General features: G+C 43.0%; 1 protein-coding gene and 2 pseudogenes across 1 annotated transcript; all 3 read right to left on the bottom strand.

The window, feature by feature from the left end:
* Positions 1 to 53,803: 53,803 nt before the first annotated feature.
* Positions 53,804 to 54,447, bottom strand: LOC142450773 (small ribosomal subunit protein eS8 pseudogene; annotated as a pseudogene).
* Positions 54,448 to 99,136: 44,689 nt separating this feature from the next.
* Positions 99,137 to 101,811, bottom strand: BTG1 (BTG anti-proliferation factor 1). The gene is made up of 2 exons (XM_075551183.1): positions 101,361 to 101,811; positions 99,137 to 100,451 (listed from the first exon to the last, which is right to left on the bottom strand). Exons 1-2 carry the CDS (start codon positions 101,506 to 101,508, stop codon positions 100,084 to 100,086), a joined length of 516 nt encoding a protein of 171 aa, XP_075407298.1. The 5' UTR covers positions 101,509 to 101,811; the 3' UTR covers positions 99,137 to 100,083.
* A 53-nt stretch (positions 101,812 to 101,864) lies between these two features.
* LOC142451376 (asparagine synthetase [glutamine-hydrolyzing] pseudogene) lies at positions 101,865 to 123,057 on the bottom strand (annotated as a pseudogene).
* Between the last annotated feature and the right edge of the window lie 21,122 nt (positions 123,058 to 144,179).

Genomic DNA, 144,179 nt, shown 5'->3' with positions numbered 1-144,179 from the left:
TTGAAGGTTTAAAGGGATTTGAAGAGTTTATCACTATTACTTCCTTCTGTGATTGCACATTAGCGGCAGCGCGGCCAATGAGACGAGTGCCCACTTTAGACTTGACACCTCTAAGTCAGTTTGAATTTTGAGGTTAATAATTCTGGAATTGAGTAAATGGGGATAATAATCTCTATCGCACAGATTTTTTAAGATTAAATGAGCTATTCCTTATTTAAGGAGAGCTTAACCTATAGTAGGCATTCCATAAATCTTGATTCTGCCATCACAATGGGCCACAGTTACCTATTACTAACAGGTGAAGTAACTGTTCAATGGTCAGCTGGTAACTGTTGGCAGCTCACACACACCTAGCAGCTCCACAGGAGGATGAGCTGGTGACCTGTCCCTACAAACGTTACAACCTAAGGAGCCCTACGGGGCAGTTGCACTCTGCCACGGGGGTTGCTGTAGTTTGAAAATCAACTCAACAGCACTCAACGCCAGCACCATCTAGTACTTCTCTTCACTGTAGGATGCTCTGTACGCTCCTTTCATATGGTCACCTAACTCTTGCTGGTGTTCCCACGTTGACTTTCCCTGTGGGTTGTGAGTGCTTTGGGGTCGGACTACTCATTTTACTTCTAAGAGATTCTCATGGAGCCTTGGGCCATTCCCAGAGTAGAAGTACAGTGTGAGTTAAATGAATAATGAATACAAGGAAGAGGGAGAGAGCAAATGTGAGAGAAGGAGATTTTGTGAAGTCAAAGGTTATATGCAGAAAACCGACCTAGGACTGGTTCATGGAAATCAATGTAAATGACTCATGCAAATAAACGGACTGAAATACATTTAGAGCTCCCTTAGGGGGGGAAATACATTTCCATCCCTAGCAGAGATATTTATCTGTGCAGAATACTTTAGCTCCAGTGCTGCCTGAAGAACAAGGTGACCCTTAAGAACCTATTATTTGCTCTCTCTCCTCTGTCTCTGCAGGTGTGTGCATTTCTTTCTGTATCCTAGATTGTCTTTTCCAATCAATTTGTCAAAAACTATAGTCAGAAAGAAGGCAATACACTAGCCTGGATAAAATTCAGATTCTCTCATTTGGCACAAATAAGATGCTCTGAGAGATAAGGTGGATAAAATATTACTAACGACAAAGAAGCTATCCTCTTCATTAGACAAAAGACTAAATAACACTGCAGATAGACAAATCTTGTACCTTCATTCTAAGCAGTGCTAGTTTGAATTATGGGAGAAAATAATGCACAACTTCCGGTGATGTTATATATAAAACAGCTAAAGGCTATGGTGGATCATTTATAGACTCCTGTGGGTAACAAACGCGCCTCTGGTGACACAGGGAGGTGAGAAATGAGCTGCTAACGATGAATTACGTCATCGAAAAGTCCAGCTCATGATAGCACGTATGAAAAGAAATGCTGCAGGCACGCTCTAAGGACTGCTGCCTAAATCTGTGCTTCGCAAACTGGGGCCCCAGGACCGCAGACATGTTCTCAGGATTCCACAAAATATATAATGTTTATCTATTCATGTCATATGTAATGTTACATATGAATGTCAATAATACATCTTTAGGGGTGAAGGGAGATGCCGGACAGGGCAAGATATGACAAAATAATAATCTATAAATTATCAAGGGCTCATGGGGGGGGAACAGCGAGGGAGGGGGAAAAAAGAGGACTTGATGCAAAGGGCTTAAGTGGAGAGCAAATGCTTTGAAAATGATGAGGGCAAAGAATGTATAGATGTGCTTTATACAGTTGATGTATGTATGGATTGTGATAAGAGTTGTGTGAGTCCCTAAAAAATGTTTTAAAAAATACATCTTTAATATGTTTATAACTTTTTAATTTAATAAATCATTTTATTGGGGCTCATACAACTCTTATCACAATCCATACATACATCAATTGAGTGAAGCACCCTTATACATTCATTGCCCTCATCATTCTCAAAATTCGCCTTCCACTTGGGTTCCTGGAAGCAGCTCGTTTTCCTTTTTTTCCCTCTCCCTCCCTCTCCGCTCCCCCCTCCCCACTGAACCCTTAATAGTTTACAAATAATTATTTTATCTTATCTTACACTGACCTGCATCTCCCCTCACCCACCTTCCCATTGCCCATCCCCCAGAGAGGAGGTTACACATAGATCCCCAAGATCGGTTCTCCCTTTCTACACCCCTTCCCTCCCGGTGTTGCCTCTCCCACCGCTGGTCCTGGGGGGTTCATCCGTCCTAGATTCCCTGTGTTTCCAGATCCCTACTGCACCGCTGTGCATCCTCTGGTCTAACCAGGTCCACAAGGTAGAATTGGGATCATGATAATTGGGAGGGGACAAAGCGTTCAAGAACTAGAGGAAGGTTTTGAGTTTCATTGTTGTGACACTGAACCCTGGAGTGACTCATCTCCTCCCCACTACCTCTCTGCAAGGGGTGACCAGCTGTCTACAGATGGGCACTGGGTCCCTATCACGCACTCCCCCTCATTCACGGTGATGTGATTTTTTTCCCCCCTGTCTTTGTTGTTTGAAACCTGGTCCCCTCTGCACTTCACAGTCACACATGTTGGTGTGCTGCTTCCATGTGGGCTTTGTTGTTTCTGGGCTAGATTGACGCTTGTTTACTTTCAAGCCTTTAAGTCCCTGGATGCTATATCTCTCAATAGCCAGGCACCATCAGCCTTCTTCACCATGCTTGCTTATGCACACCTTCGTCTTCAGCGATTATATGAGGAAGGTGATCACACAATGATAGTTTTTGTTCCTTGGTGTCTGCTACCTGGTCCATTCAACACCTTGTATTAGCTTAGACTGTGTGCTTCTCTGTGGGCTTTGTTCCTTCTGAGCTAGATGGCCGTTTGTTTGCCTTCAAGCCTTTAAGACCCCAGACGCTATATCTTTTTGATAGATGGGCAACATCAGCTTTCTTCACCACATTTGCTTATGCACACGTCTGTCATCAGTGATCATGTCGGGAAAGTGGGTATCATGGAATGACCGTTTAGCTGGGCAAGGTGCTATTATATTGAGGAAGTGTGTGTGAGGAGGCCCAATGTCCACCAGCTACCCTACTACTGAACCTATAAATATATGTACATAGGTCTATTTCCCCATATTCATAAATATATTTACATATGTACATGTCTGTATTTAGGCTTCTATGTATGCCCTTTGCTTCCTACTCCTTTCCTCGATTTCCTTATACTTTCTTCCTGTCCCACTACCATGTTCAGCCTTCATTCTGGTTTCAGTAATTCCTCTCAGTTACCTCGCCCTTGGGTCACTCCCTACCAGTCCTCCCTTCCCCTCCCAGTCCTCCCTTCCCCTCCCTGGCACTGGTTTTGAACCACTTGCTTTTCCCTTGTCCCTGTGTTGGCCAACACCTCCTCCCTTCCCCTACCTCCCGATGTGTTTATCATTTTAACGGTACAACTGTGTTCATTTTATTACAGAATAAATTATAAACTTGATGGTTGAAAACAATACACATATATAATTCTACTGTTCTGGGAAACGGAAGCCTGACCTGATACTCACTGGGCTGAAATCAAGGTGTCTGCAGTGCTGAGGTTCATGTTAGAAGCTCGGTGAGGCATCTGCTTCTTCGTCTTTGGGCTACTTACTAGAGGCTAAGTGCAACCCTGTCTTCCAGCCGTCTTCCTGCATCTTCAGAGCTGGCAGGACAATGTCCCTCTGGTAATGCTTCCACAGTCACGTCTTTCTCTGACCACAGCCTGGACAGTTTCTCCAAATATAAGTTAACACGATGACACTGGGCCCATAGCAAGGTCTTTAAACATTAGCACATACACAAAATCCCATTGCCAGGTAAAGGAATGGGCTCCAGGGAGGTGGAAGGAAATATCTCTTTTTGGAGAGGAGACATTATTTTTGTTAACGTAAGAATCATTTACACTTAGAGTTGATAAGAGAATTGCTTCTCGGTCTTTAGGCTAAGATCAAGTGGGGAGGTAATAAGCGGAAAAGAATTTCTTGGAATGAGATGTCAACTTTACAAACCACCATTTTGAAATTGGTGTGTGTGTGTGGATACACAATTCGGGGTATTTATAAATTTTAAAGACGGTTCTTAGTCTGAGCTATGTGAACACACAGCTTTTTTCTATCAGTTCTAGATCAGCTATCTAATCCGAGATAAGATGCTTGTGAAAATGAGTTCATTATGTCCGCAACCACCTCAGAGCCCTGTGATGAAAACGTCCTCTTGGAAATATGCACTGTCAGCTCCAGAGGGTCCGCATTAAGAAGTGTAGATAATATCGCATGAAATCTATTCCTAAATGAAAGCTATTCCTATACAAAAGGAAGACTGAAGATGAATTGTTGCATTGGGATTAAGATGTTGGCAAAAAATATATATATTTAAAGTACCATGGACAGCCAGAAGAACAAAGCTGTTTGAAAGAAACACAGCCAAAATGCTCTTTGGAAACTAGGATGGTGAGACTTCATCTCACATAATTTGGACATGTTATCAGGAAAGATCAGTCCTGGTGAAAGGACAACCTGTTTGGTAACATAGGGGGTGGGGGGAACTGCTATGGAGTCAATTCCTACTCATCGTGATGCTATAGGGTTTTAGTGGTTATAAATCTTTATAGGAATACACAGCCTCATCTTTCTCCTGAGGTATAACTGATGGATACGAACTGCCAACCTTGTGGTTAACAGTCTAATACAGACTTGACAGCACCACAGTAGAGGGTCAGTAAAAAAGAGCTAGACCCTCTAGCTGAGAAGCAACAAAGCCCACATGAAAGAAGCACACCAGCCTGTGTGATCATGAAGTATTGAAGGGATTAGGTACCAGGTACCAAAGACCCAGAACAAAAAATTATATCATTGTGAATGAGAGGGAGTGTGTTAGTCTGGGTAGACTAGAAAAACAAATTCATAAACATGCATATATAGCTATATGAGGTTTAGATATACAAAAGGAAGTGAACATTGAGAAAACATCTGAATCCAGTCCAGTCCAAGACCATATGTCTGATATTAGCCCATATGTCTGATACCAATCTATAAAGTCCTCAGACTCATGAAATGTGTGCAATGAAGCCAAATGCAGGACGATCACAAGCCAGTGGGTAGGAAGTTTTTGGGTCCAGTGGCGTTGTAAGCATATCGTTGCTGGCACGGGTCTCTCTAGCTTCTCTAGCTATGGAGGTCTGGTTGCATCCATGTGGCTTGTCTTCTGCATTGTATCCCAGGGAGTCGCAGAGAAAGAGAGGTGTCTTCTGCCTCCAAGGAGGAAGTACTGGATTTTCCAGAATTCTCAGGAGGCCATGCCCACACAGGAGTCTCATTGGCTATCTCCAGATTGACAGCCTAGACTCCACCTCTACACTCTTAATCCTTAAATTGACACGAGATTAGGTGACTACCACAGGGAGGGTGGAGTGGAGACCCAAAGCCCATCTGTAGACAATTGGACATCCCCTTACAGAAGGGTGACAAGAAAAGATGAGTCAGTCAGTGTGCAGTATAGCACCAATGAAACATACAACTTTCCTCTGGTTCTTTAATGCTTCCTCCCCACCACTATTATGACCCCAATTCTACCTTACAAATCTGGCTAGACTAGAGCATGTACATGTTTACAAATAAGAGCTGGAAACACAGGGGATCCAGGACAGATAAACCCCTGAGGACCAATAATGAGAGTAGCAATTCCAGGAGGGTAAGGGAAAGGTGGAGGAGGGGAGGAGAAAAAAGGGGAATTGATCATAATGATCTATATATAACCCTCTCCCAGGGGAATGAACAACAGAAAAGTGGGTGAAGGAAGACATCAGTCAGTGTAAGACATGGAAATATATCCAGGGTTCATGAGGGAGGGAGGGAAGGGGGGGACCAAACTGATACTAAGGGTACGAGTAGTAAGAAAATGTTTTGAAAATAATGATGGCAACATATGTACAAATGTGCTTGACACAAGGGATATATGTATGGATTTTGATAAGAGCTGTATGTACCCCCAATAAAATGATTGAAGAAAAAGGAAGTGAGGTAAGGAAAGGTAATTAGACAACTCTTTGTACAATAACATCGTAGTCAGACTGCTACTTGAGGGTGGTAGGTCTAGAGGAAGCCATACTGCCTGCTCCCATCCTCAGCCAAGGCAGAGGGGAAGCAGGACATCGTTTGGTCAGTCATCATTAGGAAAGGAAGCATTTACCCCAAATTCACGTGAAAGGCATTACTAGAGGATGCGAAGTAGTAGGATGGTGATCAGGATGCCTGGGAAAGGAGCTAATGCAGAATGGTGTTATCTAACCAGGGGTCTGTTAATGAACTTTAGGGAACCTCTAATCTTCCTCAATTTCAGAGTGTTTATAAATTGGGAGGGGCAGGTACGGTACCAGTCATAGGAATCTCAGTTTGCTGCCACTATTTGTCATTAAGTTAGTTCCCTTGCTTTCACTGTCCCCCTCCTTTATCAAGAGACATGTCACCCCAAGAAGACTGAAAATCGCTTTTCTCTCAGGAGAGTAAACATAGTCTAGGAATTTTGAGAGCAACAAATAACAAAAAAAAAAAAATGGAGAATTGGAATGACCGATTGGGAAGAGGAAAGGTCAGTGGACCTATTTATGTTTTCCTATGAGCAAATATTCGCTAACGGTGGTTCCAGGAATGAGCCTGAGGAGAAAGGGGGCATTTGCAGGGCTGTGTGAAGCACCACCTGCCTCTTTTTTTCCTCCTCACACACCCTACAGCCATGCCCGGACCACCTGCTTCTCACAGTCACATGGGGCTTCGCCTTGGCACTTAGTTCTTGTCACCGTTTCATAATGTCACCTGGAGTGTATAGTTATTTACTTATAAATCATTAGGGTCCCAAATGTTCTGAAGACACGCAAGCACCCATGCACTCCTACACACACACACACACACACACACACGCTTCTATTCAGATACGAAAACACACTGTTGTTGGCAAAATGAGCTATCCCTCTATATGAAAGTAATGTCACGCTTTACTCACAACTCACAAAATGCCGATTTCTTATCAAATTAACCTAAAATAGAAAGAAAAAATATATATAACACTACTCTGAAATATGCAGCATCCCTAGGTGGGGTTATATGGGTAAGCTTTTGACTAGTAATCAAAAGGTTCTAAGTCTGAACCCACCTTGGGGTACCTCAGAAGAAAGTCCTGGCGATCTGCTTCTAAAAGGTCACATCGTGGAAAGCTCTTTGGATGCAGTGCTGGTCTAGATACATCGTGTCACAGAGAATTGGAATTGCCTTGACAGCAGTTTGGTTTGAGTTGGGTTGATTTGACATATACAAGTCTCGCTTTTACAATGCATTTGAAAAGATGTAGTTGTACCAGCACCATCCCCCTGAACGAAGAACACGTATAATGAAACAATGCAGTGAGACTCTGCACTAGAAATTGAAAAGGCGTGGGACCAGTCTTCTGGAAATATTTATTCATGTTCACCTATGCCGACTCTGTTGAATGCCAAATTGTACAACCGAGTCAACACCCTCTGATCTCTCATTGTGTCTTTTTATCACTTTCTGTAGCATAAATAGTCTGGGCTTCAAACTCTCTGCTGTTCCAGTATAAATACGGCCCATTCACATTTTGTTCAAACACTCCATGTTGCTTCGTGGATTCCAATTACCCAACAGAAGGTGCATTGAGTTTGCCTGGGAAACAGGGACAATGTCTGATTGTAAAAAATTATGGCATTCCCTCTCTCCCTCGAGAGTATTTTAGACATCTGAGAAAGTTAAACCCTGGGGGGAAATATAAACAAGCTGCTTGAAATATACACACAATTACATATCCTATTTGTGAAAAATACTGCCACCATCTTGCTAGGTGGTGCAGAAAGCAAATATTTATCCCCACATAACTCATACAAATACTCTTTTCTTCATCCCAACCAATGCCGTTAATGCATCATTTGGCTTGTACATGCTGGTTAAGATTTCAGGTGCAACATAGTGGCATTGCATTCTGCTCTTATTAATAAGTCAGGTAGTAAATATGAGATCAATCATAAGCCTTAGAGAAAATGGCAAAACCTAAATTATAAGAACAGTAGAGCCCAGAGGTAGATACAACTAAGCAATCATTTTTTTGTGGTCGGAAAATGCATTTAATTCCTTGAAAGCAACGGCTTCATCTAGGAGCGGGCGGCTTGGTGTGGTGGCGGTGCAAGCTCAAAAATGTCACAGTGATTCTGTTATCTTTCTATTCCACTTTTTTAATAGACTATTTGAAACCCTTTCAGGTAGATAAGTAGATTGGTAAGTAGGCAGGTAAGTAGGAAGGGAGGGAGGGAGATGAACGGATGGGTGGATGAATAGATAGATGAGATGATAGCCAAATAGAAGATAGATAGATAAATAGATAGAAAGAAAGAAAGACCTACATATCCACAGTGTATTAGCTTACATGCTTTGGCTCTTCTACCCATAGTCTTTATCATTCCTACCAAATGACTGGGTAGAAAATTACAAGTAGAGTGTATGGGAACTCTAACGAGGGGATTGGTCAGGTTTTTGCCATTCCATGAGGAATAAAATGATCCTCTCAAAAGCAGGAGTGGGGGACTTTATGGCCATCCAAAATAAGAGCATATCTTTTGGATTCAGAGATCCCTACCTGGAGAGACTGGGACAGCAGAGCTTGAGGTAGGAGCACTGAGAGCGCAAAACTGAAGAACAGGCATCTCGATCCACGGAGCAAGGGAGCTTAGGTATCCGCAGAACTAAATGAACTTCATAACACTTGCCAGAGCTGGGCAAAGGCCCAGTGGGTCATGAGCCTGAGGGGCCAAGAGCCAGCAAAAGATGTATCTTAAGGGAGAGCTAAGAAGAGGGATACCTAATCAGAAAACTGCTTCTATGTATCCAGAATCATAGACTGTTAATGTCCTCAACAGACCCTCATAATTGTGAATTCATAATCTGTGAGTTCTATGAGGCCATTGCCATGGATGAGGGAGCCCAGCCGAGGAGCAGAGGGAAAGATGCTTCTTGTTAGAATAAGATAACGAAGGTTGGAAAATGGTGGTGTCTAACTTCTGCCTCATAAAAATAGGCCTTGGCCAGATGTGGAGTTATAATCTCCTTCCTCTTTGTGCAGTCAGCAGAGGTCAGACATTGCCCCAACACTTTTTTTTAAATCTTTTTATTGGGGCTCATAAGGCTCTTATCACAGTCTGTACATACATCAATTGAGCAAAGCACCTTTATACATTCGTTGCACTCATTCTCATAATTCACCTTCCACTTGGGTTCCTGGAATCAGCTCGGTTTCCCTTTTTTTCCCCCGTCCCCCTCCCTCCCCGATCCCACCCCTGGTCCCTTGATAGTTTATAAATAATTATTTTATCTTATCTTACACTCCCCGGCGTCTCCCCTCACCCGCCTCCCCATTTCCCATCTCCCAGAGAGGAGGTTACACATAGATCTCCGAGATCAGTTCTCCCTTTCTACACCCCCTTCCCTCCTGGTGTCGCCACTCCCACTGCTGGTGTTGAGGGGTTCATCTGTCCTAGATTCCTTGTGCCTCCAGATCCCCACTGCACCGCTGTACATCCTCTGGTATAACCAGGTCCGCAAGGCAAAGTAGAATTGGGGTCATGATGATTGGGAGGGGAGGAAGCGTTCAGGAACTAGAGGAAGGTTTTGAGTTTCATTGATGCTACACTGAACCCTGAGTGGCCCATCTCCTCCACACTACCCCTCTGGAAGGGGTGTCCAGCTGTATACAGATGGGCATTGGGTCCCCATCACGTACTCCCCCTCTTTCATGGCCAACACCTTTTTTTTAACAATACCACAGGACCTGGTGGGCCAGATAGAATGGAGGATTAATATCAAGGAGATCTGAGTTCCGCACCTCTATTTGCTACTCATTAGTTGTTTGATTTAAGACCAAATATGCTACCTGTGAGCCTTAGTTGTTTTCTTTATAAATGGAGGAAATGGTACCTTCTGTAAAAGGTTGTTGAGAAAGCTGGCTTGTAGCTGCCTCTTGGCAGGCATGATATAAATGTTAACCTTAGTTATGTAATTAATTCATGGCTGTTAACCTTAGTTATGTAATTGATTCAGTCATTCAACAGATAGTAAATTCATACTCTTTTCCTCATACTATTGGGCAACCAACCACAAGGCCAATGATTCAAACCTACCAGCTGTTCCATGGGAGAAAAATGAGGCTTTCTTATAATGATTTACACTCTCAGAAATCCGCACGGGCAGTTCTACGCTGTCCTATAGTATCACTTTGAGTTAGAACCTATTCAATTATAGTAACTGGTTTTCTGGCTTTGCTTTAATTTTAGTGCAATAAGTAAAATTTCAGCACATATCATTTTTCACCTTATTGTTCCGTTTCACATACCTTTTGAATCCTTATCAGTTGGTAGATACCTAAGCTCAGGTAGATCAAGATACTGCCTCCATCTTTTCTCTAGGGTTGTGCCACAATTTAGAAGATGCTAGAAGGAAATGGATACACTTACCAACCAGTGAAATAGAAAAATAAATGACTTGTTTTTAAACTACGTTATAAGAACATGATAGTGGGATGATATTTTGAAATATTAACATTTCTACTTTAGAATCTCTTGCCCCAATTTCAGCATTAAAAGATTCGTTGCCAAAATAATATCATAGCAAAATACAGAATAAAAGCTTCTGAATTTCAAAAGCCAAGCCCTAAGTGAACTCAAAATATAGAAAAAACAAACGGGAGCTCGAGCCAGACTTCCCATATATCTCCTCCCAGATCCAAACTATTCCACTCTCTGTTGAATCGTGTTTCTTCAGCATGCTGGAGTACAAAGAATAAGAATAAACACATCTGTAAGAGGGGCACCTGTGCAGGAGGAAGAGACATGGTAGGACCCCAATAACAAAATTAAGAGTTCCAATAATGGGAGAATCTGTGCTTCCATTCCTAAAGAGCCAGTTACACCAAGACAATTGCCTGCTATGTTTTAGATGGTGAGGTCTCACTGAATTAATAGAATATTCTCATGTTCCTAGATGTGATACAAAAGGGAGCAGCTCCAGAAGCAACAAAGCCCACATGGAAGAAGCACACGAGCCTGTGCGATCACGAGGTGTTGAAGGGATCAGGTATAAGGCATCATCATAAAAAAAAAAATCTTACCATAGTGAATGAAGGGGGAAATGCAGAGTGGAGATCTAAAGCCCATTTGTCGGCCACTGGAGATCCCCTCACAGAGGGGTCTAGAGGAGGAGATGAGTCAGTCAGGGTGCGATATAGCACCAATGTTGAATACAGCTTTGCTCCAGTTCCTAAATGCTTCCTCCCCCCCAACTACCATGATCCAAATTCTGCCTTGCAAGTCTGGATAGAGCAGAGGTTGTACACTGGTGCAGATAGGAGTTGGAGGCACAGGGAATCCAGGGTGGATGATACCTTCAGGACCAGGGGTGTGAGGGGCGATACTGAGAGGGTAGAGGGTGAGTGAGTTGGAAAGGGGGAACCAATTACAAGGATCTACTTGTGACCTCCTCCCTGGGGGACGGACAACAGAAAAGGGGGTGAAGGGAGACACCAGATACGGCAAGATATGACAAAATAATAATTTATAAATTATCATGGCTCATGTGGAAGGGGTGAGTGGCGAGGGAGGGGGAAAAAGAGGACTTGATGCAAAGGGCTTAAGTGGAGAGCAAATGCTTTGAAAATGATTAGGGCAAAGAATGTACAGATGTGCTTCATACAATTGATGTATGTATATGTATGGATTGTGATAAGAGTTGTATCAGCCCCTAATAAAATGTTTAAAAAAAAAAAGAAAACCATAGAGGCAAACACACACACACACACACAAAACAAACCAAAGGGAGCAGCTCTTGATACCCTAAACTTGGCCATTGCTCAGGAGCAGTGACCTGCAAGCATAGTTTTCTATGTGCCCAAGAAAGACAACAAAGCAGAGTTTTGCTGCATCTAAGAGACCTTCCAAAGTTGGAATTACAGTGATTTTACAACATCTGCCTGGATCAACATCCAAAGGGACAGAAAAACAACTGACGTCAAGTGGAAATGAGCAAGAATAAATGATGACCAAGAACAATTCCCTACTACAGGTGCTTTGAGTCTATTTGGGCAACATACTCTCAGTGGATTTAAACATAATCCATGAGAAAACATGGGTTAAGTACCTGATTTGCCTGAGATTAGCTACCCACTAATAGCCATAAGGAGAGGTTTTAAAATGTGAAATAATTTCAGTAAGAGAAAAAGATAATTATGTGACTGAAATATGTACTGATTGCACCAAGATCCAGAAATATCTATAGTCCAATGAATCCAAAGAATAAAGGCCCTTCGTCCAGTCTGGAGGAAATAGACAAAGCTCATTTGGCTTTAGGATTGGAAAAATAGGAGTTCTTTCCATGGTCAGGAATACAGTGGGCAGAGGATAAAGCATGCAAAGATACAAAGATAGACATGGTAGGCATGGAGGATGGCAAGTCACTTGGTATGGCTGGTCCTAGGGCAAAGCTAGAAAGAAAAACCAGAATCAATCTGCAGCTACATGAGTCTGAAAAGGGTCCAGGGAGCCTCAGACTCATGGATTTGAGTTGAACTGGGCAGAAACACCTTCTTGAAATAAAATTACTTCGTGATGTAAAATTTTTCCTTACACATCTGAGTGCCACTGATTATGTTTCGCTAGACAACCCAACCTAACCCACTATATAACCACCAAATTACATCATGACATAACTACTGTCAGTCTGGGTAGACGAGACAAACAAATTAATAAATACCCATATGTATATAAGGAAGAATTTTATATACAAGAGTAGTTGAACACTGAGAAAACATCTCAGCCCAGTCCAGATCAAGTCCAAAAGTCTGATATTAACCCATATGTCCAATATCAATCTATAAAGTCCTCTTCAGACTCATGAAACACATGCAAAGATGCTGAATACAGGAAGATCACAGGCCAGTGGGTGGAAAGTCTTGTGGATCCAGTGGCGGTAGAAACATCTCAGCTGACATGGGTCTCCATGTGGCTCCTGCTCCAGTTCCCAGGGCACGGGGTCTCTCGGTGTAGTATCATGTGTTTTGTCAGTACATTGTCTCTCCAAGGAGTGAGCCGAGAGAAAGCGTGTGTCTCTCTCCTCCAAGGAGGAAATCCAGGAGTTCCCAGAATTCTCAGAAGGCCATGCCCACACAGAGGCCTAGTTGGCCATGACCTTGATTGACAGACTAGACTCCACCCCTTCACTCTTAATCCTCTCAAGTCCCAAATTGACACCAGATTATATAACTACCGATGAGAATCATCGCCCAACTAATTTAACACATATTTGGGTGGGGTGGGGGAATGTAACCCATGATACGATGCTTATTTTATCTATATGCTGAGCAAATAATTGGTGAATCTGGTGAGAGGAGATAAAGAACAATGTGGCATCAAGTTTGAAGAAAGGCGTATGTGAAAATTCTGATATGCAGATAACAACCTTGATTACTAAAATTCAAGAGAACATGAAGCACATAACTGATGATAATCAGACGGCAGGCTTCAGGGTGGATTACGCTTTAACAAAAAATGCTTACAAATGGTCCAATAAATAAAAATATAATAAATGCAGACAACATTGAAGTTCTCAAGGAGTTCACTTAGTTAGATCTACATCAACCCCCATGCAAGCAGCATTCAAAATAATCAAATGATGCTTTGCATTGGGAAAATCTGCTCCCCAAATCCTCCTTAATATGTAAAAGAGCAAAGATGTTTTTGAGAACTTAGGTGCACCTGCTCCAGGACAGGGTATTTTCAACTGCCTCATCTGCATGTGAAAGCTGGACACTGAGTCATGAGGACCAAATGGAAATCGGTGTCTTTGAATTATGGAGTATTGGGAGGAACGTTGGATATATCCAGGACTGGCAACAGCACAGCCATGAAAACAAGCCATCTTGGAAGAAGAGCAGTCAGCATGCTCGCAAGAAGCCAAGATGGTGAAACTTGATTCTACATGGTAATTTGGACGTTATTGGGAGGAACCAGTCCCTGGAGAAGGACCAAGAAAAGGAAGGCTCTCAATCAGATGGACTGGCTCCATGGCTCAGCCAGGGGCTGACCCAATGTCAACTGTAAGGACTGCCCAGGACCAAGCATTGTTCGATTTTGTTGTACCTATTGTCAGAGCCAACCACCTCACAACACAAGTTGGAGGTGAACATTAGTTACAAGAAGAACTCATTGTTTCCAAGTCGGATAGTAGACCATAAAAAAAAAGAGAGAAGCACTTTGGCAGCTCATTTAAATTTCATGTCCTGGTGATCTGCTTCTGAAAGGACATAATCTTGAAATCACTACAGAACCGCCTAATGGCAGCTGACCCCCGACACGTTATATCCGGCCGTTTCTGAGGTCCCTTTAGTTTCAGACTGAGGAACATGCAGAAACACCTGGAATATAAAATGCTTTCATTTAGAAAAAGAAAGAAATACTTCAAAAGCAAAGTTTAATTCTTCCCTGTCAAAAAACACAAAGATGAATACTTTTGGTTTGTACTGCCATGTCCAAACAGACAACCAGTGAGTAGTTCTTTCCTGTTGGGCATAAACATTATTTATTCCTCAGTCAGTATGTCAATGATACATGAAGGTGGAGAGACGTGATGAATGGCCTGTTAGCTTCTAAGGCATCCAACGTCAAGCTGTCTGGCCGCTAATGTTTTCTTTGTTATATTAATTTTTCCTCTTCTAAAGATAGCATCATCTCACGATGCAAAATAAATTGGAAAACAGACAATGCTGTTGTTGCTAAGTGCTGTCCAGTCAGTTCTGACCCATAGCGACCCTGCGCAGGGCCGAACTAATCACTGCCCAGTGCTGCTGCGCCATCCGCCCAATGGTACTTATGTGTGAGTCCATTGCTGCAGCCTACAGATGGAACAGGATGGTGAGAGGATCCAACCTTGGCATCACACCTGTCTTTACATTCCCTTGTTCGGTTCACACAGCAGCCTCTTGGAAATAGAAAACATTGTGACTTAAAGGATTAGAGTGGAGATAGCCTGGTTTGAGGGTAGTAAATCTAGGAGAGCTCTCCTTTGAAAGCATCTCCGTACACAAGAAAGGATACATGGTCTTAAATGGCAATGAAAGCAGAGTAGCACCTTTGTTTTTAAAGAGCATCAGAGGGATCAAAATAACCCTATGCCATGTGTGTGCAAAGAGTCCAGAGGAGGTGCAGTTAAGCAACATGTAGACTAATGGTGAGGTCAACAGTTCAAGTCTATCTATGGCTCAGAAGAAATGTGTGATAATCTGCTTCAGAAAAAATCAGCTATTAAAACCACTGGACACTTGGCCAGTTGACCCCCTCATAGACGTGACTCGAATTTGTTCTTGGTGGAAGTATCTCTTACTGTTTCCATGACAGAAATTTCTTCCCTGACTTTTGATTATTGTTGGGGGGTCTATTCCTTATTACACATAATTAGTATTTTTGTCTGTATACTATTATGTTTCTGCCCTTACCGCTGTACCATGAAAATATTTTCTGGTGTTCTCATTTGGTCTCCCAGCTGTGAAGCACTGGAGTGAATGCACAATGATAACTACAGATACAAGGGCATACAGGGTACCGGTGTGAGGGGTGGGAGGTGAGGAAGCGAGAGAGGGAAAGGGGAGGTGGTTGCGGGAAGCAATAGCACAGATTGGGATTGCATAAATCATCTTAAAGGCAAGTTAACCATGGCGGCTGGGGACAACCCTAAAATTAACGGGTGGTGATTGTACAATTCTCTGTGATATGACTGAGTGATTGAACTATTGAATTATATGATATATAAATTCTGTATCAATAAAATGGTTGGGGGGGGGCTATGGGATAAAGTTCTACTGTGAGAGGATGGGGTTAATCATGAGTCCGCATCCACTTAACAGCTACTTTTCATAATATGTGTGACAAAGACCGTGAAGTCCATGTCCTTCAAACAAGGGCAAGTGACCAAACAGTGCATGTGCAGACCTGCGGGAGCAGGGTGATTCCAGGAAGAATTCATGGGAACAGAAGCAGGAGCTGGTGTGCAGGACACCTTCACATCTTATTATAGGCGGCTTACAGCACATAAGGACTAGCCATTCGACGGAGCCCTCGGAATGCAGGCCTTTCCCTGACTTAAGTAGAAACATTCCAGTCTCTTATTCGCTTGCATAATCCGAGGGAAGAAAAACATACCATTATGAGATGGAAGTCTATGGACCCCAGGCCTGTCCTACCATTTAGTTTTTGTGGTTTGGGACAAGGAAGCTCCTGGTCCCCTCTGTAAAGCTGAGATCCAAGCCATGGAGTTAAAGGCCTCCGAATAGCAAGCATTAGGCACAGCGGGGTCTGTGGCTGGGGAACACGCTCCCCTCTCTGGCAGAATGAGAACTAGAGTCTTAGCCTTGGGGACCAGTCCTGGACAATGAACCCTACTGCTCCTCCTGCTAGTCATGGTGATGGACACCCAACTTTGTCCATGGTGATGGACACCCTGCCTTTTCCTTTTTCGTCCAGATTCTTTATTTCCATTCACTTTTTAAAATCTTTTCCATGTGAAATGGGTGAAGGCTTACAGAGCACATCGGTTTTGCATCCAACAGCTCAGATACATTTTGTTTCGTGTCACTGACTGCAATGTCCTCACTGTGGCATCACCTATCCCAGGGAGCCTTGTGCTTCCTGCTGCCTCCCCTTCTTTCCCGGCACTCTGAACAGTGTCCTTGAGGAAAGGCTGCCCTTTTGATCTCAACTGGTCGATTATTCCAAGATTTGTGTATACCTGCCTAGCATTGCTGTTCTCCCTACAGATCTATTGTTTGGCTGACAATGGGCCGTGGGGTGTGTTCACTTCCTCATCTGAAGGGGATTTCCAGGCTCAAGGGTCACATCAATCTCCATCTGATTAGTAAACCTGGTCTTTTCTATCACTGTGAGTTTTGTTCCCATGTTAATCCTACTCTAACCAGAACCTCCCAGTGTTTTCCTCATTCAGAGCGGTTGGAAGTTGTAGATGGACACAATCCAGCTCTTCTAGTCTCAATACTGTTGACATGAGACCTTGACATTTTAACTCGGCTGGATAGACTACATTTCCCAGACGCCCTTTCAGCTGGGTGTGGCCATAAGATGCATTCTAGACTAGGATAAATGCAAAAATGTCACGTATTGACACTTAGAGGAAGCGCATGTGTGCCCTCTGCTCTCCTTCTCTAGCATTTTACTCCAGGCTGCTCCCTAAAACACAGGCACCACTATTTTAGATAATAAGGTTAGAACAAAGTAACAATGTCTGATTAAATGGAGGATCAATGTCTGATCAAATAGAGGACCATTATGCTGCTCTGAACCCACCACCATCTCAGACTTTCACAGGAACTAGAAACCACTGAACCTCTGAATTTGGATTTTCCTGTCAGTCACCCCAAGAAATGGTCCTAGCTAATCGATACAGACAAACCTACCCAAAGCAGAGAACGTGCTGGTGATAGTTTTGACTTCATCCCAAAGATTCCAACTAGTTGCTCTTGGGTGAGAGATTTCGCCCTGCAGTGAAGTTAAATGCATCCAAATATCATAACGTGTACCGTCAAATCTCCATGTCACAGAGAAAACACCCTTCCTCTGAGCCCATACGCACCAAGCAATTTAATTATAACTTAACTCTCTGTAGAGCATGTCAAGGAGGAGAATACAAGCTCATCCAAGAAGCCCTCTCATCGCTGGATGAGATTCCCATTGTGTTCTGCTTTTCAGGGTCATCTCCAAGGGACGCTTGCAGGGAGGTTCCATTTCCCCGTGTACTAACCCCATCGGGTCTCAGTAGATTTATGGGTTCAGTCCTAACGGTTTGGCAAAATTAACGAAGATTACAGCCATCTCTAAAGCCCTTTTGGATAGTCACCTAACCTTGCTTTATGCTTTATCTAAAAGCCATAATTATAATTAGATATATATCACTGCCATCGAGTTGATTCTGACTCACCTATAAAATCCAAATCAAACTCACTGCCATCAGGTCAATGCTAACTCATAGTGACCCTATAGGACAGGGTAGAGCCGCCCCTGTGAGTTTCCAAGACTAACTCTTTACAGCTGTAGAGAACACCATCTTTTTCCTGTAGATGGGCTGGCATTTTTGAACTGCTGACCTTGCACCTCGCAGCTTACTGCAGAACCATTAGGCCACCAGGGCTTCTTCAGCGACCCTATGGGACTGGGTAAAATTATTCGCTTTGAGTTTGGGAGGCTGGAATTGGTTATGAGAGCAGATAGCTTCTTCTATTCTCCCATCACAGGCTCCAGCTGCCTAAACTAACGAAGAGTATGGGAACCTGTTTTGCCAGTTCTCGTTAGTTAGGGAGAATCACTCTTGGGGACTAGGTGAGAAGGCGTGTATTCAATGGATTTTTAGGATTATATTTTTTAGAATGTATTTCCAAAATAAATAAAATTACAATGAATTGACTATATGTTGTTGTTAGGTGCTGTCTAGTCAGTACTGATTTCTAGCAGCCCTACGTACAACAGAACAAAACACCCCCGGCTCCTACACTTTCCTCAGTATTATTGTTAAATATGAACCCATGTCACAGCCACTGTGTCAATCCAACTTGATGAGGGTCTTCTTTTTGGCTGACCTTCTGCTTTACCACGTCTAATGACCTTTTCCAGGGACTGGCCTCTCCTAACTACATAGCCTAAGTACACGAGACGAAGTCTCAGCATCCTCACTTCTAAGGAGCATTCCATCTATACTTCTTCCAAATCAGATTTGGTTGCTCTTCTGGCTCTACATAACTCAGATAAAAAAAGGAAGATCCTAGAATTGGCCACCCTTAAGTTCGATTCTTGCCTATATCACTTACCAGCTGTTTAACCTTGGCATGTTATTCAATTTCTCCAAGTCTCAGTTTCCTTATCAGAAAACAGGAATGATATGTTACCTTTTCATTAGTGTCTCAACAGAATTAAAGTTGTATATCTAAGACTCTGAGAGTAGCGGCTGGCTTATATTAATGATCACGTACGTGATCATTATATGCTGTCGATTATCATAATTGTCAGCCAAAGTCACTCGATATGCAGGAAGTCCTTCTCCTTGGCCCGCCACTGAGGGGCAGGGTTGATGGCAGCAAGGCCCTGGACTCCTGCTGCTGCAGTAGCTGTGCTGATGAACCCAAAGTCAACTGTTATTGAGCCTGCCTGTTGGATAATGCCGACCTGGAAAATGTCCTCTTGGATAAAGGAGGGCATTATCTCCTAGAAAGGCCTTTTAAAAACTCCACGTGGGAAGCATTGTTTTCCATGCTTTTTGTGAGAGAAACAGACACAGACATAGGGAAGGGCCAGGAGGGTTTGTTGTTAACTGATTGGCTGCAGGCAGGTTGATACTGCACTTCTTCTGTAGACACACTAGCAAGGGCTCCTGGGAGCCCCTGCCTGGAGGCCTGCCACCAGGTTCTCCTTCTTCTCTTAATAAAGCTGAATATTAGTCCATCCAGGCAAAGTCATCATATCCATTACAGTGCAAAGAATTTGCTCAGAAATCCGCAAACATGAATATTAATCTATTGTGCATCTTTCTTTATAGCAATCCATTACCTTCACTATTTTTCTGCTGCTCCTTTTGTTTTTGCGGCCATAACCGGGATACAAATGAATGGCAGGAAAAAATGCAACCGTGAAAAGAAGCAACGTGCACTGCAGATCCTCAATGCAAAAGCATGCAGCATTGCTCTCATCGATCCAACTCTCCTAGTATAGTTTGGTGGGTGAAATCCTATGGACTGGACCATATGATAACTATCAGAATATAGGGGATAACATTAAACCCTAGGCAACTGTAATAGCCAAGTTGACACATCACTTTAATCATCACAGGCCAAACGAGCAAGGTGCCTAAGGAACTTTTCAGAGATCCAGGCTCTGTGTAACCTAAGCGTGCTGTTCAGGACACATGTTCCCTGATGCACTTTGGTGATGCTCAAGTCATGACGGAGCACTTGAAAGACATACTGATCTTTCTTATGGAATGCACTAAGTCTCAGACAGGTATGTTTATAAACTTAATACAAAAAGCTGAGCTCAATATTGACATAGGAAAATTACTTATGGTGGCTCCCTTACAAGCATCAGCTATCTTCTTTGCGAGTATTAGAGAAGTCTAAGACTAGGACATTATGGAAGTGGCCATTTACTTAAATTATTTTCCCTCAAAGCCACCAGTCAGAAAAGCTTATGTAATGCTCAAATTCCAAGTAATGAATCTCAAAGGCCTTGTAACGTCAAGAGATCCTATATAATAGACCATAAAGTCCAGAGGTACTTAATTATAATGGCACAGAGTCCAATGCACAAGGACACATAGAAAGAAAGAGTATCTGGACCCTCTAATCTGTTCATTTAGGCAACTGGGTCAAGTATGTTCCTTGATCTGGACATTCCACTGGGGCCCCTCCTCCAAACAGGAAGCAGACCTATCAGAGGGCCTTGTTTCAGGCTCTTTCCTTGCTGGCCTTCCTATTGTTTGCCAAGGAGAGGATGTTATCAATTAAAGTTAAAAGGTACTAGAGTTCTGGAATATTGCACAAGAACAAAACATTGTTCCAATCTTATCCACAAATACAATAAGGAAAACAGCACGGAAACAGTGCACCCCTTTGAGGAACTTGGAGTCGGGAGAAAAGGAAGCAACAGGGAAATTCAGAAATGTAAGAATCAACAACATTTGAATCTTTCTGGTAATGTCATATAATACAGTGTAAGAATTGCTGTGCTGTAAAACCAATCAGCTGCCACATGTTGACAAATCATTGAATTGTATAAAACCTGCAATATCTTAAAAACCAGTTAAAAAAAAAGTAAAACTCAACAAAGCAACAATGAATTGCATAAAAAACTCCAAACTCCCTGCCATGGAATGGATTCTGACTCACAGTGACCCTATAGGCCAGGGTCGAACTGCCCCTCCTGGTTTCATGACTGTAACTCTTTATGAGAGTAGAAAGCTTCATCTTCTGCCTCGGGGTGCACATGGCAGGAAAATTCTTCCTCTCACCACCTCTGCCACATGGACCACCATCTACTGTGAACTAAGGGAGCGAACCCCACAATTCCGCTTCTCCAACCATCCCAGATGTGCAAGACAGGGGGACCACAGCTTCCACCCTAAAATCAACCGACAGACCTCCCTGGGGGTCTGTTCAGAGTGTGCCATACGCAGAAGAGGCAAGAAACAGACCACGGCCAGACGTCTGCACTCCTATCTTCATCGCAGCACAGTTCACAATTGCAAAGAGTTGGAAACAATGCAAATTTCCATCGATGGACAAATGGATTAAAGAACTCTTGTACATACATACAGTGGAGTGCTACGCAACCCTGAAAACCAGTGATGAACGCATGAATCAAATCATTGCATGGGAAGAGTTGAAGGAAATCATGCTAAGTGAAGTAAGTCAAGCACAGAAGGACACGTACAACATGAGTCCCCTGAAGTGAGCTTAAAGAGCACCCGGGGCAAAGGGAGAGAGCTACTAAATGCATGCATTCCCGGGGTGAGGCCTATGCTCTCTGGCAGGGGTCAGATACAACCCAGGAATACATAGGGCAGTCAACTAACAAAGCGAAAAGTAATAAAAAAGAGGACATGACATGGGTAGGGGGGTGAACAGCGCAAGAACCCACCCATGGGAAGGCACCCACAGGAGAGGGAGAGAGGGACCAAACCTCAACCTGGTGCATCAAGACGTGAAGGCAACACACCGCCATGAAGCAGCAAACTAACAGAGAGGTCTGTGGGGCTGGTCCCATTCCCAGCTATGTGGACCCCCTCCACCCCCAGAAGAATGCACTGCAGAGCACAGCATTGAAGGTACAGTTCAGGGAGAAGGGTGGGCCTGCTCAGAGCCATGGGAGCAAACTAAGAGGGAAGGAGCAAGAGAGAGAACCACAAGTTGACCCACTGAGGACAATATTCCCTCTCAGAGCAGCCAATGCACAGAGAGGACCGTAGGGCCAGCCCCACCACACCACCAGACACAGCATCCCCTCACTGCCCATAGCACAATAGGGGACAACACTGGAGACAAAGTGCAGGAATTGTCTCCAGTCTGACCTCCTCACACTGGGGCGAAACATGAAGTGCATCCAGGAGCAGCAAGGGGAGGAGCAAAGCAATGAAGTCCCTGAGGAATTCCAAAAACAGACTCCAGGGCCAGGGCTGGGCACCTCATTAGTCTCGATCGAAAAACATTCATAAAAGTCAACAGACAGACCTGGAACTATTTATAGCCCCGCCCTGCCTCCATGTCTATCTCTATAAGGTAGGCAGGATAAACAATCCCAAGGAGACAACAATGGGACTGATGGTTCTTGGGGGACAAGGGAGAGGGGAAAGGAAGGGGAGAGCCAACAAACCCAGGAACAGGGGCATGACAAACTATCTAAAATCTATGACGAGGAGGGGTGAGCCAGCCAGGGTGCAGTATAGCACTGACAAAACATACCAAATTCCTCTCTTTCTTTAATGCAACCCCCACCCACCATCACTATCATGACCCCAGTTCTACTTTACAAACCCGGCTAGACTAGAGCATGTACACTGGTACAGATAGAGCTCTCAACATACAGAATCCAGGAGAGATAACCCCCTTAGGAACAATTATGGGTAGCGATACCATACCAGTAGGGGAAGGTGGAGGGAGGAAGGGGAATTGATCAGACCTCAGCAATCAACATATAACCACCACCACCCCAACCACCCAGGGTGATAAGCAACAGAAATATGGGTAAAGGGAGACATGGGATGTTGTAAGATATGAAAATAATAAAAATTTATAATTTACCAAGAGTTAATAAGGCTGGAAGGGGAAGGGAGGGAGGGAGGGAAAAATGAGAAGCTGATATCAAAGGCTCAAGTAGAAAGAAAATGTTTTGAAAAGGATAATAGCAACATGTATAAATGTGCTTGACACAATGGATATACGGATTATTAAAAGAACTTTAAGAGCCCCCAATAAAATGGTTATTAAAAAAAGCATGCCAACACCTCACCTTAGACATAATCCATTGCAAACCTACTGTGAATTATTACAGAAGGCCACGCAGTGAAATCTGCTTGCATAGGAAACTCACCACATGCCTCCTTACACAACCCATAGCTCAGGCCTCTGAAACAGCAGGACAGATCTGGTAGAGAACCAGTGTGTGTCTGTTTCTTCCCCCTTTAAGTTAGGGCTGAGGATCCCAAGTGGTGTAGTTGTTAGGTATTGAACTGCGATCCAAACCACCAGCAGCTCCACGGGAGAAGGCTGGGGCTCTCTACTCCGTCTCAGAAGCCCAGAGGGGCAGGTCTGCCCTGTCCTATAGGCTCTCATGAGTCAGAACGGACTCAGTGCAGTGAGTTTAGATTTCTGGTTTGAGAGGACTTCTGACTGAGGTTTCTGTGTGCTAAGAAGTAGGCATCTGAGGTAGTTAGTTTATTGTGTCAACCTGGCTGATTAACACATGTGGGATTAATTGAAGGGTGGAGAGATAAATGGCTCCGCGAGCCTCACCTGTTTTTTGCTCTTTGATCATCAGACCAGTGTGTGGCTGCCTTCCTTGTTCTGTGTCTCCATTTGCAAGCTACACTATCTGTGGGTCACCTACCTGTGGGTCACCTACCTGTGGACTGTGTCACTGTGATTTGAGTTTCCTTCAAGACCAGCTTCGCCACACCATTGGAATTTACATCTCTTGAGCTGGGGGCTGTCCGACCCTGCCATCTGGCTGACTGTTGGTGACCTGCCTTCCTGTTTGCTGTCTGTTCCCAGATAGACAGAACTGCTCTACAGAGCACTACCCGGTGGCCCTCGACACTTGTAGGACACCCAGTGTCTCACAACTGTCTCACGGGAGTGAGTTGTACTGAGCCGTTTGTACTGCTTTATAATTTAATTAACTGTTTATTCTTATGTTATCTATCTATCTGTATAAATATATATATACAATTACTAGCATTCTGGTTTTGTTTCTCTAGAGACCCCTGGTTAACACAGCATCTGTAGTGGAGGCTCTTCCTAAAGCAAACATACTACCGGAAGAGCTCTGATAGCAACAAGATAGAAATCCCTGGAATTTGGTTTGGAAGATGACAGTCTCTAAAACCATCTAATAAAGTAGACTTCAAGAAAAAAATGTGCTGGAAGAAATAAAGATGGATATAGTTATAAAAGAATCAATCAATAAAGAAGATTTAATATATGTGTACGTACATGTATATGTATAGGTGTGCATGTGTTGTTCATGTTGTATTTTTTATTTCTCTAGGGCAAAGACCCAGTAAAGAGCTTGCTGGATCATGAGGTACTTGTATTTGCATTTTTTAAGGAAGTGCCGCCCGGTTTCGATGACGGTTGTACAATTCTGCAGTCCCTCCAGCAATGTGAAAGCATTCCTATCTCTCTGCACCCCCGCCAGCACTTATTACTTTGTTACACCGAATTTTGCTAAAAGTGTCGGTGTGAGGTGGTATCTCATTGTTTTAATTTGTATTTCTCCTAGCTTGTTAAGACATTGAAGCTTTCTATAGATTTTGGAGATTAGCCCTTTATCTGATATATTATTACTGGGTATATTTCCCAATCTGTGAGTTTTCTGTTAACTCTTTTGATAAACTCTTTTGATGTGCATAAACATCATATTTTTATCCATTCCCAGTTCTTTATTTTGTCTTGTATATTGTGCACATTTTTCATTATGCTCAGTAGTATGTTTATGCATAATAATACCTTGTATTAGGATCCTTATATTTGTCCCTACTTTTTGTTGATTATCTTTATGATAATATGGTTTGTGTTCAGTTATAGTTATAGTTTTTGTTATTTTCCACTTTCTTTTGGACTGCAGTTTTTCTGTGTTTTATTTTGTTGCTGTCATTTTGTTGAGTTTGACTTTTGTATGATATCCGTGATATGAAATCCAGGGTAGATAAATATATGTAGATAGTCACTAGAATAAGAGTTGCTTGGGGTTATGGCAGGAGACATTGGTGGGGGAATGGAAGCTACTATCAATAAATACAAACTGAAGAAAATGTTCTACAACTGATTATAGGATGATTGCACAACTCTTCTTAAAATGTTTAAACCATTGAATTGCATGATACATGAATTGCATGTCAGTGAAACTGCATAAAAAATATTGTATTAGAAGTCATCACCATAGCAATAAGAGAAGAAAAAGAAATAAAAGGTATCCAGAATGTAAAGAAGCAAACTCTCCACTGATTCATCTTGTTTTATAAATCCATAACCATAAAATGCCTATAGGCTTTTAATGCAAGCCAGTCTTCTGATCCTCCTACTGTCCTACGTTATGACTTCATACCTTCTCTTCTCTCTTCAAACTTTGTTCATTTTTCCCAATCTCATTCGCAGTTGAAATCTGACCCTCTTTCACTTAAGCACAACCAGTAAAGATTACCACTCACCATACCATCTTTCTGTCTACCAGAGTATATGGTCATATATGAAAATGCCTTCCTTGCTCGAGACGAACTGCCCACACAACCTCCAAAGGCTAACTCCTTCCTTTGTGTACTGTATCTCATCCCTTCTTGCCTATTTCAGGATATTTCTTCATCAATTATTCTTCATAGAAAAAGATCAGAAGATACTCCGAAACTTGATCTTAACTGTGTAGTAGCTAAGACAAATGGAAAAATGAATGGAGCAAAAGAGATGAACAGGAAATCTCAAAGGTCTGTTCAAGAAGACAAAGTAGAGTATTATAGTGAAATGTGTGAAAACCTAGAGTTAGAATACCAAAAAGGTAGAGCTCAGCATATCTTAGGCTGGAAGAACTAAAGAAAACTCTCAAGACATTCTATGGGCAAAATATTGAATAATGTAGGAAACATTAAAAGAAGATGAAAGCAATTCAAAGTCCCTGTATCAAAAAACTAGGCAACTATCAACGATTTAAAGAGCTAGCATATTATCAACAACCTATTGATACTGAAGACAGTCAAAATGAAGGCTCCAGGGATTAACAGAATCCCAACTGAAATGTTTCAACAAGTTGATGGAGCCTTGAAGCATTTACTCCTCTATGTCAAGAAATTTGGAAGACAGCCACCTGGCCAATTGACTGAAAGAGTTCCATATTTGTTCCCATTTCAAAGAAAAGTGAACCAACAGAATGTGAGTACTGAACAATATCACTAGTATCACATAAAAGTAAAATTCTGCTAATAATTGATCAACAACAGCTGCTGTAGTTCATCAACAGGGAACTGCCAGAAATTCAGACTGGATTCAGAAGATGGGATGGAACAAGGGTTATAATTGCCGTGTCAGGCAGGATCCTCTAGAGAAACAAAACCAGGACACTTATAATTTTATGTACATATGTATAAGAGGATAGGTTTATCCAGCAAGAGAGGGTTCAATTCAACTCACTTCCGTGGAACAGTTAATATATTGGGAGTCCTTCAACTTATGTGGGCTGCCAGGTCCAAGGTCCAGGAATCAGTGTCCTCCCTGGGGCAAGGCGGACAGAATCTGCCCATAGGCAGTAAGCAGCAAGGTGGGTCACCAACAATCAGCAGTTCTTGAGCTTAGTGAAGCAGGCCCCGTTGGGATATCAAACGAATGCAGGCAATGCAAGGCAACGGAAACCACCAGCTTCAAGCTCAAATGATGTATACATCAGCAGCATGGCAAAGCAGGTCTCAAAGGAGCCTCAAGCTCTGGGACACGGTCCACAGATTGTCCTAGCCCACAGGTAGTGTAGCTCACAGGTTGCGGCAGAGAATTAGCTCCAACAGCAGCCCACACACTCCAGCACACTCCAATGACCAGAGAGCGAGAGAGAGGGGGCAGGCCTCGCAGAGCCATTTATTTCTCTACCCTCCAATCAAACTGTGGCCTGATGATTCCCACATGTTCCTATTGGCCAGGTTGGCACAGTAAACCTACCTATCACAATTGCTACTGTCAGATAGATATTATCTCAAAGTGGAAAATTTTTAGTTGTGTTTTATTGACCCTGCAAAGGCATTTGACAGTGTGGACCATAATAATCCAGGAATTGCATTGAGAAGAATGGGAATTCCATAACACTTAATTGTACTCATGCAGAACCTGCACATGAATCAAGAGGCAGTTGTTTGAACAGAACTAGGAAACACAACATGGTTTAAAATCAAGAAAGGGTTGATTAGGCGTTGCATCCTCTCAACTTACTTATTCAATCTGAATACTAAGCAAATAATCAGAGGAGCTCGACTATATGAAGGAAAACCTGAGATTGGAGGAAGGCTTATTAACAAACTGTGATATACAAGTAAACAATCTTGCTTGTTTTACAGTGAGGAGCACTTGAGTACATGCTGATGGAGATTAAGTGTTGCAACCTTCAGTATGGATTACAACTCAATGTAAAGAAGAGAAAAATCCTCACAATTGAGCCAAAAGATAGCATCATGCTAAACAGAAAAGATCTTGCCTGGATCCACATCAATGCTCTTGGAAGCTGCAATCAAAAGATCAAATGACACATTCATTGCATTTGGTAAATCTGTTTCATAAGATCTCTCTTGAAGAGCAAAAAATGTTATTTTGAGGACAAAAGTGCACCTGACCCAAGCCATGGTATTTTCAATAGCCTCATATGAATGTGAAAATTGGACATCGAACGACGTAGACCAAAGAAAAATCTATGCATTTGAACTCTTGTGCTGGTGAAGACTGTAGAACGTATTGTGCAGTACAAAAACATCAAGCAAACTTGTCTTGGAAGAAGTGCAGACAGAATGCTCCTCAGAGGCAAGAATGGCAAGACTGCATCTCATGGACTTTGGGCAGGTTATCAGGAGAGACCGGTCCCTGGAGAAGGGCATCCAGCTTGGTAAAGCAGAAGAGTGATGGAAAAGTAGAAGACACAAGACCAGTTAGAATGACGCAGTGGTTGCAGCAATGAACCCAAGCATAAGAACAGTTGTGTGAGTGATGCATGGCCGGGCAGTGTTTCATTCTCTGTGCACAGTGTCACTGAGAACCAGCTTGATGCCACCTAACAAGAACAACTCGGCTAATGGGGTCCTCTTGATCCACAACATCACATTTTCTCTCTCTACTGAACTATTCCCATTAACATGCAAACAGGCTATTATAAATAAACCATTGTTAACTGTACTTCCTCTTCCACGTTACACGTCATTACCCTACTCTTCTATAAAGCAAAGTAATTTCAGAGTTGTCTATACCTATGTCTCTGTCTTCTTTCTTCTGTTTCTCCCCATAAACCAGCAATAGTGTTTTTGTCCCCACCACTTCACCAAACTTGTTGAAAGTCACTAATGCTATCCACATTTTTTAATCTAGTGCTCACTTCTCAGACCTCTTCTTACTTGGCCTGTCAGCAGGTTTTAATGACACTTCTCCATCATTCAGCAACTTCACTTGGCATTCAGCTTACCATCACTTAATGGCCCTACCTCCTTTTGACTATTCACTTTGGTCCCTTTGGCTTGTCATCTTCATCTCTCTGACCTCATAACTTCAAAGAATCTCTGCACTCATTAGATTATTTTATTCTCCTACATGTTCTTCCTTTAGTGATCTCAATTACCATCTACATTCTTACGGCTTCTACTCCAGAATCCTCAACCAAGTGCCCAACATCTTTCCCTACCCCAGGTTTTTCCATCTCAGTGAACTGCAATCCCATCCTTCCAGTTATTCACCCCAAAAACGATTGAAGTCATACGTGACTCTGCTGCTGCACTTATCTAAAGTTACAAAACAAACCACCCTAAAAATCAGCGGCATAGAACATTTATTTTGGTTATCAATCTGGGTGGGGCAGTGCAGGCGCAGCTTGTCTCGTTCTACTCAGCATTAGCTATGACAGATAAAAGTCTGAGAGATTGCTCACGTGTCTGGCACATGGGCTTGGTGGACTCCATCAACCTTTTCCTAACATCATCTTTTACATCAGCAGTCAAGCACTTCGCCATCGCTCCATCTGGACTCTTAGTATCTGGAACAGTTTCTGATGTATAGTAAATTCTCCATTAAAAAAAAAAGGATTGAGGTGATGAATGAAATCACATCTCTATGATACAGTCAATAAGTTACTGTCAGGTAAAGCGTTTTGCTGGCGGTCACTATGGGGATAAGAACAACCATAAAAGCAAACTTGGACAGGTTACAGAAGCCTTAGACCCTGATAAGGATCTTACTTGCTTCATGATTTATAAGTCCTGACTTCCCATGAAATGGCTACCTGAAATTGCAATGATCAGCTTTTCCTTTCAGAGCCCTGGAGTTTGACTTTCTCCCCCACTCACCCTCAGGTCTGGAGCAACAGACCCGTATGTTCACAAGGTCTTCTCTTTATGAAAGCAACAATAAAGGAACTCACTGTATTGTCAAAATTAAGCAATTTGCATCTCTGGCCACCCACAGAAATCAGGGAAACACTTTATTGACTCTCATAAAAAAAATCTCTTTAAAAAAATAATAATCATCTCTCTTACTCATCACAAAGTTGGATATAGAGCCCCACACTCCCATCCCAATGGGGACGAATAACAGAAGTGTGGGTGAAGGGAGACAATGGACTCTGGAAGACACGGAATAACAATAATAATATATAATTGATCAAGGATTCACAAGGGTGAGAGGAGAGGGGAGGGCAACAAAGAGGAGCTAATACCAAGGGCTCAAGTAGAAAGAAATGGTTTTGGAAATGTTGATGACAACACATCTACAAGTGCGCTTAATAGCATTGAATGATGGATTGTTATAAGATTTATAAGAGCTCCCCAATAAAATGATTAATAATTTCTCTTAGGAGTTTTCTCACATTCTTCAAGAGCAAGAGGTATAACTGAGTGTATCTTCTGTTATTAAAGCTGGCTAAGAAAACACTCCGAATGCAGCCCCTGCATTAGCCTCAGCCTCTTGCCCAGTTCCAGCAGAGAGGACAGCCGTAGCTTCTCCAGTCCCTTCCCATGGTCTTTCCTGTGACTTCAACTAAACATATGGGCCCCAGCAAAGGCTCTAAAACTTCTGTGGCAGTGCAAATCGAATGGGTTGGTTTCCGTGTTTTCAAAACACATTGTTAATTGAACTCTGCCATCCATTAGTACAAATGAAATCTTTGGCAAAACCAGGCTGAAGGACAATCGCTTTGTTGTGAATAGAGGAGCCATCAAGCCGCAGCCTTGGTAAAACTCATGCATAACTTTTCCTTTGTTAAGCCAGATTTAAATAGACAAAGGCTAAATTTTTCCATGAGGTTTTATGTTCCCAGCTAGGGCACAGTTAACAAGGATAAACACAGATTGGTTAATCATTATTTCCTGGCATTTCCTGCTTATTATAATCCACTAGACTTTATTAACAAGATTGTCGAGTTAGGTGTACAAAAGAAAACCAAATAAGCATGCAAAATGTTGTTCTTAACCCACCAACCCTGGGGCTTGGATCTCACTTACCCAGTTGCCACCGAGTTGCCTCCCGCTGGGACACCTGTTGTGTCTGTCCCCATGAGGTTTTCCATGGCTGCTTTCTCAGAAGAAGAGCACCAAGTTTTTCTTCCCAGGTGACTCTGGCTAAACTCCAACCTCCCAACGTTCAGTTAGTAGACAAGAAAAGTAACTGTCTGCATGGCTTGAGCACTCTGGACTTCGACTGATGGGTATAGGCCCACTTTATTTATCCCACCTTCCATTCCACGCTCTTAATTAACATCCACGAATATCTGTGGAGGCACTGGCTGAGATCAAGGTACGAGATGAGAATCCTTGTTCCAAGGGACTTCTTACCCAAACCTTGATTTTTTTAAAAAAGTATATCATGATCACCATGTTTTTCAAATGTGACCAACATAGCAATTTCCATAGACCTTTGAAAGTCATTCCTAGGGACCAAGTCTTGTGTTGCTCACCCTTAAGTACGAATCTGACCCTGTTTATACCTTCTTGGTATGAGTAGGAGGATCAGGAGAGAAAAGCCATATAATTAAAAACGCAAAAAGGTACCCTCACTGCTCTCAAGTGGTTGCTCACTCATATCGGCCCTATAGGACCGGGAAAAGTGCCCCCGTAGGTTTGCAAGGAGATAGCTCTTTACGGGAGTAGAAAGAGCCCCGTCTTTCTCCCACGGACACAGAATTACTCTCCAGAAACCACCACCGACGGAGTTTGGGATTGGAGGAAAGAGGGAGATGAAATCGAACAGGAAGAAAGAGATTTGGGATCGCGTCTGAGAGGAGATGGGGTAAAGAGGAATGCCAAGGCTTTATTGATTGAGTCATGCATTTTGTTTGGTGTGTTCTCCTACGCTAGATCAGGGGACATATGCAGTGAACAAAACGCCCAGAGTTTAAAGTGGGGAGACACTTGTTCAATAATCCCCAAAATTATTTAATACGAATACTATTTTGAACTGAGTCCTTTCTGAGCCTGCCCATTGTGGTTTTGAGGCTGCCCTGAAGTAAGGTGAGGCAGGAGGGGTGACAGATCTGGAAGCCTTCCCTGGGCAAGTAACTTGGGAGAGGGGGCTGGAGAATATAAATGGCAATTACTCCAGCAAGTGCACCTTGAAGACAAGCAAAAATGGTGAGGCGGAGCTGTGGACCAAGCCCCTGTGTGGGCGAGGCCACAGAACCCAAACAACAGGAAGGAAGCCTGGGTGGCTGGGGCTGGAGGGTCAGAGATGGAGCAAAGATCAGCAGCCAGGGGACTGTGAGGGGCGGGGTGTTTGGGAAATGATCACCTACTGCCAGAGCCAAACACAGATGGAACTAGCAACAACAAGGACCCTCCACATTCTTGGAAGCTCTACAAAGTAGGTTGGGAGGTTGGAACTTTGTTCTGGAAGCAGCAAGAGATCACGATAGGCACATTGTGATGGGATTACTCCACAAGCAACGTGAAACAATTATTTGGGGGGTGGTGGGACTGCGCAGAGAGACCCTGAGGGAAGAGATAATAATGAGATGGAAATTGTAATAGTTCAAGGAGGGAGCGGGAGCAAGATCACTAACTATTTTGGTTTGTTGCCACCCCAGGGCAATTCCAGCCTATGATGAGCTGACACTTACAGAGTTGAACCGCTGTTCAGAATTTTCTTGGCGGTAACCTTGATGAATGCAGGTTGCCAGAGCTTTCTTTGCAGCGCTTCTGGGTGAATCTCAAGAGTCAACCTAACAGCCGATCACAAGCCACTTACAGCAGAAACCAAAAGAAAGGAACAAGTTGTGGAGAAGCAGCAACCTGTTTGATGGCTAATTGAATGGGAGGAGAGAGTGAGGCAAAGAGAAAAGCCACCGGTGACGTCAAACGTTTGAGCTTGAAACTTCCATTCCAAAAGCCTGAACTCACTGCCCTGCAGCCCACGCTGACTCCCAGCATCCCTGTCGGGCCCTGGAGAACTGTCCGTGAGGTTCTGAGCCTGTAACTCTTTATAGAAGCAGAAAGCCTTGTCTTTCTCCTACGGAGAGGCCTGTGGTTTCAACTCGCTGACCCGCAGTTAGCAGCCCAATGTGTAACTAACACACCACCAGGGCACCTTGTCGAACCTTACATTAGGAGGAAGAAAAGGGTGTCAATATGGGAATCTGTGAATAAGAAGAGTCGGTGGGGGTTGGGGGGTGTTAGGAGATCTCTTAATCTGTGTCAGATACGCCACACTGGCATCTGAGACAAAAAAATCGCTAACCTTGTTAATCTATGTATAGAAATCTATCTTCACTGCCACCACCTGTGATATTGAGTCCATTTCAACTCATATAAACATTTATTTATAAGAAATGCCTCTTGTGGTTATGCAGGAGGGCAAGCCCCAGACTCATGAGTCAGGTGTCAGACGGAAGGCTTCTCCTGATTCACATGGTTGAGTGGGATGACAAACCCAAAATCTGCAGGCCGGGTGGCGGGCAGCTGGCTCATTTCACAAGAACTGGATACTCAAGGATGACTAGTCAACCACAGGATGGCGGTAGGTTTGCCTGCATGTCCACACTTACCTAATGGGTGCAGGGCATACCGCATAGAAACTTTATCTTGAATCACAAAAGAAAGGATAGTTATATGACACCAAAAATCATGGCCTACTCAACTGGACACATAGTATTGACGATCATGTTGCTGCTGACAGGTGCTATCAAGTTGATTCAGACCCATAGTGACCTTACACACAACAAAAGGAAACTCTGCCTGGTCTGTGCCCTCCTCACAACTGTCCCTGTGCCTGAGCCCCTATTGCAGCCCCTGTGTCCATTCATCTCGGTGAGGGCCGTCCTCTCTTTCACTGCCCCTCCACTTTACCAAGCATGATGTCCTTCTCCAGGGGCTGCTCTCTCTGTATAACATGTCCAAAGTAGCCAAGCACTATTATAAGCACTTAAGACAGAATAAAAATTAGACCAAATATCTGCTTTCACAGAATATGACTTGTATATGAAAGATATAGGCAAAAAGCCATGGGAATGCCAAGGTCACAGAGTGAATCCAAAAATAAACTAGGAACAAGTGATAGATAAGCTAAACGGAATTCAAAGAGTTATCTGTTATCTGATATAAAATTCAAAAAGTACATCTTTGTGAAGGTTAAGGCTCCCCTCTTAGGAGGTGCATTAGAATGCAAATTCAAATCACCACCTAGCATCAAAGGGTGAGGTAGAATTTACAGGCTCCTTGTGAATTCCATCCAAGAATTTAGAGGGCATAGCAAAGGACAAGATAAATAATAGATTCTGACTCATTGGAAATAAGAAGTAGGCACAGGGAAGTCCCACTAAAAAGGACATTAAAACATCTCAACCCTGCGTCAGCACTCAGAAGGCATATTGGATTCCAGGAAGGGAAAAAAGAAAGTTCTCTGCCATTTTTATTTCCAAATAACTACACAAACATCTCCTCCTAGAGCAGCAAGAGTGCTAGAACTGTGAAGCCTCTCATCTTCGAAAATGATAGATAAAACACATGAACTGAAATTATCTTCACAACAAAGGAACAGAAAACAGCATTGAAGTCCAGAAAACACAGGATCTGAAACCAAACATCAAACATATATGATTAATGCACAAGCTAAAATCAAACATGGATCTTCCATTGCCTTTTCACTCCATTTTCCATGAACATTTTGAATCCTAAACACACACACACACACACACACACGTCAAAAAGTATTGACGTTAAATGATAGAAACTATTGCTTCTTTAATATACCCTCCATATAGGCCTATACACTTCGGATCTTTCAAAGCCTTTCCAGAAGAGTTCCATAGTCTTTAACTGTCAAGAATAGTTAATTGTCATTCTCTAAGGACTCAAGTTATCTTTCTTTTCAATGTTCTTTAGTGTAGAGAACCAAAAGAAATCTTAAGGTGTGTGGCCAGAGCTGTAAAGAAGCAAGGCCAAAGTCTACCCTCCAAAACCTTTTCTCATAGGCTAAGGCTCGCTACCATCCAGGATGGAGCGCGTGCATTGTAATACTGGAAAACCATTCCTCATCACAACCTTCCTGTATTTTGTCTCATCAATGCAATTTTCCATGAAAAGAAAAAAGATGTCTTCCTAGTACGTCCCTCTGATTAGCCTATGTCCTTCAAGAAAATCTGTCAAGATATCCCCTGTGGAGTCCCACAAAACCAGTCACCATAGGCCTATGAGGTGACACCGCTGCCTGGGATTGAGTGAGCCCAGCGGATTCCCTCAGAAGCCACAGTTTTGATTGGGCCTTATTCTGTGGATCATATTGCTGGACCATACATCTAAGACTCCTGTCTGGTCATGAGTCATTCTGTAAAATCGCCTTCATTGTTTTCATCCGGCTTACAGGACTGATTGGCAGTTCAGCTCTTGGAGCTGGCTGATCTATGTAGACAAGTGTTTGGGGGCACTCAGAAGCTAAAACCTTACTGAGGCCAGAATATTTTCTTAAAACTAAAAATAATCAACCATATTAGAGTCTAACTTCAGTAACTATCACATCAATGGTCAATCTACAGTCTTCATTCACCAGTGTCTGCATTCCAGCCACCAAATTCACTGCCATTGAATCGACTCCAACTCGTGATGAACGATAGGGCAGAGCAGAATGGCCTCTGAGGGTTTCTAAAGTTGCAAACCTTTATAGGTACAAAAAACCTCGCGTTTCTCCTATTGAGCCATTGGCAGATATGAATAATTGAACTTAGGGTTGTCAGCCCAAAGTGTAACACACGAGATCACCTTGGCTACTGCCACTGTTTCTTCATTAGTCAAGATTGATGTTTTTTCCACTATTGATTCTTCTTTGAGGCCCTCCCAAACTTCCGTAAAATGCTTGATCCATCTAAAACGTGTAGTACATGTGGGGTAGCCTTCCTGTAAACTTGTTGCAAAGCTTCCATGATTTGGGAAGTCATCAATGTGAGTTTTGTAAAAAGAGAAAAAAAAAACCATAATATTCACCCTGACTTCAAAATTGTTTTTCTCTGTTTCTTTTAAATTACTCTTTCTCGTGGCATGCAATATTCCTTTTTTTTTTAACAAGAATTGTAAACAATAAAATCCAAATCCCAAGGACATAATGGAGCTTAAATTGTGAACATCTGGTTTGCAGAAGGCTATGGATGACAGTGGATGTCCAAAATGACGGTAGGGCCGACAGCAGCTCGAGACAAGGTGTCCCCTCGCTGGAGCATTCTGTGACAGAGGACAATACTGGGACACATGGCAGGGAGTGAGTCTGGTCTGAATCCCCCACAGTGGGGCGAAACAAGAAAGGAACATAACAGATGAGCAACAGGAGCAAAGCCAATCCACAAAGCCCCTAAGGAGACCCCAAAATAGATTCCGGGCTAGGAGGGGAAATTCTTGGTAAATTCTTGGTACCCCCCATGACCCGTGGGGAGATTTGTCATAAAGGTCAATGAACACACCTAGAATCATATATGCTTTGGGGGGATTTTTTGCTAGTTATTTTTGTGTTCCCTTTTTATTTAATGATTTGTTTTCTTTTTGTTTTGTCTCCATTATTGCTGATTTGTCTACCCTATATAAGATTGGCATGGGAAGCAAGCCCGAGGAGAAAGCAAAGGGACCGATGGTTTCGGAGGGACTTGGGGAGGAAGAGGTGGTGGAAAGGAGCAGTGTGCAAACCATGCCTGAAACAGGGGAACAACTAGGGAATTAAAATCAACCATGAGGAGGACATAGAGATCATCGGGGTGTTACAATCTAGCTAAGAGGAATTACTAAGAGGCAGAAGGGCGAGTGTGATGGTGGGACAGGAGGAAGGTAAAAGGAAACAGAAGAAAGATCTAGGAAACAAAGCTATGGACAGAGATATAAACTTAGGTGTGCACTTATATAAATATATTAATTCATTAAAATAGAGGTATTGTCGTATGTTCATTATCTATATGGCAATACATTGAGGAAGTGGGCAGACTTTGGGTCTCTGCTCAAGCCCTTCCTCAATGCAAGAACGCTTTGTTCTAACAACCTGGCATTCTGTGATGCTCACCCTCCCAGTATGAGGGGGCTAGGGAGGGGAAAAAGAGGAACTGAAACCAAGATTTCAAATAGAAAGCAAATGTTTAGAAAATAATGATGGCAACATATGTACAAATATGCTGATACAATTGATGTGTGCATTGTTATAAGAGCCCCCAATAAAATGATCCCTTAAAAAGAAAAAAAAGATAGAGTAAAAAAAATTTATAACCATTGAGTCGATTTCAACTCACGGTGACCTTATGGAACTGAATAGAAATAAGCAAAAGGGCTTCTAACACTGTAAGTATCTGTTGGATAATTGAGGGCTGAGAATAAACTGATTACCAGAGTATTGGAGAAATGACTATAGGACAACAAAATCATAAACCTGACTTGAATTGTTAAAGCCCTGTCGCTTGGTCGTGCCTTGGGTGCACTATGGGCTTGTGCTGGGTCTCAATACTTTTTGTGTGGTTGCGGGGGGGGGGAGTGCTAGTGGAATTCTCTCTGATGTATTTTGTCATTGCAGACATCCCTCTTGAGTTTCTGGTTTTTGATCTATGAAACCCAGGATTAACGAACCTATAGGGATAACATGTACAATAAGGGTTCCTGGGCTATATTGGGGGGCGGGTGAAAGCGGAGCTGATATCAAGGGGTTCACAAAGGGAAGAATGTTTTAAAACTGATTGTAGTAGCAATTGTTCAGTACTGATTGAACTATGGATGACATGATATCTGTAAGAGCTCCCAAAAAATGTTTGGGTTTTTTTTTTTGGGGGGGTGGGTGATGGGAAGAAGCGTTGAACTGTGCCTTTGACTTCTCTAAAATATTGCGGAAACCCCGCTTCAAGAAAGCCCTCGGTGCCCTTCAGTCCTCAGGCATCTGGCAAGTGCCCTCCCCACAGCTAAGATGCCCCAAAGGAAGGTCAGCTAGGCAGGCGGAAGGGGTGGTGAAGGAGGAGCCCAAGAGGAGATGGGTGAGGTTGTCAGCGAAACCTACACCTGCAAACGTGGAGCCAAAGCTGAAATAAGCAGCAGGTAAGGATAAATCTTCAGACAAAAAATGTGCAAGCAAAAGGGAAAGGGTTGCAAAGGGAAAACGGGCTGAAGTATCTAACCCAGAAACTCGAGAGAGTCCCGCCCCTGATGAAGCAGAAGGAAAGAAGCCAAGTCTGATTCATGTTCATCTACCACGTCTGATCAGTGGGCCCTCTTATCTCCCGTTTTGTACAATCCAGAGGAATAGTTTTATCAACTATTTTTAAATGCAACTTTTTAGTAGCTCTAGAAATGTTTTTAAGGGGGAGGACATCCTACTTCATCCCCCCAACTTTTTTTTTTAAGTACAAAAGCTTTTTTTTTTTTTAAAGATGTGAAAGCATTTACTGGTTGTTGTTGTTGTTGTTTTTGTAAGACCAGAAAATAGTGGGATGTTGAACTGTGGGAAGATCTGACTGACGTGGGTGTCAACATATCATTTGGTGAGATGGGGGAGTTTTTGTATCCCTAATGCAAATATACTTAATGTCAATTTGGAGTCACTGGCATGTGTTTGTATGTCTTGAATGTTTAAATTTTTGTTTCGATGTTTGTTTGTTTGTTTTAATAGAATTGTGTCTGAAAACCATTCTGTCACCATGGTTCTCTTGTCAGAGCTGTGTGCGTGCTGTAACACCTAGTCCAGTTTTCCTGACAACTTTGTTATGTGCTGTGCAGGGTTAGATACTTGAGTTTGCAGTGTGTGTGACAAGAAATTGTGAACTTATGGAATTTTAGTTGTACCAGCTTATCAACATTTCGACATAATGATGCTTGATAATTTCTTTTTAAATTTTTTGCCTCCAAATTTAAAGCTGGAGGGTCGCTGGAATTTAGATACAAATTCTATCAACATGCTATTTTAGGATTTGGGTATGTGCCTTTCAGAATTGTGTCCATGCCGTTCATAATGTCTCTGTACTGATTTCAAACATCAATAAAATGCCAGCTACAAAAAAAATTATGACTTAAAAATATACATATAAATAAATAAATCTTCATGTGACCAGACAGTCTCATCCAGCACTCACAAAGCAGCTAGTGGGTTTGAGCTGTCAACCTTCTGTTTATCAGCCCAGTAAGTAGCCCACAGCTGCAGCACCAGGGGTTCATAGCTTATATAATAGTTTATAACAATTTTTTTCTCTTATCAAATTTAATAAGTTAAAACTCTGCCACTTACTTTTCTCCTGTATCTATGGTTTTTATTAGGATATATATATATACATATATATATATTGTCCAAGTCAAATGTTGCAGTTATAAATTTGTGAAGGTTTAATTTTTTTAGCAAGAACAAGTCACTACCTAATTTTAATATGTACTTTTAACTGTCAACTGGAGGCTGTCTACTCCATAAAGATTTATGTAGGGTTTAGGAAACCCTACACAATGTTGTAATGAGTCAGATGAATCAGCTCAAGGCAGTGGTTAATTTGGTTTGAGATTAAATTGTGTTATAAGCAGTAATAACCACGGGGTCAGCAGGTCATAAACCACCCAATAGTGCCCCATAAGTATCACTATAAGTGGGACTGAACTCGCTCTCCATGAGTTCTAGACTACAGCCAAAGGAGTGTCCACCAGAAAAAATGGGGCCTTCCTCTTGTCCACTATAGCTGTATGGTAATGACAATTCAATTGTTTCATAGCATCTCCTCATTCAATTGCCAATATCATCACACCCACCCCTACTGGCAGAAGAAAAGAAATGACTGGTCGGGCCTACATTCTCCATCAGGTTCCTACCTCATATTTTATACACAAATAATTCAAGGTAGAGTCAAAATTGTACACACAAAAAATTTGATTTCAAAAAAATGCAACAGAACGTATAATTTTGAAGTAGGAAAAAATGTTCTGTGTGTGACACAAATATCAGAAGTCAAAAGGGCAGTTTGTATGCCTTCAACCATCCCAGATGAAGCACAACACTCGAATTTTTCAAACGTTCCATGGAGTGGAGATTTCAGGACTTAAAAATCAGAGTCTCTTGCTACGCTAGGAAGTGGAAGCTAACTGTTGATTGAAAAACAGGTAGGTGGGGCAGGGCCTCTTTAACAAGTCTGTGGAAATCGCATGATTGTAATAGTTTTCTATCCTTCAAAAGAACCATAATACATAGTCACAATAAACATTAAAACAAACCAACAAGTTTAATATAAAATAGAAACACACATTATGCCCAAGTTTACTTACAAAGATTACTACTGTCAAGAGTTTGGTGAGTGTGATGCTAGAGTTTTTAAAATGCTTATGTAACATTGGATCCTGTCTTACTCCCAGGTTTTAGCGGGTCGTAGTATACAGATTTAATCAATCTAGCTTCTTGAATTTAAATGATCTGTACATGCCTGTGCACTCTTGGATCGCATTAAAAAGGAAGGGCACCAGCGAGTACACATATACTGTCATGCTGCTACTTTAAGAATCTTCTGTATAAAAGAAACATGCCTTTTAGAAATAAAAGCACAAAAAAGAAAGCAGGCGCCCGCTAATTTTTGATGAAGTGTGTTTTATATACCAAAAGTCCTGCTAAAGCTAGAGTTCAAAAGGAAGTTGCTAGCACCATAAAATAAAGTGAAGTGGGTAGGAAATTGTAGACTACACAGTACCTGCTGATCAACAGGATGAGGAAGAAGTAAAAAAAACAAAAAACGATCAGTGGCTTTTGTTCCAAAAGCACATTTAGCAATTGACAAAGGCGAGGCTCGTGCAGAAACATGGGCCCCAGCTGTGCAGATGGGCAGCTTCCTTTCTGTGCGCTCAGAGCAACGGGCAGGTTGGGGCTGTGAACTCTGTGGGTTAGCAGAGAGGGCTTGGAAAGTGAGAATGTTCCAGCAAGAAACTTTATCACCAGATCCCTCCTCCGTCTCTGGTTTGCCTTTGTCTTGTTACAATTAATTCCTGGGTGTTACAAACCATTAACACACCTACAGCTGCCAACCTCAAAGTTTGAGGTTTGAGTTGGTTGACCCACAGGTGCAATGGGAAAAGACTGTCTTTCTACTTCCCAAAACTGTTTCTTTACGGGACTTTACTTAACCTTTTGCTTCTCTGAGGAAAAAGGCTCCATCTTTCCCCTAACAATCAGTTCCCAGATTTACTGTCCTCTTTTCTGAAAAACTGTCCTTTTTCTCAGCACCCACCTGGCAATTAAAACCTTTTATACTATTGCCCATAATCTAGGATAAAGTGTAGGTGTCTGATTTTGAAGTCCCCCCACCCAAAAAAAATCATTCCAGTACGCCCCATTTTGGGAATCACTGCCTTAAACCTTTGCCCTATTTGTCTACTCACAAAGACGTGGTACTTTTGTTCAAACTCACTGCCCTGATTCGGTGGTGACTCACAGCAACCTGACAGGACAGACAAGAACTGCCCCTGTGAGTTTCTGAGACTGTAGCTATTCTAGGGCTTCTACCTGTCTCCCCTTCCACAGAGGGGCTGGTGGTTTCCAACTGGTGGCTTTTCAGATCTCAACTCAAGAGAGCAATCAGAGGCCACCGGGGCTCCTCTCAGTACAACATTTACTGAGTAAATTGTAAACAACTTGGTTTGATACTTTTGTCTGGCTTCCTGCTGTAGCCTGCCTTGTTACCGACATGCACCTGGCAGGGATTGGTCAATAAACCATGCAAATACGGTGACCATAGACCACGCAAATGAAGTGTCTGTAGCCTACTAAACAAATAAAGCGCCTGTGACCTACGGAGAGCCGATTGTGTTTGTGGTTACTGCTGGGAAGGCCCATGCCTTCCAATTGCCAAGGAATTTGTAGGCTTAGGTAGCCAACCCCACAGATAATTTTCAGTTGAGAAACAGGCCTGGGGGGTGACCGGGGGGGGGGATGGAAGGGAGGGAAGTAGGAGGAAGAGTCTCAGGAAGAAAGAAGAGAGAAGGGAGAAGCAGAGAGAACGCAGCGCGGAGACCTCCTGAAAGCGCAGTAACACGAACAAAGGGCTGGAGCCAGGGTAGCAGAGTTGTCAGTAACTCATGGCAGGCCAGGAGGAGCTTGTCCTCTGGGGTCCAGAGGAAGCCTGTGCTAAAGGAGCTGAGAGAAAGCCTGGCCCGCTGAGAAGTGCTGAGAGAGCAATCCTGCACTGAAGAAGGAAAGCTTGGCCTACACGCTTCCTGATTGTAATCCTAATCCAGGTCCCAAAATGCATGCTGTTAGTTCCTTGATAAACACCACTTACCTGTAAGTACGGCCTTCGGGTTCTGTGTGTCCACTTATCAAACTTAGACGAGAAGTGGACAGTGTGGTGAGTAGGACAGCTGGACTCAGAATTGGTGCCCGGCTATTAAAAGATACAGCATCTGGGGTCTTCAAAGCTAAACCCACATGGAAGAAACACACCAGCTGGTGCAATTGTGAGGTGACATCAAGACCGGACAATGGATCACGAGGTGTCGAAGGGATCAGGTATCAGGCATCAGGCATCATCAGAACCAAATACCTTACCATAGTGAATGAGGGGGGTGGGGTGCGGAGTGGAGACCCAAAGCCCATTTGTAGGCCACTGGACATCCTCTTACCGAAGGGTCTTGGGGAGGAGATGAGCCAGTCAGGGTACGATGTAGCAACGATGAAAAATACAACTTTCCACTACTTCCTAAATGCACCCCCCCCCCTCTATCATGATCCAAATTCTACCTTACAAATCTGGCTAGAACAGAGGATGTACACTGGTACAGATAGGAACTGGAAACACAGGGAATCCAGGACGATGATCCCATCAAGACCAGTGGTGTGAGTGGCGATACTGGGAGGGTAGAGGGAGGGTGGGTTGGAAAGGGGGAAGTGATTACAAGGTTCTACATGTAACCTCCTCCCTAGTGGACAGACAACAGAAAAGTGGGTGAAGGGAGACGTTGGACAGGGAAAGATATGACAAAATAATAATTTATAAATTATCAAGGGTTCATGAGGGAGGGGGGAGTGGGGAGGGAAAGGAAAAAAGGAGGAGCTGATGCCAGGGGCTTACATGAAGAGAAAATGTTTTGAGAATGATGAGGGCAATGAATATACAAATGTGCCTTACACAATTGATATATGTATGGATTGTGATATGAATTGTATGAGCCCCTAATAAAACAATTAAAAGTAAATTAAAAAGACCAGGTAATGGGCATCAGAAGATTCACAACAAACAGTAAACAATCAAAAACACATTGGTGAGAGTCAGGGGGCTGGAGCAGAGAACCAAAGCTCATCTGTGGACAATGGAACATCTCCCCACAGAGGGGTCGTAGGGAGGGGATGAGTCAATCAGAGTGCAGTAGAGCACTACTAGATCACGCAATATGCCTCTGATCCCTTGAGACCTCCTCAGCCCCCACTATCATGACCCCAGTTCTGCTTCCCACTCTGGACTAGGCAGGAGCATGTACATAGGTATAGGCAAGAGATAAAACTCAGAACACATGGAACTGAGGAACAGGAATGGGAATAGCGATAACAAAAGGGTAGGGGGAAGGAAGGGAGAGGTGGGGAAAGAGGAGGGCACCGATCACAATGAATGGCACATAACCACACACACTCATCCAGGGGAGAGGACAATAGAAACCAGAGGGGACGGAGACAGCAGTCATTGTGAGATTTGAAAATAACTAACAATCTACAATCCATCAAGGGGCCATGAGAGTTGAGGGGGGTGGTAAAAAAAAAAAAAGAGGAGCTGATCCCAAGGGTTCAAGGCAAAGTAAAAGTCTAGAAAGGAACGATGGAATGTATGTGCTAATGTGTCGGATACAATTGAGGTATGGATTGTAACAAGAGTTGTAAGAGCCTCCAATAAAATGATCTGGAAAAAAGCCAGAGAATAGAGGGATTAGCTGACCTCCTTCTCGTGGGAATCAGCGTTGGGCTGATCCTGGTCCTTCTAGCCCTGATGTTAGACAGGTTCTGCGGACGCTACTACCCCTGTTTTGTAAAGCCTCGCCAAGCACAGCTCTGCGCTGACACACTTGCGGTCACTGTGAGTCAGAATTGCGTGTACAGCAAGTGGTTCACTAGCCTGGGCGCTGACTGTGCAGAAACTGAGTAAGGAAAGGAAGCTTTCGAAATAATTTCAAAAATGGTTCCACTTCCAGCCATAAAGGAAGAAGAATATGGCAACTTCTTTCTAACAAGGTGACAGAAAGTTGGGATAGTGGGGAGCTTCACACCTAGCTAATCTTACCCTGAGACGTACGGCATATCAAGTACACGATTCTGTGGCCCCACAGACAGTTTAAAGCAAAGACCAAACCATCTGAAAAGGGTCAGACACTGAATATTTTGGGCTTCGTGAAATGTGCCGTCTTTGTGACAAGTACTCAGCTCTGCAACTGTGCACAAGACAACCTAATGTGGCAGTGTCCCAGTAAAACTGTACTTCTGGATACTGAAGTTTGAATTTCCAAAAAATGTGGATGCATGCCTCCCCCAGAAGAATTTACTTCAGAGGACAGCTCTGAAACTGCACCTGGTGGAGAGGGACATGTCTGATCAGAGCACACAGGAGCAAATGAAGGGAGAGGAAGAGAGAGTGGAGCACATCCTGCCCACCAAGTCTAGAGGATGATATCCCTGCTGAGAGCAGCCAAAGCACAGAGAGGACCATATGGCCGGCCCCACTATGACACACGACATCCCTCACTGACCCATAGCCCTACAGGGGACAACACTGGAGACACAGTGTCGGGATTGCGCCCAGTCTGACCCCACCACACTGAGGCGAAACACTAAGGGCATGTTGCAGAACTTCATAAGGAGCAGAGCAGGGAGGTCCCAAGGGAGTGCCAAGGATAGACACTGGGTCCAGGGTGTGACACCCCATCGGAATCAAATGGAGGACACTCCTAGAAGTCAACAAACAGATCTTGAACTATTTTTTGGTTTATAGGTCATTGCTTTTTTTGTTGTTGTCATTGTTTTGTTTTGTCGCTTTGCTATGCTAGGTCTTGTTTTTTGTGAATATTATCTCTGCAGGTCTATCTAGATAGATGGGCTGGATGAACAGGCTGGAAGAGAAAACAATGGGACCGATGGTTCTGCGGGGGACATGGGATAGGGTGAGGTGGGGGAAAGGAGGTGGTGTTGACCAACCCAGGGACAAGGGAACACACAAAGTGATCCAAAATCAGTAGCAAGGAGGGTGTAAGAGCCCTGGTAAGGATTGATCAAGGGCAATGTAACCGAGAGAAATTACTGAAACCCAAAGGAAGGCTGAGATAATAGTGGGACAAGAGAAAAGTAAAAGAAAATAGAGCAAAGAACTAGGAGACAAAGGGTATTTATAGAGGTCTAAATACAGGCATGTACATATGTAAAAATATTTATATATGATGACGGGGAGATATATCTGTGTGCATATATTTATAGGTTTAGTATTAAGGTTGCAGATGTACATTAGGTCTCCACTCAAGTATTCCCTCAATGCAAGAACACTTTCTTGTATTAAACTGGCTTTCCATGATGCTCACCTTCCCGACATATTTGAAGACAAATGGGTACATGAGTAAATGTGGTGAAGAAAGCTGATGGTGCCTGGCTATCAAAAGATATAGCATCTGGGGTCTTAAAGGCTTTAAGATAAACAAGCGGCCATCTAGCTCAGAAGCAACAAAGCCCACATGGAAGAAGCACACCAGCTTCATGAGGTGTCGAAGGGATCAAGCATCAAAGAACAAAAATATCATATCATTGTGAATGAGGGGGAGTGTAGTTTGGGGACCCAAAGCCCACCTGTAGGCAACTGGACATCCCCTTACAGAAGGATAGAGGGGAAGAGACGAGCCAGTCAGGGTGCAGGGTAGCAATGATGAAATATAGAACATTCCTCTAGTCCTTAAATGCTTTCTTCCCACCCCAACCCCCCCGCCCCCCGACTATTATGATCCCAATTCTACTTTACAAATCCGGCTAGACCAGAGGATGTACACTGGTACAGATAGGAACCAGAAACACAGGGAATCAAGGAAAGATGATCCCTTCAGGACCAGTGGTGAGGGTGGCGATACCAGGAGAGTGGAGGGAAGGTGGGGTAGGAAGGGGGAACTGATTACAAGGATCTGCATGTAACCTCCTCCCCGGGGGACGGACAACAGAAAAGTGGGTGAAAGGAGACGTCGGACAGTGTAAGACATGACAAAATAATAATAATTTATAAATTATCAAGGGGTCATGAGGGAATGGGTATGAAGAGGGAGGGGGAAAATGAGGAGCTGATATCAAGGGCTCAAGTAGAGGACAGATGTTTTGAGAATGATAAGGGCAACAAATGTACAATGAATGTATGTATGGATTGTGATAAGAGCTGTAAGAACCCCCAATAAAATTATTTATTAATTTTTTTTAAAAAAAGAAGCATCAGCAAGGGTAACACTTTGAAGATAAAAACAGAAAAAGAAAATAATTGGATGCATGTGTTTTGTTTTTTAAACACTTCAAAATGCTAAAAAAAAAAAAAAAGCCCCCTGAGCTTCTTAGTCTTGCTACAAAAACAGGTGGCTGTTGAATTTGGCCCACTAGCCAGGCATGACTTGCTAGTTTCTGCTTGAAGAAGTAGCACTCCTCTCTGCAGCTTATATTCTCCCTCAGCAGCGACCCCATTGCAATGCAGACAAGGCAACTGGCTCCCGGCCACCTCATGCGTGTCAGAGTAGAACACCGTGTCCCACAGGGTTTTCCTTTGTTAACCATTTATTTGGTTGCCGTTGAGAAATGAACAGCAAACCCACACCATTTGTGATGATGTCATGGTGAGGGTAGCATCACACTTCCTCATCTGACGTCAGGGACAAGAAGCATCAAGATCAATTGCTCAAGACTGATTCTTGTGAGGTGGACCTTAGTCAGACCTCCGCCCTCCAGCCTTTCTTTTCACCATCAACCAGACCTTCCAGGGCCCTTTTCACTCTGTTGGGTGCAAGAATTCGTTACAATGGCTACACAACCCACAGATCGTACTCACGATTATGAGGCTTTTTTAAAATGATTTATTTTTAGTTGGGAGTTAGGTGGAGGGCTTTACATTTCAGACCATGAACTCAACACTCAATAGTTCAAACCATTCATCAACCATTGTCCCCCACCCCCTATATTGGATTTCACTCCCTTCCCCTGATTTCTCCTCTTCTTCGCATGAACCTCCATCCTCCCTGTCACCCAAGTCAATACTTGTCAGCTTTCTATGTTTTGTTTCATCTTCCCTCCCTCGCCCCCTCCTCCCTCCGTTCTTTGGGGTCCTCCAAAGTCAGCCCCCTTGGTATGCAAGTTGTCACCTTAGTTTTTATCCATATAGTAGTAGTGTCAGACATGTCTGTCCTCTTAGCTCGACAGCAAACATGGTAGTGCGCATGTCTCTTGGTGGTAAGGCTCTTCTTTAGGATATATAGCCAGCAGAGAGGTATTGCTGGTTCGTATGGAATTTCCCTTCCTAGTTAATTGAGGTAGTGCCATTGGGCTTTTTACCATGCTTGCACATATTAACAGATCACCAGCAGGATATGAGGGCTCCCATTTCTCTGCCCACTTTCCAGCATTTGTTGTTTTCTATTTTTTGTCTTTTTCTTTCATTTGGGCAGTCATTGTCGTTGTCGGTAAAAGGTTATTTTGTTGTTTCGATCTGAATCTCCTGACTGAAAATGATCATGAGCATTTTTTATGTATGCCATTTGAATATTATTTTCGATGAGCTGATGGTTCATGTCTTTTGCCCACTTTTTAACTGTATTATTTAGGTGTTTTTTTTCTTATTGAGGTGTTGCAGTTTTCTATAGATCTTAGAGATTAGTCCCCAGTCTGCTGTGTCGTTGCTAAAGAACCCAGACTGTGGGTTCATTTTACTTTTTTGATGAAGTCTTTTGAAATATATTAGTATCTTGTTTTAAGTAGGTCTCAGTCATCTATTTTATCTTCTGTGTGTGCTTCCTTAGTTATAGTTCATAGAATGCCTACGCCTGGCAAAAAGGTCCTTAAGTTTGTTCCTATGCTAGTTCTGGGATTTACATGTAAGTCTTGGATCCATCTTGAGTTTGATTTTATGCGTGGGGTAAGGTTTGTGTCCTGCCTCATTCTTCTGCCGATGGAGAGCCAATTTTGCCATCACCATTTGTTGAAGAGACTCTATCTTTCCCCTTTAATGTGTTTTGGTCCTTTGTTGAATATCAGTTGTGTGTAGGTGGGTGATATAAGGCTTCTTAGGGACGTATACGTTCCAATTCAAGCTCAGGAAAAGCTCAGGATATAATCCTTTCTTTAGGACAGGTTTTTTAGCTACGACCTTAATCTCTCTACCCCATGAATCCGCTGCCCCGCTCCTGCTTGAGGAGTGTTACAAAGCTCTTTCGCTCTGTCAGTAAGTGCCCTGGCAACCCTCTCTGCCAACAAACCTCGTGCCCAAAGGCGCTCGGCTCTTTTGTGCCTTGGATTAGCAAGCCATGGTCCAGCGAGTGCCCAAGCACTAGGCTTCTACCATGAAGCCTCTAGCCTCAAGATGCTCCACGAACAGGAAAGCCCATGATGCTGCCTCAAGCTGGTCTCTTGGTTCTGACACCTCTTCTGCCACTGTTTACCTGCTAATGCTTCTTGCCGTGTCAAGTGTTACTGTGGTCCCACCACAGAGCCCACAGGTCCCAAGACACACTCTGCTCCCACATCAGCTTTCTGGGGCTAGTCTTGACCACTTCTGGAATAACTTTTTTAATGCCTACCAGGAGGGCAAAATTGATCTAACACGCTTGCTAAAGTGTAGGGTCAATGAAAATGAGGAAGACCTTCAGGGAGATAGATGGATGCAGGGGCTACAGGGGGCTCAAACATAACAACAGTTGTGAGCCTGGTGCCGGACTGGACGATGTTTAGTCTGTTGTAGATGGTGTTGCTTTGAATCAGAACTGACTCCAGTTACCGAACAATACCAATACCTAATTTATGTAACCCCATCCTCACCAAGGTGCCACAAACCTGATTTGCCTTATTAGTTATTCGATCCCCTTGATAAGCTTCAAGCACCTCATTTGCCTGATCCCACCCAGTCAGCCGGAAGACTACAGCTGTTGTTCAGTGCCTAGAGAGGACGCCAATACGTAGGGATGCTGTGCACAACAGCTCTCCTTCATTTGACATCCTCTTGGATTTCTGGCAGCTCCCTGTGCTACTGTAGGACCATATTAAGTCATTTACGGCACTGCATCATTTAAGCCAGTTCAACATATACAGTTCAGTAACTTTGACCATGACGTTGTGTGGCCAAGTTGTACATCCATTCGTATCCTCCTTTCTGAGATGGCCCTTCATCATTAGCATAAGCTAACTGCCCTCTAAGGCTCCTATCCAATCTCCCAAATTGCTGTGGTCCCTTTGCTCCCTTAGGCTCTTAAAAAAATATCATGCTCAAAGAGACATTTTATTTCTACTTATGATTTTTGATTTTAAGAGTTCAGGGGATATATTTTGTCTTAAGGTTTATAGTTCCGGGATTCAAAGAGCTTTCAATGGCTCCGAGGATGGAAAACGGTTTGGGGGTTTACCTCTGCAAAAATAACCAGCCAGGTCTCCTTCCTAAGCACCTCTTACGGGACTCAAACCTGTAACTCTTCAGTGAGGTGACCAACCGCCTTTAGTTTTTGTACGACCCAGGGGCTCCTGAAAAGACAGATAAGGGCAAACTCGGGGAAGAGGAAGTATTTAAATTGCAGTGGGCTTCTGCTGAAATGGAGAAGCCTGAGTGGTGGGAACAAGCTTGAAGGGGGTCCCAATTCATCTGGAATTGGGATGGAGCAGAAGAGGGGGAGGGAGCTCAGCAGGACTTCTCCAAAGGGGTGATTCCTTCTATCCTCCAGGAGCTGCCCTTGAGTAGCAAGGGAGTGAGTAGTGAGAAAGCGCCTCCCTATCCAATTACGCATGCTCTACTTTCCCAGAGAATCAGGCCACGAGAAAGATGGGCAGTGAGAAAGTCAAATTTAATTCAAAGGACTTTTTTTCCTCTCTTTTCTTTTCACAGAAAGAGGAGGCCTTATTTTATACACAAATGAAAGCTAACCGTTCTCAGAGCACCTCCATGTCAGTCTTTGTTTACCTGTGTGCACAAGGCTTTTATGCAAATTCAGCAGCCAGCTCAAAATACGCCTGAGCTTGGCCTTGATGGATTTATTTCTCCTTTGCTGCAGGCATGGATCACTTCTATTGAAGCCAGGGAAAGACCAGCCTGTCCTAGCCGCTTGCCCCGGAGTCCCGGGCCTGCCTGGCAACAAGCCTCTTTCCCCCTTCTCCAGCCCGAGCTTGACATCACCTTGCCATTCAATAGTCTGGTGGGAAGGGTTCAATGCAGGGTTTGCACTTTCCCAGCCATTAGCCAGCTGCCAACGCATTTCATTATCTGCGGAGTGTTTTGTACATCAAAGACAGCCCCGAACTGTGTGATCAAGTGGAAGTAACAGAGCCTGGTCAACATTCTAACTTGCAGAATTTTTTTTTTTTCATGGCTATCATGCCATCTGGCACACAGGGACGGCAAAGGCCAGAGATGGAAAAACCCTGCTGCCCTGTTTTGTTTATTGGTGTAACAGTTAATCCTGATAAAGGGCAAGGCCTGGGAGCACGTACCCTGTGGTTATCTTGTGGATCTATTGTTTGGCCCAAGGCCTGGAGCTGGCAAAAGGAGAAGTTCCTAGCAGGATTGTCTGGGGGGTGGGAGAGGACAGAAGGGACTGCCCCAGGGGAGGTAGAAAAGGGGACTTATGGGAGGGGGGGGTTTGTTTGCTTAATTTTTTTAGCCATTGCACACACACACACACACACACACAGAGTAAAAAACACTGTCCATACCAAGCTACTCATCTTTCACGAGAATATCAAATAACTGGCTCAGAAATCGCTGAACTAGACCGAAAGACCCCGGGGCCATGGAGTCTATCCGACACCCCCTCCGTAAGCGCCCCTTACTCCTCTCTGTCCCAAGTGCCTTGCTTTCAAAGGTTGGGGTCGCTCCCGCCTGGACTAGGGAGCACACACTGCCCGCCAGGCCTCCCCCAAGTCAGAGACTTCAGAAATGGTTCCTGGAAACTCATTTCTCAGAGCCCCCTTCGTTCCTCTTGTACAATAAAAAAGAGAGAAGACGGGGGGGGGGGGGGGGGGAAGGGGGAGAAAAAAGAAACTTGTGAAAGGACAGCTAAGAGCGCCCTGGAACAGGCTCCTCTACAGTGCACTCAATCCTGGTACCTTTCTGGGTAGTTGATTTTCAATTGGCAAATCAGGACAGAAAATACTCAGGGCACCTCTTTGTGTTTATTTTGGCATCAATCTTGCAAACGCAGAAAGACAAAACCCCAAATGGACAATCCCCTTCTCGGCTGAAATGAGGACAAATGATAAACCTTCTGGTATTTTTCTTTCACTCTCTCGAGTGCGGCTGCCTCAATGCAGCACCACTGTTATAGACTCTTCCATGCTTTTTCAGCCGGGATCCCCAACCCCTCCCATCCTCTTCCCTTCCCTGCTCACCCTGCTTCCCTGAGGGTGTGGGGGTTGGGAGAGAGAGCGCATGGAAGGGCTAGGGATCCTAAATGCTCTACTTTCCTCTCTGACTTAGGTTCACATCCAGCATTTCAAAGGCCTGCAGGGCTTCTAAGACTATTTCCACTCGTACGGTTGTAGAAAAAACAACTCAGTGGCTTTAATAGGTAGATGCCACCCCGTAACCAACCTGGGTTTGCGATTTTCTCCAAAATTCAAACTTGGCTTTGTCTTCCCTCACTGTTTTTCTCTTCAGTGTCACGAATTGTAGTAAAATTATAACATGTTTAAGAATAGGACTAGGTTGCTATTTTAGGCTGGCAAGAACATGGGGCTCAGGAAAAGGGAGCCTCTAGGAGCCGGCATGAGGAACAAAGTTCTCCGACCTTGAACATCCACGGGACAATGGCTGTATTCTTCACCATGCTCCTGCAAGCCCACAAATAGGTGAATAAAAAAATGAAATCAGACAGGATGGAGTGTGATTGGATCTCCTAGCAAAGTGAGAAAAATAGCAGGTTTCTAACACAGGTGGTCACACATCCAAAATCAAATCATGCAATCCTAATATACGCTTTGCATCTTATAGAATACTGTCGATCTTTTGTTGTAGAAATGTTTACTGAGGGAGAAAAAAATCTAAAATCCTGTTTTCATAGGCAAGAGAACATTAAATCATCTGTTTGAAGTAACTTAAGTTAGTGGCAGACCTAGACTTGAATCCAAACTTCTGTTTACTAATGAATTGTTCTGGCAATGACATTCATTAATTCATTCAACAAACGTTGGTTAATTGTCATGTACAGACAGACATGTGTGTCTGGTCTAGGGAATACCTTTTAGAAGGTAAATAAGATAAGCTACTTGCTCTACAGGACCTTATAATTTAATAGTGGAGACAGGCATGTCAATTAAGAATTATAGCAGAGAGGGACAAGTAGAAAAACAGAGGGGACTGTATAATGATAGCCAAAAGAAAAGAAGATGATCAATTATATTTTTAAAAATATTTCCTTGAGTCCTGCTTTAATTACATCTTAAAATAGTGACCCACTATTGTATTTGAAGAGGCAAGCAAGCCTTTGTGCTCAAATTATCCTATGAGGAGATTCGGTCACCTGGGGCATGTCTTCTATTCCACAGTGGGAAACCCGAGCCTGTCTTGCGCTGCCACTGGCGTGCTGGGGCACACTTTTAAAGAAGCAGGGTTCTGTGGCTTTCAGGTCCAGACTGTTCCAAAGTGACATTCACTGCAGGATGCGGCCGACATGTGAAGTAGCTGGAATTTGGAAAAGGCCAGCAAAAGGAGACCCGCTCAGACGAGAAAATGACACATAATTTATTTCCTCTCATTTGGGACGAATCTTGACTCACAGTTGCTAGGGATGAAAAAGAACTTGAAGCAGACCACTGTTTCTGCCAGAGTAAACATTTTTTTTATTATTCCTGAATTGAAGTCCAGTTTATTTAAATTTCTAAATGGACGATTCTGCCCTTGTTTGTTTGTGGAATTCATTCCAGTCTATGATCTTCCTGACAGTAGCTTGAAAGCCTCAAATATTCATTCTATTTTGTCCACAACCTGGTAAGTGCTCCAAACTCTGGGCACAGTGACTGTTTTGAATTGGTGCCTGACTTTGTGCACATGTGGTAAGTGGGAGGGAAATGATCGACACACTGCATCGTCTAGTGCTGACTTCCAGTCTGACTTAACAGCAGGTCAAATCTCATCCAGAAGCTCAAATTCACTGCCGTCCAGTTGATTTTGACTCATAGAGGCCCTATAGGACAGAGCATACCTGCCCCTGTGATTTCGGAAGCTTTAAATCTTTTGAGGAGCAGGCAGTCTCATCTAGGTAAAATCAGCAAGGTAAGACTGTATTTTTTCTTCTGAGTTTTTAAAGGAAAAAAACCCTGAAACTACAGTTAGGAACATTCATTTCCTCAAGATTTTCTGTTCTATCTCTCTCCCTTTCTATTTCTCTCAACACACACACACACACACACACACACACACACACACACACAGCCTTTTCCTTTTTGCTGTGCCTCTCTCTAGTTTATAATATTAAAACCCAACTCAATGTCATTGAGTTGTTATAGTGGCTGTATATAGAACTAGAAAAAAGATGGACATGTGTTATGGGGTTTAATTGTCTCTTCCAAAATGATATGTTGAAGTCCTAACTTCCAATAGCTCTAAATGTGACCTTTGGAAATAAGATTTTTGCAAATGCAATTTGTTAGTAGGAAGTCATATTGGGGTATGACCCTAGTGCAGTCGACTATGACCTTAATCCAATGTAACTGATATATTTATACAAAGTCGATAGACATGAGACTTAGACTGGCAGACACAGAGGGAAGATGACCAGGAGAGAACAGCACTAGAGATCAGAGTTATGCTACAGCAAGCCAAGGACTGCCTGCCCACCACAAGTTAGGGAGACAAGGAAGGACCTTCCCCTAGAACCTCCAAGAGAAAGCAGATCCTGCAGATACTGAACTCTGACTTCTGGCCTCCAGACTGTGACGGCGAATTATTATCATTGTGAGCCACCAACTTTGTGGTGATTTGTTGCATGGCCCTAAAAAGCATAGTGTATAAAGGAAACGAATAGGTAGATGGGGTCTTCTGCATATATAAAGAACAACCTTTCTTTTTTTTTCTTTTTAGAATAAACACCTTTAATACATGTGCTAGGATGGGAAGATTTATTTCCCTTTTCGAGCTTTGATTTTCCTCAGATAAAACTCCAGCTCCTCCCCTCTAGCACATAGCCGTCTGCTCGGCCACACTGGCCTGGCCTTGAAGCAATACAGGCGAGAAGCTAGCCCTGCTGAACTGTTCCTCCAGAAGACTGCTGATTTTTGCGTTCTTTTTCCGGTCATCATATTTCTTCCGAATTGTCTTTGACTGCTTTTTATTTAATATCTCCTCCTCTTCAGGAGTCAGCTTAGCCCCCTTTTTCCGGCCCAGGGACAGTGCAGAGTGGGACTCGTACCAGTCGGTACGGTGTGCTGTCAACGAGCACGATGCAGTTCCTCACCAGCGTCTTGGTGCGGACCAGCTCGTTGTTGGATGCGTTGTAGACGACATCAGTGATTCGTGTTTTGCGGGTACAGCACTCAGAGCCCCAGGAGAAGTTCCCCACGTCCAGCCTCGGGGCCCTGTACTTCTTGTTGCCTCCTCTCACACGAACCGCGTGGATGCGGCGGGTCCGATCTTAGTGTTGGCAGCCGGGCGCCCAGCTCATACTTTCGCTTCTTGAGGTAGGGCTTCCTCTTGACCCCCCAACCCCACCCCACCCCACCCCCGTCTCGCGGCGCTTGTGCCAGTTGTCCCGAGGGATGCCCATCGCTCGGCGCTGGCTGGAAAGAGCCAACCTTTCATTTCATCTGCATGTGAAAGTCAGACATGGAGTTAGGAAGTCTGAAGAAGAATCAGTGTATTAGAATGAATTACTGTATTTATGGTGCTCCCCGTGCCTAGAATGTCGTATCTCCCTTTGCTTCTTCACATCCGTTAAGAAAGCTTCCTCTTCCTGGGTCAGAAAGCACACCTCCTTTACATGCAAAATGTCCCCTCTTTTGTTGGCCAGATCTCAGGAAACATGGGGGCTCCAGGAAGCTCATGGGAAAAACTGGAATCAAAAGATAGTGGAATTTCCCATTTCTTTGTAGAATGAACTTGTGGTGTTTGATGGTGAATTAGGAGGGGAGGGGTAGTAGTTACACAACTTCATGTCCATTGATAAATAAATGTAGGGGTGGGGTCTAGTCCTTCAATCAGGTCTCAGCCTGATAATGCCTCCCTGTGGGTGTGCCCTTCTCATGGGGACTCTGGGAGCTTCTGCTGTTTCCTCCCAGGAGGTGGGCCACACACTTCCTCTCTGCTTGACTTTCCTGTCGTTGAGACACTCGGAATGCTGGAGGAGCCACGTGGAGACCTGACCAAGCCAGTGCTGAGATGCTTCCACTGTCATTGGATCCACACAATTTGCACCTACCAGCCTGCGATCATCCTGCATTCAGTATCATTGAATGTGCTGCATAAGTCTGAAGAGGAAATTTTGGACTAGTATCAGACATTTGGGCTAAGACTTGATCTGGACTGGGCTGGGATGTTTTCTTAATACACAATTACTCTTTGATTTAAAGCTTTCTTATACATATATGAGTGTCTCTGGAATTTTTCTCTGATCAACCCGGACTAACACAGAGGAGCCCCATGAATTTCTGAAGCCTCCTTCTGTATTTCAAGTCAGAAAGACAAGGTCAATGACACATTACTAATGTCTAATTCACATTCCAGAGTTGGGAAAGATAGAGCAAGACCAGAAAATAAGGCAGGTTTAGAATGTTTATGTAGTATCCTTGGCTTACTGAATCAGCATTTCGTTTAGATACCCAACAATATCCCGCATCAAAATTCGTAATTGTAACAACAATAAAAATAGCAGCCACTTATTGAGCACTTAACCATTTAAATTATGATGCTGGCATGAAATATTGAAAGTATCATAGACTGCCAAGAGGACAAGCAAACCTGTTGTGGAAAAATTGCAACCAGAAATGAGGATGGTAAGGCATCACCTCACGTGCTGTGTGTGACATGCTATCGGGAAGGGCGAGTCACAGAAGGCCATTGTGTTTGGTAGAGGGTCAGTGAGAGAGCGGAAAGACCCTCATTGAGATGGATCGACCAAGTGGTTGCAACAAAGGGCTCAAACACAGTAATGACTGTGAGGACGGTGGAGGACCAGGCAGTGATTCATTCTGCTGTGTACAGGTTCCCGATGGGGTAGAATGGCCTCAATGGCACCTAAACAACCACTACAGATGTACCAGCTTTTTGTGAATTCATGTCATGACCAAATACTGTGATTTATATTATAGCATCCATTGAAAAGTAGGTACCAGGCTTTCTGTAATCCAGTCCCAGGTTTCCAGTCTGATGCTTCCCCCGACCCCCACCCCTACTTTCTAGCACATGTGCTACACCCTCCCTGAGCTTGTACCTTTTTGGCCCTCAGTACTGCATAGAATTTCAGACTCTCTCACGAGCATTACTTGTACTGTTCACCTGCACCCTCTCTCCTCCTCTTCTTAACAATTTTTGCAGGCCAGAACCGACTCAATAGCAGTGAGTATACTTTTCATAGTCCCACATTTAATAGCATAGACACGCTTGCTCCCCATTGAGTACTGGTACATTATACACGTGTATGTGTATATAACATACATATTTTTTCTTTTCTTTTACGAGTAAGAGTGAACTTTATCTCAAAGAACAACAGTACATTAAGTATACATCCCAGCCCAGTCCAGATCAAGTCCATAAGTCCTATATTACCCCATATGTCAATACTAGTCCATAAATTTCTCTTTAGATTGACACAGCTATGCAGTGATGCTGAATGCAGGAAGATCACAGGCCAGTGGGTAGAAAGTCTTGTGGATCCAGTGGTGGTGGGAGCATCTCAGCGCTGGCATGGTTCTCCATGTGGCTCCTCAAGTTCTAGGCCTCTGGCTGCATCAGTGTAGCTCCATATGTCTTGCCAGCAGGAAGATGAAGCAGAGAGGTCCCCAGCCCCCAGGGAGAAATACAGAGAGGTCCCCAGCCCCCAGGGAGAAATACAGAGAGGTCTCCTGCCCCTAGGGAGGAACTCTGTCTTGTCAGAGATACAAGGTCTCCTGCCCCTAGGGAGGAACTCTGTCTTGTCAGAGATACAAGACAGAGTTAAGAACCTGTCCAACGTTAAATAGAGTCATGCACAGCACACATTGCTGTGTTGTGTACAAAGTGTGCTGCCACTCAATCGATAATCTATATGTCTTGATGGCAGAACAAACACCAGTATTACGGGTGTGTGTGTGTGTGTGTGTGTGTGTGTGTGTATATATATATATATATATATGTATATATATCAGTACTATGTATTAAAAAATTCTCCGTTTAACAGTGTACCCTAGACTCTTAGGCAGCAGAGTCTAATCTTGTTCCCAGAATCCTCTGGAGAAGGCCATGCCCATACTGAGGTTACTTTTTTATTTTCAACTTATTTTTGTAGTTTATACTTTGGCTATATTTCTTATACAACACTTGAAATTGGTGCTTGCTTCTTAGCAGTACTCTGATAATATTGGCCTTTTCATTGCAATACTTAGATTATTTATCGAATGTAAATCAATTGGATTTAGAGCTACCATTTTACTCTTTTTTTGTCCTACTTCTCCTGTTTATTCTTTTTTAAAATTTCTATTTGTTTATTTTTAAATCATTTTATTGGGGCTCATACAATTCTTATCACAATCCATACATTCATCGTGTCAAGCACATTTGTACATTTGTTGTCTTCATCATTCTCAAAATATTTGATTTCTACTTGAGCCCTTAATATCAACTCCTCTTTTCCCCCTCCCTGCCCACGTAATATCAACTCCTCATTTCCCTCTCCTTTCCCCCTCCCTCATTAACCCTTCATAATTAATAAATTATTATTTTCTCATATCTTACACTGTCCGATGTCTCCCTTCACTCACTTTTCTGTTGTCCATCCCCCAGGGAGGAGGTTATATGTAGATCCTTGTAATCAGTTCCCCCTTTCTACCCCATTTTCCCTCCACTCTCCAGGTATCGCCACTCTCACCACTGGACCTGAAGGAGTCATCTGACGTGGATTCCCTGTGTTTCCAGTTCCTATCTGTACCAATGTACATCCTCTGGTCTAGCCAGATTTGTAAGGTAGAATTGGGATCATGATATTTGGGGGGAGGAAGCATTTAAGAATTAGAGGGAAGGCTGGATGTTTCATCGTTGCTACCCTGCACCCTAACTGGCTTGTCTCCTCCCCTCTATCCTTCTGTAAGGGGATGTCCAGTTGCCTACAGATTGGCTTTGGGGCTCTGCTCTGCACTCCCCCTCGTTCACAATAATATAATATTTTGTTCTTTGATGTCTGATAACTGGTGCCTTTGATATCTCATGGTTATAGAAGCTGGTGTGCTTCTTCCTTTTGGGCTTTGTTGCTTCTGAGCTAGATGGCTGCTTGTTTATCTGCAAGACTTTAAGACCCCAGACACTATATCTTTTGATAGCTGGGCACCATCACATTTCTTCACCACATTTGCTTATGCACACATTTGTCTTCATGTTGGGAAGGAGTGCATCATGGAATGCCAATTTAATAGAACAAAGTGTTCTTCCATTGAGTAAGTACTTGAGTGGAGGTTCAATGTTCATCTGCTGCCTTAATACCAAACATATAAATATATACACATAGATCTATTTCCCTACTGTCGTATATTAATATATTTACATATGTACATGCCTGTATTTAGGCCTCTATAAATACCCTTTGTCTCCTAGTTCTTTCCTCTAGTTCCACTATCATGCTCAGCCTTCCTTTGGGTTTCAGTAATTTCTCTTGGCCACATTGCCCTTGCTGAATTCCTACCAGGCCTTTCATACCCTCCTTGCCACTAATTTTGGATCACTTGTTGCTCCCCTGTCCCTGAGCTGGTCAACACCCCCTCCCTACCCCCACCTTGCCCTCTCTCATGTTCCCCGGAACCATCGGTCACATTGTTTCCTCCTCCAGATTATTCACCCAGGCTATCTTATCTAGATAGAGCTGTAGAGATAATAACATGCACCCAAAAACAAGGCACAGCAAGACAAAGCAACAAGAGAACACAACGATGACAATAAAAAATAAAACCAATGACCCATAAAAGAATGAATTAATTTAAACAAGAAAGAAAGAACTTTCCTCAATCTATTGCAGTCACAATTTCTCCATCTCTGATATGGGTCCTTCTCGTATTTCTTTAGCATTGTGGTTTACAGTGGAAACAATCCTTTAACAGCTTAGAGGATTCTTCCCTGATTTTGAGAATCGGTATGAGGGCTCAATGTTACAGTGTCTCAATCTTGAGCATTCCCTGATTTTCTACCTTCAGCTTGTTTAATAGCCTTTTGTTTCACCTCCAGATCTATAGTGCTCCTTTGCTTTGGGCCACTGTTGGCACTGGCTTTGCTGCCTTTGGGAGCCATGTTGCACTTCACGGGAATATATTCTAAACAAAATTAGCTATAACACTCAAGAAACACATCAGACACAAGATTAGACTCGGCTGTCTAAGAGTCTAAAGGTACACTGTTAAACGGCAAATTTTTAAGAACAAAGTACAGAAGTATATATAAACCAGTAATAAAGGTCTTTGTTGATTGCCATCAAGACATATAGATTATCGATTGAGCGGCAGCACACTTTGTACATAACTCACGAGAAACGGGTGTGCTATGCATGACTTTATTTAACTTGAACAGGTTCCTAACTGTCTTGTATCTCTGAAGTTCCATCGGGAAGGATTTTGCTTCTGCTTATAAAGAACACTTCTATATGTTGAGGGAGCTGCCGTGGGCCTCTCAGGGCAAAATTTCTTTCAGTGCTTGTTGACAATGTTTTTCTTTCATTCTTAATTGTTTTAAATACTAGTTTTAAAATCATTTTATTGGGGGCTCATACAATTCTTATCACAATCCATACATCCCTCCATTGGATGTCAAGCACTTTTGTACATTTGTTGTCCTCGTCGTTCTCTAAAATACTATTTTAAGCTAGTAGAATTCTACTTTTACAAGGTTCGCTTCCCTCCTATTTTGAATATATAATCCCATTGTTTTTAGGTTTTCTTCTTTCCCTACCTCCTGAGAAGGCAGGCAGATACCAGTGTTACTGCTGCTACTTTGAGGGTATTTGCCCTTTCTGGTTGATTATATGATATTTTTTTGGAGTGTACCTTGGTGTGGTTTTCTTTGTGTTTTTACAGCTTGGATTCATGGATGTTTCTAAAAAGAAAATTATTATCCATGGCCTCTTCGAGTATTGATTATCATTTGTCGTCGCTCCCGTCTTCTGTTGGGATTCCATTCACACGGATGCTGGAACTTGTCACTGCATTTCATCTCTTACATTGTCGTTTGGTTGCTTTATCTTCCTTCTGCTGTTTTTCTTTTTTAATCTTTGCTTTCACTCAGATAGTTTTTTAAGACCTCTTTTTGACCATTATTTCTCTCTGAAGTATATCTAGATCCAGGTTAAACCTATTCATAAGGTTCCTGATTTCCGTCCCTTTGGTTTCTTGGGGATTTGGGGGGCAGCAATTCTAGAATTACCTTTTGAAATCCCCAAGCTTGTCTTTTATTATCTTGACTATATTCTTGTTCATCACATTTACTTTACAATCCACTTTCAAGATCCTTAACGAGCCCCTGACCTATCTGTTGTTACTTACGATATTCCACTGTACCTTCTGGATGCCATATAGGCCTGAACATTTTGACTCAGTACTTGACACTGGAGGTGTGTACACTAACTATGCACATATGTCTGGTATAGACAATATATGGTAGCGATAATTGGAGATCTAGGGTGTTTAAATTAAATTCTGTAAGGTTTTGTTTGCTCTGGCAGGTGAGTAGGGGTAATAGCAATGTTGTTGAATTATCTTATTAAAAATGACAAAAGAACATATCTAGAATCTGGGATTTTAGAACCACGCTTACTCCTTGAATGTAACTCTTTAGTACAAAGTCCTAAAAAAGAAAAAAAAGTAATGACATTATCAGAGCCTTCCCTCCGGGGCCTGGAGTCCTGGTGGTGTGGTGGTTGGTCCAAGTTGGGCTATGATCCACACGGGCAGCAGTTCAAACCCACCCGCAGTTCCAGGAGAGAAAGACTGGGCTTTCTAATCCCACAGACAGATGGAAACCTCCAGGGGGTCCCTATGAGGCAGCGCTGACTGGATGGGAGTGAGTGTTTTAGGGAGCCCTTTCTTGGCAGCCAAGAACTCCTTTCCTTCCTCTCCCCACACGAGTCTATCAAAAGTTAACGTTACCTTCTTAGTCCCCCATCTAACTCTTCAAATGGATGGATACCACTAGGAAAAAAGTGGCCCCAAATTATGAAATCTGGGGTTCCTTGTTTTCCTTGGCTTCCTGTGGAACCTGAAATACTTTAAGGTTCCAAAAACGTTGTCCAGCTTTATACTTGGTCTGACCAAAAGATTGATCTGAATAACTTGGTCTACAAGTGCCAATAGCAGAACACCTCCCAATTACTAAACCTATTCTTAAAACACTATGTTGTGAATTGGGCAAAGGCTTACAGAGGAGATCAGCTTTCCATGTAACAGTTATTACATTTGGTTGTAATCCCATAAAATAGCATCACTGATCTACAGCCCTTACCCGGGGCAACCCCACAGGGTGCTAGCACTGCCTCGCTGCGCTCCCGTTCTTGCTCCTTTCCTAGCCCTTCTTCGGAACTTAGTCTTTGGGTAAATGCTGCCCTGCTGTTCCAACGTAGTTGATTAAGGTATGTGTACCCCCCCAGGGCTAATTATCCCCACAAGACCTGCTATTGCTGGCTAAAAATTGAGCCAGGAGGTGAGTTCTTTTCCAGACCTGAAGGGTAACTAAAGGTCATAATCTCAGGGCCATCTCATCAGTAAGTTTTTCATTTTTCATGATTGAGTTTTGTTCCACTTGGTTTTCATTTTTCTCGCACTCTGTCCAGGACCTTGATCCATTTCATAGCCGTTGCTGAGTGGTAGGTGGGCACCCTCTGGTTCTTCTGGTCTTGAGATAACAGAGACTGATGCTCATGGGGTCCCTTAGTCCGTGGGACTAATCGTCTCCCTGTATCTTTGACTTTATTTTTCACATACATGGAGAGACCAATAGTTACACATCTCATGGCCCCTCAGGAGTTTTTTTTTCTTCCCTCAAGAGCTTTTAAGATCCCAGTCACTACTCACCACAGCAAAATGCAAAACCTGTCTTTGTGGACTATGTTATGATAATTGACCTTGGAGTCCCCTGAGAATGTGGTCCTGAGCCCCAGGCCTCCGAATTATTTTTAAAAGTTTTCTTCTTTGCCCATTAAAAAAATTAATACATATAATTGCATGTGTCTTAAAACAAAGCAGAACTTTATAAACCAGTCCTTAGTCACTGGCAACACTGTTAACATTTTCCCTACATATTCTTACAGATTTTCCCCAAGCACATATTAATAATAGTAAGATATATAATCACAAGTGTACACAAATAGGTCCTCATTCTTCTTAATAATTACCGAGTATACTATGATTTAACAACTAATGCCTTCTGGGAACCTGAGACATCTTCCAAAATATATACTTCTCTTCTCCATGATAATAGGGTTTTAGCTTCTAGAGAAAGACTGTGAAATATAACCTCTCTGATTGTTTTCCAGTATTGAAACACGTGCTAACTTCATTATGATATTTATAATTTTACGGTTTTGTTAAATAATGGCGCAGTAGCTTGGGTTAGAATGAATCCAAACTTCCATTTCATGACTGAGTCTTCGTTCTTCTAATGCAACCATGTATCGCAATACCAATCAGCTCTGCAAAATGATTGCTTATAAGTTGAGTTCTACAGACTCAGATTCAACTGGGCATGGCCTGCTACATTGCTGTACTTAACGCTCTTCTAGTGACAGTTTTTGTAACTTCTACCAAATGACTAGAGAGGATGATGCAACTTGAGGTGCTTGTGGCCTAGTAAAGGGATTAGATGGTTTGCACCAATGGGGTAGCCAGCTTTTAAGTGGGACCATGCAAATAAGGAGTGTGAAATCCTAAAGAGCGGATTGGTCAGTTTGCCAGTGCAGAGGTAGAAAAGGAAATTTTACTATCAAGAAAGAATAACCAGCTTGTCACTCAACTAATGTACGTTGGACATCCTGTGCCCTCTGCTGCGGGCATTCTCCCCCCATTAAGCTGTAAAGCTTGAAGAGGAAGCCCGAGAACCTGTTTAACATACCTCTGCCCATAAACTCTATCTCCAGCACAATCAAGCCTGGCACCCCAGATACAGCGAAGCAAAAATCAGTGAAGGAAGAATGGACAAGCCCTCCAAGGCCTGCTGGGGAGGCCTTTCCATTGTTCAGTGTCTTTACGGAAGTCCTTAACCAAAGTGGTGAGAGAAATCATCTGCCCGATCCTTCTCCAGGTTTCCTTTAGTTGCATGCTGTATGCATCTGGCCTGACTGATAAATGGTATTTGCAAAACAAACAAACTAAAAAGAAAGAATAACCAGGAGTGGAACACATCCTTTTGACTCGAGATTCTGTGCCAAACCTTCTTCAACCACGAGGCAGAGAGTTGTGACATCAAAGACGTGAGAGACATTGAGAGAGGATGAGAGGAAGTGGTGAAGAAGTAGTAGCAGCCGAGGCAACAGAACCAGGAGTTTGGCAGGAGAGGTTGCAGTGGACTTTGGCCAATGGAGCATGAAATTTGAGTGTGCTTGGAAGGAGGATTGCTAGCATGGTGGCATTTGTCTGTGAAGATAGGTTTGACAACCCACAGAACTAAATCTGAAGGCTTTCCGGTCTAGGCTTTTTGGCGGAGTGGGGTATGGGTGGACAGTTGATTGACAGAACTAAAAGAGCTTTGTAGTGTTTGCTTGAATGGGGCAAAAACCAGGGGGCTGTGTGGCTGAAAAGTCAAGGGTCAGAGAGAGGCATGCATGTGCGTACAGGTGGGAAAAAGGGGTCCACAATGAAGAACTTTGTCCTGAGTCATTTCTGTTCCTGAGTTGTAATCTCTTATTTTCCTAATAAACCAGAGTGGTGAGTATTTCCTGTGAGTTCTGGATGGCCACTGCAATGAATGATCGAATCCAGCAGAGGAAAGAGGGCTGTGGAGGACTGTTGGTGAAGAGGGAAGGCATGTCTGACCGCCTCATAAGAATCGACCTTGGTCTGAGATTGATGGTGACGCTCTTCATTCTCCCTGTGTCAATAGAGGGGGTCAGACGCTGCTGACCCCATGGCATTTCTATAAATGTCCTGGGTCGGAGGATTTACACACACACACACACACACACACACACACACACACACACGGCATGTTATTTAAGAACATCCAAGGTCTTCGACTTTGCTTCTAAGACAAAGGAAGGAAGAACAATGGCTGTCCAGAAAGAGCACATCCCCAGTCACGTGCAGCCTAATCCCTGCAGGAACCATGCCCAAGATCTGTCCAAAAGCAAGATCATCCAGAAGTTTGTCTTGTGAAACACAGTGGAAGCCGCTGTCCTCAAGGACGCTGCTGAAACAATTGTCTCTGATGCACTGGTGCCTCCGAGCCGTCTGTGAAAGGACACTCCTGTGTGAGCGGCGTCATTCACAGCGAGGTGGTCAGGAGCTCCTCTCCAGAAAGGTCAATCAACCCTCACCCTGATAAAAGGATTTGAGTCTGTAAAAGACTGAGGGGAAACGTATTGGGAAGAAAAATAAAATAAAAATTACCCTTTAAAAAGAAACAAACGAGGAAGCATTTCATACCAAGTTTTCAGAAGAGGAGTGGCTCTACTTTTTTTCTAGATCTGGGAAAAACACACAGGTGACCTGGGACCTCGGCAGCCCCTTTTGATCCCCTGAGAAAACAGTCCAACACAGAGAACAGCACAGCGCTGAAAGATTCGAGAGATTAAAAAGCAGTAGCACTGAAGCAAACCATGCTTGAAACCAGACCCACCTGGAATTTTTTGGTAATATCAGCAAAATTTTACCTCCTCTTTAAAAAACAAACAGGGTTACTATCTATACACAAACTGAGTTATTTGGATAGCCTAGCTCGACAATGTCCTCAAGAAGCATTCCTAAAAACTGCCAAGCAAGTTTGAAAGAAAGGCAGGTGGAACGTTATAGCAGGTAACTAAATGTATGCAAACAGAAAGCAGCAACAGCCGAGGCACCTCAGGAAGGCCAGGAGCATTACAGGTGAAAGGGGCATAGTACGAACTCTAGAAAGTAAAATGAAGTGAACTCCAATGCACCAAAAACTATAACAGAAAAGCTATGCAAGGCAAACTTGGGACAAAAATTGCAATCAGAGTGGGGAGTTTGTCAGAATTTGACAGATGATAAAGTAAAAGATAAACTAGGCAAAGCAGTAGAGAATATATCTAATGCAAACAGGACACCGTGTGTAAATGAGGTTCTTCCTCTCTCAACAGCGTCATCAGATTTCCCGGCGTACTGGCTTTCCCCATACAAACATGTCATTATTTCTCTTGTCTTAAAAAAAAAATTCTCTCTTAATTCCACTTCTCTCTGCCACTAGCACCCCCTTTCTCTCGTTCCCTGTTTTGTAGAACAGAGTTATCCACATTTCCCCAATTTTCCTTTGTCTCATTTTTTCAAGAAACTATTACAAAATAATGATGGCAACTTATGTACAAATATGCTCGATACAATTGATGTATGGACTGCTATAAGAGATGTAAGAGGCCCCAATAAAATGATTTTTAAAAAGACATTACCTTTTCATAGTCTTTTCAGAAAAAAAGAAATGGTTACAAGCAGGCTTCCCCAGTAACTGGTGACAGGAACTCTGTGTGTCAATGTCACCAGTGACCAGATGTTGCCACATCTAATGGTGACCTCTCGGTCCTCCTCTTGGCTGGTCCATCTGCACCATCTGACCCACTCATTAATCCTCCCTCTTCTTGGCCACTCTTTCTCCACTTGAATTGCAGGATTTCACACTTCATCCAGGGACAGACTGAGACTTTGGTGCAGCCTAAAACTTGCAGAGTTTAGAGGTGAGCAGGTACATATTTTAAAGCATATCAAGGGAACTCACAACCCTCAAATTGATATTGACTCAGTGACTTCTAGGACAGATCTCTCATAGCGATCCCCTAGGAAGGAGCCCTGACGGCACAGTGGGGGAAACCGTGAGCTGCTGATCACAAGGTCCACAGTTTGAGCCCACCAGCCATTCCAAAAGAGAAAGATGAGACTGTCTCTCCTGGTAAAGACTTCATCTTGGAAACCCAAGGAGGCAGTTCTACCTTGTCTTATAAGGTCTCTCTGAGTGGGAACTGACATAGTGGCAAAGAGTTTGGTTTGAGGACCAGGTAGACCTGCCCCCGTAAGTCTACTGAAGTAGACTGCCTTGTCTTTCTCCCAGAGAGCACCTGGCGGGCCCAAGCCACTAGCCTTTCGCTGAGCACCAGGGTCCTCAGCCCCTGGAGTTCCTTCCACCACCAGGACTTACAAACTGGTTATGGAAGTGAACACTGTTTTAGAAGAATAGACACACACAAAAATCACAAATGATATCAATTTTTAAAAGAGAATAAACTACAAACATCACAAAATTCAGGGAAAATGACACTTTATTATGATCAGACACACCTTATTTATTGCAGTTTGGGGCTGCCCGTTCTGATTCCCTTTTCATAGGACCAGCACTTTGTCATATAATATTCTAGTCAGAAGAATAGGAAGTGCTTCAGTCTCCCCTCTCAGGAGCCCTGGCGGCTTAGTGGTTACAAACTAGGCTGCGAGCTGCAAGGTCTGTATTTTGAAGCCACCACTTGCTGCTCAGAAGACGGGCCTTTCTACTCCAGTAAAGAGTTACAGTCTCAGAAATTCAAAGGGGGCAGCTCTACTAAAGTCCTATAGGGTCACTATGAGTCAGCATGGACTTCAGATGGCAGTAAATAAGAATAGTCAGTCTTCGGGGGGGGGGGGGGCTGGAAGAAAGGGGAAACTGATAGCTAGGATGACTGTAGAACCCCACCTGAGGGGAACGAATAGCAGAATTGTGGGTGAATGGATGGTGTAAGATGTGGCAAATTACATATACTATAATAATAAGGGTTCCTGGGGGGATGGTGGGGGGATGGATAAAGGGGAGCTGATTTCAAAGAGTTCAAGGATAAAGTATTTTGAAAATGATGGTGGCAGCAATTGTACAACTATATTTGATCTAATTGAATTATGGATTGTTATAATATTTGTAAGAGCTCCCAATAAAGGGATTTAAAAACACACACTCTTCCCCCCAGTGTAACGGATCACCATTTCTTTTCCCATTGTCTCAACTGCTAGCTCCACAGTCTTAATTAAAAGGTCAACTTCGCAGATAGGCCTTCCTTGACCACTAATTAAAATTTTAAGCGCCATCAGCACTTCCTGTTCCACCTGCCTGAATTAGCATTTGCTGTCCCCTCAGAGTGAAAGTCCCTTTTACCTCCAGGAGCTGTAAAGATTCACTTCATTCCTCCCTTCAAGCTTTTACCCAAATGTCCCTGATCTGCCCCTCCTTGACCCAAATTAAAACGGAAATTTTTCACCCCTCCAAACCCTACTGCACTGCCATCCCCCTTCCTGCTTGATTTTTCTGCCATTTGTCACCATGCTCTGGTGAACCACTTCCAACAACACAGCCATTGAAAGCCCTACTGTGACGCACAGTCTCCGTGACTTAGGGCGACTCTGAGGCAGCCTACTCCCCAAACAAGTCTCCTCTGAAGTGTCGTCTTGTTTCTGTTTGTTTCTAAGTGTCTATGAACTTCCATGAAAATGTAAGCTTCATAAAAAAGTCACAAATTCAACTGTCTGGTTTGGCTTATGGTTGCATGTTCTGCATTGAAAATAATACCTGGCCCTGTTCAGGCACTGTATACATGTATTTTTCCTAACCTTCACCAAATTCATTTTGTAAATGAAGTTCCCGAGTGGAGAGTTGATGGACCATCTTCTAATGCAGTTGTAAACCCATAAGATGACCCCCCAAAATTAAATACACGGATATTACAACTGATCTTTGAACAAACTCTTCTACCAGAGATAAAATTAAAACTAAAGTTGTTATTTAGAAAAATTTGACATAATGGGATACCCTGAGATAACCTTTAAGCCTTAAACCAAAAGTAGCCCCCCAGAAGTCTTCTGAAAAACAGAGACTAGTTTAGCGTCACTCATAAAGTCTCCCTGGAGCCTTTCTATCGGACCAAACTGACAACCGCCCCTCTGCAGATTAGATAGGAGCCGTAGGGGGCTGTGAGTTGGTGTTAACCTAGAGGAACAATTCAGAAGAGGAGGGTGGGAGTGGTGGCATTAATTTGAAGACTATAATCCACACCACTGGATCGTATCTGCTGAAATATCGAATTTGTGTCTATTCGGCTGTGCCTCGTCTCAATATCAAAACTAATATGTTATTAAAAATAAATTAGTAGGATAGGCTTTTGAAGGGTCAAAAACTATATAAGTGCGATAGGATTTTGAAGAGGCACAAGGAGAAATCAATAACCTTAAAGACTTTCATTAGTCTTATTATGTTTAATTTCATCAAGGATACAAGTTAAGACCCTTGAAACAGTAACTGATACAACCTTTGAAAAGTTGTGAGGCAGAGTGAACGTTCTCTTCTGAATTGGGTGAAGACTTACAGAGCAAATCAACCCGTTTTACACCCAGCATCTCCCCACGTCTTGCGCTATTTCCGCAATTTTTTGCCATCTCCCTCTTTTGGCGGATTGTCTTCCTTCTCGCCCCGGTTAACACTCGTCTAATCTAGCCTGGGACTCCCCTACAAGGGGGAAATTTTAAAAGACTGACATTAATGATCGGAGCCAATCAAATTAATAAACCATAATTTACTGCCATCGAATCAATTCCAACTCATAGTGATCCTAGAAAAGATAAACCACAGATCTTTGAAAAGGACCACGAAAACGCCTGGTCCCCTCAATTTCTATCACGTGGAGAGAGAAAGTGGGAGGGAGGGAGAGAGAGAGAGAGAGAAATATTAGAAGGCCCAAATCGACGTGGACGGTGAAGGGATATTTTTAACTCCTGTTACACGGGGAGACTTTATTACATTCCAGAAGAAAATCCATTCTCTCTCAACTCCACATCCCCTAGCATTTTTGAAGCCTTTGCATATCTAATTCAAAATACTCTGGGCTCTAAAGTTTGTCAACGCCAAAGCGATGGATGGCGCCGTCCAGGGGATTCTAACCGACAGCAGCCCTGCAGGACAGAACCGGCTGCTAACTGCAAGGGCAGCAGGTCGAAGACACCAGGTCTTCCTCGGGAGAAAGACGGGGCTTTCAACTCCCCCCAAGAGTTACAGTCTCGGGATCTCACAGGAAGAACTCTCCTGGGTCCTGTAGGGTCACTATGCGTTGACATCAACTCCATGGCACTGACTTTGGTTTGCGTTTTGGAATCTTTACCGAGCACGCTGCCACCTTGCTCTCCGTGGGACCATTGCTCCTCTGGAAAGCCACTCTCTGTAAGTAAAACTAACTGTGTGCGCTGTTGGTCTGCGCCAGCAACTCAATTCCCATTTAGCAGCCCTGTAGGGCGGGGTTTGCCACGCTGTGAGCTGAGGGCTGAAACACTACATGCCCAGGGCTTTCTAGAGCAATAATATCACAAACTTATTTTTTAAAGCACAAATAGAAAATTTCATTTAATTATGAATATAAAGGTAAATGTCACATAAAATACTACTATAGTGAATGTTTATGTACTGAAAGAATAATAACATGACCAAGTAGGTATTTTTCAGAAACATTATTATAGTAACAATTTAAAATATATGTATTGCCCAAACAGATTTTAAAATATACCACCAAATATTCCTAAGACAACCCTAAAAAAATAATGATCACATCTTGTTTCTCTAAATATTCTCATTCTTATATTACTTTTAAGCAACTGTGTTAGACTGGGTTGACTGGAGAAACAAATCCAGTGGCACTCATGCATGGATAAGAAAAAGCTTTATATCAAGAATCTTTACAAACAGGAAAACATCCCAGCCCAGTCCAACACAAGTCCCCAAGTCCCATACTAGTCCACAAGTCCCTCTTCAGGCTCACAGAGTCACAAGCAATGATGCAGAATGCAGGAAGATCACAGGCCGGTGAGTGCAACATCTTGTGGACCCATTGGTGGTGGACACATCTCCAGGGCTCTGACTGCCAGCAAGGTCATCCAGTAGGAAGGTGAAGGCAGAGGGGGGCAGAGGGGAGGTTCCCAGGACCCTCCTTATGAGGGGGGTATGCCCACAAAGAGTCACCATCAGGCTGTGACCTGGTTGACAGGTTGAATACGACCCCTACATCATTCTATATCTTCAAGTTGACATGAAATTATGTAACTTCCACAGGAAATCGAATAAATATATTAAAGAACTTTTCATAAAATAACAACAAAAATCATGTTAAAATTTAAAAGCCATTGGCATTAAAATCAAAATGAATCAGGAATTCCCTTTATCATCACTATTATTTTTTTTTCATCTTATTTTGGAACCTCTAAACAATGCAATAAGAAGAAAATTAAATAAGCAGTGGGTATACACCACAAACATATATGAAAGACGTTTAAAATTTGAATGAAAAGATAAAGGAACATTTCCACATTTTTTTTGGAAATATATATAAATGGAAGTCACACTCCCATCTGTAACCATCAGATCTAGTCTACATCCTCTAAGAACCAAACTCACTGCCACCAGTGGAGCCTGACTCATAGCAATCTTATGGGCAGAAGAGAACTGCCCCTGTGGGTTTCTGAGACTGTAGATTTCTACTGGAGCCCAAAGCCTCTTCCTCCTGCAGTGCAGCTGGTGGTTTCCAAGGGCTTACTGTAGAACCCAACACACCACTAGTGCTCCAGCCCTAAATCCTCATCCGTCTAAAACAAAAAACCATAACGAATAATGCAATGAACACATCACCCCACCAGCCTGCCTAAAAAAGCAAAAATACTGCCATCGAGTCAATTCCGGTTTATAGGAACAGAATACCACTGTCCCTGTGGCTTTCACGTAAAAAGCCTCGTTCTTCTCTTGCAAGGCTGCTGGTGGCTTCGAACAGCTCAACTCATAACCCACTACCAGGGGTCCTCAAACTTTTTAAACAGGGGGCCAGTTCACTGTCCCTCAGACCATTGGAGCACCGGACTATAGTTTAAAAAAACATAACAACTATGAACAAATTCCAATGCACATAGGACGAGTCGGCTGCTAAGGAGGGCAGGCAGCGGCGGCAAAAACACCTGACAGGCCGGATAAATGTCCTTGGCCATAGTTTGAGGATCCCTGCACTCTACACCATGAGGGCTAAATAAACTCAAATATTAGGAGAAAAATGAATTCTATCTTATTATTTTTAAATAATAATGTATAAATAATAATAAAGCAAAATACAGTTGAAGTCCAATGTATACACATCTCAGATGCCATCTCCATGCCTGTGAGACAGGTTTTCTCTTGAATTAAGAGTTTACCATTCCCCAATTTAGATTTTTATATTTTAATGTGTTATCCATCTAGCAATGTTTGGCATGTATGTGACTTTTCCATAAATGATAACAGGCTGCATTAATTTTTATACAACTTGCATTTCTTAACATTAAGTTTCTAAGATGATGAGACGTTCCATAGTTCCAGTGCATCCTACTTTTCTTCTTGGGGTACACAGAACTTCCCCGCGACGGGCCTTCACATCTGAGCCCCTTGCTCTTTCAGCCTGCTACCACCGACCTAACCCCTGTGCGGGTTCTTGTGATGCCTACCTGGCATCTTCTGATGCCGTTCAGTACCGATGCTGTACTTCTTTGCTTTTAAAGTGACGTTCTTTTCAAAGCTGGCCATTTTCTCAGTTTCCCCCTGGGCACATCAGTCATTTGTTTGTTTACATGTTGTCGGGCTTTTAAAAATACATCTTTTCTTTCTCTTTTTTTCCTGCTTCTTACTCATCTTCTTTTGAACACAATTTCATCTAACCCGGTTTTGAGGAAACATCAATATAATCTATTTAACTGTTACCTGATTGCCCCTTAAAACTCAAACTGAGCAACTAGACAAAGATGGTGATAATTTTCCAGGCAATGAAAATAATTCACATAATTGAGAAGGAACCAGAAAACAGAGATCAGTTATGAGTAGCAAAAGCTTAAATAGGGTTATTGGACTTACAAAAACGTTCCAAACTGATGTCTCCTTCCTTCATCCCACTCACTCCCATGGGGAAAAACACTTCATAAATTCTAGTCCTTCTCCATAGGAAGGCAGGACAGTAGGAAAGCCTTTGGTTCAAAGGCCTTTTGGGAGTAGTTGTTAGTTGCTCCTGAATGTTCAACTCTGAGTGGCCCAAACGACTCAGTGTACAAACTCCACTACTAACCAAAACATTGGCAGTTCAAAGTCACCCAAAGGTATCTAGGAAGACAAACCTGGTGATGTGCTTGGAAAGTTCATGGTCTTGAAAAATCTATGTTTTACTCTGCACACATGGGCTCACCCAGAGTAGGAATCGATTTCACAGCAGCTAATTAATTACAATAAATCTGAATGAGTGGGGTTGGGGTGGGAGAGAAGTACAACCAAATGAGTATGTTGGTCATGCACCATGTTCATGAGCCTTGGAATGTGTGAGTTCAGTGTTGCAGCTATATTGTAGTGTCTTCCAACCTAAGGGGCTCATCTTTCAGCACTATCTCAGACAATACTAGGGGTACCCCCCTCCAAAATGGAAAAAAGCTCAGCTGAGTGGAGCTTTCTTAGTATACATTCCACCACCACCACCACCACCACCCCCCATTCAACAAACTCTGAGTTAGTGCACTCAGTGGCATCACCTGGGAAGATTCTCTGTGGTCACAGTGATTTTTTCATAAAAACTGTTACACTCAAACCTCATTTTTTGGTGATGGCTGTTTTAAGAGAACAGTGTGTGGCTGTGAAATTTTGTTTCCTGCTTGGGAAAAATGCCACAGAAACTGTTGTGATGTTGAACACAGCTTACAAGGACAGTGTTAAGGGAAAAACTCAAGTGTCTGAGTGATTTTCTCATTTCAAAAAAGGTGAAATATCAATTGATGACAAACCTCATTCTGATGTCCATCAACTTCCTGAATGAACGGAAATGACAGTGTTGACAAAATTCTTGCACTTGTGCTTGAAGACGGCCGATGGACCATTGAAGAGATGGGGAAGTTTTCTGGACTATCTTGGAGCTCAGATTAGTGAATTTTAACAGAAGATTTGGGCATGAGAGCGTCACTGCACAATTTTGCCTTGGGTTCTGGCTGACCAGGAAAAAGAGTGTGGCTAGAAAATGGCGAACTTTGAAAGAACAGCTGTGAAGTGACCCAGACTTTTTTCCCAAGGTCATCAGTAGTAACCAGACATGGTGCTATTCTTATGACGCCAAAAGCAAGAATCAATCAAGCCAGTGGAAGAGGCCATTGCCAATTCTCCCCCCAAAACGCAAGTACAATCAAAGATCAAAGCGATACTTATTTGTTTTTTTGATGTGAGGGAGACAGTGCTTTTGGAGTTCATTTCACCAGGTCAGACTGTTAATGAAGCTTTCTACTTAGAGGTTCTGCAAATATTGCAAAAGATTGCCTGATTTGTGGCAGATGGGGGACTGGTTTTGCCACCACCACAATGCACCTGCTCATGCAGCCATCCCAGTGTGCCAGTTTTGGTCAAAAAACTGCATGCCTCTCTTGCCCCACACACTTTCCTCACCTGACCTCGCTGTGTGACTTCTTTTCTACAAATGCAGAGGGACATGAAAGGGGCATGGAAGTGATTTGGCGATGTGGAAGAGGTGAAGGGAAAAACTGTTTCCAAGAATGGAATCACAGATTTGACAAATGGATTAAGTGAAGTGGAGAGTACTTTGAAAGTGATAAGGCTGTTTTGTAAAAAACATGCAAATACAAAGCTTTGAAAAAAAATCCGGCTTTTAGGGGGTATCCCCTCATATTGCATTGTTTTATTAGATTTTCATTGGTTGCATTTTGGATCACTAGACTTTGAGTCAGAACCGATTCAATGGCAGTGGGTGAGACTTTTCTTCCTGGTCTCCCTTAATCTTCAGAAGCTCCACTGAAACCCATCTGCCATGGTTGATCCTGCTGGTTCATGAACTACAAAGGACATAGCTTTCAGCATCACAAGAGCTGATACGTTAGTTATCTCAGGGCAACAAACAGACTGTGGTAGTTATTCATAGTTCACTCTTAATGGTCTGTTTTTCTCAGATGTTTGACCCACAGGCTGCACAACCCCCTACCCCACCATTTTTTTCTTCAGGGTTTTAGAAAGCAAGGTCCCATCCATGATTTTATAACAACCAGATTTAACAACTAGTTTTAAAAAATTTCAAGGTCTGTCTTCACCTCCACCTCTACTACTCCTTTGCATTGTGGAGGTGTGTTCAGAGTAGAAATTCATCTCTCCGAGCTTCATCTCTCTGAGAGCTGTTGGGCAGGCAGGCAGGCCTTTAAAATCGTATCAGCTTTTCCTTACTAATGGCATCCTTTAAAATTGGACTGGATCTATGCTAAATGTGTCTCTGCTGAAACTGTCATTGTTTGACAAGCGTCTGTGATATGAGCCTGTGGTTATTCCCTGGGTGCTGGAGAATTCATATAAACATGAAGCAAGTTTGCCTGGTTGAAAATGAGAGTTGTAGGCTCTCACGTACTTAAGAATTGTTTAGGGAACTTGTTAATACTGCAAGGTGGACCTGATCATCTTGCCTCCCTAACATAGTCCTAGATGGTATGGATGCCACTCGTTAGAAAAGCACACTTTGATCAGAAAGGCAGCAATCGTGTCACATGGGCTGCAGTCCCCAAGGTCCGCAGTTTGAAACTGCCAGCTGCTCCATGGGAGAAAGACAGGCCTTTTCGTTCCCATAAAGAGTTACAGCCGCAGGAACTCACAGGGGACAGTTCGAGCCTATCGCACAGCATTAATGATGAGTCAGCATGGATCTTTCCCCAGAGCCTGCAAAAGAACGCTCACCCTACAGATATACCGAATCCTGACTTGTAGCCTCCAGACTGTGAGACAATGAATTATTATTGTAAGCCACTGACTTAATGGTGATTTGTTATAATGGTCCTAAAAAACATACCATGTATTAAGGAAAACAATAGGCCAATGGGGCCTCCATTTATCTGCATATGAAAGGCAGGCATTGAATAAGGAAGAATGAAGAAGAATCAATGTATTAGAATGGATTATAGTGCTGCTGAAGGATATCGAAAATACCATGAACTTCCAAAAGAACAAACAAGTCTTTCTTGGAAGGAAGTACAGTCGGAATGCTCCTTGGAGGCAAGGATGGTGTGACTGTGTCTCACATACTTTGGACATTTTGTCAGGAATGATCAGTCCCTGAAAAAGGACACCATACTTGAGAAAGAAGAGGGCAGTGAACAAGAGGACAGGCCCTCGACAATATGGAGTGGCTGCAACAATCGATGACGTCAAACATAAGAACCATTGTGGGGACCGCACAGGATGACAGTGTTTTGCTCTTGCTCACAGGGTCCCTGTGAGTCAGAACTGACTCAATGGCACCTAACAGAAACATAAACGTTTGGGGCACATAAAAAAAATTGTCAATGAATGTTATAATGTTATTGTTATTATGCAATTATTTTATTGGTTATTATAGCCACCGCTTATATAATAATATACAAAAACAATTCAGTGAGTATATGCAAGGGGATAACCCCCCAAAAACGGATGTGATATGAGGGGGCTAGTGCATTTGGAGTGCGTTCCACCAGGTCAGACTGTTCATCAAGCTTTCTCCTTAGAGGTTCTGAAAAGAATGGATAAAAGTGTGCGACCCACAAAAAGGCCTGATTTGTGGCACGACAATGCACCTGTTCAAGCAACCATCACAGTGAGCCAGTTTTTGACAAAAAACAGCATGCCCACCCCCCACACCACCCCTCTCCTTTCCATCTAGGATTCTTCCCGAGCCTAGTTTCTTTTTCCCCACTGAGCAAATCACTCAACCCTTCCTCCTTGTTCAGTGCGTGTATTAAGCAAGCATTGTCGGCAAGGAGCGGGGAGCACACCTGGAGCTAGATTCCCCTTTGAACCGAAATCAAAATGAAAACACTAACCGAAGGAAAGCTTTCTCTGTGTGTGAAGACACGGAAGGGTTCCTTGGCTTTGAGATTCTGCTTTGTTTGAAGGAGAGGTCCGACGGAGCCTGCTATGGTACCGTAACTTGAGGCTGAATGACCGCAGCAGTGAGGGCTGAGAACGACTGGTGACTCTCAAGTGAATTCGGTGGGGTGGGGCCTCAGAGACAGCCGAGAAAAACGCTTACTTGCATTCCAAGGAAGGAGAGATCTTGTGTGATTTTCTTCTGCTCCCCTAGCACCAATTAAGAGTGCTTCAATTTTCTACAAATGCCCATTTCTTTCTTCTGGCAGCACAATTTTCGCGGAGTAATACTTGCTATATAGAACCCAGAACGCCAGGCAATTAAAGAGGGCAGCGAAATGTGGACTCTGAAAAGAACTCAGAGCACTTGTGGGTACGCTGCATTCATTTCTTCAGTCTCTAAAATAACTGTCAGCGAGAAATGACGTGTGGCACAGTTTTCAAAGTAAGCAGAAAATGTTATTAAAACTTCACGTACGTGGTGTTCTGTCTGAGGCTCCTTCTCAGCTAGAAGGCATTATTTCACTTATTCGTATGTTTTTTTTTAATGAAGACAAGGGCAGACTTTCTCATCTCAGACTAGGTTCTGAACATGCAAACTCTTTACCAGAAAAACTAAACAGATTCCCCACACCCACTACCAAAAACAAAGTAAAACATTTTTAGCAACTCAAAATATTTACTGGAGTTTATGCACACAAAATGGAGCCCTCGTGGCACTGTGGGTTAAGCACGAGGCTGCTAACTTCAAGGTAAGGGTATCCAATGCGCCCGTCGCTCTTGAAGAGAAAGATGAGGCTACATGCTCCCGTACAGATTGATCTACAGTTTCTTAGATTCCCAAGGAGCAGGTCTGCGCCGGGCTACAGTCACTAATGGGTCAGATTCAACTCGCTCGCAGTGGGCAGCAAACAGTGGGTTCTGCTCAGAGAACAGTCTTGCTCCAGTCATCCTGTGGGAGGGAGACCGATAGGCACAGAGAGAGGACTGAAACATCCCGACCAGACTCACAGCCATCTTCTCTGTCCCCACTCATAGCATCCCTTTAGGACAGGACAGAGCTGCCCCGGTGAGTTTCCAAGACTAGAACTCTTTAAGATGGAAAAGAGCCTCGTCTTTCTCCCAGGGAGCGACTGGTGGTTTCAAACTGCTGACTTTGCAGTTAGTAGCCCACTGCATAACCATGATGCCACCAGGCCTCCAAAGGAAACTAAACTTTTAAAAAAATTAAACATTGTGCTTCTTCCAATCGAAAGAGGCTACCCATTTGTTCTTCTTTCTATCACTGAAGCTCCTTTAGCCCAGTCCCATCTAATCCTCCTCAAACTCAGCCTCCCAAGTCTGAGTAGGAAAGAGAACTTTACCTATTTTGGGCAACAGGTCTTAGAATAAGAAAACACAAACAAAATACCACTGTCCCCACAAATACTATATTTATGGCCACAATTTGACATCATGGGTGTTCAATTTCCATTTTTCCTACTGAGTTATTCCTGCTGAGAAATTCTTAGCACCTGGGCCCTGAGAAAGTGCCCCGGGAGCTATCCCAAATGACCACTTCACATTTAGCAACATTTGACCATTAATCGTAACTCTCTGAGAAAGCCTGAGACAAAAGAAAGGTCTGGTACCACAGCCTCCAGAATCACCAGCTCTCTGGTTTTCTGCACAGAAGAAAGGGAAGTAGAAAGAAAGAAGAAAGTGGTATTTTTCCTCAGTCATAAAGCTGAGTGAAAGGGCACAGAGAAGGCACCTAAAAAGAAAATTAGAAGCCATGTCAACATTCAACACAGGTAGAAACACAAGCTATACAACCAGTGATGAGGACCTGAAGCCTTCAGTATGGGCTACACCTCAACAGGAAGCAGAAACCCTCTCTACTGAGCCTCTGAGCAGCAGCATGCAAAATGGAGAAAAGATTGAAGTTGTTAAGGATTTCATTTTCCTTGGATGCTTAATCAGTGCCCACAGAAGAAAGTCATGAAATAATATCATGGACTAGAGTAGTCAAGCTGCTGCCCAAGACTTCTTTAGAATGACAAAAAGGAAAATTTCCCTGACATCAGGGAGGGCTGCGATTAGGTGTGAGCTGAAAACTCATTTATATATCTATGGTTTATATATGTCTCTGGTTCACTTTAAAGGCATTATTATTGTTTTATGAGCGAGCACATTATAAATCATCCTGACATGGCCCTATTCAATAGTCCCCCTCATAAAGAGATCACTGAAGATATGGGTGCTACAGCAAAGTGTGGTGAAGAAACCAGATGATGCTCGGGCTATCAGAAAGAATGGCATCTGGGGTCTTATAGACTTAAAACAAGCAGACATCAAAATGAGGTGTCAATCAAGTCCACATAGAGTGGAGAGCACACCTGGAGCTAGATTTCCAGGTGAAGAAGCACACCAGCCTATGTGATCCAAAGATCGTCAATAATAAAATCCACATCCAGAGGAGGAGACAGTGTCAGAGCTTACATTGTGAACAGCCAGTTCGGAGAAGACTATGGACGACCGTGGCAGCCCCACATCTCTTTGCAGGGTCCACACATAGGCTGAGCCTCATTCGAGTGAAGCCCTGTCACCATCATAGAGGGATGGGAATAAACTTGCTGTCAGACAGAGAGCGCATTGTAAGATCAATTGTGGCATTGTGTCGATGCCGACCCAGAAAGACCTCGCTGTGGGTTTGCAAGACTGCAATTGTTTAAGGAAGTGAAAAAGCCCTGCTCTCCTTCAGAGCAGCTAGTGGTTTTGAACTGCCGACCATGTGGATCACAGTCCAACCTGTAACCACTACACCACCAGGGCTCTGTGGTTACGTTAAAATGTTTTAACACCTTATCATTTGACCTCCCTTTTTAATGCTGCCAGTTTTCACTATTTTCTGTTTGATTGAGGTTATTCTGTTGTCATTTTTGTTTGCTTTCTTGATTGGGTTTGTTGACTTTCTGTGTAAGAAGTCCAGGATAGGCACAGCGGTGGACAGTAACTGCACTCATTACCTTGGGGCAAAGCAAGGGAGATGAGGGGTGCAGGTGGCAGACGGGGCGCTGACAACAATGAGTACAAGAAAAAAGAAAATGTTCTTAATTGACTGTGGTGATGATTGCGTGCCTCTTCTTAATATGGTTGAACTATTAAATTGTCTGATATGTAAAGGAGCAAAATGTCACTTATTTAAGAGGCTGAAGGTGTGTCTGACTCAAGCCAGGGTGTCTTCAATAGCAAAAGCTGGGCAGTGAGTAAGGAAGACTGAAGAATCGATGCTTTCGAATTAGGGCGTTGGTGAAGAAATATTGATTATATCGTGGACTTCCAGAAGAACAAACTAATCTTAGGAGAATTTCAGTTAGAATTTTCCTTACAGGGAAGGATCAGGAGGCTCTATCTTACATACTTTGGACATGTTATCAGGACAGACCGGTAAGTCCTGGAAGAACAACATCCTGCTTGGTAAAGGGTCAGTGAAAAAGAGGAATACTCTCAATTATTGACACAGTGGCCCTAACAGGGAACTGAAATACAGCAAGGATTGTGAGGATGGAGCTATGTTTGGCTCTGCTGTATAGAGTCCCTGTTGATCTGGCGTCTTCAAGGGTAGGCTTAAAACAGTCAATTAAGTGAGACATCAACTAAGTCCACATGAAAGAAGTATACCATCCTGTGTAATACAAGGATTATAATTAATAAATCCAAATCTGGAAGAGGGAACTGTATCAGGGTTTAAATTCTGAACATCAAGGCACCTAAGAACAACATACAACCTATTACAAGTGTTAAGTACACAAGGTCCTGTGTACTTCCTATAATTAATATAAATACTAATAAAATTCTGCCATTATTCCTGGGGAAACACACACACCCCACACTCATTCAAGACAGCAGATAATATTGAGTGGTTGCTCTACGGCAGATCCTACGTTAATGCCTGCAGAAGTTGTTCTTCATTCAAGAATCCAAATACCTTTGGAAGTGGATAGCCTCATCCAAAACCCATGGCGGCGGTTCTGTTTTAAAATTCAGAAATTTCAAGATTTTAAGAAGACAATATGGAGCGTATGCCACATAGTATGAATGTCCTCAGGGGAGGCTGGAATGCACGTACATTAGCCATCCCATGGCAAATTGTATGCAGAGCCACAGAAACAGGATCAGTTCATAAGTTCAGTTCGGGGTCAGTGTCAAATGCATTTTTGCCAAACTTAGATTCAAAAACAACAACAAAAAACCAACAGCTTTTCAGAGGCTGAATTCAGGAATTGAGGATTGGAAAGTATAATCTCTTGTACTAACTCCATAAAAAAAAGGCAAAGAGACGGAGACCCCAGGCATTATATGACTTGTCCCTTGGCATTGGCCAGTAGGATTTGGCCGGACTTCAACCTGCAGCCTGATTCCAGAGCCTGTCTCTCAAAAAGCATTATCCTGCCCTTCAGGCCTTATGTGGGCGTCGAAGGGAAACTCTTCCAATACTACAGAAGGAAGTCGTTTTCTCAGTTTCTCATTTCTTGTCTCTCTCTGCTCCCCTGGTCTAGACTATGATTATAGCAAGAGGATAAAAAATAAAACATTGTTTTTCCTTCGATGGCAGCAGAGAGGCAGGATGGGCTTTGGTCTTATTCCTCCTGGGACTTGAGCTTTGCTCCTGAGAGACAAAGATGAGAAGGGAAAAGAGATCCGGGAGGGTGGGGAGGAGAAGGAACTGCAGCAGGGAAGAAAGCAAGGAGGGAAATGGAAGAGGAGAATATGGAGAGAAGTGCATAAAAGGGCGAGAAGAGGGGGGAGGACAAAGGGAGAGGGAGAGGAATGGAAGTGGGAAGGGTAGAGGAGGAGAGAGCAAAGGCCTGGGGCATGGAATGACCAAAGCATGGTCTCTAGAGGAACAAACAAACCTGTTTTGGGGGAAGTACAGTCAGAATACGTCTTAAAAATAAGGATGATGAGGACCTTGTCTCTCACACTTTGGACATGTTATGAGAAGGAACCAATCCACGGGAAAGGACATCATGCTTGATAGAGGGTCAATGGAAAAGAGGAAGGCTTTCAGGGCAATGGATTGACACAATGGCAGCAACAGTGAACTCCAATATAACAATCATAAGGATGCTGGAGAACCAGAGAAGATGTTGTTCTTTGGCACACAGGGTTGTTATAAATCAGATCCAAATGGGTGGCTTCCTCACCATCCTCTTGAGTGCTAAATCCATGAAAAGCCGTGCTCATGACGTCCGCATGTGTTTCAAGTATGAACTGTTTTCCATAGGGTTTTCCATGGGTGGTTTTTCTGAAGTCCAGTGTCAAGTCTACACAGACAACCTTATGAAAAACCTACCCTACTGACTCTTACATGCTCTTCTGTCTAAACCAAAAGGGATGACGATGCTTTGTTACACACACAGCGTCTTCACTTTCCTCCCTTTCCCCCCTGATGTGATAACAGATAGTTGAGTGGGATTTTGGTTTTGATCATGGCCACTTTCTTTCATTAATCTCAGTGGCCGGCATCACAAGGTTGCCATTGTTGCTAGGGACTATCAAGTGGGTTCTGACCCACAGTGACCCAATGTACAACACAACAGAACATTACACAACCTGCACCATCCTTACAATTGCGCCGAAGCCTGTGTCCATTGGTGTAGCCACTGCCAGTGTACCGATTCATCTCATTAAGGGTCTTCCCCTTTTTCCCTGCCCCTCCACTTTACCAGGCATGATGGCTTTCTCCAGGGACTGCTCCCCCCTGGCAAGACCTCCAAAGTATGGAAGACAAAGTCTTGCCATCCTCGCCTCTAAGGAGCACTCTGGCCATGCTTCTTCCAGGACAGAGTGGTTTGTCCTTTTAACAGTTCACCGGACTTTCTTCTCCAGCAGCATTCAAATGCATCGCTTCTTCTGCGGTCTTCCTTATTCAATGTCCGACTTTCACATGCAGATGAGACAATTGAAAATACCACGGGTTGAGTCAGCCTTACCTTAGTCCTTCAAGTAACACCCTTGCTCTTCAACATTCTAGAGAGGGCTTGTGCAGCACATTTATCTAATGCAGCTCATCTTTGCATCTCTTGACTTCTTCCATGAGCATTGACTGTGGATCCCAGTAAGGCACAATCACTGACAACTTCAAACTTTTCTCCATTTTTCATGATGTTACCTATTGGTCCAGTTATAAGAATGTTGGTCTCCTTTACATTGAGTTGTAATCCATACTGACGCCTACAATCCTTGACCTTCATCAGCAAGTGCTTCAAGTCCTCCTCACTTTCAGCAAGGGTGTGTCATCTGCATATCACAGGTTGATGAGCCTTCCTCCAATCCTGATGCCACATTCTTCATATCATCCAGGTTCTCTGAGGGTTTGCTCAGACTGAACCACAGCTTTCCTGATTTTACACCATGCAGTCTTCCCTTGCTCTCTTTTCCCACAACTGCCTGGCTCTTGATCCATGTACATGTTGCTCATGAACACAACGTGTTCTGGAATCCCCATTCTTCAAAGGGTTATTTATAGTTATTATGGTCCACCCAGTCAAAGGCTTTTGTACAGTCAATGAAACACAAGTAAAACATATTTCTGATATTCTCTGATTGCAGCTAAGATCCATCTGACATCAGCTATGATACCCCTTGTTCTAAGACCTCTTTTGAATCCAGCGTGGACTTCTGGCAGTTCCCCGTCAATGTACTAATGCCATCATTGTTTGATGATCTTCGGCAAATTTTTACTTGCGTGCAATATCAACGATATCATTCTAGAATGTGAACATTCTGTTGAGTCACCTTTCTTTAGAGTGGGCATACGCATGGATCTCTTCCAGTCAGTTGGCCAAGTAGCCATCTTCCAAATTTCCTTGCATAGATGAGTACTTCCCCTGCTTCGTCAGCTTGTTGAAACATTGCGCTTAGTATTCCATCCACTCCTGGAGCTTTGTCTTTGGCTGATGCATTCAGTGTAGCTTGGACTTCTTCCTTCAGCACCACTGGTTCTTGCTCATGTGGTACCGTGACTCTGCTGTGTATTCTGTCTTCTCCTGATCCTACGTAAAAAGGGACACACATTCCCCAGAAAACCTCATCAGTACATTTCTTTCTTCACTTTAAGAAAGGAGCCTTGGTGGTGTGGGGGTTATGCACTGGGCTGCCACCCACCAAGTCAGTAGCTTGAAATCACCAGACCCTTCTTGAGAGAAAGACATGGCTTTCTACTCCTGCAAAGATCCCATAGGGTCGCTATGAGTAGATGGCATAAGAGTATTTTGTTGTTGTCGTTGTCTAAAGACACACACACAGCAAGAACTTCGGTGGTCCTGGGAGGTAACTGCTGGACGAACTGAAAGGTTGGCAGCTTAAAACCATTATCCGTTTGGGCAGGAAAAAGATGAGGCCATTTGCTCTGTTAAGATTTACAATGCCTCAGAAACCCTCTACACGATCACTGTGAGTTTAAATGGACTGGTTGGTGGAGGGTTATTCGTCTCTACATACAGATACACACTTATATAAGGAGGAACCCTGGGAGGGCAGTAGTGACACATTGGACTGCTCCTCTAAAGAGGTCGATGGTTCAAGACTACCGGCAGCACCATGGGGGAAACCTGGCCCTCTATTTCCCTAAAGATTACCGTCTAGGAAACCCTGTGGGCCATTCACCAGGCGTCAGAGTGACTTGGTGACATACACCAACATGACATGTAAGCCTAGAAAGTGGCAACCAAGACACGAAAGGCACACCTTTCTCTCTAAAACCTTTTAACGATGAATAATCAACAACTCCATTTTTAAAAGAAATCACTTTTTCGGGACTCTTAGAACATTCCATACATCAATTATATCAAGTGTATTAGCACATATGTTGCCATCATCATTTTCTGACCTATTACTTTCTATTTGAGCCCTTGGAATAACGCCTTTCAAACGAGCTTGGTCATACTGTTACCCCCTGCCTCGCATCATGTGCTACCCAAGAGGACTGCTTACAAATACCTTTGTGCCACCACACATTTCAAACAACAAACTCATTGCCGTCAAGGTGATGCCCACTCCTAGTGACCTTCCAGGACGGATTGGAACTGCCCCCGAGTTTCCAAGACTGCAACTCTTTACCGAAGTGGAAAGCCCCACCTCTTCAGGAGCGGCGGGTGGTTTTGAACTGCTGACCTTACAATTAGCAGCCCAGCCCGTAAACACTGTGCCACCAGGGCTCCACCCACACCAACCCCTTAGAAACTTTTATTTTATTCTACACAGTTACATATTCCCCTACTAAATGGAAAACTTGATTCCAAGGAAGGAGGAAAATTTTTAAAACACAAAAATAACGGGTACTCTTTAAGAAATGAAGGCAAGGCTTTCTCATGAAAACAGAAGGGCACAAAACACCTTTCTTAGCCTCAAGATCATCGCCGGCATTTACAAGCAAATGAGCTTTGGTCCACACTGATGAATGTGAGAAATCCTTTAGAGGAAATGCCACAGATTATTGCAACAAATATCATTAGCCGATCCGCAAGCCGGCCATCACTACCAGTATCCATGGGACCGAGTTTTAAATGAACACAGTTTGTTTAATTGTGCTCCCAAATTTAACATGAGGGAATTTGGTTGGGGGCCTATCATCATTAGGCAAATATATATACTGGTGCTGAGGATAATTTTGAGATAATGAGACAGGGTAGGGTTAGTCAGCAATTAACTTTGGGGGTTAAAAAAAAAAGTCTACTTAAATGGCCCGAAAATGGTCCCATGGGCACCTGGAATAACTGTTTGCTTTGGATAGAATTTCCAGGTTTACACTAGAGCCTTCACTTAATATCACTCATATTTCTCAAGCTGTCCTCTCCTACCTGTCTTCATTCTTTCCCTCCCCCTAGTCTTCCACATTTCACCCACACCTTTTTCAGCCACATGACCAAATGATCTGTGATCTGGTTCCCATGGGTTTTGTTATTGTCAGTTGTTGTCAGCTGAATTTGGACTCCTGGTGACCAATGTGACCAAAGAGGGTTTTTCTCTTTTGTTGATGCGTGTGTGTCTGTGAGTAATCTTTAGGAACCACCAGTTAGATTCAAACTTCCAACCTTCCCATTAGCAACTGAGTGCTTAACCTTTGTGCCACACCAAGGCTTTGTTAGGATGTACTCAGTGGTCCTGAAAGGGTTCCATCCACAAACCCAGAGAGGGATTTCTGTCTCTTTTGTAGCTTTGTCAGGCTATCAGGATGGGGAAGAATCTCATCTGATACCGATTAGACTCAGCCCTGAAATATCCTAAGTGCTCCACTAATTCTTCTACCAAGGAAGGCAGCAACCTAGGATTAGGCACACAGCAAGTTCTCCAACTTGGAGATATATTTTTACCTCTTGGGCTGGGATAGAATTCATGTTGAAATATATCGAAGTATCTAGTTTCACCCATCTTTGGTAAGGCAAGTTGTCGTTGTTAGGTGCCATCGAGTCAGTTCCGCCCCCATAGCAACCCTGCGTACAACTGGATGAAGCAAGGCACTGCCCTGCACCATCCGCACAATTGTTCCCATGCGTGCGTCCATTGTTGTGACCACGGTGTCGGTCCATCTCGTCCAGGGCCTTCCTCTTTTTGCTGCTACTGTACTCTACAACCACTTTAGCACCTTACTGGGTAAGGCAGGTTAGCAAATAGACATGTCGACATCATGTCACCTGGGTCTTTCTAGGAAACCAGCTACTGGCCAGACCCTTGACAAGAGTAAGTGTCTTGGGATTTGGGGACTGGAGACGAAGGTAGGCACGCTGGCTTTCATCACCAGTCACGTGCACAAAGGGCCAGGGGCTCTAATGATAACGTGAATTTGTGCTGTAAGCGCAGATTTTGTAAGGAACGGCGGTTTGGGATAACCGAATTTTCCACTTATCTGAAATGCCAGAAAGAAAACCCTTTTTGTTTGAAATGCGTGTCTGGGAGCTGGCTTAGCTATACATCTAACCAAACATCACACATCTTGGCAGACCTGTGTCACTTTGAACAGCAACTCCAAAAGAAATTGGGTTTTTGTTTTGTTTTTTAAATTTTAGTCTTCTCTAGGAGGAAGGTAAAAGGAAACAGGAAAGATCTAGGAAGCAAAGCTATGCATAGAGATTATGAAATAGGTGTGTACATATGTAAATAGGTAAATTCATAAAAATAGAGGCATTGGCCTATGTACACATATTTATATGGCAATACACTGAGGTGGTGGACAGATATTGGGCCTCTGGCTCAAGTCCTCCCTCGGTGCAAGAACACTTTTCCCGGCACAATCACTGATGACAAAATGGGAGTGGATGGTGCCTGGCTGTCAAAAGATATAGCTTCTGGGGTCTGAAAGGCTTAACATTAAACAGCAGCCATCTAGCAGAGAAACAACAAGTCCCCATGGAAGAAGCACACCAGTATGTGTGATCATGAGGTGTTGACAGAATCAGGTAACAGGCATCAGAAGACCCCAAACAAACAAACAAAACCATATTGTTTAGAATTAGGGTGGTCAGAGCAGAGACCCCAAACCCATCTGTTGACAATAGGACATCTCCCAGAAGGGTCACAAGGAAGGGATGAGTCAATCAGGGCTCAGTACAACACTGATGAAAAACATATTTCTCTGGTTCCTTGAGGATTCCTCACCCCCCACTGTTATGACTCCAGTTCTGCCTTCAACTTTGGGCTAGACTTGAGCCTGTACACTGGTACAGATAAGAGTCCAGGAGACATGGAATCCAGGTCAGATAAACTCCTCAGGAATGGAAATGGGAGTAGTGATACCAGGAGGGTAGGGGGAAGGTGGGCAGAGGAGGAAGGGGGAACCATTGCAATGACTGAGACAAAACCACCCCCACCCACCCCCAAGGGGATGAACAACAGAAGCCATGGGGGAAGGGAGACAGCCGGTATCAAGGAGTCACAAGAGTGGGAGGGGGATAACGAGGGACAAAAGAGGAGCTGATACCAAGGACTCAAATAGAAAGTAAAAGTCTAGAAAATGATGGAAACATATGTACAAATATGCTTGATACAATTGACATATGGATTGTTATAAGAGTGGTAAGAGCCTCCAATAAAATGATCTGTATCCAAAAAAAGAAAGAAATCTAACAACTTACTGCATTGGGCCAAAAAAAAAAAATTAGTCTTCTCATCAGCCTGTTTGTTATGATTTGCTATTCTCCTAAAAATGGTGAGGGGGAAAAAAAAATATATATATATATATTATATATATATATATATATATAGGAGCCCTGGTGATATAGTGGTTACACGTTAGGATGCTAACAACAAGGTTGGAAGTTTGAAACCACCAGCTGTTCCACAAGAGAAAGACGTGTCTTTTACTCCCATAAAGAGTTACAGTCTCAGCAGCTCACCAGGGCGTCTACCCTGCCCTGTAGGTCACCGTGAGTCTGAACGGCCCAGGTGGAAGTGCGTCCTTCTATATACCAAACTCACTACCGTGGAGCCCATCTGACTCACAGCCAAAGGATAGACAGCCTCGTAGATTCTGAGATGATGACTCTTCACCATCCAAAGTCTTCTCTTTCTCCCTCAGAGTAGCTGGTGGTTTCAAACAGCTGCCTTTGTGGTTAGGAGCCCAATGCCTAACATTAGGCCACCAAGGTTCCTGATGCACCTATTGTAATATACAGAGAAACCTTGATTCTCAAATGGCTCCAAGCTTGAACTGTCCACGACGGCCAAGTGCGAAAAACATCTGCTTGGCCTTTTACCTCGGAGTGTCCCTGAAAACAAGATGGGCCACGAACAACTCTACCGGAACCACTCGGGGAAACCCAAACTGGTTCTCAAACCAACACGGGCTGATCCAGAAATAAGACCACGAAATGTGCCGCCAGTGTTTCTGTCCAGTACGTGATCGGTATCGGCTTGGTTAGGCTGGCCAAAAACTGATCCTTGAATGGATCATCCGAGACAGCTACCCTACAGAAGAAACAACGCCAACTATTTGCACACAATTTTTCAAACAAAACAGGCATTAAAAGAAATCTGTGTTGTGTCCACAGCTTTGAGTCAAACTGAAAATCCGACGTGAAGAAACCTGTATGACCAAGAGCGAGGAGCGTGTGGCATCTCGCTGTGGGTACCAGGGGACGGGGCTTCAGCCTGGGCACTGCTCTTGCTCACTAGCTCTTGTGTTAGTCGCGCGCTTCCTGCACTTTGCTCAGAAGATCATCATTGTGTTCATGGTACTATTTTAATATTTAATGTACTGTATTGTGTTTAGATGTTTTAGGGGGTATTTCCACAACCTAGGGCTGTTAATTTGGTGTTAAAGTCCTAGAAAACTGAAGTTATAAAAGTACAATTTTCAGACCTTGGAGCCAATTATTTGGTTTTCCATTTCTTATGGGGAAAACATGTTCAATTCTTGAACTTTTGGGGGTTTGAATACGACTTTGGAATGGATTGAGTTCCACGACCAAGATACATCACTGTTAGGTATAGAGAAAGCAAGATTTTCCAATAATCCGAATTGTATTAATTCCTGTAGTATACTGTAAGTGGGCGGGGGGGGGGGGGAGATGAAGGGGAGACCAGAAAATAAAACTACCATAAACCTAGTTGGCATTGTATGACCGTGTCAGCATGCTAACGTATAATGATGTTCCATTTGAGTCAAGAAGAGTCTAGGAGTTTGAAATTTGCTCGATTATTTGGGCGGAACGTTCTCTCCCCAGATATCTCCTAGTACAGTCTGTCATCTTCAAGTCTCTGCTCACATGCCACCTTATCTGCGAGTCCTTCCCTAGAGTTTGGCTTAAAATATCAACCTGCCCAATCGCCCAGCACTTCCTATCTCCCTACCGAGGGAGGGCCACCCTGCCATTGTGCAGCTCCCGGGTGCAACGTCCACAGCACTGACGTGGCAGCTAATATTCAGCAGGGAGCACCACGGGCTGGATCCTTTACTTTCTCCCCAGGTGTCTGTGTTTGGTTCGCTGTGGTATCTCAGGTGCCTAGCGCAGTGCCGGCACACAGTGGAAGCTCAATACGCACTCAGAGCAGACTGACGTAATTACCAAACCTTCCAAGGTTCTGGTCTGAGTTCCTGACTTGTAGTCATCCCTGGCTAATGGGAAGACCCGACCGAAACGAAAGCACTGCAATCCAGACAGAGTGGGAGCCAGTGCTCCAGGGGCACGTGCTGGCGCTGCCTCAAATCAGTCCTTAATTAGCTGTTTAACATCTCCGTGCCTCAGTTTCCTCAAATCAAAGATGACGGCTTTCCCAGGGGTCTTCTGTCAGGGGGTGAAGAGGAGGCAGTGAGATGGACGCACACAGGTGCTTAGCACAGCGCTGGCTCTCTAGCCATCTGTACCGGAAGTACTGGGTAGACTGTGGAAACGGAGCTGGAGACCTAGAGCCGCCTGGCAAAGCCTGTAGAATGTGGGGAGACTTTCTGTTAAAATGACTGGCCTGGCGATGAAGGAAAAACTGCCCCCAACACAAGGACCATGAAAAGTCACAAGGCTATTTCCGGTACTTTCAGCATGAGACATTTGAAAAATGAGGAACAGATCTGGTCCTGATCTGACAGGGGCTTCTCCCACTAGAACCAGATTGCGACTGAAGCCTACTGAGCAGGTGTGGCTTTAACCTTCATTACATCTTCTCTGGTTTGCCAGTCTTTCTAAAACGGAAAGGAGAAAAACAGTCCAGCTGGTACTGAGATATTAGGGATTATTGCACTGAAGGGGAAAGAAATTTCCTGTGCAAACAACTCACACTACCACCACCCACCACCCCCATAATCCTCACCTACCACTGCTTTCTCAACAGAGGCTTTGCCAAGCAGAACAAGGAAAACTACTGAGTGAATGACTTCATATCAGGAGCAGAGAAAGTCAGGGTCCTAATCAGAAATGTAGACCTGGGGGGGTGGGGCGGAGGGGGAGAGAACCTGCTTTGTCTCTTTGGTAAGCCCTCTCCCTCTGCAGGTCGCACATTCATTAAGAACAGTGTCTTTGGGCCAAGTCTTTCCCTCTCTGCATTAAAGGGTTGCTAAGGAGAGCGACACACAGATCGAGTGCAGGCCCGGTCACCACTCATTGTGCTGGAACTTGGGTCAATAGTCTAGCTGCTCTTTGGCCAATGCAGTTGAGATGAGAGTTGGTACTCAGGACTAGACTCAGCTAATAATATACACTCGACACATTCCCTCTTTTTAACCTGCAAAACCTACTAGAGTGACATAATCCGGCTAAAAAGAGGTGGTGGTGGAGGGATTGTCTACAGTTGGTGGTATCACAACTGTATTGACTGATCAAGATTCTAAAATTTAGGCCTAATAAACACTAGACAATCTTTGTAACCTTATGAATCAGTGGGGGGGGGGGATATGACTCAGAGTTTACTACATACTGAAGAGACTAAAAAGAGTCATGTTCATCAACCACTAAATCAGAACTGGTTGAAAGGCAACTGTTTCTTCTGGTGATCATTAGCTTCACACTTCATCATTCGTCCCATGTTTAGGAAGGAAACGTAAGAAAAAAAAAAAAAAAACAACCACCAATAAAACCCCAGCAGCAACCGCCAAAAATATCATCTTCAAGTTGATTCTAAATCCTAGCAATCTTAAGAGGACAGAGCAGGAAACCACAGGATTTTCAAGGCTGTACATCTTCCCAGACTCAGAATGCCACCATCATTCATCTGTGGAGCAGGTGGCTAGTGGTGCGCAATTGAGTGCTTTAACCGTTGTGCCACCACCAGGGAGTCCTCTAGGATCAGAGGAAAACACCAATTCATTCTAACCTGATGCCGACTTTCCAGCCATATTTTTAAGCGTAAGTGTCCCTAGAAGTTATTTCTCCTTGTGTGACAAGAGGTTGTAAGTACACATCACTCAACTCGATCCATCTCACTGTATAAAATGTTTACCTCAACCTAAAGAAAAAATTTTAATTGGCCTACAACTTGGCAGTTAAGTTTCTGAAGCACACTCAAAATATAAACCTAGACTGAAACTACTTGTTTAAATCTACTTAAATAAAAACTGTTTGCAAAAATGACAAGTGCAGTAACAACAAAAAAATAGAAAATGCTAGAATCATTTCACTTGTGCTGTTTCACAAGTCCTGTGACTCTATTTCAGTCTCGAACCCTGAAACTCAACTTTCCGTGCTATATCCTTCTAATACCAACACGCCATTAATAACTATACAAGAGCAGATCGAGAAACCTGGCTACTCTCGAAGACGCACTCTTTGAACTGGTTGGGTGCCTTCAGACAGGATTAAACAACAGTTGCCATTGAGCCAATTCTGTATTCGGATGTCTCAGAACAGAGCATACATTCATGAGTCAGACATGAGGGTTTTCAACGGCTGCTCTTTGTAAAGTAAATCACCAGCCTTCCACCCTCTCAGTGAGCTGCCAAGCACATTGACCATTCGTACCATCCCCAAACCAACAACAACAAAAAAAAAACACCCAAATTCACTGGCATCAAGTTAATTCCAACTGATAGCAACCCGATAGCTGCCCTGATGGTACAATGGGTTCAGAGCGGGGCTGCCCTTTGAAGCCACCAGCTGCTCAGCCAAAGATGAGACTTCGTCCTCGCCTAAAGGCTACCTCAGCCACCCACAGGGGCAAGCACAGGGTCGCTACCTCTGGATGCCTTCAACTGGATAAGGCCGCCCAACCCTTCACCCATGCACTAGTAAGTAGGCATTGCTAATTGCCACAACCCAAGGCATAGAGATAATACTCTCAGTCACCTGTAAATGAGGTGGCCCCATATCCTGGAGCATGCTTGGACACTGTGTGATTGTTTAATAGCGTCACGTTTTATTCGCAAACACCACTAGTTCCATAATGCATTTATTTATGGAAGCATATGGTCGCTTTACCCATGGCTTGGCCTGACATAATTCCCCTCCACAGCAGTCACATTGGTCTTCTTTCAATCTTTCCCAGTCACCCATGCCACTTTCTGGCCATTTAGGGGCATGTTCCTGAGTCTTTCCTCTCTCCTTCACTTAGTCCCCAGCTCATCATGTAGATCTCGGCTCGAGTTCCCTGTGATCACAGAACCCTGCTGTGGCAGTCATATCCTTCTATCCTAGGTGTCCCAGAAAGCCCCTCCCCCACTGTCGTTGCCTTCAAGGTGAGGTGTTGGGGAACCCGCTCTTCTCCTACCAGAAGGGTCCAAGATCCTTAAGGGCAGAGACAGTAACTGGTTTTTGCATGCTGAAATAAATGCGCAGCCAGTTCCTGACACCTAGAGAGATTCGATATAAGTATTTGCTAGATGAATATGATACGGGATGGAACATCCCTTGTAATTTGATTCTAAGAAATGGTAGTGGGGGGTGGGGGGATGCAAGTAGTTTAGAGTTAGAGGAAGCTCTGTCTCTGCCTTAGATATAGTCTAATGGCACTCACCATCAACAGCATGTTTCAAACAGCCCCAAACGCCTATTCTTACAGCACAATCTTATGCAGTGGAGGAACACGGGACTAACTGCATCCGCAAGAAGGCCCTGAACCACACAGGGGACTTCAAAATGCAAGACTTTTGAAAGGGTCAAAGGGAATTTTTCCTCAAGTCTTGGTGAGGTTCTTTTCAGAATGAGGCTCTTTGTTTCCCATACTATTGCAATCGCCAGATAAATTAGCAAACAGCTCTGTGGACTGAGTAGCTACTTCTCTGAGGGATGTGGTAATGCTATGTAATGGCACAGCAAGCTATTCAATGAGGTTGAGGTTCTCTTCACCTCGAACACAGGGACTTGAGTTTAAACCAAGAGCCAGCAGTCACCGACTCATTTATGACTGAGTAGGGGAAATCAATTACTTTATTAGTAATTGTGATTCAGGCAAACATTGCATCAGTTTGCATCACAAGAAACTTAAACCCAAGCTGATAAACTCACCAAAAGAAAAAGAAAAGCTGCTTTTGTTTACAGTGAAGGAAGTGCTCAGCCCACTCTAGATTAAGAGACTGAGAACCACTAAAAGCTGTTTGAAGTCCAGTTTTGAAACTCTGGCAAACCTGTGACCAAATACAAATAAATGGCTTGAAGGGCTGCAAACCCTGAGAAAAGTCAACTGACTTCACATAGCCAAGAGTTGTTGAGAGAATTACATAAGATAATGGATGCCAGTGTGCTTTGCACAGGGCTACACTGCCGTGTAACTCTAGGTCTGTGCTTCTCAACCTTCCTAATGCCGCGGCCCTTTTACACAGTTCCTCACGTTGTGGTGACCCCCGCAACCATAAAATTATTTTCGTTGCTACTTCATAACTGTCATTTTGCCACTGTTATGAATCGGGTGACCCCTGTGAAAGGATCATTTGACCCCCCCAAAGGGGTTGCGACCCACAGGTTGAGAACCCCTGCTCTAGGTACTAGGGAGTACTGCTCCATTGCTAAACTGCAATACAAAAGATATGAAGAACTCCTTCTGCTTTGTTTTTGTCCAAAAATGAGCTCTGGAAACCACAATCTGTTAAGGACCCAGCTCAGGAAAGTTTGTGAAAATGAACATGCAAGACCTGGGTTAACTATATTTCCACCCGTGAAAGGAGGGAAGGAAGGTGCAATTCACTTTCCTTCCCATATGATTTCAACAATATAAACACATTTCTAATAGCTAGGGGGTGAGGGGACACAAGAAAGATGAGGCCTGGAACCCCCAGGAGCAGTTCTACCCTGTCCTGCAGGGTCACTCTGAGTCGGAATAGACTCAATGGCAGTGGCGTGAGGAGCTGAGTGTTGATCTTCAAGACATGCCAAACATCATCACACTGATGGCATGAAATTAGAAGAAACAACAAATGCGAAAATAATTTTGTCACATATGTAGGGGGCGTCCATAAGAGAGCATCCAAGAATCCAAATTTCAAGATGCTTCCAGGCTTGACCTGGACCGCAGACAGATGAAGTAGGTTATTTCTATTTTTACATATAAAGTGTTAGGCTCAGAGAAGCTACGCAAACCTCTCAAAATCACATGCTGGTTCAGACATGGACGCTTAACTCGTTCTCCATAGTCCAAACCTATTATAGCTTACACTATAGTGCAAGTCTAGAACTCTCCACTAAATCCCAGCTGCCTCTCAAAAGAACCACCAAAGTGACTGCCATTGAGTTGCTTTCAAGTCAGAGTGATCCTAGTGGAAAAAGCCAAACTACTTCTTCAGTGGTTCCCAAGCTGTGAATCGTTAGGGAAGCACACATCCCATTTTCTACCACAGCGCAGCCAGTGGATTCGAACCATCAACCATGGGGTTAGCAGCCTAATATTTAACCCACCAGGTCATGAAGTTTCCTCCCCCACATTTTCAGACTCCTGGGCACGAAGAATCAAAGTATCCAGGCTGAAAAAGGAACGGTGCATTGCAATAACATGACACAAAGTAAATATATCACATATCAAGAGCTTAAACCCTGGGGTCAGAAGGGCCTGAGCTCAAATTATGAGGTAGCTGTTTGGCTGTGGAGAAAGTATTTCAGTTCTCTAGGCCTCAGTTTCTATGCATAAAATGAAGATTACAAAATTCTGTCATGTCTGCCCAATTCACCTAGTTGCTGGGAAGTTTGTGTGTTAGTAATTTGATGGCTCACAAGTATAATTTATAAGAACTGCAACTCCCAGTTAGTCTATTGATTTGAGGGGACAAAACTGCCTTAAATCAACAAGACAAGAAAGTGCACTCCCTTTTTAACAGTGCAATTGTCATGTATGATCATTTTAGGACTATGCCCTTTTACAGAACCTTCTCAAACATAGTTCATTAGTTAGCCATGTTTCTCCCGTAAAAAAAAAAAAAAAAAGATCAAACCAAAAGGGAAAAGGGGGACTTTTGGCTACCCCATCCTTGCTAAAAATAACAGTTCATCTACAAATACCACAATCTACCCCTACAATCACGTCTATCAATAAAATACTACGACGGCCCAAGCATTAGAAAATAAATTTCTATGAAAAATGAGTTTGAACACATCATAGATAACTGAATAGTCAGAGCACATACATTTTGAATTGGTCGAACACTGAATTTTTGCTGCTGTGGGCTGCAAAAAAGAGGATGTTTTAATTTTGCAAATAAGGATTTATGCAGATAAGCTAAGATTAGCCAAAACTATCCTCCCTCTTTGAATTGCTAAAGCATCTTCTCATCGTTAAGACTTAGTTAAAGGAAAACTGATCACAAGTTATTCTTAGCAGAACAAACAATCTGTTTAGAGATAATGTAGAGAAAGTCTATGCATTTGAAATCATGGACCCCTATCTGTAAAAACTAGTGTATTCTCAAAACATTATCTATAAAATGTGGCTTGAGTTCTGGCATACACACACACAGATACAAGAACATATATTTTAAGAGTGAGAAAATAATTCCGATGATCCATCTAAAGAATTATTAAAAGTAGATCTACCCTTGGGTAACATGTCGCCTATCAACATTATAACTTGAAATTATAATTAGTACTTGTGGTTATTAGTCTCTAAATACAGGAATCCCGTTAATCTGTTTTTTCCTGCCTGGGAGTCTCTATTGTGATCTTAGGTAGCTGGTTAATACTTAATAATCCTCCTAGCCCTAGCAACAGGGTCACAAATGGGGTTTACAACTAACAGTACACAGGGAAAAGCACTAAAATGGTCAAGTGGTTTCTAACAGAGAACTGAAAAACATTCTCTCTTTGAGAGGCAAAGGCATAGGCACTGTATTTGAATTTCTTTTTAAAAGAAACAAATTCTCTCAATTTTAGGAGTACACTTTATTGATGCTTCCTAGCCCCTGCTCCCCGCCCCCAGACCTAGTTTCCTGCAGGCCCATAAGCCTTAAGTCTAGGCCTCGCACCTGCCTGTTCACAGAAACGGAGGGCAGAGTTTGCCCCCATATTGAAGAAGTACAGAATCTCTTAGAAGTACAGAATTATAGTAGTGATTCTCCAAATTTCTGCTAAAACATTGTGCTGCAAGAAGCTTCTTTGGGTTTAAACCTAGGACTACAGCACATCAATTTTCATCCCTCTCATCTCATTTCCCAGGTCCCACTTCCCCTATCTCGTCTCTTTCATTCAAACCAAGACTCTTGATTTCACCCTCAGCCCTCACTAGTCCCTGTAATCGCACAGAAGTCTTACAAACAGTCCATCAGCACTCCATCTTCAGCACTGTAGGATAAACCTCACGGAAGGCTCATCAAAGTTAGTAAACTCCCTAATGGTCCTGTGTGACTACTCAGCTACCAGACTGCACAAAACATTAAAAAATAGAAGTAACCATTTCGAACCCTATGAAGGGAAACCTGGTCATTATGCTTTTTCTGTGTTGGGCATATTCAACAACGGCAAGACAAACTGAACCAACCAAGGCTGCAGTCACAACAACCTGCTGCTACCTTTCAGCCCACAAATTGCTGAGGACAAACTGTGAATGTTTTCCATGGACATGACGGCTTGTAATTTTAGGAGCATCCAGAGCAACACAATTTATCTCATCAGCAGAAGAATCAACTATTTTAATGTAAGTCTCTTTAAACCATCGGGCTATTAAACTATGCTCCACACATGAAAAATAAACCAGTTATATTTGACAACGGCCAAGACACTAAAGTTCAACTGCAGAGACAAGACGAGACTAAACTGGTAGTCTGCGCACTGTCACATGACTAAGAACCCCGCTCAACTCAAACAGGTCAAGAAGATTTGCGTCTTCTACATTTAAAGTAACAACTGTTGGTAAATTCTGTCCACAGTGCATACAAGGAAAATGCAAAAAGCTCGTGGAAAAATAGATTTAAAAGATCAAGGTTATCATGACTTCTCTTCTGTAAAACAGGAGAGTAGTCGGTGTTCAAAATAGCAGACGAAAAAGTCTGATAGATGTATTCGTTCCTAATATTAAAAGGTGCCTGAGAGAAACTGGTTATCAACTATCAGGAATACAGCACTGCTTCCCCCCTTCATCTCCAAAATCAATTCCTCATCTGTTACATCAACACTAGCACACAATAAAATTACTTGCAATTTATGAGCATTATAGTGACCGAGAGAAACCATTTGTGCAATGGTACCAGGAAAGCAATTTCCTGATGAAGTTCTCAGTCTTTGGTTCAGTAGAGAAATAATGCAAATAAAGGTAGGGATATGTAATGTTCATGTCAGACCAGAGGGGAAACATTATCCAGACACATTATCCTGCATGAACTAAGGTACCTCTAGATACTGTACAATCGACTTCATGCCTTGCTCCAGCAGTACATTTAGAGAAAAGGAAATCATTTTAAAACTACCCAATAAAACTTATAAAGTGACATTCCTCAGAAACTTATTGCCAATGGCTGTGAATTACTGGTGCTAATGGCAACTAATAATTATGAAAGCAGTTAAACTTTCTGAAAGCGATTTTAACCATATTTCAAGTTGAGCAAGCTGTTTTAAAAATTCTGTCGCATAAAAAAAAATACCGCTGCTAACAACAACTCCATGCGCAGACCTGGCACACACCTGCCTGTGCACACAGCAGACTTTTTGTACTAACAGCCAGGCAAACCTTTCCCCAGGAGCAATGAACAAGAAATATCCGACAGCTACTGTACTGCAGACATGAGCCCAACTCTATTGTCTGGGGAATGTAAGGTTAAAGGCACAGGAAACAGCTGGACGCTAGGTCTCAGGCGACAATTCCCTAGCCTGTTCATGAGGAACTTAACTAGGAGTTCCTCACCACCTGAATTCCCAAAGAAACGTGAACCAGCTCTGTCCCAGCTAAAATTTAAGTCTCATGTTAAGGAAGATCTTCAAAAACAAATCTCCATTTGACAGGGGGTGGGGGGAAGAGCTTTACTTAGGTAGGAGGGAAAAAAAGTTGTAGATACTAAGAATTGTTTTCCTTCAGTCATTTTGCCCTAAGCACCCGTGCTTTTGTCTCCAAAGATTTTTATCAGTTACCAGGATGGCTTCCAGGTAACCAGATGAAATGCAGTTAACTGGCAAATATTTGTCCTAGGCACAATGGGGAAAAGGTGGGAAATCCGTGTACAAATTAGGGTACCAGTACATCTTTATTTTAAAACAAAGTGCGAGGGACCAAGGAGTCTTTTTCACAGAATGGGTCCGAAATTAAAATCATACTTAGAAAGGGTTTATTGTGCTGTGGTTACAGGTACTGAAATTCCCCAGGATGGCCTGCACACGAACCATTTGTACGTGAGTACCTTTACGTCTACTTGTGTGTTCCAGTGTAGTCCCAAAAATGAGAGTAATTCTACAGGTAGAAATGAACACCCAAACCAACTTCAATTCACTTATTAGATTGCACATGATTTCCAGTGTCAATTTATGTGTACCAACACCCCCCGCCAAAAAAAAACAAAACAAAAACAAAACCCAACATATGGTTATTTGTCTGTGTACACAGAACAAAATTCAAATATTCCACTTTCAATTTCCACTGAACCAACGTTTGTTATCCTCTGCAGCCAGGGGATTAGCAACAAGCCCTTACCAACTAGGTTAGTGGAATCAACTACACTTGCCCATCAGCATCCCTACATGTTCATTTGTACAGGTCCTTAGAGCAGTCTGAAAATGAGGAATCTTGAAAGTTAGCATGTCAACTTTTGAGAATAAAAGTTCATCAACATACCTGTTGTTGAAATCCAGCTTAAGTGATTTTTATGTAAATCTTGCAGCTGATGAAAATCAAAAGCAACCGATCTCTCTGTAGTGATAAGCCCGTTCTTTTAAGACTATGGGTCAAACCAGATGCCCCAGGATTTTCTAATTGAACAAGGAATCCATCAGGGCCCAAGAATTGCTTTTCAAAGGTGGGCCAGAATGGAACGGACATTTACATCTTCACTTCAACAGAGAAGCAATGAAATGTAATCCTTTGAGTATCTTTTGATAGATGTTACCCTGTCTCTTATCCTCATTTCATGGGATTTCATGAGATTGCCTGGAATTTTGTGTCCATGCTTTGTTTCACTTTATATATTTGTTTAATGTCACCCGTGTTTTCTCTAACACCTAAATACGTATACACAAACCAGCTTCCCTCCTTAACAAAGGGCTTTTATCAAAGGGCTTTCTTTCAGCAGGACTGGTGTGCAACCGACATTCATAGGGCTGACAGAACTCAAGACTTCTGAGTATAATATCTGCAGCTGAACCCCTACAATCATGACAAGAGATGGATTAAAATGCCAAGATAAGAAACAATTTATTATAGAGAGAAGAAAAATTTCTCATCCAAAATATAGAAATCTGTACAACTTTGCCACAATCAATATACATGAACTGTACAAATTTACACCAGTTCATAATTTACCAAATAAAAGATGACTAACAAAGTTCACAAAATAGATGGTGGTTTGTGGAAAAGACTTTTACCCAATTAAGTACAAGGAAAGTTACAAACCAGACCTCCACTTTCTAAAAATAAGAAGTTTACTCAATCTTAGAAAACTACAAGCTAGCAATGTACAGAGAGCTGGCTGGTGCTAACACCACAGTTGAGACAGTGTCTTTTTAGGGGTCTTTTTAAAAGCCTGTTGCCATGGCAGATTGTGGTCACTTGCTACTTTCAAGGCCAAAAACACAATACAAGGTCTGACCATTTCCCCAGGTCATGCTTACTAGTTTTTGTCTTATGTACATTTATACATATTTTAAGTGCTAGGTAAAAGTCTGATCATAAAATTTCCAGTACTACCATGTTTATGTTGTTTTCCTACCGAGCTGCCAAAAAGGTTAACAATTGTCGAGTGTAATAGTGCAAATTTCCACTGCAAGATCGATTGCAGAGAAAGGCTCTTTGAAATACAGATTTGAGTTAAAGGGATTGATGTAAAAATCTGGTATGTTGTCTGGGAGAAATTGAAACCACCCGGGACTTCACTCCCTAGCAAATACAGAGATCATTTACTTGGGACTCACAGGCTATTAAGTCATTGAAAGGTACTGTCAAAACTATGGCACTGTCACTTAAAAAAAAAAAGTTTTTTTAACCACTCTATCTTGTGCCAGATCTTCACAGCTGTGACATGGTTTAAATTCCATAATCCATCCCCAAGAGGTGCCCACCCAAAGCAAAAATCAAATTTATCCATCCATTATAAGATGATCCATCCATAGACTCTATCTTAACCTGATACAGTCATCATATTGTAGCTTTTGGAAGGGCTTGTTCGGCCCAAGAGAAGTTCCTCCTTACAGCTGATCCTGCTGTCTACCATTTGCATGTTGCTGCTGTTCGGAGCGCTACCTCCTGCTGGCGAGGCTTCGTACAGCACACAGATGGAGCCATCCTCTCCGATCCGGTAGGACACTTCGTAGGGGTCAACCCAGAGTGTGAGTTCGCTGGGGAGCAGCCTGAACAGCTCCTGACTGCTCAGTCCAATCCGCTGTGCTGCTTGTCCAATCAGAGGATCCATTTTATGGTTGATGCGAATACAACGGTAACCTGATCCTTTGCACGGCTTCTCTGGGAACCAGTGATGTTTATAATGTTCTACAAGGGGGCAGAAAAAAGGGGGAAGAATGGAGAGACAAGGCTTAGAATAGATTGTGAATGGCCGGCTCCCGCTATAGTTCATTTCAAGAGTGAAAACGAAATCGAGCAACTTTTAACAAGTGTCCAGGATTGCATATTCGCTGCAGTGTGCGCGCGGAGACAGGGAGAGTCGCCAGGGGGTTAAAAATAGCCCAGCCCGGGACAAAAATCATCTCCAGGAACCAAAGGGCTAACCCTACTGAACAGTAATCACACCCGCAGCCTGAGCCAGCCGGATGGCACACACCGGCAGGCAGGCGGGAGGGACCCTGTTTACTTTTCTCCACCCTGCCTGGGCCAACACAATGGAGTTTATGGCTCTGGAGGAAAGAAACACCACTGGACTGTTAACCCCACAGGGAAGAAAAACAAGCAGCCCTAAACCACGCTCAGGGCAGGACTACAATTGTGGCGGTGACAAATCCGATGATTAATAGGCAGGGGCAGGAGGCGCGGGGGGCACCGCACGTCCGTCCCGATCTGGTTCCAGGGCAGGGGCGAGGCTCTCCACCCCGGGACGGGCCACCGACGACCCACGACGGTTGCCGCGAGTTGGGGGAGGGGGTGCCGAGCCAACCCCAGTCCCGCCAGGGCTCCTTTGTCCCCCCAATCGGCGGTGGGGTCCTCGGACCCCACGGCAGCTCCCGCCTGGGTCTGCTCTTACTTTCTTTGTTGTCTCCCCCACCACCCCACTCCGCGCCCCCGCACCCGTTTGCCAGTCGGGGGTCGGGCGGGAGAAGGAAGCGGACCCTAGGGTCAGCCCCTAAACATTGGCCGGGCCCCGTCGTTAGCGGCCAGCCCAGTTCTTACTCCGGGCCCCCCGCCGGCGCCCCAACTCCCGCAGTCCTGCAGGGGCGGGCGACTCACCTGCCATTAGCTCCTGCAGACTCTGGCTGAAGGTCTGCAGCTGTCGCTCGCTCGTGAGCCCCTTGGTGCGGAGGAACTTGGAGATGAAAGACACCGCGGCAGCGATCTCGCCTATCATGGTGGCAGCCCGAGTGTAGAAGGGATGCATGGGGGCGGCGGAAGGGGGGGGCCCGGGGCGGCCGGGGCTCGGCGGCGCGGCCCCGACGGCGGAGCGGCCACCCCGGGCTCTCTTTCAGGGCAGAGGAAAAGAGGGTGTGAGGGACAGACGGCGACTTTTTTTCTCCTTTCTCTTTAGTATAAAAGTTATTTTCGAGACAGGAGGCGGCGGGAGAGAGGAAGAGGCGAGCGACGGCGGCCTGGTCACATCGCTCGGACCCCCCCAACCGCCTCCGCCTCCAACTCCGCAGTCACGGAAGCTCCTAACAGTAGCATTTCCAGCTCCGAGGGACGAAGAGCCGCCGGCGCCGTGCAGCACGCTTTATACGCCTCCGAGAGGAAGTGGCGTCACTGGAGCGTGACGGCCGGCGCCAGCCAATCCAGAGATCGCACCATTGTGACGTATTCAGATTCGGAGCCGGAGGGGGCGGGAAAAGGGGACGGGGGGCGGGTCCACCGACCCAGAAGCGAGGGAGGAGCTGACGTAATCCGCTTGTAAACAAATAAACCCGGAGTGGCGGCGTAGACGGAGGAGCGGTGATTGGGTTGAGGGGGGGAGGGGGGAAGGCGAGGGTGCGCGTGTGAAAGTTCCTCCTCCGGCCCCGGCTCCTCCTCTGCTTCGGCGAGGCCCGGCCCGGCGCCAGCACCACCCCTTGGCGGAGCGCGCTGCCCGGCCTCGCCCGCCCGGAGGCTGGTGCGGAGCCCACGCACCCGCGGGCCGGGACCGTGTCTGGGTCGGTGTCCGTGTCCGTGCTGCGGCCGCTCAGACCGCTTCGCGCGCCCTCGGTGTGGACGGGCCCGGCCCGCGGTTGTCTGGTTGGAGAGCGTGCAGCGAGCTGTGGGGCAGCGCCGAGGACGCAGGCCGGCCCGCAGTGGGAAGGGGAGTGGACCGAACCGGGGGCGTTCTGCCTGGGGGGCCGGCTGCAGCGGGAGGCTCTCCCAGCGGACCCGGCCTCGGAGCCAGTGCACCCCGGGGGCGGTGAGGGGGGACTTGTAGAAGTTTCCTTGCCAAATAGAGGAATAAAAGGTTAGCACCGCTTGCTTGCTTGCTTTTTTAATGGTTACTATTTCAACGTAACCTCTGAGTCACCGAGAGCGGAATGGAAGCCTTACCTGAATCCAGCCGTTAGGGCTGCTAGGAGAGCCGATTACTAGAGATAATATGGGTTCTGAAAAGCTTAGATCCTGTTTGGGGACAGGGCGTCGCAGGGGGGATGGTGGTGGTGGCGGCATTAATGTCGCCAAGACCAGGGATTGTTCCATTTTGTTTTTGTTGTCCCTAGTCTAAACAGTACTACTACGCCAGCCACTGTTTTCTTGTCTATACCAGCGGGGGGATGGGGGTGGAATTAAAGCTGGTGAAGTAACTATTAGCTGTCGGCACTCAAATGTCCTTGCAATACTACTTGAAGAACTTTAGAAGGGGGTGCACTGTGGCAGGAAGGCGTGAGACTGCTAGAACGATTAGGCCTAAGAGAGGGTTAAACTGAACTCCATGAAGGAGAGGGGGAAGGTGCAGGGAAGATGGAGAAGCTAACAGATGGGGAAAGCAAACAAGAGGCCCGTTTCTACCAGATGGAAGTAAATATCCTGAGCTTAGTTGGTCATCAATATTGCAAAACATACCACTTTGAGTTATGTTTTGTTTCTTAATATTTAGTAGAAGGGTATAGAAATGAAGAAACAGACGTTATAATGAAGAAAAAGTTTTGTTTTAAGTGCAACATAAAAGCAACAGCATTTGAAAGAACCTTGAGACTGGTTTTCGTCCGTGCACAATAAAGTCGTTACACAGGAAATAACAATTTTAAAGTAGCGTTAATAGAAGCCTTTGCCTTTTCTGAACGTATAATAAAGTTTCAATGGGTAGAAGTATGAAAAGACATGGTAAAGCATGTACAGTTTTACTCTCCTAAGGTTTTTGTTTTTCAGTTAAAACATTGCATGAAAACATAGAGATCATGATAAATTCCTTCACTGGGCAGAGGGAGGGTGTGTGTGTAACCTCTTCCCACCCTGAAAGGAGATGGAGACCCAAGAAAGGAGTCCATGAAATCACCTTAGCCTAAAACAAGTTCTTCAGGTCTCCTCTTCCCCCACTCACCCCTAATCACCAGCTCTACGTGTTTCCCAGACATTACCTGTCATTTGAGCTTTAGATTAGAAATCAGGTGATGTGTTTCTCGTCCATGTCACCGACTTAGACTCCTAAGCATTCTGGGTTTGAGTTGACTCATCCACAAACAGGAACAATGGAATTCATGAAATGTGAAGATTTGAACTCAGACTTCTCTCCTAAACTCACGTTTTCTCTACTACCATTTACCCACCTTCTGTAGCAATAGCTAACCCTGAAAACTTAGAATCACTTAACTAAGGGTAAGGAATTTTTTTTTTAGGCTAAGGAAATTTGTATTCTTTTGATGGAGTGTTTAGTTTCCACAAAAGGAACCTCGGTGTAGTGCACTGCTAACTGCAAAGTAGGCTTGGGAACCAACCACAGGAGGAAGAGGTGACCTTTGGCTTCCTTAAAGCTTTCAGCCTTGAAAAACCTGTGGGAAAGTTCTACACAGTGGACTGGATTGGATTTTAGCCCTCCACCTGCCTTTCTCCCCTTTGCCCTCAATTGAGTCTTTTTTTTCTTTTCTTTTAAACATTTTATTAGGGGCTCATACAACTCTTATCACAATCCATACATACATCAATTGTGTAAGGCACATCTGTACATTCATTGCCCTCATCATTCTCAAAGCATTTGCTCTCCACTTAAGCCCTTGGCATCAGGTCCTCTTTGTCTCCTCCCTCCCTGCTCCTCCGCCCTCATGAGCCCTTGATAATTTATAAATTATTATTTTGTCATATCTTGCCCTATCCGGCATCTCCCTTCACCCACTTTTCTGTTGTCCGTCCCCCAGGGAGGAGGTCACATGTAGATCTTTGTAATCGGTTTCCTCTTTCCAACCCACTCACCCTCTACCCTCCCAGCATCGCCACTCACACCCCTGGTCCTGAAGGTATCATCCGCCCTGGATTCCCTGTACCTCCAGCTCCTATCTGCACCAGTGTACATCCTCTAGTCTAACCAGTCTTGCAAGGGAGCATTCGGATCATGATAGTGGGGGGAGGGGAGGAAGCATTTAGGAACTAGAGGAATGCTGTATTCTTTCTCACCTTAAATTATCCCAGTAAAAGACACATGGATTTTAAAAACGAATGCAATTTTTTTTTACCTCTATAGGGCAAGGGTGAATGTGGGACGTGCTCAGGAACATCTTGGTCCTAAAAGTAAACTTTGGATAGAAGTGTACAATGGAGTCCTGGTGGTGTAGTGGTTATGCGTTGGACTTCGACCTTCAAGTCTCTGAAACTCACAGGGCCAGTTTCTACAGGGTCACTTTGAGTTGGCATTGACTTGACAGTTTTTGAATGAGTACAATGTTAATTGCTAATAGCTTTCTATTCTGGAGAGTATATATACTGCAAAGTGGGCTTGGGAACCCACACCAAGGATTTCATGGATTCACTTCTGTGTGGATATGTGTGTTGTTAGGTACCATCAAGTCAGTTCCAGTTCACAGCGACCCTTCTAACAACAGAACGCACACTGCTTTGTCCTCCTCCATCCTCACAGTGCTTCTTAGTTTGAGCTCACGGTTGCAGCCACTGTCTTGATCCATCTTGTTGAGGACCTTTCTCCTTTTCACTACTGTACCAAGCATGCTGTCCTCCAGGAGCTGGTTTCTCTTGACAACGTGGCCAAAGAATGTGAGACAAGTCTTGCCCTCCTTTCCTCTGAGGAACATTCTGGCTGTACTTCTTTCAAGACAGATTTAGTTCTTTTGGCAGCCCATGGTATTTTTGATATACTTCCATACTTCAATTCTATATTCTTTCATAATTCAGCACCGTAATTCAAATGCATCGATTCTGATTCTTCTTCAATCTTCCCTCTGTAATGTCAAAGCTTAACATGCATATGAGACAATTGAAAATTGTTCTGGGTCAGTCCCACCTCAGTCCTCAAAGTAACAGCCTTGCTTTTCAACACTTTACACACACACACACAATTCATATGCATTTTCCAATACTTTTATCCAGCTACTCCTAGCCAGAAAACAAGCCAGCTTTTGAATCATAAAGGGACTTGTCTTGTGTTGTTATGCTAAACTACAGGCTTTCCTGGGTCTCTGTCCTAGGGCAAATTACTTAACCTTGCCGCATTAGGTTTCCTCCTCAGTAGCTTAAGGGTAATTGTACGTGCCTTCCAGTCAATGAGTCAGCCCACATAAAAACAAAACAAAAGATGCACTGCTCTCCAGATTTAGACTCCTGTGACCGGATAGGACAGAGTGGAACTGCCTGCTGGGGTTTTCCAGAAGGGGAGGTGAACTCCAACCACCCTTTAGGTCAGCAGCTAAGTGCTTCATCGCTGCACCACCAGGTTGCCTAATTCCCATTTTTGAGTAATACCTGTTCTTTCACAAGGTTTTTGTGAGAACTAAATGGGATAATCCAGAGACTGGTTAGCCCTGCGACCAGCACTTAGAACCCCTTCATCTATTGGCATGTTGTTTGGTAATGCTGTATTCTATTTGAGAATACTGTATTTGATGGTAACAATATTATCAAACTAATTCCAAAAACCTAGAATATTTCTTCTCCCATTAAGAATCTTAGGAGTCCTGTCAGAACAAATCCTGGAAACAGACTTGCATTTCAAAAGCAGTTTGCAAACGAAAGCACAAATGCCAGGTTTCTGGAAACTGTTCAGAAAGTACTGTCTCTAAACGGTAACTGTTGAGCAGCTAAGGAGAGTTTCAAAGGGCTGTGATTTATGCTCCTGTCCCTCAGCTCACATGTTACTAGAACAGTTTACTCTGTACTACAAAATAAATCAGAGCCATAGATGTTTTGAGTATTGTGAGGTTTTTTAAACGAAGACAGACAAAAAAGGGAAAAAAAAAAAAAACACTTTTATCCAGAGTAGAGGTTTGAACTTAAAAAAAAAAACCAAAAAACCTAGTAAAATTCAGGGATGAACACAGGTCTGGAAACCTTTTTATCTCACTAAACATTTTTTTGTCACATCACTCTCTGTTAGTACTTTCATTTTAGGATAAAGGTGACATCTTAAGATCCCTCGAATAGAAAGGTATCAGCATCAGGGAAAACATCATGCTCCTCCTAGTGTAATACATTTAAAGTTATTAAATGTCACTTTGGGCATTTTTTATGGACCTGCATTTGGGAACTTGTGTAAATTATTAATATAAGCACATGATATAACAATTAAGCGATTGATTTTATATGCCATTCCCACTCTGATACTTCCCTTTCCCCTTCCAAAATCAAGCCAAACTTACCACCATCCAGTCAATTCTGACTCATAACAACCGTACAGGGTAGAGTAGAGCTGCCCCTTTGAGGTTTCCCAGGCTGCAAATCTTCACAGAAACAAAACGCTAATCTTTCTGTGTTGGAGCAGTTGGTAGGTTTGAACTGCTGCCCTTGATGTTGTGGAGTTGAAATCAATGTGATGGCAGTGAGAGTTTTGAAAATTTCTGTTCATACTTCCTGAATAAATGTTTCTTTCCCTAAGAAGTCTTTCCTGGGTCTCTAGCCTTGAATAAGAGGGGGTAACCCCCCAAAACTGGAATTGTGCTGCGTGGAGCAAAGCTGTCTTAGTATATGCATCCTCCTCCCACCCCCTTCCCTGAAAGGTAAGCCGCTTGCTCAGAGTTAGTGCACCTGTGGTGTCGCCTGGAAAGGCTCTCTCTGGCCACAGTGAATGTTTTCATAGAAGCAGTTTCACTTGAACCTCATTGTTTGGGGGGTGGCTGATTTAAGAGAACTGCGTGTGCAGCTGTGAAATGTTGTTTCCTGCTTGAGGGAGGAGGCTGGGGAAGGCTGCAGAAACTGTTTTGATGTTGGGCAAAGCTTACAAGGAAAGCCTTATGGGAAAAACTAAGTTGTATGAGCAGTTTTCTCTTTTCAAAAAAGGTGAAATGTCAGTTGATGACAAACCTCAGATTCTGGACATCTGTCAACTTCTAGAATGGGCAGAAATGTCGACTCCTGCATTTGGAGTTCATTTCAACAAGTCAGGCTTTTAATCAAGCTTTCTATTTAGCGGCTCTGAAAAGATTGAGTTACAGTATGCAACAAAAAAGGGCTGATTTGTGGCAGAAGGGACTGGTTTTGCCACCACTACAATGCGCCTGGCTCATGCAGCCATCCCAGTGTGCCAGTTTTGGGCCAAACAAACAAAAACAACAACAAACCCAGCTCGCCTCTCTTGCTTGACTCACCTGACCTTGCTCCGTGTGGCTTCTTTTTGTTTCCGCAAACATGAAGAGGGACATGAAAAGACAGTGATTTGATGACACAGAAGAAGTGAAGGAAAATATGAGGGAGGTGCTGTCTGTCAGCTATCCAAACAGATGAGTTTGAAAAAGGTTTCCAAAATTGGAATCTCAGATTCGACAAATGTATTAAGTGTAATGGAGAGTACTTTGGAGGTGATAAGATTGTTGTGGTAGTTATGTAATTTTCATGTCAACTTGATAAATAGGTCTAGGGGTAGGTAGAGTCTAAACTGTCAGTCAGGTCACAGCTGGATGATACTTCCGTGTGACCTTCTCATAAGGATTCTGGGAATTTACTCTCTTTCTCCCTGGAGGTGGGCCACACTCTCTGCTTCACTGTCCTGTGGAGGAATCACTCAGTGAGGTGAAGGAGCCACGTGGATTCCCGTGCCAGCCTCGAGATGCTTCCACCACCACTGGATCCACATGACTTTCCAACCACTGGCCTGTGGTCATCCTGCATTCGGCATCATTGCATGTGCTACCTGAGTCTAAAGAGGAATTTATGGACTAGTATTGAACATGTGGGCTAATATCAGACTTAGTAACTCATCCTGGACTGAGCTGGGATGTTTCCTCAATATATAATTTCTCTTTGATATAAAGCTCTCTCTTTGAATTTGTTTCCTTAGTCAACCAGGCCTACCACAGCTCTTTAGTAAAAAAAATTATATACATAGCTTTGGGAAAAAAATCCTCTTTGGGGAGTACCACCTTGAATATATCGATTACTGCTTTCCCATGCCCTGGCTCTGGTACTTGTCTCCTACTACATTTACTGGTCTCCCTTTCTTTCTGGGTCATATCTCATTCACTATTACAGCTGAAGCCTCACAAAGCCTGGGCACAGGACAAAAGCAAGAACTATTTGTGGAATAGTGTTAAATAAAGAGGCCAAAGCACAAATGGATCAAATCAAAACCACTACTTATAATTTATTAGGTGAAAAATAATATAGGACTACTTAGTCCTAAAAATCAGTCAGGAAAAAACAATCGAACAATCACTATTTGGGAGGAGAACATGAGTAGTACCCAACTGTAATGAACATTTTTTTCTGACACCATAATTATTAGGCCTTGCATAAATTATCTGTGATTAGATATGGTCTTCTGCTGTTTGTGTGACTTTCATTGTTTGATAGTTGTATTTATGGCATGTATTAGAACCCCTAATTATTTTTCTATGTTTTCATTGTTGATCTGTATGGTTCTGGGTTTTATACGTAGATCTTTGCTTTCTCAAGTCCTTTTTTGTATCCGGTGTAAGATCTGTGTGCTGCTTCATTCTTCTGCAGTGGATTTTTAGTTTTGCCAGTACCATTTTTGGAAGAAAGCATCTCTTCCCAACTTAGAGTGTTTCAGTCCATTGTCAAAGAGAAGGTTTCTGTGAGTGGATGGATTTACTTCTGGGTTCACAACTCTTTGTCATTTGTCTATGTGTCTTACAATTATCGCAGCACTAGGCTGTGTTGACTGCCATGGCTATACATAGGTTTTGAGATTAGGAAGTGAGAGGCCTCTGCTTTCTTGTGCTTCGTGAGTAGTGTTTAGCAGAATCTGCACCACGATTGAATTATATCTATAGATTTCTCTGGGAGTATAGATATTTTCACAATGTCAAGTGTGCTTTTCCATGAGCATGATTTATTCTTCCATTTATGTAGGTCTCTTCAGTTTTCTTTTAGTAGCATTTAAAATTTTCATACAGATCTTTTGTTTCTAAAATTTCTTAGTATTTCATTTTGGGGGGTGGAATTGTGAATGATATTTTCTTGATTTCCGTTTAGAGCTCTCTTTGTTAGCCTGAAGACATCATATTTAGGTTTGTATGTTGATCTTGTGCCTAGCCATGTTGCTGAATCTATTCCAACCATTTTCTTGCAGATTATTTGGGATTTTCTAAACATAGGATCATATTATCTACAGAGCAAGTTTTACTTCTTGTTTTTTTGTTTAGACAATTTAGATGCTTTCATTTCCCTTTCTTGCCTTACAGCTCTAACTAAGGCTTCTAGAGCAATATTGAATAAGAGGGGTGTTAAAGGGTATTCTTGCTTGGTCCTTACATGCAAGAGGGGTACTTTCAATTTCTCTCTGTTAAGGGTAAAGGTGACCATTGACTTTGTACATATGTCTTTTATTATGTGAAGGAATTTCCCTTCTATTACTATTTTGTTGATTGATCTTATCAGGAATGGATGTTGGATTTTGTCAAATACCTTTTCTGCATCAATTGATACAATCATGGTTATTTTACTTTATGTGCTATATTACATTGATTGTTTTTCTTACGTTGAATCATTCTTGCATGCCTAATATGACCTACTTGGTCATAATGTTATTTAGCTATTTAGGCATATTGGATTCTTTTTCTAAAATCATTTTATTGGGGCTCATTCAACGCGTATCACAATCCATACATCCATCCATTGTGTCAAGCACATTTGAACATTTGTTGCCATCATCATTCTCAAAACATTTTCTTTCTACTTGAGTCCTTGGTATCAGCTCTCGTTTTCTTCCTCCCTTCTTCACCCTCCCTCCCATGTTGTTGGAGTCTATTGGCTAGGATTGGAGCAAATATGTTTGCATCTATGTTCATGAGGGATATTGGCCTTTATTTTTTTTTAATCGTCTGTACCTGATTTTCCCCACCCCCAACCGTTTTATTGGCACATAGTTTACATATTATACAAGCTAGTAGTTCAGTCATTCAATCATATCAAGAATTGTACAATCATTACATCATTTGAGTAGTATTGTTTTATTTTTAGACCCATTTCTCTTTTTTTCTCAAGAAAGATTTTTATTGACATACCATATTCATTCCAATCTATCCCTTCCCTTCCCACACATTTCTGTTGTTCAGTCCCATCATTGGGGCTATATAATCATCAATGCTATCAACTCCCCACCACCACCTGCTGCCCCTCCCCCCAGCCTCATTTGACTATCAGGCCTATGCGCACATCATAAAATGAGGTCAGGAATTTTATATCTTGCTCTGTACTCTGAAATAATTTGAGTAGAATTGATGTCAGCTCTGCCTGTTTGGTAGAATTCACCAGTGTAGCCATCTGTGCCCAGACTGTTTTTTTGTTGGGAGGTTGTTTTTTTTCTTCAGATGTAAGACTTTTATTTGACTCCCAAGTAAACTTGGGTAGTCGGCTCCTTTCTCCCAGGACCCAGCTGTGGCCCCATACAATGCCAAACTGGCAGCATTCCCGTTGGCTCTTCTGCTCAGGGAGCCCTTAAACGTTGGCACCTGACTTGTAATGGGTCAGTGTGCGGGCAGAAGGGTCAGAGAAGTTGATCCACTTAGGCATCCAACAATGGGCCAGCCAGTCAGCCGACCAGGCTAGTGGCGTTCCAAGATCCGACGGCGGTGGTAACCTTCTTTCGTTTTCGCAGTGGGGAAGGGAAACTTCTCCGAGGCAGTAGCCATTGTTGGATCATCAACCTGATGTCCAACATAGTCCTGTAAAACCCTGGACCAAGAATTCTTCACCGAGGTGATCCCATCGCTAAAAGCTTCTTTCGGTCGCCAAAGAATCTCTTTAGGTAACAGGTTAGTGTCCTCAAAGGTTTCTCGCAGGAGATGTTTGTCTGTCCCATGCTTTGGAATCCTCATTTCTGGTGAGACAAGTAGTAGGAAGAGCATCAATGATCCAGGTATGAGACTCTCAGTTCAAGGCCATGGCAGCAGTAGTTCGATCTGCACGGAGAACATCAAATAAGTAGAGTTCTTTCAGGAACCTCTCACTCTGTTCCTCAGCTTTCTCTGCAGACAGAGCCTTGTGGAAAATATATGTAACCTTGTGTAAGTTCATCTGAACCTTTTCCAGAGAAGATCACCATGCTATCTGTGTGCTTCCAGAGGTATTTGGAAATTAAATACTTAACTACTGAAGCATGAACTGTTTTAATGTCATAAGTTTCCAAGGAAAATATGACTTCATCCAGGACCCTAATTCCTTCCCCAGAATTAAAGAGGACCACCTGGTGCTCACTTCCTATGTGATTTGCTACTTTTCTAGCAGCCTGTAAATCAGGACTGTCTTCCATCCCAATTGCAAACATCTGGAAGGTGTACTGAACATGGGCCTCTTTAAGCTGCTTCATCAGGGTGGCAGCAACTAGACGGGAATCCAAACCCCCTGATAAAAGGCATCCTATCCTTCTGTCCGTCATCAAATGCTTCTTCACAGCATTGTTAAAGAGGATCCAAATGTTGTTCTTGACGGTCTCTATCTCAAAACCTGGGAATAGTTTCTCCACATTGTCATACATGGCATGCTGAGGCTCATCCCGACAGTGATGTTATTTGACCCTGTCCACAGACACGACTTTGCCATTTGGCTTTAACTCCAGTTTTGTAGTGTCCAGGAAGAAAAGGCTCCAGTTTTAAAAATGGAATCATGGAATGCTTCAAGTTAACAAGGCCTTTAGCTTCTAAACACATAGCCAAGAATCCATCTTCAGTCATGGCTTTAAACAAGGTCTGACTCCATAGGTAACTCTTCCCAGGAACAACTTCTTATTGGAAGTATCCAATAAAATGAATGCAAACGTCCCATCCAGCAGAGAGATGGTTAGCTCAATTTTGCCTTTGTCATAAAGATAAAAGATGATCTTACCGTCCACTTTAGTCTGATATTCACATGCAAAGTGGTGACGCAGCTTCTCATGGTGGTGGATTTCACCATTGCAACAGAACCAAAAGGAAGGCTATTTCTTCCATTGAATTGGCTGCATTCCAAACAGTGGATCAACCACCACCAACCGATGAAATCCAAACCAGCGGTTGGTGTTTTCATTGACGTTCTCCAAACGAATGGCATCTGGACCTCTGTGTGCAATCTTCAGAGCTCCCAGACACTGCCAAGGGGAGCCATGTGGGGGGGGGGGCACATGGGGGAGAGCCACGTGGGGGAGAGCCACGTGGGGGAGAGCCACGTGCTCTGTTTGCCCAGAGGGAGGTGTTGTTCCAGAGCACACACCACAGCTTGTACAGGTTGATGATGCCTTCTGAAGGTATGTGCTACAGCAAAGCCCTCGAGTTGTCTGTCCCTGCTGATGCTGCCTGTCTGGAGCACAAACCTGGATTGTTTTGCCTGCGGGAGCTGCTGGGAAGTTTTTAATGATCTGACCAAATTCTTCTTTGATTATGGGTCTTCAGATTTTCTATTTTTGTCATTGTTTAAGTGGTTAAGCTCATCATAATCCATGCATCCATCCATCGTGTCGAGCACATTTGTACATATGTTGTCACTATCATTTTCAAAACACTTTCTACTTGAGCCCTTACTATCAGTTCATTCCCCACCTCCCTCATGATCCCTTATTAATTTTTAATTTTTTTCATGTCTTACACCAACCACTGTCTCCCTTCACCCACTTTTCTGTTGTCTGTCCTTCTGGAGGGGCTGTTGAATGTCAATCATTGTGATTGGTTCCCCTTTTCTCCCCCAACCTTCTCCTTACCCACCTGGTACCACTACTCTCATTATTGGTCCTGAGGGGTTTATCTGTCCTGAATTCCCTGTTGCGAGCTCTTGTCTGTACCAGTGTACATGCTCTGATCTAGCCAGATTTGTAAGGTAAATTGGGGTCATGACAGTTGGGTGGGGACATTAAAGAACTAGAGTTTGTATCTTTTCCTTTGTTATATTTCCCCTTGTTTGACATAGAAAAGGGAAAGCTGTGTGGGGCAGAATACTCTGTGGTTTGGCACAATCTGCCAGCTAAAGTCAGCGTGCTTGCTCCTGGAAGGAATTTTTGCAGGCACAAAAATCAGCTGAGGTTGGGGCAGTTGGTTATAGAAGGAGTTTCCTCCCATCCAGGTTTGGAAAGGAACTCAACACTACGTGTTCTGCTTGTCTGATGAGGGAATTCAAGCACCTCCAGACGTGGGGTTGTGCACTTAGTGTCTGGTCCGCACAGGTAAGACTTTGAAACCAGGTAGAGCAAGGGCTTTTCCGGGAGCAAAGGGCCTCCACAATCTGCTGGGTGAGTCGGGAGAGGGGCAGGCTCCACTCCTGGTCACCTGGAAGGTGTGGATAATAAGGAAGGATCTCCTTTCTCATCACCAGTTCCTCCTTTTCTAGACTGCCCTCTGGATGGAATGCTGTTTGTAAACATTCAAGGTAACCGCTGCACTAGGTTAGCTGACAAGTCACCCTCTGTCTCCTCTCACAACACCATTGTTCAGCTTCTCCTCACTGAAATTTAATAAATATCTCTATTCTTTCTTCTGAAGTCAGGACTATCATCTGCATCTATCTCATTTGATCTCTTGTGTCTTTGATAGAGAGGATCTTTGTAACATGTCTGCTGAGTTTGCCATCGGACTGGAAGTACCCACCCATTTTAGTATTTAACATCAGGTTACCATGGCTATGATCTGCTTGAGTACTGCTCTTTCATACTGCCTTTCTAGTCTGAGTTTATTCACAAAGCCCCCTGCCAACATACCAAGTCACTCATTTTATCCTCATGGCCCTGCGTTACTGTGGAGAAACTCCCACCGTTTTTAAAATGCCTGTGTTCCAGTTCACAGACTTGTCCCCTAAGGCTTCCTCCACCACCTTTTATAATCCCACTGAGTAATTGTAATCTACCTGGACCCTCTTCTCCCCTGAATGCATATTCATGCCCAAGGACCATTCAGACTGAGTGGGAGGCAGCTTCCCTAATGCAAATTGCTAGCTGCATGTATTAAAGTCATGGTCATTGTGAACATACCTCCAGATACAATGCTAGGCATCCTTGGTGCTTTCTCTAACTCACAGCTTCATCAAGTACACTGTAAAGGCCAAGTGGTAGGGTTCTTTAGAGAATATTAATGGCAGACAGTGACAAGGCAATGATTTTTTCAGTGTGTTTGTGAGTTACAGGGAAGAACCTAAAGTGAAAGGTCTTTGCTAGATTGGGGAAGTGAACCCATGATTAGATGTGAATGAGAAGAAAAATTGGAGGGGATTGATCTTGAAATAGAGCTCTATTGCTTTAGTGGGTATATGTTGGGCTTTTAGCCACAAGGTCAGCAGTTCTAAGCCACCAACTGCACCTTCAGAGAAAAATGATGCTTTCTACTGCTGTAATGAGTTATAGCTTCTTTTCGGAAACCCACAGGGAAAGTTCTACTTTGTCTAGTACAGTTGCTATGAGTTGGAATCCATTTGGTAACAGTGAGTGAGAATCTTAAAGCCATGTCCTTGGATGGTGAACTGGTTATGGTGCGTGGCTGCTAATGGAAAGATCGGAGATGCTTTTAACGAAAGGCCTGATGATCTACGTCTGAAAGATGGCTGCCAGTGAAACTCCACTCTCCTCCGAAAAAACATGTGACCTCCATGAATCAGAGTCAACCCAAAGGCAACTGGTTCAGACTGGAGTAACTTAGAGCGATTAAACGTAGAAAGAGAAATTTTGTTGAAAAAACTGGTGGGTTGTGAGGACACAGGATGCTGTAGGATCTCGGAGGCATTTTAGAACCAAAAGGATGTCAGATTTATATTTTAGAAAGACTACTCTGGCTACCCTGAGTATGGTGAGTTAGATACTCCTGAAGTGACTTCTATTTTGGTCTTCAACTCTTATTTAAATCTTTAAACAATTTAACTTTTCTTGTGGGCATCTGTCTTCGATGAGAGACCTGTGAGTTTAGATCTAGTGGGACCAGTAGGGATACTCACCATTACATTAACAAAGATGGCCAATTAGATATACCAGGAATCAGGAAACACAAAAACATGTAAGTAAGAGAGTCACACGTACAGATCTGGAGCAAAACTCAGCGTGTCCCTCTTGTTACAACAACTTAGATTGTTTGAGGTGGGAAAAACATTAAAGGAAAAGGACCGGGAAATTGACCTCAGACACATGTGAGCTTACCTTGACTCTAAATCAACTTCACTGCAATGTGTACTAGTAACAAGAAACATCATTCCCATCGTTAACACTAACGGTCTAACATCATTAACAATGTTTAAATGCATTCTCATTTAATTCTTAGAAACAAAACAAAAATGGTAAGTATAGGAGGAAACAGACTTAAAAATGATTTGTGCTCTAAAGCTTGACTCCAGACTTGAGCTTTGAGCAGCTGGCTGACGTTGCAAACATATTCTTGATTAATATCAAGAAGGCCCCTTTCCCAAGAGGGCCTGTGAGAAATCAAACCACATGAAATTAGGAGTTGGTTTGATGAGTTAGTAGATACAGTAGGAGAAGTAGAAAACAAAAAACTTGAGGTAGCTGAAGAGATTGCTTATGGCCGACATACTCTAGACTCTGACTGTATTTATTAAAAAGACCTACTGAAAAATGAATCCCAGACATATCAAACCATCAATCTGCCAAATAAAATAATTTCACTGGAATGAAAATTATCCCTAGAGAATGATAAGAGAATGAAGCAAAAGAAAACCCTTCCGTATAAGACTACTTAAGCATCTCATTTCCCTTTTTGTTTAAATTGGTAAGGGGAAAGTTCCAGCTGGTCAGCAACTAGGTCTCTCTTCCTTAGAACCTGTGAGGAAGCCTGGGACTGCCCAGAGGCCAAGAACTGTGCTCTCCGCACATTTCTATGGTACCTGATCCCTTGCCTTCCAGGAATGCTCACAACCTTTCTATGGTCAAGATCTGGAGCCACTTTTCAAATCCCTTCTCCAGACTTCCTTTCCTTTTAGCATAGCCATGCAACTCTGCCTTCTTTACTCCTCTGCCTACTGTGAGGATCTACTGCTCAACAACTTGTTTATTTAGTTCCTTAAACACCACCATTTTAGAGACCATGGGGGGCACAAAGGATGAAAGCCTTAGGCTGCTAACAGAAAGGTTGATGGTTGAAGCCCATTCAGATGTGCCTCAGAAGAAAGGCTTGGGGACATACTGCTAAAAAGTATTTCATGCCTATACACATGGTTGCCACGAGTCCACCATGTGCTCTCCATTCTAAGGCTTCTCCGTTTCTTGCTCCCAGTGGTTTTCTGGGCACTACCTCATTCCCCCAGTCACGGAAGACCTATTTCATTTTAAGATTTTAATAGGAAATTGGGGAACAAGATAAGCAATTCGAGTCAACATTGGGATCTTGCATATTTTAATGATGCCAAGTTCCTACGATTTATAATCTTGGCCTAAACCACAGAAAACTTTCTGAGTGTGCAGTTGCTTTTCTTTCAAAGGAGGGGCAGGACACTGGGACTTCTTGGTGGTTCTCAAAGTACTCCCAGAATATCACCTTGTCACTTAATAGAAATGCCAATTGTCCAACCCCAAAGCTACTGAATTAGAAACTCTTGGAATGGGGCCCCACGATGTGCGCACTAACATTTGAGGATAATTGCTTTCATAAGTTTTAGCAAAATAAGGAATCATAATTTTCAAAAGTTCAACATTATTTTCCCAGCTATTTAGTATCTGAAATCACCACCTCTTTCCTTAAAAGAAAAGAAAATGTTGCACATATAGATAATTTCATGCTTTTGTTTCAACTTCTAAGAACAGGGAATTGTCACTTTTCTGTAAATAGCTAAGTGCCTCTCTCTCACTAAAGTTTGAAATTTTTCAGTATACTTAGGCATTAAAATGATATTGAGGAGCCGTGGTGGTGATATAATGGTTAATTATGAGGCAGCTAATGAAAGGTCAGTGGTTTCAACTTACCCAGTGGCTCTGTGGGAGAAAAGACCTGCTGATTGCTCCTGAACAGATGACAGTTTAGGAAACCCCAGGGGTTAGTTTTATTGTGTCCTGTAGTGTTGCCCTGGGAACCCTGGTGGTGTAGTTATGCATTGTTGTGCATTGTTGGGCTGTTGTCTGCATGATCAGCATTGCAAAACCACCAGCAGATCAGAGGGAGACAGAATGGGCTTTCTACTCCCATAAACTCCTGCAATCTCAGAAACCCACAGGGGTTGCTATGAGTCAGCATTGACTCAATAGCAGTGAGGTTTTGTTTATGTTGCTTGGAGATGGAATTCCCTGGATGGCACAAAGAAAGATGACCTTAGATCATTCCTTTTACCAAATAAATAAATATAGAGGTCATTGCCATGGGATTGACTCCAACCCGGATGAGGCTGCTTCAAAAGTTTGTGGGAAAATGAAATTAAAAGATACTGGAATTTGCTCATGAGCTTTTGGAAGTCCCTTCATAGAGACCTTAGATGACAGAGTAGACCTATCCTGAAAGGCAGTGGTTCTCAACCTGTGGGTCAAGACCCCTTTGGGGGATGAACAACCCTTTCACGGGTCACCCGATTCAAAAGAGTAGCAAATGACAGTGATGAAGTAGCAATGAAAATAATGTTATGGTTGGGGCTCACCACCACATGAGGAACTGTATGGAGAGTCACAGCATGAGGGAGGTGGAGAACCACTGCAGGAGGGTTTCCCAGGCGAAAATCTTAATGCAACCAAACTGCCACGTGATTCCCCGGCAGAGTGGGGGTTAAATCCACTCACCTTTCACTTAAACAGAACCTTTAACCACTTCCCACCCCAAACCAAAAGTCGTTGCCTTCTAGTCAATTCTGATTCACAGCAACCCCTGTGGAGTTCCAAGACTGTAACTGCTTACAGACATAGAAAGCCCCAGCTTTCTCCCATGGAGCTGCAGGTAGATTTGAATTGCCTACGATGCAGGTCACAGCCCACCTCATAACCATTCTCCAACTTCCTTAAATGCATAGATACTTAGCATGATCATGGAAAAGATGTATGCTATTATACATTTGGATGTACTTCAACAAGAATTCAAGAGTTGAAATCCATCAGACAACCCAATTTAGGATATATTTACTATGGGACATGGAAAGTTAGACTAGTATAATTCTTGATAAGACTATTCTTGTTTGGAGGAGAAATTTTCTAAGGAAAATGGTAGTGATTGGCATATCAAATGCATTTATAATCTGGAAGGGGTAAAATGGGAACAATCCCACTATCATCTGTTTTTTTCTACATATTTAGTAAACATTTGTTTTCTCAAAATGGAAAAGGGATCATTTTCAGTCTAGATAATAGTCATAATATGATTTAGTTCAAGGCAAACACTTACTATAAATAGCATTAGTGCATGTGTTAAAAACATTCCATGTGATTTTTAGTGGAGACATTTTTTAATCAAGGAAAATGTAGGATATAGCCTTATTTTCTATAAATAAAATTGTGTCTATATGGCTGATCCTTAAATTTGGGGAATGGCTTTCATGTTTTTTAAATGTCAGATTTTACTATTTCACAGGTAGATTTTAAACAACAATAATGCTCACCCACCACTAAAAGTAACCATGGATCTAAGAAGCTGAATGAACCCTATGCAGGTGATAATCTCAAAGAAAACCACCAAGCCATATCATAATTGAAGTTTTAAAAATCAAATACAAGCATCTCTTTAAGCATAAAATGTTAATTACAAAAGTGAATCAATAAGAATAATCTCTGATTTCTCCATAGAACCTAGATAGGCAAAAAGGGCGTGACATATATAAATGCTGAAATTAAAAAAATTGTTAAGCAATTGTCTCTCAAATATGATGGTAAGTCTGGGACATTTTCAGATAACAGAAGTAAAAGGAATTTGTAAAATTCAGACCAACCTTCAAGAAATATTAAAGGGAGTCTTTTGGACAGACAACCAAGAGCATCAGACAAGATGAAATTAAGACACATGGCAGCAGCAATCAGAATCTAAATCAGAAAAAGAAATCTCAAAAATAAAAGCTGCAAGACTGAAACCAGAGACATCAATCTTTAAATGACAACTTCGAAACCAGAAGGAGGAATAAATGATGTAGCTTTAGAACTATGTAGGGAAGAAGTCAAGGTGATATTAAGAAGTAAAAGATCATTTTAAATTTGAGAAGATAAAGCAGATTTCAGGGTAACCATGAAACTAGCAAGCTTACTCATCAAAATAAAAAAAGAAGGAATAATAAAGACATAAACACAAAATCAACAACAATGAGATCCACAAACAAAAATAACTCAGTACAGAAAATAAAATAGAACAAAGAAACCATCAACACCACAGAAAAAAGCATAAAAAACTTGACAGGTAAGTACACCCACCGAATGTAAATGATTTAAATGTACTATTCAAGGGAAAGAGTGGCAGAATGGACCAAAAAAAGAGCCAACAATGTGCTCTCTACAAACTGTATGTATGTAAATAATCTAAAAATTAAAGGTTGGAAAAATGATCAAGTAAACTGACAAAAAGGGAGTGAGGCGTACATATTGAATAAGTATGGTGAGAAGTTACATCCCTGTCACACACTTTCTTGATTTTAAACCATTCAGTATTCCCTTGTTCTGTTCCACATAAACACAATGAAGTTTTCTGGAATTCCCCTTATTTTAAAGGAACTGCAGCATTCATTGGTGATGATCTTCAGCAGTATTTTACTTGTGTGCAAAAACAGTGCTATTGATCTAAAAGGTGAGCATTCTGTGGGGTCACCTTTCTTTGGAATGGGTACAACTATGGATCTCTTCCAGGCATTTGGCCAAGTAGCTGTTTTCCAAATTTCCTGGCATAGACAATTGGGTGTTTTCCGTGCTTCATTAGCTTGTTGAAATATTTCACTTCATATTCCATGAATTCCCCCAAGAAAACTCAAAACAAACTGTTGTCATTGAGTTGATTCCTACTCAAGGCTAGAGAAGAACCCCCTCATTTTGGGCTAATATTTTCAGCGAAGCTTGCACTTCCTCTTCAGCACCATTGTTTCTGACTCATATGCTGCCTCCTAAAATGGTGGGATGTTCTTTTTGGTGCAGTGACTTTTTGTAGTCCTTCCATTTTATTTTTGATCTTTCTGCAGCATTAATGTTTTTTTTGCCAATAGAAAACTCAACTGAGGCTTGCATTTTTCCTTCAGCATTTTCGGGTTGAAGAAGGCCAAGGTGTTCTTCCTTTCTGCTTTCTTACCCTCTGGTCTCTGCACATATCCTTATAGTACTTTGGTTGTCTTCTGCAACTGTCCTTTAGTTTACCTAGACACTCTTCTCCTATCCATTTACCTGCTACAGGATTAATTACTGGCACGCCTTTAGTGTTTTGGCACAGTCCACAGGCCCACATCTTAACTTCTAACTGTGAAGGGAATAAGCCAACATACAGAGAAACACTCCTCTTTCAAGACATTACAGAGTCATCCCGAAGGGAAATACAAATTATAGGTTGGAAAGAAGGTAATAACAACACTCGAGTTACACAGTTCTAAAGGAGGACAAAGTCTACCAGATAATGTAGCCAAGAGGATTTCACTAAATAGGTAAACTCTTAATACAAAATTTATTTAGGCTCGCTCTAGCAAACATGATCAGCAGACAAGTTCTTTTGAAAGAAAGTTCTCTTTCATCTGCCTAAAAAGAAGGAACACATTTAAACCAAAACAGGAACCACTCTGGCAATATATGTGTATAAAAATAAGCACCCCATGGGACTCTTTCTAAATTAACCAGAACATACAGAGAAGTCTTTGAAAAGAAAATTCTGAGGGGGTAAAAAACCCCAAACAAACACACACACAACCCAATATATTCTTCCTGAGTTTATAAACACTCATAGTTTAATCATCTGAAAAAATGTGCAAATTTATAATTAAGTCCCTCCGTCTCCTAAACTGATGAATGCTTGCAATGTCCTCCGGATATACTCAGTGATGCAAAAGTAACTTGAAATCAAACTGACCAGAGAAACAAGAAGTGACCTACATTGTTCCATCTCAAACCCAATACACACATGCAAGGCCATACCCCTGCAATTCTGGCCCAACCCAAAAAGAAAACCCCAAACAGCTGTTGTCAGTGAGTTGATTCCCATTTAAGGATAGAGAAGATCTGCTCCCCAGAGTTCTCTTGTGTATTGCAAATGATGATAGCATATTAAAATTAGCCAGATTATGAACTGGAAGTTCGGTGCTTCCAACCCACCTACAGGTGCGTTGGACGACAGCCTAGCTATTTGCTTAGCAAAGGTCCCACCCTGGCAAACCCCGTCAAGCATAGCTCAGCTCTGCAGCTGTGAGTTGAAATCTGCCCATCAGCAATCTCGATGGAAGTTGGTACCCAGGTCTTCCTTTTGTGTCCTTGCTGTGTAGTTTCAAGCCAACAGTTTTTAAATTAGGAGCTGAGAACAAACCCTTTGTGTAGTTCTGGCCCAGGAAACACTATATTGGGTATAGTTCTTGACCAAAAGATACTAATAGACATTTCATTTTGCTGCCTCCTTCTTCCTTCTCCTTCTTATCACTAGTTTCCTCATGCCTAAGGTAGTCAGATCATTTTAATCAGGTCAGTTAATCTCCCGAGTCTAGACATAGCTTCCATTCTTACTGGTTGTTCAGATTTGGCCCAAGATGCTATTTATGTGCATCTCTGGACATACTCCTGTAATAAAGCTAGGAATCTTAAAAGAGGATGAACAAATTGCTGCTCAGTGCTGTAGCATTGGTTCTCACTCGTGATCCTGTGTCCAACAGAATGAAACTGTATGGTCCTGCACTATCCTCTAAAGTGTCGGTAAAGCATATATCTGACAGGTTAAAAGAAAATCAATTTTGAAAAAATACAAAAATTGTATTTTGTAAAGATACAAAATCATAGATGAAAATAGGAAGAACGTTTAGCAGGAAACTTGGTTTGTATTACCATTTCTGTAAATAAGTGATATGTTTATTTTTCAACACCTTGTCATTATAAAGAAGAGAAACATGATGGCGTATAGGAGTACAGCTCTGGAAAATTGGCAAAAAACCAAAAAAGGAGGGGGCATGAGTTTATAAGAAAAGGGATTTTGTTTTGGTATTGGATTCAGAAAAACTATTGATACAAATCTTTAGGCAAAGAACCAAATCATGTAAGTTTAGAAAACATCCAGAGAACCATGCTGTAGGTAGCTGTTCTTACAATGACCAAGGTCTTGTTCCAAAGAACAAATTCATGGTCAAATGCCTGGTACATATGAAGGTACTTCAACAAATTCATGGGACCATATGAGGCATACTAGAATTGTAACAATCTTTGCCCTTAGGCAATGTGTAATTACTGTCACTCTCCAGACAGCCAGGGAAGAGCAGGCTCACCCACCCCTCAGGAACTTACCTGGGTGTGCCCTTGATGGAAATTAAGGCACTGGGTCACATGGTTATGAGTCATGCCTCACCCAAGATAGTCAAATGGTATCCAAACCAATCCTGTACATTTTTCTTATCTGTAATAATGTATGGATCCCATTCATGCCCTCCATTCTGCTTCTGTCCTCCCAACTATGGTGCCATCAATCACAATTTCAACAGTGTCCTTTGATTCCCTTGTCCGATTTATCCAGTTGTCTGGTGGTCAATCCTTGGGACATTGGCAGATGGTCTCCTTCATTGGATGGTTTGTTTTTTTCCTATTTAAGACAATAATAAAGGGTTCTCTATGTTTGAACTTGGCTTCTCTTTTTCCCTGCAGTTTACAGGAAAGCCCACCGTAGCGGAGGAAGGGAAGAACGATCATAGTGGATTTTCAGACAGTAGGACCCTCATGACATTTAAGCAAAGATCTGGAGGATGAGTAGAAATGAACATCGATGGAAGGAGCCCCAATGGCATAATGGCTACATATTGGGCTGCTAACCACCAGAGCAGCAGTTCGAAACCACCAGCAGCTCCATGGGAGAGAGATGGGGCTTTCTACTCCTATACAGGTTACAGTCTTGGAAACTCATAGGGGTAGTTCTAGCGTCTCCTGCAAGGTTGCTATGAGTGGACTCAGGGACAATGAGTTTGGATTTGGTTTGAAGGGCTGAGGGTCAGAAGCAGAGAGAAGTTCTCAGGTTACTGTAATTGAGTTTCAACTCATGGTGAATCCAAGGGACCAAGTCGAACCTGTCCTACAGGGTCTTTCTCCCAGGAGCTAGTGGGTGGGTTTGAATTGTCAGTCAACCTGTTCGTTATCAGCCAAAGCAGTTAATTGACTCACAAGGGCTTCTTTGCTTTCACTCAGGTTAGGAAACAGGAATTTACAAATGCTCTAGGGTAGAAGGACAAAGGGACGTCCAAACAATATGGCTCTAGTAGTTGCACCAGGAAAAGGAGAGAGAGGCCAAAGATAAGGCTGGGAAAAATCGTATACAAACTCAGAGCCTGAAGCAACATGGGAGTCTCCTTTAAGATGCTAACTTTACCAAAAGAACAAGATGGATGTCAAGAGTTTTAAGTCAATCAAGGGTATGACCAGATTTGCTTTTTGAATCATGCCCTGTGAGCACCTGAGCAATGGGGACAAAAATAAAAACACAAACAACCACAACCACAAAAACCAGCCAGTTGTCATCAAACCTTTTCTAATCCTAGGGAACTAATGCATTGCAGAGGAGAACGGGGCTCTGTAGGGTTTTCTGCGCTGTGATTTTTCAGAAGCCCATCGGTAGGCCTTGTCTCAAACTGCTTAGGGCACAAATGAGGACCAAGCAAGCTGAAACCATGGAAGTGTAAACTCGACCAGCTGAAGACCCCACCATGATTTACTTAGCAGGACCGCTCCCAGCAGGTCTGTAAAGCCACATTTCTGGCAATGTAGCATGAAATCTGCTCAAATGCTTGATAATATTACACTTAAAGCCCCCAAGTTAATATCAGGGATGGGCAACTTTTTTTTCTCCTATAAAGAGTCTCAGAGCACATATTTTTTATTTTGTGAGCCATGGGATTGCTTCACAACTTCTCAACACTTCTAGTTCCAAAGCAATCATAGACAACATGAGCATGAGAGGAGATTTTTGGAGTTAATGCCACAATTTAAACCAGCAAAACTTTAATGAAATAACTTCTCCTCACAGGACCTGCGGCTTTGAGAACTGTACTGTGATGGAATTAGCAGGATGAACGAGGGACAAAATTCTGAACAAACTGACCTTGTGCACTGAATCGTCATCCGTGTAGGTTCTGAAGATTTAGATCAGCTCCTTAGAAGCAGAGGTTTTGTCTCATTCATGGTTGGGTTTGGCTTTTTAACCCATAGCTAGATTTATGGATTCCCCAATTTATGAATATAATAATATATTACTAGTAGCCTTATCTCACAAGTGAATGTTCACCAATACAACTTTAAAAAATTCTTATCAGTTTATTTTTAAGAGACACTAAATACTGTAAAAAGTTGTATCCCATGGTGATTTCAGGTAAAGACACAATAACCAATCCACTTAAAAAGAGTTTCTTGTCACAGAGTCACATGGGACACATTTAAATTGTTTGCCTCTTTTGGATGAACCCAAACATGTTTGTTCTCCCTGAAGACACCACCTAAGAGAAGGAGACATAACATCTTCATCTCTTAGAACTCTTTGGTCTGTCGCATATATGTGGTTTGAACAGCATCTCTTTTACTTTTGGTTTCGCTCCAAAGAGAAAATGTAAGTTTATTCTACATGAAATTTGACTGTAATAATAGTAAGCTCCCCACAAGGATAGAAACAGTCATGGTACAGAAAGTAAAACGTGTTTTTTGAAACAGGACTCTCACTCTTTTCTTGTGTATTTGCCACTTCACCATCAAGATATGTCTTCTTCCTGGGCGAGTATAAGAAACTTTCACTGGGTTACTATGTGTTTCCACTTTCTAATACTTCTTTATTACTTACACAGACATGTTTTTTTTTAATGATAGGAGTTGAAATGTGTCCCCTAGAATCTGTCCAGAAGTCTTAGTCCCAGTACTTTCTGATGTGAACCTGTTTGAAAGTAGGACTTTTCTTTGTTATATAAATGAAGCTATGTGAGAGTAGAGTATGTCCTAATTTCATCAACTCTGGAGCTCTAGTTGGGTAGTGGGTTACTAACTGAAAGGTCAGGTTCTCAACCACCAGCTACCCCAAAGGCAAAAGATAAAGATTTCTACTCCTGTTATAGGTTTACAATCTTTGAAACCCACGGGGGCAGTTCTACTCTCTCCTGTAGAGCTGCTGTGTGTTGGAATCAACTCACTGACCGTGAGTTTGAGCTATAAGAAGGACAGAATGGACACATAGACACGTGCAGTATCAAAGTGATGGCAAGGAATGACAAAGAACTCCTGGGACTACTGACAAGAAAGATATCCCATTAAAGCCATGCCCTAAATTCAGACTTCTGGCTTCTTGAGCTGTGAGAAAATAAATTTCTGTTTTATAAAGCTACCCACTTGTGGAATTTTTTGTTATAGCAGACAAATATATAAAATCTTTGATGATTAGGTTAAGCTGGAACATAATATACTTACTCATTAAATTTTGTTTTTTCATATAAAGACTTTTACAGCAAGGCCTACAGAAATTAACTCAAGTTGTCTGGCAAGGTATAAGTCAAATGGTTTCCTTTGCAATCCAGGTAGCTCAATTTATTTATGTATTTACAAAAATATTGTTTTGTGAATGGGCTCATAAGACATCAGGCTGCAGGAGAGGTCTATGGCACAGAAAAAGATAGCCTGGACCTAGACTCTAGAGTCATGCTTAACACATAATCTTATACACTTACTGTCATTGAACCTTCCCAACTCATAGCGACTCTACAGGACCAGGGGGAACTGCCCCTATGGGTTTCCAAGACTGTAACTCTAAGACCGCAGAAAGCTTCATCTTTCTCCAAAGGAGAAGCTGGTGGTTCTGAACTGCTGACCTTCTGGTTAGCAGCCCAGCACACAACCAATGCATTCACAGAGCTCCCTTAGTACATAACAGTACAAAAGATTTTTAGTTCATAACAGGATATATATATATATATATATATATATATATATATATATATATCAAAAGATTTTTAGTTCACCGCAATAATATTGGTATTGTTAAAAAGATGCTAAGCTATTCAGTCAAAATTTGTTTCAAAGGTATAAGGGTGATGTCTGTGGCATACAATATCTTGCTTTCTAGATAAGGAATGATTGCAGGCAGGCTAACAAAGAGATCAAATCCCTGTATAGACATTTCAAATAAAAGTTAAGGCAAGGACATGTTTAATCACATCTGGGATTTGCTGAAGGAACCCTGGTGAAGCATTTGGCTGCAATTCACACAAGTGTGAGCTCCCTACTCTCCCCTCTGCTCCGCCCCCCCCACCCCCCCATGTCCAGTCAATCCATGGGAGAAGTACTTGGAAATCTGCTTCCATAAAGATTATAGCCAAGACCACCTTTAAAGGCAGTTCTCATCTGTCACATATGGTTGCTATGAGTCAGCATCAACTCAAAGCCCCATGTACAATAGGATTGGGAGTAACACAATGAAGTCTTCATCAGCATATCCAAAGCAAGTAACACCGTGGTTGGTACACAATGGGTATCCATAAGCGAATGAATCTTGATTGGGATGCTATGACAGTAAAAGCTCTAAGGAAAGATTTAAAAAAATTGAATCAATATAAAAAGCATAAGGCTTGGCTAAGTGGTACCTGTTTATGGAATCAAAGTTTGAAGATAGACTAATCATTATTGCAAAGAGTGCTGAGTTATTTTTGACTACAGTTCACCCTGTCACCACCTCATCAGGTTAAAACGTACCCCAAAGGTCAGTACCAGAATAGTGGTGCTTTAAATATTGCTCCCTTTTCATGTGTAATATGAAATGGAGAAACCAGTTCTGCAATTCCTTAGAGAAAAGTGAGCCCAGAATATTGAGGAACAACAAAACTGGCTGAGTGGAGATGGCTCGATGGACGTTTGCCTTCTTGATGATCGATGCCGATTCTGTGACTCCAGCCACAAGAAGCCGGGTGACGGGCATTGCAGAGGTTTGGGATCACCATTCAGACTAGAATGGGAGGGCTTGGCAGCAGAGGATTTTACCCAAGGGACTGCCTCAGCTGGGAACAGTTCATGGTCGATGCCTTAATGAGTCAGGTTTGTCAATGCTTAAAATGGAATGCTATAAAGGCTTTTAAATGAATGAGGTAGAGCCACACCACCAATTTAGAGTTCTTTCCCTACGTTTGAAGCCACGATAGCAAATTGAAGAAAATGAAAGTGAAGAGATCACACCATGTATACAGTGCCATGCACACATACTTTGTTGACGTGTGTGTGTGTGTGTGTGTGTGTGTGTGCATAAACACAGAGGAGCCCTGGTTGCTTAAGGGGTTATGCATTGGGCCGCTAACCGTAATGTCAGCAGTTCGAAACCACCAACTCTCTTCAGGAGAAAGACATAGCTTCTAGTCCCACCAAGATGAAAGTCTCCAAAATGCCCAGGGGCAGATCTACTCCACAGTTCTTTAGAGTCTCTCTGAGTGGAGTGGACTTCATGGCAGTGAGGGATTTGTTTGTTTGGTGCATAAACACATAGACAAATATTGAAGGCTGTATACTACATGTAGGAGAAAGTATAGGGGATACAGATTTATGCAATTATACATACAAGTTGGCTCTCCTCTGTGAGATAGGACTGGAGAGATGGGAAGTCATTTACTTGATGTAGTCATGGAGACTGACTTTCCAGTTGAATGGTAGACTGCAACATTATATACAAAACAAATCCCACCTATATTAAGTAGATAAAACAAGAAATAGGGCATAGGTCCATAAGTGTGGAGATGGGTATAGAGACTTTCTTAAGTTTAAAACACGAAGCCAGACAGGAAAAAAGAACCTATCTGAGAAGCCTCCTTATTTCTGTATGATCGGAAGCACCATAAGCAAAGCCAAACATAACTGAAGAAAACAAAACACACGCTCACTTGGGACACAGGTGCTAACCAAGAAATTGATAGGAACACTAGATATATGGTATATATGAATTAAAATTTAAGACATCAAATTAATATCTCTTCACAAAGAACTTTTCAAAAGAAGGTGAGAAGATGCATCCCTGTTTCATATATCTAAACATCCAATTATCTGGGTGATTAATGGTTAATGTGCTTGACTTTAATTACAAGGTTAGAGGCATAAGTCTTCTTAGGGGCACCTAGGAAGCAATGCCTAGAGGTCTGCATCTGATCGTGAAGTCATTGAAAATCCTATATAACACAGTTGTCCTCTGACACACATGGGATCAACATGCAGTGGATGTAACTTAATAGCATTTTTTCCTTGGTACGTACATGCACACACGCATGTATGAATTAGGTGACCAATGCACTCACTGTGACTAGCTAGCAAGTTGGGACAATTTAAAGAATGGAGAACACACAAAAATATGATATATGAGTATTTAATCTGGAACTATAACTTTGCAAACTGTCAAGAAGAATTTGTGCCTTCAGAGTTTTCTCACCAAGAACAGTTAGCGGACAGTGCTGGATCTCCCAATAGAAATGATATACTCTTAACTGTAGTCGAGGTCTGTGTTACTAGCCAATGATATTAACAAGTCAAATCTCACCGCCATTGGCGGATTGACTTTCACTGTTGCGTAGCACTCCTTGGCTTATCAACAAGTGCCCTGTCTCCCGCACACCCAGACATTGGGTGGGTCTTTTCTAGAAGTCTGCTGAAGGAGTAACGAGCTATAAGACTAAATATGACATAAAAGGTGATGCACTAACCTAAGAACTTTCACTTCTCCTCAGTGGTCTTCTGGTGAGCTCACTATCAGAACCAAGTGCTGAGTTATTTGCAGAGGACAGTGATAAGTTAGAATAAGGTTAAAGCAGAAGTGATCATCTAGGTGCTCAAGATCCCAGACTCAAAGATGTAGATAAGTGGGAAAGCTCTATGAAGATATTTATAAATTGTCCATGTCGCACTTCCCTTCTGGGAAAGCCCTTGAAAACTCCCTCATTTCGTAACCTCCCACTTTCATTCATGATCACATGAGCAGTATGACTCAGTACCAGACCCAAGCTAAGTCAAGGAGTACATTGCTTGGGATTTTTTAATGCGGTAAACACTGGGAATCAAGGCGATCACTCTTCTGGGGCTTACGTGTTTTGAGTAAAATCTTGAAGTCACGGGCAGCCAATGTTTATGTGTCATGTGAAGAATATTCCAGACATAGAACAGAAAGAAAAATAGATGGAAGGCATTGAGAACATCCTGGGGGCATTTGAGCTCATGGCTTGGACTCTGCCGAATCCTGCTTTCTCTTAGGACTTAGCTATCCATCTTTTCCTTGGATCCTATGCTTGTTGCTGTTGTTGTGTGCTGTCAATTCGGACTCATGGCAGCACTATAGGAAAGAATAGAACGCTCCCTATGCTTTTCTAGTCTGTACATCTTTCCAGGAGAAGATCGCCAAGTCTTTGTTTGCTTCTGAGTTGTACATGGATTCAAATCACCACCTGCTCGGTTTGCAGCGGAGCACTTCACCATTGCACCAGCAGAACTCCTCTTGCCTTTGTCACATACCCCAATAGTCTTTCAATAACTTTTCTTTTGCTTAAACTAGTTTAACTTGCCAGTATATTTTGTAATGAATAGAATCCTAAATAATCAAGGTTGCTTATTCAATAATTGACCTATTGATATCAATATGAGTTGCTTTCCTCTGCCTGTTACCCTTGGCCATTGAATAAGGGAATCTGAATAAGAACCAAGGCATTTGAGTTATGATGCTGGTAAGACTATCGAAAGCACATGGACTACCAACAGAACAAATACATCTGTCTTGGAAGAGGCACAACCAGAATGCTCCTTAGAGACAAAAGTGGCAAGACTTTGTTTCATGTATGTAACATGTTTGGACATGTTATCAGGAGAGACCAGCCCCTGGAGAAGGACCTCATGCTTGGTAAAGTAGAAGGGTATTGATCAAGAAGGCCTTCCACAAGATGGATTGACACACTGGCTGCTACAAGATGTTCAAACATAAGAACAGGTGTGATTGTGGCACAAGACCAGGCAGTGTTTTGTACTGTTTTCCAGAGGGTCTCAACCTTTGGACATCTAATAAGGACAACAGCCCACAAGGTGAGGGCCTTTGTGCTTTGGTGTTAGAATTCTCTCTTGCCTTTTATGCAGGAGACCTGGGCTCCCTTCCTGATGAATACATCATGTGCAGCCACACCTCATTGGTCCATGAAGGCTTGTTTGTTGCTATGAGGCTGAATAGGTTTTCATCGTGCCTCTTGACTGAGAGGAAGAAAAGTCTAGTTGTCTGCTTCTGAAAATCAGTCAATGTAAGCCCTACAGATGACAGCAGCAGTTTGGTCTACAATTGGCTATGGGGATACTGCAGGACCGTGAGCATTTCAGTTTGTTGTGCAATGGATCGCCAAAAGATAAGGAAGGCTGACTCAACAGGGGCTGAGAACAACCACGTAGCCCGTGGGCTAACAATTACTAGTATCATTGCGAGTAATGTTAAACTAGCTCTTTAAACTCTGAACCACTTGACATCCCTGTCCTTGCTCAAAGTGATGCCTACTACATTAATCAACTCTACTTAATTTTTTTAGGGCTACATATTTCAGGAAAGGAAACGGCCTAGAAAAAGATATGGGTTTGAGGCTTTCTGTGGAGCATCAATTGGGCAGATCTGGCATGTGGTAGAGATCAGAGAAGCATGCACTTGATTCTGTTATTTTACTTATCATGCTGTTAACCCCACTAAGCATTGTGGAAGTTTTGGAGACTAAAGCTCTTATGTGGCTTTTATTCTTACTTGTATATTTTGAAATTCACACTCATAGTAAATCTGTTTTTAAAATATGATGCATTAGAAACTGATGTAGAAACCGACCAGTAAGGAGCATAAATTCAAATGCACACACATAGAAAATGTTTGGATATCCAAAGCCACGATGAATAAAAGGCAAAGGCTAATGGAAAACTACCCAAATAGAGGTGTACACCTTTTGCAGTGTTCATAACCTCACTGTGCATTGAGAAAGTCGAGTCCAGGAGAACGTCTCGCCCATTAATTCCATATAAGAAAGGAACAAGAATAAGTGCCTCTCCGATGATCATGCTGAAAAAGACTGTCCTCTGCCCAAGGGACCAGGGAAACTAGAGTCATATCGCACCATCAAAAGCAATAAGGAAAAACCGGTTAAACATGCCCACACCCACTCACATTCACATACACACGAATAGAAAAATGAGCACAACATCTAAAGAGATAATTCCCCATCAAATAAATGATACGCGAAGGAGGAGGAGCAGAGAGCCACAAGGGGAAGAATTGGGGCGGCAGTGGCAATTTCTGGAGAGCAGGCTTGCAGTCCAGGAGCAGCTTTTAGAATTTGATTTGGTAATCCCCAGAGGCTTTAAAGTGATTCAGGAAGACCTGGCGACATAGCAGTTATGGGTTGGGCTATAAACTGTAAGGTTAGCAGTTCAAAACCTCCAGCCGCTCTGAGGGAGAAACACAAAACTTTCCATTTGCATAAAGGGTTTCAGTCTCAGAAACCCACAGGGGCAGTTCTGACCTGTTCTACTGGGTTGCTATAAGCTGGCATTGACCCAATGGCAGTGAATGAGTTTAAAGTGAGTAGGAGTTACTGGTCCGGGCAAAAAAGTCACGGGGTTGTAGTAGGCTTTGAGTTGGACTCTTAACAGGAAGATTAGCAGATCAAAGCGACCAGTTTCCCTGAGGGAGAAAGATGAGGTTCTTGCTCCTTTCAATATTTACAGCCTCAGAAGCTCAAAGGGGCAGTTCTCTCTCTTCTTCCAGGGTGGCTCACAAACTCAGGCTCATAGTGAGCCTGTAGGACTGACTGGTAGAACTGCCCCTGTGTGTTTCCTTTGCTGTCACTCTTTGACTAGAATGGTTTTGAACCATTGACCTCGCCTTCTGTTGCCCACTATATAACCACTGTGCCACCAAGCCTCTTTCCGAGGGTGGCTAGCAGTCAGAATTGCCTTGGCGGCAGTGGGTTGTGGGTTCATGTAGGGTGGTGCAAACAGTTAATGTGCTGGGCTGATAACCCAAGGGTTATGGGTTCTAGTTCACCAAGAGGCACCTTAGCAGAAATACACACACACACACACACACATTTTTTTCTTCAATCAGTCACTAAAAATCTTGTGATAGTATATTTTACTCTGACATCCAAGTTTTCACCATGAATCAGAATCCAATTAACTGCAATTGCTCGGTTAGAGCTATTTACTTTTTCATTCCTCAGGAGGTGTTTGGCCGCTGGTCTTTTGGTTCCCAGACAAATATTCTTCACCTGGTGTTTGCTCTCCTCCCAGGCCCACAGGAAGACAACACTTGACCTTCAGGAAAGAATGCTGCTGTACCTCTGAGGCAGAGCTGAATCCCTGAGAGGCGACTTCCTTTCACCCACTATTAAAAGTGAACTCTAGGGAACCCATAGAGAGGCCTGAGGGGCTGGCCCCATTACCAACTAAGTGGACGCAACACCTCCCTCCAGAAGAATTCACATCAGAGGACAGCACTGAAGCTACAGCTCAAGAAGAGGGACTGGTCTGGTCAGAGCACACAGGAGCTAATGAGGGAGGAAAGGGAAAAAAAGATAATGAAGCACATCCTGGCTAACCAAACCCTGGGGACAATGTTTCTGCTCAGAGCAGCAATGCACGGAGATGACCACAGGGCCGGCCCCACCACAGGTCACAGCGCTCCTCACTGACCCATAGCACCATTGGGGACAACACAAGAGACACACCACACGGCGAGAATTGTGCCCGCCCTGAGCACACTACACTGAAGCCAGCCACTGGGGGCTTGCAGGAGAGCAGGGGGAGGGGGGAGCACAGCAATGAAGTTCTCAGGGATAGTTGTGGGGCCAGGGCATGGCACCCCATCAGACTCAACTGGAAGCACTCATAAAGGACAACAAATAGACCTTGAACTATTTTTTAAAAACATTTTATTAGGGATTCATACAACTCTTATCATAATCCATACATATACATACATCAATTGTATAAAGTACATCAGTACATTCTTTGCCCCAATCATTCTCAAAGCATTTGCTCTCCACTTAAGCCCTTTGCATCAGGTCCTCTTTTTTTTTTTCTTTTTTTCCCCCGCCCTCCCCGCTCCCCCTTCCCTCATGAGCCCTTGATAATTTATAGATTATTATTTTGTCATATCTTGCCCTATCTGGCATCTCCCTTCACCCCCTTCTCTTTGTCCGTCCCCCAGGGAGGAGGTCACATGTAGATCCTTGTAATCAGTTCCCCCTTTCCAAACCACTCCCCCTCTACTCTCCCAGTATCGCCCCTCACCCCCTGGTCCTGAAGGTATCATCCACCCTGGATTCCCTGTGCCTCCAGCTCCTATATGCACCAGTGTACAACCTCTGCTCTATCCAGACTTGCAAGGTAGAATTCGGATCATGGTAGTTGGGGGAGGAAGCATCCAGGATCTGGGGGAAAACTGTATTCTTCATCGGTGCTACATCGCACCCTGACTGACTCATCTCCTCCTCTAGGTCCCTCTGTGAGGGGGTCTCCAGTGGCCAACAAATGGGCTTTGGGTCTCCACTCTGCACTTCCCCCTTCATTCACTATGGTAAGATTTTTTTTTTGTTTGATGATGCCTTATCCCTGATCCCTTTGGCACCTCGTGATCGCACTGGCTGGTGTGCTTCTTCCATGTGGGCTTTGTTGCTTCTGAGCTAGATGGCCGCTTGTTTATCTTCAAGCCTTTAAGACCCCAGACACTATCTCTTTTGATAGCCGGGCACCATCAACTTTCTTTGCCACATTTACTTATGCACCTGTTTGTCCTTGGCAATTGTATCATGGAGGTGTGCAGCTAATGATATGATTTTTTGTTCTTTGATGCCTGATAACGGATCCCTTCAGGACCACGTGATCAAACAGGCTGGCTTGTTCTTCCATGTGGGCTTTGTTGCTTCTGAGCTAGATGGCTGCTTGTTTATCTTCAAGCCTTTAATATACCAGACACTATCTCTTTTGATAGCTGGGCACCATCAGTTTTCTTCACCACATTTACTTGTTCACCCGCTTTGGCTTCAGCAATTGTGTCAGGAGGGTAAGAATCATAGAATGCCAATTTAATAGAAGAAAGTATTCATGCGTTGAGGGAGTGCTTGAGTAGAGACCCAGACCTTGAACTATTTATAGGGGTTTTTTTGTTGTTGTTGTAGCTATGATTTCATTTTCTATTGTTGCTTCCTTGTACTGGGTCTTGTGCTGGTGAATATTGTTGTCACTGCATGTCTACCTAGAAGAGATAGGTGGGATAAACAAGCCAGAAGAGAGAACAACAGGATGGCAATTCCAGTGGGACATGGGAGAGGGGAAGGCAGGGGAAAGGAAGTGGGTGTTAACTAACCCAGGGACAAGGAACAGCAAGTGATCCAAAATCAGTGGCAAGGAGGGTGTAGGAGGTCTGGCAGGGCTGAATCAAGGACAATATAACAGAGAGGAGTTCCTAAAACCCAAATGAAGGGCTGAACATGATAGTGGGACAAAAGGAAAGTACAAAGAAATAAAGGAAAGAACTAGGAAAAATGAGCTGATACCAAGGGCTCAAGTAGAAAGCACATGTTTTGAGAATGATGATGGCAACAAATGTACAAAAGTGCTTGACACGATGGATGTATGTATGGATTGTGATAAGAGTTGTATGAACCCCCAAAAAATGATTTTTAAAAAGTGAATTGTACTGATTCAAATAAGGGCGGGGGATGGGGGAGGTAATTAACAAAGTAATGATCTAATCAGAAGCAGCAGATATGTAACAAAAATACAAAACCCTGACAGGGCAGGGCCTCCATGCAGGCCCCTTACAGCGTACATCAGAACTTCCGAGGTGTGATTGGAGGGCAGGGTCATTTGTTACGCAGGGATTATGACAGAAGGCCCTTGATAACTCAAGCGTTTGGGCTGAGGACTTGTCCTTTGATTATTCAAAGGTGTACGTGCTTTGATTTTATGCACTTTTGATTATGAATTTGATTAGCTGCTTGCAAAGAGTTCTCTAAACTGTCCCTTGACACCAAGATAGTGTTGATCTCAGAGTCCTAGAGCCCTTCAGAGGGCTCCCTCCCAATCAAAGGTTGACACAGCAATAGGATCCAGAGCTCTCCTGTTTAACCATTGCTCAGAGGCACATTCACCGGGTCTGTGTCTCACTTCTCTGTGAAAGGAAACACCGGGCCCATAGAGCATTCCTTGATGCACATAGCGGGGAGGCGTCATAGAATTTTCATGGCTGTTACGCTCAAGAAAAAACTGGTGGCATAAAGGTTACGTGTTTGAAACTACCAGCCTCTCTGATGAAGAAAGAGGAGGCTTTCTATTCCCATAAAGCAAGGGCGTCAAACTCCATTAAAACGCGGCCCGTTTGGTGCACCAGGCAAGATTTGCAGGGGCCACATCGCATTTACAAATTTTGTTAAATTTATATTTTGAAATGAGGATTCAGGAATATGGATAGGATAATTTAAACACTATACAATTGCTTTTATTTAAATATTTATTTTATTTAATGTATTTATAAAACTAAAATTTTCTTTTTTCCCAAAACTTGCTAGCGCTTTCCCCCTACTCGTGTTCACTTACCTTTCATGTTGTAACTGGAAAATATAACAAAGTAACTAATAAGAAATACAAAATGTTGTACAGCTGACAAATGTGATGCACAATCGTAATGGCTTCCTTCTAAAAATGTGAACTAGCTCTGTCGCTAAATATGGTTCATAACAGCTGGGTAGTCCCCTAATCTGGTGTCAATTTAAGGATTAAGAGTGTAGGGGTAGAGTCTAGACTATCAATCTGGAGTTAGCCAATGAGACTTCTGTGTGGGTATGGACTTCTCCTGAGAATTCTGGGAAATCTGTGACTTCCTCCTTTAAGCCAGAAGTTTCTCTCTCTGCTACTCCCTGGGAGACATTGCAGAAGACAATCCACATGGACACAACCAGACCGCTGAAGCCAGAGAAGCCACAGAGAGACCTCTGCCAGCGCTGAAATGTTTCCAATGTCACTGGATCCAAAGACTTTCTACCCACTGGCCTGTGATCTCCTACATTCAGCATCATTGTATTTGCTTCATGAGTCTGAAGAGGACTTTATAGTATCGGACATATCGGCTAATATTGGATTTATGGCCTTGGACTGGACTGGGCTGGGATGTTTTCTCCATGTTCAATTGCTCTTGTATGTAAATCTCTTTCTTATACACATATGCGTGTCCATGGATTTGTTTCTCTAGTCTACCCAGACTAACACAGCAGCACAACCCAGAGTGCTCTTTTTAACCTTTTCACTATTGGGATCAGTTTACATTATGTGACACTGAGAGTGGCAGACACATCACTACCAAACATCTCCAAAACGGAGTGAGCGCATTTATACACGTCCACAGGCCTCCAGGAAAGGCACTGAGCCATGTGTAGACTCGTCTTCAGTAGTTAAAGGGTTAACAAGGGAATTGTTTGTACAGTATTGCCTCAATCTCCCCTAAGCACTTTTTTCTTCATAACAATTTTTTCTATATTCACTTTATTTCAGAGCATCACAGGACACAAAAAATTACCTCAGGGGCTGCATGCAGCTCACAGGCCACCAGTTCGACACCCCTGCCATAAAGAGTTACAGTCTCAGAGACCCACAGGGGAGTTTACTCTGTCCCACAGGGTCACCATGAGTTGGGCATTGAGTTTGGTTTGGGTTTGGTTACTTATCTCAGAGAAGATCCTCTTTACTGGAAATATTACAGCTTTTGCTGTGGTTGAATTCTCCTTGGAATGCTTCAGAAAATCAGTTTGCTGCATACTGGTGGAGGTAACCTTATTAGAGTTATGAGACAGACTAAGTGGTGTCCCAGAAGGCAGACTTCTTTGAAAGCAGACTCTGACGGTTTGCTAATCTGCAGGTACATTTTACAGCTGCTGCATATTACACTACTTTAGAAATTGCTGATTTCAAATATTAGTGATAACACATTTCAATAACAGTTGCATTCGAGTAAGAAATTACATCAGGTAGCCTGATAGCACACATCAAAAAGCACTGCATCAAATAAATGACACTTGTTCACCTCTCTTCCTGATAACAGTGGTATCTGCTGAGCTCAGGGCAGCAGGATGGCAACGCAGAAGCTCAGAACAGCCAACTCTCAGAGAAGAGATCATCAGAAATCAGGTTTCCCAGGGACTCTGAACCAGTTCTTCCTAGCTTAACCGGGGCCATGTGGCAAAACTGGAAAGGATCCGGATTTCTAAAATGTAGGTGAACCAGTACGATAAACAGATCGGGAAAAATTTCCAAGTCAATGCCCTGCGGTGCACTTACCCTCTCTCTTAGAAAGCAAGGGCAGCATGTGCCCTGCAGAGTAACCAAATCTCTGAATGGCAAGGGTCAGAAACAGCATGGCAACCTGCTCTAAGATGGTGGCCAGCCGCCACTTTGAATGCATGTCACTCGCCACAGTCCTGGCAACAATCCAGTCTGCCAGTCTAGGGTTTCAGCCCCCATCATTTTATTGGAGCTCGTACAATTCTTATCACAATCCATACATCCATCCATTGTGTCAAGCACATAGGTACATCTGTTGCCAACATCATTCTCAACAGGAACCAATATTTAAAACGTGGTGTATTCTAATTTATTCAAATCCATTCAAAGGATTGGCTCCCCTAGGCTTCACCTGATACTTTCTAAGAAGTACAAGTTTGTAAGCAGGTGAAGCCCTGGAAATGACATTCAGACCAGCACCACTCTTGGGTTTGTTTCTTTGCTTTTTAGAGAATTTTAAAGTTTACTATTTAAGTTAGTTGAAGATGCTTGTTTCTCGCACACTGTTGTCACAGAAACTGCAGGGGCTGTGGCTGTTACCTACCAGCATTGTCCTCATTTAGTTTGCCCCAGGAGTTACAGACAAACCTGGGTCCAAGACAGGTGACAGGTTGACCTGCAGGGAATTTTTAGTTGAAAGACTGAATTGAAGATTCAAATCACCTAGAAAGAAGGGAAACTCACCCTCACAAGCCCCCATTCTCCACCCGTGACAAGTATTATGTGGGGGCAATCATGGCTGACATCTCATTCAGCTAATGGGGTCAGTGTCTGCAAGGGTGATAAACAGCACTGACCAGCAGGGAGCAACTTTCAATGGAAACTTTAGTAACAATCCCCTCTATTCTCAACCCTGGATTACACAGTACAGAACATGCTCTTTAAACCTATGGGTATCATTACGGAGGACAGCTGACAGGTTAAGGAGTTGGGTTGGGATGGGGGTAGAATTATCATGTAAAATATCAGATTCCCAGTTAAGATGGAATTTGATGATTATATATATATATATATTCAGGATGTGTTTATAAGTCATTTGTTACCTAAAATCAAATTGAACTGAGTGCCCTGTGTTTTACTGGCTGAATATGATTACCCAACTTGGGAGGGCTGTGGGCAAAGAGAGCCTAAATAGTGATGGGAAAAAAAAGGTATGAAACCCAGAGTGATGAGCATTTTGTATTAGAATTCAAAATCATTCCATCAAGCCAAAGGAATACACTGTGATTCCCAGAAGTTGCATGTGTTATAGGGAAAAAGAGACCACAAATTCAAACATATTTTATAGAGACAATTTTATTGAGTTGTAAGCAGGGTTAAGAAACGGCAAAGATAAATCATTTGGATGAGGAAGCCATCAACATGGGGTGTAAAGATGTCCAAAGGATTAACAGCCACAAAACTACTGACATAGGAGGGTGTGTAAACAAAATAAGGAGTCACAAAATCACAGTCAAAGGTGAGACTACAGAAGTGGGGAACAGGGACCACGACTGGGATACATACACGATTTTAGATTAGAAAATATTTACAGGTTTGATTCTCAGGTCCTTTGATCACTTGGTTGGGGCATGACTCATAACCTTGTGACCCAATAACCCGAATTCTATGAAGGACACATCCAAGAAAGTTCCTGAAGGCAATACTGCCTCTCTCTAGTCTGGCCAAGGGTGTGGCAGTGAACATACTCTGCCAGAGGGCACAGCTTTCACTTCCCCTCCAGTCAATGGTCAGAAGGAAGCCAATGGAGGTTGAATCTGTGTGGAGACCTGGAATGGAGTTAGAGTTCCCACTGCCAATCCCGGCATTGTGTATCCCTAATGCTCAGCTACAGGAGAGAATCACATACGACAGAAAACACTGGAGAACACAAAACAAAGAAAATTAGTGATGACTTTCTTGAGATCATTTTAAAAAAATTCATCTTTGTATTTCTAGTTTATAGTTTTCCACTTTCAGCTGGTTAGCCATGATTGTGTTTGAATTAATGATATCCTGTTTCCAAGTTCTGGAAGTTGATGACATGTATCTATTTTTTTAGGGAAAAGGTCAGGTGATGTTTGTGAAACAGTCACAATGAGAAAATGACTAAATTTGAGTGCGACCATTGCCATCAGAATGATGGACAATCAGCCTAAGATTGCGCAGGAATGTGCATGTTCAACCCTCAGGGTACCCTTCAAAAACACCTTGATCTAAGATATAATAAATAATTGGTTTCTATTTTTCTGCAGCAATGGAGGAAAAAAAGAGATCCAAGAACCAGAGAAGCTATAACTGCTTCCATGAACTACTTCACTAACTCATGTGAGTTAGTTTATTGTACCAACCTGGCTGATAAACACATGTGGCATTAATGGAAGGGCTGAGGGATAAATGGCTCATGAGCCTTGCCTTTCCAGTGCTCGGTCGGGTCTCTTGCTTTGTGATGGTCGCACCAGAGTGCAGCTGCCTTAGCCAGTTCCCTGGTTCAGCTGGCAAGGCCCACTTCCTGCAAGACATCCCCAAGGAGAAGCCACATGGACCTACCCCGATGCAGCCCTGGGTACTGGAGCAGCCATCTGGAGACCCCTGCCAGCGCTGAGATGCTTACACGTTCACTGATTTGGCTTTCTTCCTGCAGTCGGCATCATTGTGTGTGTTTTGTGAGATGGAGGAGGACGTTGTGGATTGGTGTTGGACATATGGGTTAATGGGTGAATGGTGGACTTGTGAGCTTGGACAACACTGGGTTGGGACGTTTTGTTGATGCACAGTTAACCTTTATATAAAACTCTCTCTTTTACATGAGTTGCTGTGGATTTGTCTCTCTAACGTACCCAGACTAACACATCATGAGACCAAAAGAAATGGATAGTGCCTGGCTATCACTACTGGACATTTTAATCCAGGGGCCTGTTAGGGAAATCTTGATCAAAAGGAGGGAAATGGTAGAATGGAAGTTCAAATTCTTATTGAAAATCAGACTAACTGGGCCCATTGAGCCTAGAGGAGCCCTTGAATCTATTGATTGGAAATAGCTTTTGAATCCCGAGACAAAAGTATCCTATGAAGTCATCTTTAAACTAGCCAACAGTTCAGCTCAACAAATAAAGGATGTCTGCCTTGAGCAGAACTGACCATTGAAGAATTCCCTGTAACGGACTGAAATGAAAACAGTAACACTAGAGCACAGATGGGGCTTTAGAAGGAAGAGAGAATAAGTTAACGTGGTTGAACAATGTGAGCAGAAATAGGGAGAATGGTGACTTAATTCCAAGCACGTAACCATCATTCATAAGCTATGCGTGCAGAAAGTGTTGAGTGTGTGGATAGCATGTTTTATTGTGTCTGCGCTCATAAGCAAGCAAAACACGCCACGTTCTTCCTAGTAAGCAACTAGTTGCCCTGGAGTCAGTTCTAACCCTTGAGACCGCAGGTATGTCAGAGTAGAGCTGGGCTCCATTAGATTTCTCCCAGGCGGAGTTTTCAGAGGAACATTGCCAGGCCCTTCTGCTGAGAGGCCCCTGGGTGGGATGAGCCCTTCTACCAGAAGCTGAATCTGTTTGCTGTTGGAATCACCCAAGGACCCTTCTTACAGAAAAGTGGGTGGAGCGAGACATTGGACACTATAAGATATGACAAATATCATAATAATTTATAAATTATCAAGGGTTCATGAGGAAGTGGGAAGTGGGGAGGGAGGGGGGGGGAAATGAGGAGCTGATACCAAGGGCTCAAGTAGAAAGCAAATGTTTTCAGAACGATGAGGGCAGCAAATGTACAAATGTGCTTGACACAATGGATGGATGGATGGATTGTGATAAGAATTGTATGAGCACCCAATAAAATGATTAAACAAAAGAAAGAAAGGATTCAAACCATAAACTAATCAGACGAGATCCACATTTAAAATAGAAAATAAAAACAACATCACAACCCACCCCCCAACAAATTGGGAGCCATCTAAGATTTTTCAATTACCCTCTCAGCAAGGAAATGAGAACTGTTAGCTTTGAAACTGTCTTATTACTCTATTATTATTTTTGGAATTTCATTGCTATTCTTCACAGTGATTGACAAATGGACCCTAAAACAAGAAGGATTAGCAGAACTATTGGAAGAGGGTGACAGCTTAGAAGCAAGACTCTCAGAAGCTAGTCTGGCATGGAGGGGGAAAATATAACTGACATCCAGCCCCCAGCCAGCACTCTATTCCAACTCAAGAGGAGGCAAGTCTAAGGAGGATAGGGGATTGCTTGATTCCTAGAAGAGGGAAATTGGGGAAGAGGGATAAGAATGAACTGAGAAAGACACTAAAATATTTGCAAATTATATGTGTGCACTCTTTGGGGGGAAGATATGTATATTTTATTATATTTGTAAGAGATTGTAAAGATTGCCTTAACTAAAAGTGGGATCGGTAAAATTGGTAAAGGAATTCTGATGGTATAGGGGTTACACTTTGGACTGTTAACTGCAAGATCAGCAGCTTGAAACTACCCGGTTCCCTGTGGGAGAAAAACTGGCCTGTCTACTCCCGTACACAGTTACAGTCTCTGCAATTCACAGGAGGCAGGTCCGTCTTCAAAGTTGCTATGAGTTGGCATTGACTCAATGTAGACAAATTTGACATTTGAGGCAAAACTGGATTTTTAAGTACCAATCAAACCAAACTCAGTGCCATTGAGCTGACCAATGGGGACCCTGTGGGTCAGGGTAGAGCTACTCCTGTGAGCTTCTGAGAGTGTGCTCATGTGAGTCAAGAGCCTCTTCCTTATCCCAGGAGACAGCTGCTGGCTTTACACTGCTGACCTTTCGGTTAGCAGCCCAATACGTAACCACTGTTATCAGGGCTCCCCTTTGAAGAACAGAATAGTTTTTTTCTTTTTAATGAAATATTTTCATTGGGGGCTCTTATAGCTCTTATCACAATCCATACATTCATCCACGGTGTTAAGCACATTAGTACATATGTTGCCATCATAATTTTCAAAGCATTTTCTTTCTACTTGAGACCTTGATATCAGCTCCTTTTTCTCCCTCCCTCCCTCCCTCCCTCCCTCCCTCCCTCCCTCCCTCCCTCATGAACCCTTGATAGCTTATAGGTTATTTTCATATCTTACATTGTCCTCTGTCTCCCTTCACTCACTTTTCTTTTTTTCGTTCCCCTGGGAGGGGGTTATATATCGATCCTTGTGATTGATTCCCCCTTTCTCTCCCCAGCTTCCCCTTCCCCTCCTGATATCTCTATTGGCTCTGAGGGATTTATCTGTCCCACTGGATTCCCTGTGTTGCAGGCTCTTATCAAACAGAATAATTTGAGGCGGTGGGCATTTTGCTTTTATAAGCAAAAAATGTGGTTCATTAAAAAATTTATATTTTACTGGTTTCCTGCTCTTCAGTAAGAAATATTATTCCAATATTTTATTTTATTGCTGTGCAGAGTATGCATAATGGAAGCATAGACCAATTCAAGCTTCCAAACTATGAGTCCATTCACTCCCATGTGTTCCCTTCTTTGAGTGTGTAACCAATCTTACCTGCCTTTTGTGTGTTGTTCTTCTGCTATTGAATTAAACTCATTGCCTACTAAGCTTCTAGTCTAATCTTTGAGTTGCTGTTAGCAATTTGATCCCATGTAGATAGATTTAAAAAATGCATAATGCTGAGCATTTTCTAATTATTGATAGGCTAAAACACTAACAAGTTAAAAAACATATTATCAAGGGTTCTTGAACCATTTCTAAAATATTTTTTGTGTTGCTTGCCTACTCAGACATAAATTGTATACTAAAAGGAGACGAGAGAATAATGAAATTTCCCACCCTTACTGACAGTCAGGCCCTTCTGCTTAGTGACTTAAGTTTAATAAGAATTATTCCCTTAGTAGATTTCGGAGCCTTCTGAGAGCAAAGACATCCTCAATGTAACCTCCGAACCTGGCTCTTGGGTGATTTGTAGCCTAAGCCCATAGGCTTCTACTGAACCTGCTGTAGAAACACACTGGAATAATCGTGACACAACAATGATTTCCTGTCCGAGGACAAAAGCTCTATCACAGAAAACATAACACTTAACACTCACCAAGCATCAAGGTGAGATGAGGGAAGGTGGAGGTGAACTTCACATAGTCTAGAGATAACACATTTGAC

The sequence above is a fragment of the Tenrec ecaudatus genome, chromosome 6 (genome assembly GCF_050624435.1).
Source record: "Tenrec ecaudatus isolate mTenEca1 chromosome 6, mTenEca1.hap1, whole genome shotgun sequence".
Classification (NCBI taxonomy): Eukaryota; Metazoa; Chordata; class Mammalia; order Afrosoricida; family Tenrecidae; genus Tenrec; species Tenrec ecaudatus.
The sequence above is the reverse complement of the archived record's forward strand: the minus strand, read 5'-3'. Positions and strand labels throughout refer to the sequence as shown.

What these genes read in the sequence shown, in the direction of transcription:
- BTG1 (XM_075551183.1), bottom strand. Translation starts at nt 101,508, where the DNA reads ATGCATCCCTTCTACACTCGGGCTGCCACCATGATAGGCGAGATCGCT. An exon ending in TCTGCAGGAGCTAATGGCAG is followed by an intron (nt 100,452 to 101,360) that starts GTGAGTCGCCCG and finishes GCCCCCTTGTAG; the next exon opens with AACATTATAAACATCACTGG.